General features: G+C 40.6%; 2 long non-coding RNA genes across 2 annotated transcripts; both read right to left on the bottom strand.

Annotated features, from left to right (window-relative positions):
- Nucleotides 1–46,911: 46,911 nt before the first annotated feature.
- On the bottom strand, nucleotides 46,912–103,650 carry LOC140706704 (uncharacterized). Its single transcript, XR_012086522.2, has 3 exons — nucleotides 103,542–103,650; nucleotides 77,419–77,547; nucleotides 46,912–75,269 (listed from the first exon to the last, which is right to left on the bottom strand). It is a non-coding gene; the product is annotated as an uncharacterized LOC140706704 (long non-coding RNA).
- On the bottom strand, nucleotides 79,904–97,746 carry LOC144588659 (uncharacterized). Its single transcript, XR_013544309.1, has 2 exons — nucleotides 92,700–97,746; nucleotides 79,904–91,250 (listed from the first exon to the last, which is right to left on the bottom strand). It is a non-coding gene; the product is annotated as an uncharacterized LOC144588659 (long non-coding RNA).
- Nucleotides 103,651–144,179: the final 40,529 nt, after the last annotated feature.

Genomic DNA, 144,179 nt, shown 5'->3' on the forward strand with positions numbered 1-144,179 from the left:
CATCAGGAAGGAGATTCAGGGTATTGAAAGCAAGGACAAGCAGATTCAAGAACAGTTTTTACCCAAGTGCAGTATTGAGTTTAAATGTGGGGCCATAGGTTTTGGTGGATTTTAATTGCTGAGAGAAAATGGGGTATCTATATTTGGATGGTGAAAGTTGTGTATATTTTAACTTTTTTTTTGTAGTGTTGTCCAGTTTTACCTTGGGGAAGAGCACCTCATTTCGTTGCACCCACTTGTGAGCGCAATGACAAATAAATTTCTTATGTCTTATGTCTTATGTCTTTGTGCTCTGGAGAGGACACTCCACTCAGAGCACATTACCATAGTCCCTCGAGACTGAAGGATGCCTAAGAAGAAGAAGAATTCATAACACTTCTTCTTCTGATGAGCCACAGCACTTTCCAGAGCCTATTTTTGCTTAATGTGTAGGGAAAATTGAAAGTGAAGCCCACAGGATAGGCTGGGTTAAATCTTGTTTGGCTTGTATTTTGGTGAAAATACCATATTTACCCACATTCTGATCACCAGTATATTTCTAGGTACAATTCTGAAAGGACTGCACCCTCTCATAATATCTTGCCTCCGCCCTGTGATCTAAGGATGGGACTCTCTGAATTCTGGCATGAATGGATTTCCTCAGATGAATGATAGAACATAAGCTTATGGGGGATTTGTTTAGCCACTTCCCTTTTTGGCTGCTACTTCCAGGTGAAAAAAAATTGTGGGCATTAAAAAAACACAAAAAACTCCTTGCCAAGAGCCTGCCGTTATCTCTGCACATGTGTCTTCCTATCAGCTGGGCAGCAGGCAGATGCCCAGAAGCAGTGGCTCAGCTTCCCAGACCCAGTCACTGCCTCTGTGCATGTGCCTACTGCTCAGCTGATGGTGGGCACATGCGCGGAGGCAGCAAGCCCAGATTCCTTTCCAGCAGCTGGTCGCTGCCTCTGAGCATGCATGGCAGTGGTGGCAGAGGAGACACAGATAGCAGGAGCAGGTAGAGCACCCTCAGGCATGAACCAGAAAAACAAACCATGGACTGGTTCAATTTGTCAGGAGTTCATGGTGGTTCATGGTTAGCCACAAACCACAAACCATCTCGAACCACTCGTTTTCCGGTTCATGCTCATCTCTACTAATGATACAACTAGATTGAACCCAAAAGGACATCTCATGGCTGATGTGCACAGAAGTTAAAGGGAAGTCTGGTGCTGCATAACACATACAACTGGAACATGGAATGTGAGAATGATGACTCAAGGTAAACTGGAAACTGTAAAGCAAGAAATTGAATGTATAAATGTTGCAATACTTGGTGTTAGTGAATAAAGTGGACTGGAATGGGATATTTTCAGTCAAACTACTGCAAAATATTCTCTGGAAATGACAAACCTGGAAGAAATGGAATGGCTCTCATACTTAGGCACAATGTAGCACAGGTAGTAACGGGGGGATAATGCAAGGTATGAGTTGATGATATCAGTCAAACTCCATGGAAAATCTATTAACATAACCATTATTTGTGTTCTATTACAGATGCAGAAGAAGATGAAATTGAAAGATTTTATGCAAGCAGAATAACTCTTAGAGTTCTTCTAAGCCAACAATCAATTTATTGCAAATACACTCTTCAATCAACTGAACAGAAGCTGTACGAGTGGATATCACCAGATGGTCAACATAAAAATTAAATAGACTACATAATTGGAAGCAGGAAATGCAGAAGCTGTATTTGATCAGCCAAAACAAGACCAGGAATGGATTGTGGTACTTATTGATCATGATCTCTTAATATCCAATATTAGAGTAAAGCTGACAAAGAAAAATAAAAGAATCATAGTGCCAAAATAAAATTTAACAATTTTCCTGGTGAATTTAAAGTCTGCATATGGAATAAATTTGCATTACTAAGCTTAATTGATCATAAACCAAAAGAACTGCCAATTGAAACCAGATATATTAGTAGGAGAAAATCCTGTGGTAAAAAGAAAAGAAAAACCATGTGCATTCATATGGCCACAGCTACATGTTCTGGGCAGCGAAGTATGCAGAACAATCCAGTTGGGGTCACAATCTGGACCTTTGCACGTGAGCCACATTGGAGTGGAGTGGCCGGGGAGGCATGCTCTGGGATGACTTAGTAGAATTGGCATCCCAGGGTACTCCGGATGTGCCCCCTGACCTTGCATTAATCCTCCTCAGTGGCAACAAGTTACCCCAGCATGGGAGCAAGACATTGATATTGAAGGTCATTGTGGACTTGCACGTGTAGTTGTTGCGCTTTCCTGGAACACTCATAGTGTAGTCAGCGATCATACCTAGGATGGTATGGAGGGCCAGATGCGACCCTAGGTGCATCGACAAGGCCTGGAAGGGAGGAAGTTAGTAGGGCCATTAGGGCTCAAGGGGATTCAGTTATTTTGCATCCCGATATTAGAGCTAGTTGCCCTGAGTTATATAGGGAAGATGGGGTGCACTTATCTGATCTAGGGCTAGATTTCTTTCTTCATGACTTGCAAGGGGGCCTTAGGGCCAAAATTTTCAGCCTGGTGGGGGATCCAGGGGCATACCGTGCTACCCCATGCTGTGGTGGGTAGTACACAGCAGGATAGGAGCAGGGGATTTACAGGGGATACAGCGAGTGGGGGCTAGACACTTCTCCTCTCAGAATTGCAGGTTCTGCTGAGGGGAGGGGAAAACAGGGGACCCCAGGGGAAGCAGTTCAATTGGGGTCCTGAGGCTAGGCTTTAGGCTGGCCTCCAGTGCGTATGGCTGAGAGGGTGCTGGGATGGAGAACAGCACCCCCTTTCGGCGCAGGATTCCCCTGGGGAAAAATCAGGACCAGTCAAGTAAGATTGACAGCAGTCTCATACCTGTTTTGCACTATGGCAACCCCCCTTAAAATAGGGGGAAATTAAAGCGTTGATAAGTTAATAAAGTTGTCGCCCTAGTTTAATCCACTTTATTGTATCTCATCTCGTTATTCTGGGCTGGGTGGGCAAAGTGATATGAAATCTGCACTAAAAGCACTGGTATGAAATAAATCACCTGGGCTAGATAGGAAACTGATAGAACTAGTTCATGCCAGAGAGACTGAATCTGTCAAAATGCTGACAAGAATACGCCAACAACTATGGAAAACAAAATTATGGCCCACAGACTTGCAAGAGTCAATATACAGTACATTGCAATTCCCCAAGAGAGGAGATACCAAGGACCATTGTTTTAATTTCCATTGTAGGCAAAGTGATGCTCAAGGTGTTGCAACAAAGGCTTTTATCTTATATGGAGCAAGAAATGCCTGAAGTTCAAGCCAGATTCCAAAAAGGAAGACACACTCAAGAGCATATAGTAGCTATCCACTGGCTACTGGAGTGCACCAAAGAATTTTGAACAAGATCAGTCTGTGCTTTATAGACTACAGCAAAGCCTTTGACTGTGTGGATCATGAGAAAATATGAGTTGTTTTGAAAGAAATGGATGTGCCTCAGCCCTTGATTGTCCTGATGGAGGTATCTCAGTACTTGATTGACCATTATTGTGGAAAAGAAGCTACTGGTAGGACAGAATATGAACAGACAGCATGGTTTCCTATAGGCAAAGGTTTTATCCCTTTATCTGTTCAATCGGTACACAGAGCATATCATATGGAAAGCCAAACTAGACTCAAATGAAGGAGGAGTGAATACTGGCAGAAGAAACATCAGTAATTTAAGATATGCAAATTACACTATCTTTCTGGCAGAAGGTAGAAATGACATGAAACAATTTCTAGTGAAAGAAAGGGCCAAAGCAGGACTGCAGTTGAAGAAGACCAAAAATCAGGACTACAGAAGAATTGCTCAACTTTGATGTTTACAATGAGGACATGAGCAGCCAAGAAATCAGAAGAAGACAGAATCTGAAAGGCAGCAATTGGAGGATTAAAAAAGATCATTAAGTGTAAGGATGTGTCACTGGTGAACAGGACCAAGATCATCCACACTCTTGTATTCTCAATTACTATGCATGGGTGTGAAATCTAAACAGTAAAGAAAGCTGATGGGGAAAAAATCATTTGTTTGAAATATGATGCTGGAAGAGAGATTTCCAGATACCCAGAACTGCCAGAAAAATGAACACATGGGTGCTAAATCAAATCAAGCCTGAAATATCTATGGAGGTAAAAATGATAAAACTTTTGGCACATCATGAGAAGGTAAGATTATATGGAAAAGACAATAATGCTGGGAAATGTTGAAGGCAACAGGAAAAGAAAAATGTCAAATATGAGCTAGATTGACTCTTTAAAGAAAACTCAGGCTTGAGTTTATAAAAGCTGAGCAGGGCTGTTGAGAACATTTTGAGATCGCTCATTCATGGGGTTGTCTTAAGTCAAGGGTGGCTTGATAGTGCATAACAATAACACGAGAGTATCATCAGATTGATTATCACTGCTGAGATTGATGCAGTCTATCTTTATCTCACTCTCAAATGCTTGCTTGGTTTTTGTCATTTATCCACTAGCTTTTAGCTTCCCCATTTTGGCAAAGTGTCTCATCTTGAATTTGATTTGAAACAAGCACATGTTCATAGCAGATTATTTTCCAGACTTCATGTGCCTAGGAAACAGTGAAGTCACTGTGTTATTCTTTTTACTTGCCTATGAAAAATGTTGGATGAAATATTCTTTCATGAGTCCAACTATAAGAAATACATTCATAGCTCTGTAAAAAAAAATCCATGATAATTAATAGAAATCATAAGGAAGAAGCTATATATAGAAGAGACAAGCAGAGTAACAAGCCCTTGCAAAACACATTTCATGGAATTGAGTCATGTCTTATGAGCTGAGGGGGAATCTGAAGTTCTGAGTCTTATTGTTCAACTAATAATAGAAGATTACGATTGTAGCAATGGAGTCCCAGTATGTTTCTAGAGGTCTGTATCTAGAAATTTGAAAGAAGGGTTTGATTTAAGGTCTCAGTGCCATGATGCAGTGATGGGAAGTACAAAAGAAAGTTTGGCAAGAAGGAAAGCAGAGAAGCAGGAAAAATGTTAATAGAGAAAGAAAAGGCTGAAGAAAGAAGGAATAATGTACCGTGGTCCCTTGCTAGACAGTTACCCCGCATGACAGTTTTTTCGCTAGACATTGACTTTTTGTGATCACTATAGCGATTCACAAAACAGTGATTCCTATGGGGGAGTTTCGCTGGACAATGTTTGATCCCTGCTTCGCAAACTGATTTTCGCTAGACGACAATTTTGACAGCTCCCTCCGCACTCGCAAAACAGGTGTTTTCGGGACCTAAGCTTCACAAGACAGCGATTTAAACAGCTGATCGGCGAATTGCAAAGCGGCTTTCTTATGGCCAATCTTCGCTAGACAATGACGATTCTTCCCCATTGGAACGCATTAAACAGGTTTCAATGCATTCCAATGGGGAAATGCTTTTCGCTAGACAATGATTTCACTAAACAGCGATTTCAGTGGAACGGATTATCATTGTCTAGCGAGGCACCACTGTATACATTTGGTGGGTTTTCACATAACACTAACCCATTATTTAGTATCACCTGTTTGAGTTTCACTGAGACTACACAAAGCTGTGGGCTTAAGTGCTCCCAGTCCCCTCTTCCCTTCTCACATGAATGGAAGGAGAAATTAATCATAGTTCAATTTTGCTTCCCTAATTCCTGGCTTATTTTTAAAATCTGAACCAAGAAACATGGTTCGAAATAAACCCTACCTCATTGGACAAGCCAGATTCACAACATATAGTTTGGAGTCAGCCTGTTTAGCCAATGCTGCCAAAGCCTGTATGAGGAGGAGAAGGGGAAGGACTCCGGCTGAGAATGCAGATGCAATGTGAGAAACAACATTGCTTTTGAAGTTATGCAGTTGGTAAGGAGGGGTCCACAACCAACAGACTGGAAATATCTGAGAAGTGCCCCAGTGGTTTAGCAGACAACACATTATAGGCAACCCCAACCATACTTAGCATTGAATGCTGCTGATGTTATTTGTGTGTCACAAAGTCTTGTAAGATGGCAAGTAAGATGGTCCCTCTGATGTGCTAGGCTTCAAATGATACTGTTGTAGAAAGGATCATTCCAAATTTTATCATGGTCTGCTTTTGAAAACAAGGACTTCTCTTCCTTCTCTAAGGGCCATTCTTTTTCCAAGGTCAGAGGAAAAAAGGAAGGTTATTTTGCATATAAAACCTAAAACAAGTATTGGTGAAGAAGCTCTTTCTTTGAACTGAAATGATAGAACAGGAATTTGGGGCGGTAGATCATATGTAGGAAAAGATGCAGATATTTAATGATTAAAATATCAATCAATAGCACAGTAGAACCAGGAGCTAACAAGACAGGGAACTACTTTAATAATCCTGTCTAAGCAATAAGTACAAGAAGAAATATTATCAGTTTTGGGTATATGTTGTTATATACCCAGAAGAGCTGGAAAAAGTAACTTTGGTCCTAGATCTGTTATAGTTGTAATTCTATGCATACCTATCTAAAAACAAAGTCTGAACAAATTGGGGAGGACAGTCTTGTGTCACTAAATATGAATAAAAGCATGCAGTGTATGTATTAAAGTAGTATTTATCAAACAATGGGATAGCCCTCCCTCAGAGTCAGGAGAGATATCCTACTCAGGCAATATAAAGAATTAATATCAGTGGCTGAGGGTATACAGTCTTCTAAGTCTAGGGCCCAGCATTTTCAGGTCTGAAGATGGTAATGAGGCAAGCAGCAGTTCTGAAAGTGGTGTTCTACTTTCCCAGTGAGGTTACCAGGCAGCTGAGAGAGTAACTACAAGTAGAAATGAACAGTATCATAAGAAGAAGCAGCTCTAAGGCTTGGGTTCCTAGACATTACATTTCAATGCAAAACTGATTTATTTATTTATTTATTTATTTATTTATTTATTTATTTATTTATTTATTTATTTATTTATTCAATTTCTACCCCGCCCCTCTAGACAACGTCTACTCGGGGCGGCTTACAAACATTAAAACACATTAAAACAATGTAGAAAAATAACTAACATAATTATTATAATTAATATTATCCAAGATGGCAACATTAAGAACCAGAAAAAAAGGGGAAAGAACTTAGGTGACTGGGGGGAAGGCCTGTCTGAATAACCATGTTTTTAGTTGGTTTTTGAACACACCCAGCGAGGGTGCCAGCCAAATTTCAGTGGGAAGTGTGTTCCACAGCCGAGGGGCAACTGCCGAGAAGGCCCGGTTTCTTGTTTTCTCCTTCCGGGCCTCCCTCGGCGTCAGTCCCCTCAGCCGTCCCTGCTGGCTATGTCGGGTGACTCGGGTAGATCTGGGTGGGAAGAGGCGATCTGCCAAATATTGAGGTCCCAAACCGTTTAGGGCTTTATATGTAATCATTAATACTTTGAAGTCAATGCGGAAACGAATAGGTAACCAGTGCAGCGCAGCCAGAGTGGGGGAGATGTGCTGATATTTTCTCACCCCACTAATAAGCCTGGCTGCTGCATTCTGGACCATCTGGAGTTTCCACAAGAGCCTCAAAGGCAGCCCCACGTAGAGTGCGTTACAATGGTCTAGTCTTGAGATTATGAGCGCATGGACTAGAGTAGTGAGGGCCCCCCGATTAAGATATGGCCGCAGCTGGGCAATCCGCCATAGATGAAAATAGGCAGAACGGACCACGGACGCCACCTGGGTTTCCATGGTTAGCGCCGGGTCCAGATGTATCCCCAAGCTGCGGACCTCACTCTTTGTGGCAAGGGTCGTCCCTCCAAAAGAAAGGGAGTCACCTATGCCGCTGACGGGAGGGCCACCCACCCTCAAGACCTCCGTCTTGTCCGGGTTCAGCCTCAATCCATTTGACTGCATCCATTCCAGTACGGTGTCCAGGCAGCGCTGAAGGGACTGGACGGCATCCACTGAAGTTGGAGTAAAAGAGATGTAGAGCTGGGTGTCATCAGCGTACTGGTGACACGATGCCCCACACCCTCTGATGACCCCGCCCAGCGGCCTCATGAAGATGTTAAACAGCATTGGGGAGATGATCGACCCCTGTGGAACCCCACAATTGAGATTCCACGGGGCTGAGACATTCTCCCCAATCTGCACTCTCTGGGGGCGGTCCTCCAGAAAGCAGCGGAGCCAGGCAAGTGCGAGGCCACCAACTCCCAACTCGGAGAGCCTCCCCAGGAGGATACCGTGGTCAACAGTATCAAAGGCAGCTGAGATGTCGAGGAGGACCAACAAGGACACATTGCCCCCATCGGCCTCCCTCAACAGGTCATCCAGCAGTGCGACCAGTGCCGTCTCTGTACCATAGCGTGGCCTGAAGCCCGACTGAAATGGGTCTAGAGCATTGGTTTCATCTAAGAGCGCCTGAAGCTGGTCTGCCACCACCCTCTCAACCACTTTGCTGAGGAAGGACACACTGGCAACGGGCCTATAATTGCCAATTTCATCCGCCGCCAGATTTGGTTTCTTCCTGATGGGCCTAATGAGTGTCTCCTTGAGGGTAAGGGGTACCTTGCCCTCCTGGAGAGACCCATTAATTATTGCAGTGGCCCATTCAGTTGTTACCGGCCTGGCTGCTTTGATTAGCCAGGCCGGGCAAGGGTCGAGAGAAGAGGTGGTGGCCCGACAGCGATCAAGCACCTTGTCTACCAGCTCTGATGTTACAGGCTGAAAAGAATCGAGAATTACCGGGCAGGACGGAGCGCTGGACATCTCTGCTCGATCCATTGTATTTAAAAAAGGAGAAAGGTCACGGCGGATGGCCTCCACTTTGGATTTAAAAAACGCTGCAAATTGGTCAGGTGAGATGCTAGTGGGAGGCCCTTCACCCTGGCCAATTCCGGATAGATCGCGAACTATACGGAAAAGTTCCGCCTGCCGGTTGGATGCTTCGCTTATCCGGTCAGCGACGTAAGCTCTTCTGGCAGCCTTTACCTTATCAAGGTAACAGTTAGTTGCGATCCTGACAGCAATCTTATTGTAAACCATCGGTTCCTTCCTCCAAGAGCACTCTAGCCGTCTAGCCTTGAATTTCTGAGTGTTGTTGATGTAGTTAGAATACCCAATTCCCCCCTCCATGTTTTCATCAGAATACTTACTGCATAGAGATACAGGTTTTCATTTAGAGACAGTGAATTTGACATCAAGTTATTTTAAGGTTACTGGACTTAAAAAAAAAACAGAGCATTTTGTCCAAATTAAAATCAATTGTAATCATAATTCACAGAACAATGTTTTGTTGAATGCTCACTGTAATTATTTAGTTACTTCAGATTTAATGGCCAAAATCCTGTTGTGCAGTTACCCAAACAGTGGAAGTTTTAGAAGCAAACTGTCATAAATTAAGAAATCTCTGTAGGCACTATCTGTTACATATCAAGTAGTGTGACTTGGTATGCAAAAGATAAATACAGTACTGTATGCAACAGGATTTCAGCCAATAGACTTTACTTTGGGGTTTAAAGTGGGACCTTAGGCATCCACCTCTAGTACATGAACATCTGAACTGAAAGTAAGCATTAAAATGTGTTCATTTTTCAAGTTATTATTTTCTCCTGACAAATGATTGTAAGGAACCATGCTCTGGACCTTATTTTCCTGGGGGAGGAGGAGGGTTGTTTTATTTTTCATTGTGTTTCCTTTTTCTTTTTCTGTACTTGGCTGCTGACCACCACTGATTTAAACTGCTTCTTGCAGGAGTAGAAATAACAATCTGTTTCTGCTACTGAATGGCCCTCTGTGTGTGTGTGTGTGTGTGTGTGTGTGTGTGTGTGTGTGTGTGTGTGTGTGTGTGTGTGTGTGTGTGTGTGTGTGTGTGTGTGTGTGTACCTTCTCACTTAGTCTTCCCATTAAAAATAATCTTAGCTGTCTCTAATGCTAGATAGTCAAATCAAAACCAAAAACCACACACGTTATGACTGATCATAAATCAAATAAGCATGAAACTGAATCTCAACCAAAGTGGACTAAATTCAATTGTATTACTCACTCTTCAGTTGCACAGGAAATCAATGCTCAGCCTTCTATGGCTGTCTTATTTTGGGACATGGATTGGGATATATAAAGTGATGTATTTGTCATGGAATTGTATGGGTGCATGCAAAATAAATGTGTTAAGAATTGGCATGACAACCATTCTTTAACATTATACCAAGCTCAAAACCTAAGGTCATTTAGTCCAGCAATGTTGGGGAAGTGACTGGGTAAATAAAGCAACTCAAGTTATTCCTTTCCCAAAGCAGGAGGAGATTCCAAATAGCCTTTTAAATCCAAATAGGTGAAGTTTCATCTCTCCATTTTTGCAAAGCAGCTTCTGGAATTCGTTTGCCTATAATAGTTCCCTCATAGTCTTGGACTCAAGCTAAATATTAAAGATACTAAAGTTCATTTAATATCTGTGATAAGGACAAAGGGACATCCTTAGAGACATTTGCCTCAACAATCAGACTTTATAATTAAGCCCATGTTTACCTTCCAATGACCAGTCACAAAACAAAGTAAGATAAATTCAATGTAATGGAAAGGTTAAACCTGCCCTCAATAGATAGGATATTTGCATTTGCCTCCTATGAATATCACCACCACAGGTGGCCAGGCCTTTTGGAACCCCCTCCCCCAGGACCGGCCAGTCTACTTACTGCTCACACTGTGGCTGCCGTTTGTTCCGCATCCATCACAGAAATAGCCTGTCTAGCACTTCCCCTGCCTCCCTGCACTGCTGACTCAGCAGCTGAGCGGTGAAACTTGTCATCCAACCTCCTCGCAGGAATGATCAGCAGCACAGGGAAGTGGGGACAGGCTACTTCCACAATTGGAACAGTGCAAATGATAACGGCCATGAGCACCACACTGTGAGTGGTGAGTGAACTGGACGGTTCTGTGGGTGGGTCCAAAGGGCCCAGACACCTGTGGTGGTGACATTCATATTCATCTCCCCCAAGAGATGACTACGAAAATCCCACCTTTAGTCCTCAAAACTTGCTTTCAACACTTTTTAGAGATAATCTTAGAACTGCAGAGCTGGAAGGGACCCTATGGATCATTGGGTCCACCCCCCCGTCAATAAGGCACAGTGGGGAATTGAACTCCCAACCTCTGGTTCCACAGCCAGGTCTCTAAACCACTGAGCTATCCAGCAGTCGCGAGGAAGCATGTATGCTGAAACGTGCTGATTTGTTGAGTGACTCACAGATGGGAGTTGTCCAATTGATTGGAGTAGTGGGAATCTGTCATTTTTATCCTGTGTGTGTGTGTGGGGGGGTGTTTTTGCATTATAGAAACTGAAACCAGGAAAGAAAAACACTCCAATGGAACCTTGCCACTTTGGGAAGACTTCCATGAAATTTACTTGTAGCAAACGACCTGCTGTTTGTTTTCTTTGACATATAGAATAGAAAGGGGGAAAAAATAAAATGCAATTTCCTTTCAAAATAAATATTTAAATCTGCATTTTGATACATTTATACTGCTGAGAGCAGCATGGAGAAATGTGAAATTTGGCAGAGAGCAACGTTCTGATCTGCGCATCAGCCTAAGCCATGTGGCTATGGTCTTTTCATAGACTATTTCATAATGAGCAGATTCATCAACCATCCCTAATAATACAGATGCAGTTAGAGGCGCAGTTGCAGTGTTCAGTTAAAATGCTGGCAGTCCTAGCTGGAGTCCCACCTACTACTTCTCACTCACACTTCACTTTCCTAATTTTTCCAAACGGAACTAGTTCAGCGAGCCTTTTTTTTTTTGTTTATTTTGTCATTGAGTTCTGGTTTTCATTTTGAGGGAAATAATCAGTGTTTCTCAAAGTGGCCATTTTTGATGGGGGGTGTACATTTCCCTGACGTCCAAGCCATCCTTGTTTACAAACATACTCATCCCACAATAATTAGGATCATTTGCACTGAAGGATTGTCCTTGTTCTCCCCCATCTTAACTCCCACCAATCTGTTCACAGACAAAATTAAATGAGCCAAACTCAAAGCAGTTCTCATTTAAATGACTGGAAACTCAAATTGTGCACCTGCTCGAAACTGCAAATGTTGGAGACAAAACTTCATTGTGATGGGCTTTGTGAGGGGGATTAAAATCCCAAAAAAGAAGAATCACCTTGGGTTTTTTCATTCTTTACTTTTTAATTTTGTAGGGAGAGCAGATAAGTACAAGACAGGGCTTCTGTCCTGTTAAACACCATGTAGCATGGGAAGTTAGGGAGACATCATTTATCAGAGAGAAACAAGGAAGGCAGCATTTCTAGAAATTCTATTTTAACATTATTATCAACTCTTACAATGCAACCCTATAGATCTTTTCAGTAGTGGGTCATTGAGGTCAATGGTGCTTCCTTCCAAGACCATGGACCATGAAATTCTGTCCAGAACAAGCTTGAGGTTGTCCACTTCCTCCTCAGACCTCTGAACTGGTTTCCAGTCTGATCACAGGATGCTATTTTTCCTTGCACATCAATGTATTTGTATTTCTGGGCTTATTTTAGAGCCATGCTTTCATGTTTATTTATCAAAAGGGTACATTTCTCCACTTTTCCCATTGCACAAGGTAAACGGGTGAGAAGGAGCATGTTGCTGTTGTAATGTGTTGTAAAGTCATCTCCAACTTATGGTGATCCTATTAATGAAAGATCCCCAAAATGCCCTATCTCCTACAGCCTTGCAACACGTGGAATCAATTCATCTCATGTTTGGGTTTCCATTTTTCCTACCGCCTTCAACTTTTCCCAGCACATTGTCTTTTCCAGAGACTCTTATCTTCTTATTATGTGCCCAAAGTAAGACAACCTTAGTTGTTCATCTTTCTGGCAGTCTAGGGTATCCATAAAGCACTCCTCCAGCAAACGTTAAATGAATCCTTTTTTTTCCTGTCAACTTTCTTTACTGTCCAGTTTTTACACCCATACATGTTGATAAAGAATACAAGCGGATGATCTTGATCTTGGTCTCCAATGACACATCCTAACACTTCATTATCTTTTCTAATTCCTTCATTCCTGCCCTTCAAATTCTCAGCTTTCTTCTGGTTTCTTGGCTGCAGTCTCCATTTGAATTGATTATTGAACCAAGGTAGTTTATACAAAATCTGTAACTACTTCAATTCCTTCATTGTCAGCATTTAAGTTGTGTAGTTCTTTTGTAGTCATAATGTTTGGTCTTCATATTCAACTGTAGTCCTGCTTTGGCACTTTCTTCTTTCATTTTCACCAGAAATCATTTCAAGTCATTGCTGCTTTCTGCCAGAAAGATAGTGTAATCTGCATATCTTAAATTACAGACGTTGATGTTTCTTCCACCAATTTTCACTCTTTCTTTATCTGAATCTAGTGCAACTTTCCATATTATATGTTCTATGTACAGATTGAACAGATAAGGGGGTAAACTGTGCCCTTGTCTGATACCTTTGCTTATAAAGACCATTGTGTCTCTCTGTATTCTGTCCTATCAGTAGCTTCTTTTCCACAATACAGGTTAGGCATCAGGGCACTCAAATGCTAGGGCACAACCATTTATTTCAAAACTACCCATAGTTTCTCATTATACACATCTTTGTTGTAATCTATGAAACACAGGCAGATCTTCTGAAATTCTTTGGTGCACTCCAGGAACCAGCAGATGCTTGCAATATGATCTCAAATGCTTCTTCCTTTTTGAAATCCAGTTTGAATATCAGGGATTTCTCACTAAATAAAAGGTAAAAGCCTTAGTGGTAACACCTTGAGCATCACTTTGCTTGTATGGAAATTAAATCCTCTTCGTCATAGGATTCCTCCTCAAAGGAGTCTACAATCCCTTTATCTCTTCTATATAAGGCTTCAGTCCACTGTTTCCATTTTCTCTTTATCCTCTCCTGATCTGGTAGTGTGCTTTCCTTTTGATCATTTAGCATTCCTAATCTAGGCTTAAATTTCCCTTTGATTTCTTGGGTCTCTGGAAGAGATCTCTTGTTTTTCCTCTTCTCTGATCAAAAAATTGCCTGCAGCCATAGTTTTGATCGACAATTCACAGACAGGCAAAGAAAAAAATAATTTAAATAAAGCAATTCATTGTATCAGTGATAATCTAGCAGATGTAAAAAAAAAGAATAATGTCACAATTGATTATTGAACCAAGGTAGTTTATACAAAATCTGTAACTACTTCAATTCCTTCATTGTCAGCATTTAAGTTGTGTAGTTCTTTTGTAGTCATAATGTTTGGTCTTCATATTCAACTGTAGTCCTGCTTTGGCACTTTCTTCTTTCATTTTCACCAGAAATCATTTCAAGTCATTGCTGCTTTCTGCCAGAAAGATAGTGTAATCTGCATATCTTAAATTACAGACGTTGATGTTTCTTCCACCAATTTTCACTCTTTCTTTATCTGAATCTAGTGCAACTTTCCATATTATATGTTCTATGTACAGATTGAACAGATAAGGGGGTAAACTGTGCCCTTGTCTGATACCTTTGCTTATAAAGACCATTGTGTCTCTCTGTATTCTGTCCTATCAGTAGCTTCTTTTCCACAATACAGGTTAGGCATCAGGGCACTCAAATGCTAGGGCACAACCATTTATTTCAAAACTACCCATAGTTTCTCATTATACACATCTTTGTTGTAATCTATGAAACACAGGCAGATCTTCTGAAATTCTTTGGTGCACTCCAGGAACCAGCAGATGCTTGCAATATGATCTCAAATGCTTCTTCCTTTTTGAAATCCAGTTTGAATATCAGGGATTTCTCACTAAATAAAAGGTAAAAGCCTTAGTGGTAACACCTTGAGCATCACTTTGCTTGTATGGAAATTAAATCCTCTTCGTCATAGGATTCCTCCTCAAAGGAGTCTACAATCCCTTTATCTCTTCTATATAAGGCTTCAGTCCACTGTTTCCATTTTCTCTTTATCCTCTCCTGATCTGGTAGTGTGCTTTCCTTTTGATCATTTAGCATTCCTAATCTAGGCTTAAATTTCCCTTTGATTTCTTGGGTCTCTGGAAGAGATCTCTTGTTTTTCCTCTTCTCTGATCAAAAAATTGCCTGCAGCCATAGTTTTGATCGACAATTCACAGACAGGCAAAGAAAAAAATAATTTAAATAAAGCAATTCATTGTATCAGTGATAATCTAGCAGATGTAAAAAAAAAGAATAATGTCACTTCCTCTGATGCGCCACAGATGATCAGGGGAAGGGTTAAATTTCTGATATCTTGGAGCCACTTTAGAATACTGGAAATTGACACCAGAATTTGACACTGCAAGGCTCTAGTTTAGTCTGTTCCAAGAAACCACAGTCGCTGGGAAGAGATTAAACTGGGGCCCACCAAAACAGTAGAACCCCCTGACAGGAGCTCGAAAAGGTGCAGGTTGGAACAAATTGCTACCTTCCAGTGAGGTTCACATGTGGATGCTGGAAAAAAAAGAGTATACCAACCTGACCCATCAGTGCACAAAACAGTGGCACAAATGCCCATGTGGACAGCATCTAAGTCAAAGCAGACTAGCTATCAATCAATCTGAATGAGATGGCACCACTCTTAGAAGTAAGGTAAAGGTAAAGGTAAAGGTTCCCCTTGATAATTTTTGTCCAGTCGTGTCCGACTTTAGGGGGCGGCGCTCATCCCGCTCTTCAAGCCATAGAGCCAGCGTTTTGTCCGAAGACAATCTTTCCGTGGTCACATGGCCAGTGTGATTTAGACACGGAACGCTGTTTACCTTCCCACCGAGGTGGTCCCTATTTATCTACTCGCATTTGCATGCTTTCGAACCGCTAGGTTGGCGGGAGCTGGGACAAGCGACGGGTGCTCATTCCGTTGCGTGGATTCGATCTTACGACTGCCGGATCTTCTGACCCTGCAGCACAGGCTTCTGCGGTTTAGCCCACAGCGCCACCACATCCCACTTAGAAGTAGAAAATCAAATTATAGACCATAGCAAGAGGGTGCACATTACACCACACCAGACCAGACCTGACCAGACTAGATCAGATCTAAACTAAACTAAACTAATTGGAGACTTAGGATGTGATCTCAGAGGAAATTAAATTGCAATTTGGGCTGGTTTTGGAGGAGTCCAGTGCTAGCTATTTCCCAGCAATTATGCAATTATTGGGGAAACACACTCCATCCCAACCCCAATCAGGACTTTTTTGGTTCAGCTCTAAGGTATGGTACAGCTCTACTTTTGTGTCCTGGGCTAGACCAGTTGGGAATATTGCTCCTATTAAAGTGACCCTTTTTTGGTGCAATCAGACACATAACTTTGCAGTCTGACTGCATCCTTATCTGTGTGTAATGATTAGGATTATATTGCAGTCCCTTCATGCTGCAGTTTGAATACTATTTGGTTCAAATTTGAGGACGTTCTCTCACTTCACCAACAGTAAAATACTGACAAGTCACAGTTCTTCCTTTTGAAATTTTTCTGGCAAGAATCAACTTGATTTTAAAATAGACCCCTCCCCTCTAAAGATGGCCTTGAAGTGTTGGGATGGCCACATTTTCACTGGTCCCCACACCTTGAAAGTATTCTTTGTCCTCAAATGAAAAGTTCTTCAGTCATTCACAAGCCCAGCAATGAACTGCAGCTAAAGCTCATTTTGAGCGCCTTTGTGGTGTGACTCAGCTGAAGAGCACAGATGTAGCAGTGTCCTCATTATATTTGTTACCTTATGGCTTCAGCAGTTCTGGTTCACACTTGAATCCATCTGAAAGTCCTCCAAGTCCTTCCCTATTAGGCTCTTTGTAAAAGAAGATATCAAACAAAAACATGTTATGCTGGCAGAAAATGTCACGCCTTAAGTGAAGGCAAGTTAGTGACAGCTTTATTATACACTCCTAAGCAGTGGGGACTCTTTTTTATTGATGTTGTTATCTTTCAGAGATGTGGAAAGGAAATGATTTTAAAGTAGGTGTTTACTGCCCCTTCTCAGAGCGACAGTAGAGTTAAAGAAAAACACCCAGTATACAGCAACAGCTGACTCCATGTCATTTACCTGAAATATCCTTTAATTAGTTTTCTTTTTAAGGTAGACTCGCAAAACAGTACAAAGTGTAGACAGACTGAAAGCATTTTTAACCACTTTGCTGGAAGGCAGCATGTGGGTATCACAGCATTGTTACAGGTCAAAACCCTGAAAGTCCACACTTCAGCATGGTATTAAAGACCAATTAACAGTAGACAAAATGATGGTAATAACTCCCCAATGAGCAACATTGATGGGTACAGAATTCACACTTGTACATGTTCTGGTGTTCATTTATGGAAGAAGAACATCAGATCAGTTGTTCTGACCAATAAATGAAGTCCTGAAACCAAACATTATTAAGAGTGTGTTGTTTTCCTGCCTTCAAATTTTTTTATTGGAGGAAAATCTGTGTTTTTTGCATGCATTTGTCAAATGGGAATAATAAGGAATACATCAATAGACATACTAAATAATGCACATCCACAGTGACTTTGTATGCACATGTGCAGTCATTTAACTGCAATTTTCAACTATATACATATTGTCCAACATATTTTGTTCTTTTACAGAAAGCATCAAAATTGTGACATGTATAACTTTCTCAAGGCATGTCGCATTGGTTGCTGTATTCAATCCAGGAGGTGCAAATCCTTTTTTTTTTTTTCAATCGTTTTCACACATTCATAGTGCAGGAGTGCTCTGTTGTTGTTGTTTTTTTATTGAGATACAAGGAGGCTTGGGTTGAGAGGGAAGAACACCTCTGTGAATGTGGGGTCTTGGGCAACACTGATTGTTTGGAACAGAAGCTGTGGTAGGAATAGACTTTTTGGGGAAACAGCAGAATGATGACACAGGAAAAGGCAAGTGTTCCTGTGAAGTACGTAGATCACCTGCCACACATTTCCTGATGTCCAGTTATTTGATCAAACACTTTCCTCATACAAATTATGGTCACATATTGGTTTGGTCCCTGTAGGAGATGGCACTAATATATGACTATCTGTACATAAGGCCAAGTAAAGTGCTCCACTCTGCTTCTCTATACCAGTGAGTTTTTTCCCCTTCAGGTAAGGAGGGGGCTGAAGTAAAAGTTAAAATAAGTCTGCAGTCCAGAACATGCTTACATGGAAGTTAACTGCATCACAACCAAGGGAACCTATAAGAAATCTCTGGGAATAATTAACGTGCCAGGATGCTCATTTTGCAGTCATCAAGCCACTGATTTTTCCATCACCCCGTAACAGAGCAATACAGCCATGGAGGGCACCCAGAAATCATTTTAAAAGCAATACATACCAGAAATGCACACAGGCATACAATAAAACGTAATATTCTTTAAAAGCCAAATCAGGTTTTAGAGAGCTTGAGAGACTGCATTTATGTACATTCTTCACATGCATTTCCTCGAGTGCACATTTGTCATGTGCCTTTTAGTGTCCAGATGTCATGCAGTAGCATATTTTTCAGGGTTGCAGCCAATTCAGAGGCAACTAGAAGCCACAAAAATTGTGTGGGTTCCCTGCAGCACACATGGTCTCCAGCCCTGTTTTTGAGTCATTATGCCTAGGATACAGGAATCAATTGAATATACATTCTCTTTCAGAGATCCTGTATGTGATGGAAATTGATCTCTGGCCCACCAGTGCAATTTGCCACTTTGCTCCTTCTCTTTCTTTACCATATTTTCTGTGGTATCACCACTAGCAGAGCAAATTTAGTAGAAGCTCAGTCTAGTGAACATGGCTAGTAGCGATAGCAGTTAACCTGGCAGGGCTTCATCACATTTTGGTCAATTAAGAGCATGACTACATTGCAATATACTCTTCCAGTTACTCCAAGTTTAGCGCAATGCAAATCCATTCAGATTTCTGACTACATTGTTATTGTAAGGGCGGAGGAAACTCACATTTTTCTTCAAGGAATCATTTCTTTTTTAGCACCCATCAGGAGGTTGCTTATCTCACATCACTCTAATGCTGCTGCTTTTTGACCCATTTTTGGTTGTGGGAACAGCTGTGCCATTGTATTCTGTTGGGGGGGGGGTTCCCGTACTGACATCTTGGTGATGTGTTTGAAGTGGTGTGGGATGCTGTTCCATCAGGAAATCAACGCTGATGCCTGAAGTTTAAACTGTTTCCCTTTTTTTTAAAAAAAAATGCATCACATAGGCACTGGAGTCAGGATTTGTTCCTTCAAGTGAACAAGGGGTTAAATTTAACATTGTAATGAAAATGCAAAGTCATGCCTGTAATGTCAAGTCAATGGATGATTGATAGCATACAGATGGGACAAGCTTAGGTACTGCTTATTAAACATGTTCAGCTGCCATGTCTGTAGTGATAGGCTGCTCTCACTATTTAAGCAAGTGTATGAGAGTAGCATTGTGAGTGTGGTGGTCATTACTTCTGTGAATGTTATGTTGCTCTGAGATATCTATGCCAATGTATATATTGCCATGTATATTTGTCTGACCAAGTCTAATATATAATGCTATAGGTCTTATTAGAACTCTCTCCGTGCATTTTCTCATACGTCCGCCTCTTTGCTCTGCTTATTAAGGGAAGGATTTGAAGCTACCAGATAAGAGACTCTGTGTAACTTGTTATCTTGGGCTCCAAGGTATGTTTTCCCTAACAGAGTGCTCTTGGAAGCTTCATTATCCGAATCTGACTCCAAGCTTCAGGAGAAGCATATGCCATATCAAGCCTTTGGAGTTGGCTCCACACCAACACACTGATGAAACGCTATGCCACTTAGAATAAAAAAGAGGACAAAACTCCAGACAAGATCATTATGGATGAGGACTGAATGCAGGTGGAGTCAGGACAGACACATGGGTGGATCGAAGCACAAACCTGGACCTATTTAAGACCATTTAAAAAGTGGTATAGACCAGTGGTTCTCAAACTGGGGTCCCCAGATGTTCTTGAAATGCAATTCCCAGAAGCCTTCACCACTTGCTGTGTTGGCCAGGATTTCTGGGAGCTGCAGTCCAAGAACATCTGGGGACCCCAATTTGAGAACCTCTGGTACAGCTCATGTGGCATGAATCAATGCAATAACGCCCCAATATCTCTCCAATTATTTTCGCTATGTAGTCTCACCCTAAGTTAAGAGAACTGAAAAGATACATGGGCAGAAGGGAACTTACTATGATTATTCAGGTTGAGCCAATCTACCTGACTTTATTAGCCCTGCCCCACTCGTGTTCCTTCTTTTTTTCTCACTTGTTCTCTTAGAGCATGGGAATCTTTATTTTTTGGATTACAAGCCCCAGGATTCCCTAGCCAGGAACTGTCTCAAGATCTGTCATGATCCGTCCAGCTTGTGCCACGGCTCCGCTACATGGGACTAGCTTCCACCTGCATTCACCATCAAATGTAATCTTGCACAAGCAACTCTTAATATGTGGGTTTTCGCTTAATCAGTCATTCTAGGAAAGGGCATGAAATAAATGATCAAAGGGAAACCACAAACTGTAAATTGAACAAGAAAGATAAAGAAGGCAGCTATCACAATCTTGTAGTTCTGCTGAGTAATTATCAACTCAATTATCTGATACAAAATGCAGTCTGACTGGGCTTTTGTTCTTTCCCGACAAAATTAATCTATGCTTTCTCTTCCTGTTCAGAGAATGGATTTGCAAAATCTTCCCATTTCCGCTCCTCATGGATATTTTTACCTCCCAAATGTTGGCATTCAGTGGTATCATATTTGTGATTTTTGCAGCATTTGCTATTCTTCTTCCTTCCTTCAAAGCACTAACCAGCTTTGTGCTGATTCTTATTCATCCATTCCCTTTTTAAAGTATAGCTCGACCTAGCTTTTGCATTCTACTTAGCAAATATTTCTGAACAGCTCACAGAAGCCACAACTGCTTGTGGCAGGTTTTAACTAGTGTAATAGGTCACTCCGTGAATGTGAAGCAAAAAATGAGTACAGCGTACGTACATCTCCAGACTGCACAAAGCTTCAACATGTTTGCCCCAACATGTTGGCTTCTACTTGTTGGTTTTTTGTTTATAGGAAGTTTTTAGATATTCAAAGCAAGTCCTAACTGAGTGGTGGGGAGAAATGGTGCATATTTTTAATCACTCATCCAGAGCATTTTCAGTGGTCCTTCCCGACAACCCTTCACATATTTAGGCTCAAAATCCATAGCACAGCATATGCTGTACTCACATCACCTTATCACTTTATTTATAGTGTTGATTATGCCAAATTCTGATCAAAAGGGATCCCAATGCAAAAAGAACAAAATCTCAGCTGTCAACGTTCCATAAAATTGTTTGGAGGGTGGGGGAAACTGGACATCAGTTGTGCAGAATGAGTGAGACAGTTTTCTATGTTTCTAAGAAATGTGGAGTTCCTTGAAGATGATCATAGATCTTAGTAATGAAAGACAATATTTATTGAACTTTGCTTTTCACTTGCTTAGACACAGGACAGTGCAGGGTATGTTAGGCTGCCACTTCACTTTACAGTAGACAAAAAATTCTAAAAGTTTTCAGTCTTCTCAATGAACTGAGTGTGGCTCCTGCAATGTGAAAGCTCACCTAAAACATCCATTCTCAACTTTTCTTTTTTTTTCTTTCTTTCTTTTTTTTTTTTTTTGGCCACAGCCATAAACACAATAGGAAAGAAATATAGGCCAAATCCAGATTGTGCAAGTCACATAACAAATCTTATAAGGTGGTGTGTGGATAATTGTTTCCAGACCATGCCGCCCTTCAAATGTGCCAGGCCCTGTCAGGGGGGCATATGGTCCCTGCTGAGACTGGTTGATTAGTTTTAGCACACAAGGGCTAGAACTAACTTTTAGTCTGAAACACAGTAGTCCCTTGAAACAATGGACTCTAGATAAACATTGCTTTAAAAAGTTCACTTCCTGTCAGTGGTTCTTCTCTACTTTGGGTTAACAATAGACCTTAACACAAAGACTCCATTGCAGGCAAGCAAGCCGGCATGGAATTCATTCTCTGGAAGTACAACATTTGAAAGAAGCCCTGGTGAAGAGATAATTTCCTACACATCTCTCAGAATGATATTGGTAAGCATGAAAAAGGTTTAGCAACAAGATGATTCTGCCTCATGCTGAACCTCAACAATCAAGAAATGAAGTAAAATGTCAAACATGTGTTACATTTCCTCTCTCAACACAAAAGAGTGTTATAGACAGGCACTTGATGCCGACTTGCTGAAGGACAGAGGATAACAGGTATGATGAGAGGTAGCGTGAGGTCTCTATCAAATGGAGGAACCATAGCTAGAAAAGACACTGCTTCTGAAGACTATATGTAACATAGATATTTAATAATTTCTGCTCTAATCTGCAGGCGAAATTGTACCACCTTCTTCCCAGTACACCTCTGAGATTCTCAAGCCTGGTTTTTGCTCCTTTTCCCTCCAAGTTACTTCCAGGACACCTGGAATAGCCTGCTTTCCTCCTGGAGGTCAGAAGGCACAATTTACCTTCTAAATAAGCTGCAACTAGGGATGGACCTTCCATGTTTTAATAAAGCAAATACACTCAGAAGACACCTTCTTTTTTTCATTTTTGTCTTCTCTTGTTGCTTCCTGAAGCAGAGCCTTTAAAACACAAATGATTCATATTAAGAAAAGAAGGATACACATGAGTTTCATGCCTTATGTGTTCCCTCTTTCAGTTAACCTTTCTTTCACCCTTAGTACTGTATGTCACATTGTGAGTACTGAACTCTCGGTACCCTTCCTCTTGGATTACTGCCTCTCTACCTGCTTCCATCCAATTTGGATCTTTTCCTTTTTAGCCTTTTTCCTAACTGTTGGGGGGGGGGTGTCCTCCCAACTCATTTCTTTGAATTATTTTTGTTGCTGCCAGCATGCCTCTTGGGGATTATTTCCCACACACACACTCATTTCTATGTTGGCTTTTTCTCCTCTTCCACTTTTTGGAGGGGATTTCCTTTCTTGTATCAAACGAAATGCTGCCTGATGGATTTAGAGAGGAGATGGCATCAAATAATATGAGGAAAATCTTATATTCAAGCAGTTTGGTTGGTAGGGGTGATGATAATTTTTTGCCTTTTTAAATTATTTTTTTAATTTTTTGTTAGGTTTTAGGGGAGAGGCTGTGCTTGTGTTTTGTATTTTGCTATTTCTCCCCCAGGGAGTGCTTTCTCTGTTAGACTGATTTTTTAATACAGTTACTTGGTCAGTTTACTATGTATTTATTTTGTTACGGACATATATTTTGGTGGGGGCTTAAAGTGATTTTTCTTTCTTACGCTGCCTGTTTTTGGAGCCGATTGTTTCTCTGTCATTTTGCCTCTGTTTTAGGGCTCTTGGACTGCCAGAAAACATGAATAGGGAAACACAAAAGAAAAGAACCCCAAAAAGGTCTTCCCTTTTGTATAAAACTAAAGGACTTGTGCACAAAAAATACAAACATGAATAAGGTGTGCGCGCACACCCCAAAATAACCTGAAATGGAAGAAATATGGAGCCATGAAACCCCCTAGATCAGGGGTCTCAGACTAAATTTACCTGGGGGCCGCTGGAGGCAGAGTCTAGGTGAGGCTGGGCCGCATCAGATTTTTTTAAAAAAAACCTCACAGAATCACCTTGCCAAAGGAGAAAAGCCCCCATCGGTACCTGTGAAATTAAACAGAATGGGGTGCCCCCCCACAGGTGCGCGCACACATACACAAGCACACACACACACATGGAGGCCCAGCAACCTTCCTCTGAGGGCCCCCCTCAAAAAAAGGTGCACTCAGCAGCAGCAGCTACCCCCACCACGACAGGGACGCTATCTTGGGAGAGAGCCGGCAAGCAAGGCGAGGCTTTTTTTGACTCTTGACAGCCGAGGATGTGTGGGCGCTTCATGGGGGGTAGGCAAGGTGGGGGCCATAAACTATCATCCAGCGGCCCACAAATGGCCCCCGGGCCACATGTTTGAGACCCCTGCCCTAGATAATCTTGGATCCATCCAATTTCTTAGCCTGACCTACTTCACAAAATTGGATAAAATGGGGAAGGATGAGAACTCTGCATGTGGCCACCTTCGCTCCACTGTAAATAAATGTATCTAATGGGATATAAATGTCACCAATAAGAAACAAATAATGTATTCAATTCACATTTCTGAATGCAGGAAACGATTTCCAAATGATGTGGAAAGACTTTTTAAAAGGGCTTTTCAAATTGGGCCACAGCTACAGAATGCCGGTTGGACTTTGCTTTAGGAAAACAATAAATGATGGGCCAGCTGTGGCCATTAGGAGTACACTGGGAATAAGAAGTCCTAGCTGAGGGCTGAACTATGTACCTAAAGCCTGTTGGAAAAATAAAGGTTGTCACAGTGTCTCCTCATCTTCCTCCTGTCTGCTGCTGATGTAAATCAGAAAAAAATTGAAGTCCCAAAAGATACATCGTTCTAGAGTAGGTGAGAGGAGACACATTATTCAGAATTATTTACTGTGAACTTGACACTAGGAACGATCCCATTTTAAGCAACAGTTGTGGAGCCGAGGAACCATTTGCGGCTTGATAAATAATAACTGGTGGGAAGATTCTCTCCAAATTTCTTTGTGTAAAAATAATTGGCATCGCTGTTTCACAGAACAAGACGTATTTACTGTTTATGAAGGGTGGTTTTCAGAGGCACTCAGAGGCTTACATACATCCTCTAAAAGCATCTGGTTAGAATTTTATACTAATTGCTTTAATCAGCGCAACCTGAAATCATATAGTCCTTTTCCATAATTAAGCAATAGAATATGGCAGACACAGTTTTTAGTGTGACAACAAAACAGCAAAGATCATGCATCTTAATTATAGATATTAATAGATGATACACACATCTAATAATATGCTGCACTGGCGTTTACAAACTTATTTAGAAATACCCTACTATGCTCTTGGTAGTTTTTAATGTGGATGTTCACATTAACATGCTGTATCATAATTAGTGTCACTGAATATTGTGTGCATTAGAAACGTTTACCATTTAAAAGATTAGGACTCTCTCTCCTGGACATAAAAATTTGGCATTAGGCTTATAACTGCAAAGTATACACAGTTAATAGTGAAAATTAGAAGCTACAAATCTCAGTGCAATTCTAAATGTGTTTACTCATAAGCAAGTCCTTTGGAGACCAATGGGGTTTACTATCTAGTAAGCACTGTTAGCAGCACTGCAGGCGTAAGCTGCACACTTAATACAGGAAGTAAATTCCATGGAATATTTGAGACTTACTTCTGAGTAAGAATAGAAAAAAGACTTTGTAAATTCCTCATTCTCGTTTATTTAGGCCATCTTGACATGTGGAGACATCTCAACACAGGACTTCAAAGCCTCACACATGTGTATGACCAAAAAAATCATTTTTTTATCCCCCTAAGGGTGTAAGTAATTATTTCCACCTCTTCTTCGCTATTCTTTCTATCCCTAATAAGAAGTTAATAACCGTGGTTCCATAGCGCTCTCTCTCTCTCTCTCTCTCTCTCTCTCTCTCTCTCTCTCTCTCTCTCTCTCTGTGTGTGTGTGTGTGTGTGTGTGTGTGTGTGTGTGTGTGTGTGTTTCTGTGTCTGTGTGTAGCACCCTCCTTCTTGTCTTTCCATCATCAGGCTACAACCTTCCTCTTCAGGGAAGCCTTTAAGCAGCAAGTGCTCTTAGGAATGCTGGTTATTATTTTGCATGTTTTTGCATGTTTTTGAATTGTCTTATACTTGAGTGCTATTTACATATTCTTTTTAAAGTTCTTATTTTATTTGTTGTGAGCCACCTTGGGTTCCTTATGGGAAGAATGGTGGCATATAAAATTTTAAACAAATTAAATAAATAAATTGTTTCTAGAAGCTTGTGAAAGCAGAACTTTAAGAGGAGGCCTTTCAAAATATCTTTCCTTCTACTGATATGTTTCCAATCTATTTTTATGCTTTAACTGTCGTACTTTTATTTGATTTTATAAATGTTAGCTCCCTTGAGAGCCATTATTTGAAGCAGGGGTCTTCAAATACCATCAACTCTGATCACAATTATTTGTCCTACCAATCGCAGCTGATTCATTTTGTTCCAGTTTGTAGCCCATCTGATTTTATTTGTATCCAAATATTATAAAGTATTTGTACATATCTGTATTTTTCCACATAATTAAAAAAAAATAAGAACATGAAAATGGGGAGCATGAAGGATTCTGACTTGGACTGGGAATTCAGCATAATCAACAATGGCTTGACTTCCAACACGCAGCAAAAATTCCTGCCAATATCCTTCCTATCTAGCTCCCACTGGACCTGTGCAATTTACTTCCTTGATCATTTGACCCCTCAATATGCCTGTTGGTACCCATCTCCCTATGCCAAATCCTATACAGATATCCAGGAGCAAGGCTGCAAGGGCATTCTGGAAATCCAAAGGGCTTGGAAGTAAGGCTGGTGGAGTGATTTCGTATGTTACTACATAGATTTCACTAAATGGCAGTAAAATGTTTGGCATTTGGAAAATTAAGCTTGGCATTAGAATGGAAGGGCTTTGCAGATTTATCTATTAAAGTATTTTAACCCTATATGTACATATCTCAGGGGAGGGCACTATCCATAAAATCGCACTTGAAGAGGATGCAATGTGACAAACAAAATATTTTAAAAAACAAGTTTAACACAATTTTACAATTAGGACAAAATCCATGAGGCTGGAGGATAGTTACTCATATGCTTGGATGAACAGGCAGGTTCCAGAACAGTGACAATTTCAGTGTCAGTCATACCTTCAGTAAGAGGTCATTACATAAAAAGGGAACAGCTGTGAAGAAAGGTGAATATCACACCTACATATTCATGCTAAGGATAGGAAGAAATTTAAACGGTGTCTTGTTTTTTGGCTAAAATAGGCCGTCTCAATGCAACAAGGCAACCAATGATGAATTCACCAGTGTATTTTTAATTGTGCGCCATAAAATGTGTGCAACATGTTTCTAGTGTCTTTTGCCCTTTGTAGGACTAGAAGATTACCCAGAGAACAAATATTGAAAAGGCAAACTGGTTGCTCGCAAAGATCCAAACAACCTATCAAAGGCCTCTACTTTTTATTCATCCAAAATCAGCAGAGAAATGTCGTGTTTCAGCAGAAGTGTATAAAATCCAGTTGAACAAATGCAAAAATTCTCTCCAAAAGTTTTTTTTAACAAGGACATGCAATCTCATTTTTCACCCATATGAAAGAAAAGCATGTTTTTTTCATGTGACAAACAAAAACAATATGAGCAAGGAGGATGTGCATCCTTACTCATGTTCATTTTTTACTAATGCTCGTTTTTACAATTGGGTGTCTGCCATCTGTTTGCCGGCGATCAAAGTCTGCTGCCAGGGTTTGTAAAGCTAATGATTTAAGTGCAAACCTCTAGCCTCTGGAGTGTATTTGGACCACCAAAAGATACACTCACTACTTCAATAGGTTTAAAGGTTAGAGTGAATTTTACTTAGCATCTTCTACAAGCCTCGCTTTCAAAGGTGTGTCAAACATATTATGACTGTTATATCTGTTTATTTACAATAAATAGTGGTCCATCTCCTCTGAAAGGTCCAGTTCATGAAATACATACCGTATTTTTTGCACCATAAGACGCACTTTTTCCCCCTCCAAAAGGGGGGTAGAAAGTCTGTGCGTCTTATGGTGCGAAGGTGGTGACTTCGCCCCCACTGGCCCCGTGGGGGGAAGCGTTGCAAGGGTCCGAGGGAGCCTTCCAGGACCCTTGCGATGCTCCCCCACCCCACCCCCACGGGGCCAGCGCAGGTGAAATCGCCAGCTTCCAGGTGGGGGGAACGTCGCAAGGGTCCTGGAAGCTCACTCAGACCCTTGTGACGCTCCTCCCACCGGCAAAATCGCCAGTTTCTGGGAGTGTTTTGAGGCTTCCCAAGCCTCAAAACACTCCCAGAAGCTGGCGATTTTACCCCCCCTGGCCCCGTGGGGGGGTGGGGGGTAGCGTGGCAAGGGTCCAAGGGAGCCTCCCAGGACCCTTGCCAGGCTGCCCCCACCTCCCCACGGGGCCAGCCCTGGCGAAATCACCAGGTTCTGGGAGTGTTTGGAGGCTTGGGGAGCCTCCAAACACTCCCAGAAGCTGGCGATTTTACCCCCCCTGGCCCTGTGGGGGGGTGGGGGGAGGGTGGCAAGGGTCCAAGGGAGCCTCCCAGGACCCTTGCCAGGCTGCCCCCCCCACGGGGTCAGCCCTGGTGAAATCGCCAGCTCCCAGGACCTTTTGAGAGGCTGGAAAGCTTCTCAAAAGGTCCTGGAAGGTTGCTATTTCGCCCATGCTGGCCCCGTGGGGGGGGGGGGGTAGCGTGGCAAGGGTCTGGAAGGCCCCCTCGGACCCTTGCCACGCTACCCCCACCCCCCCACGGGTCCAGGGGGGGCAAAATCGCCACCTTCTGGGGCTCTTTTGAAGCTTCCCGAGCCTTAAAAGAGCCCAGAAGATGGCGATTTTGCCCCCTCTGACCCCCGGGGGGGCAGGGTGAGTCTCTAAAGGGTCCTGGAACACACTCTAGGACCCTTTGGAGGCTCACCCTGCCCCCCCCACCAGGCTAGAGGGGGCGAAATTGGCACCTTCTGGGGCTCTTCTGAAGCTTTCCAAACCTCAAAAGAGCCCCAGAAGGTAGCGATTTTGCCCCCTCTGACCCCCGGGGGGGGGGGCTGGGTGAGCCTCCAAAGGGTCCTAGAGTGTGTTCCATAAGACAGACCTCTCCATAAGGCTCACCAATTTTTAGGAGAAGAAAACTGATTTTTTTCCTGTTTTCTTCTCCTAAAAATTTGGTGCGTCTTATGGAGAGGTGCGTCTTATGGAGCGAAAAATACGGTAATAAAAAAGACCCACATTGGTGCATGTTTTTTGTCACTTGATCCCTATAACACCAAGCACATAGTAGCACCACATGGATGAGTTTGTTACCATAGTTCTTGATGTATGATCTGTTTCCACATAGCTCATTGTGCCGACTGAGTATGCAGTGGGCAATAGGCACTTCATGAGAGTGCATATACACCTGCTCCAAAGTTTAGAAGTCACTTTTTGGACAACATTTTTGAGAATCCCCTATTAGCCTGACCAAGAAGAACTGTAACCCAGTTCTGGGGCACATAAAGCGCAGCCCACTGGCCAACAAACTGTTTGGCTCAATCATAAGTGCTCCAGTTGGCACTGTGACTACTGCTACCATATTTCCCCCATTTCTTAGATTAACACAAATAATGTAATTATAAATCCTAGGTTAAGTCTGTCCTCACTAACCATATTATGCCTATTGCTACTCACCCAAAAGTCACCCCATAACTTTCCTGCTGTTATTTTCCCTGCCCTTTGCAAGCCACAGACTGTACAAACATTGAACCCATTCAACACCACGAGTCCCTTGTCATCTCCTCTGCATCTGATTCCACTCTTTGCCTAGCAGGGGGGGCCCTCCAACCTTCTCTGACTTCAGGAGAGGTCTGCCCTTGCCTACTGAGTCTTTTCTCATAGGCACAAAGACCTCTAATTGGAGACTGTATGCAGGCCCATGTGAATGTGGTTGATAAATGGAGGCTATGTGTGCAATAGTTGAAACAATTTGCCACAGGGGTGACTGCAGAAAAGAGAAAGCCTGGATCTGGTTTTGTTTGATTTGGTTCAGTTTGTTAATCTCATAGGCATTCACCTAGCAATGCAGCTAGGAGGTGACCGAGGATTATAGATGAAGCCTCTAGTTAAATGACATTGTCCCTTGAGGTTATACAAACTTAGGCTGCGTTGGAGGCTCTCTCTTAAGAGTGTATGTTGTTACGTGAAGGAACAATGGCCTGAGACAAACATATAAAAACATCAAAGCCGAAAATGGGTTTCATGGAGGCGCAGGTATACTGTGGGCTCATTTGCCAGGCTCTAGAGCAAGTCTGTTCACTTTGGCGTCTTTGTATTTCAAGGAGTCACTGCTCTGTTGCCCTAGGTCTTCCCCAGAAAGAGGCTACATTCTCATCCTCTGCATTATTAATAATTGCAGGCCGCCTTCAAGGAAGATGTTACACTGAGGTCCTTTTGGCTTGCCTCTAACGGCTGTTCAGGTGGAAGTTTAAAAATCCCATCACACTTTTCCCCCACCCCCAAAAGAGCAGGGCTTAACCTAAATGTGAATCCTGACCTTAATTTCAAGGAAAACATGTAATCTCCAAGGCATTTATTTGTGAGAGCAGCTGCTAAATTAGAGGGCTGAATTATTGCATTTCTCACTGTAAATCTACGTGTTTTTCTTACACAGTCATTATGTATTCCTGAAAATATTCTGAATAAAGAACAACAGAAACAGCTTCAGCAACACCAAGATAAGAGCAAAAATGTGGTAATGTGGTGTGAGTGATAGGAAAAGTCTGAGGAGGTCCAGCCTGAAATCCCTACTGAACCATTAAAATCACTAGATGACCTTGGGCTGGTCACATGCTGATCCACCTTACAGTAGTACTGAGGGATTAGAAGAACTCACTGGAGATAAAAACAAGATACAAGTGTAACAAAGCAACAACCATTATCACCTCCACCATAAATCCCTCTCTTGGATGCGCTTCTTAACTTGGTGAGGAAGTCTGGGTGTGTCAGGGAAGCTGAGAGCAATGCCATCAGAAGGCTAGACTACATTATTTGTCTGGACTCTTACCAGGATCAACCCTAGGCAGAAAAGTCAAAGATGAGGCGCCAGAACAACATGTATCCACCCTCTTCAGGATCACATCATTAGAAGATAGTTACAGTGGTGATGGAGGTGGAGAAACCCCTGGGCAGCACCGCTAGCGTAAGGTGACACAGGTGGAGAATTTTTCACAGAAAATAGCAAATACATTCAAGGTAACTCTTGTTATCATTTTTCGGAACAATGCAACAGTAAACCACTTCTGAATATATATATATATATAACCTTCCTAGGCCAGAAAGCACTTGATCAGCTACTGAGGAAGAGTAAAGGACAATATAAATAGTGCTGAAGCAACTATATTAAAGCTGAAAGGATATCTAGTGGACAATGAGCACAGAGGTGAAAGGAAAGTCTGATGCAGCACAATCCATACAGCTAGAACATGGAAACGTAAGAAGAATGAATCAAGATAAACTGAAAGCTGTAAAGCAAGAAACGGAATGGTTAAACATTGCAGTGCTTGGTGTGAGTAAACTAAAGGGGACTGGAACGGACCATTTTCAGACAGACAACTACAAAGTCTTTTACTCTGGAAATGGTAAAATCAGAAGAAACAGTATTTCTCTAATACCTAGACAAGATGTAGCAAAGGCAGTTAGGAATCATAATATTACCAACCAGAATTCTTAGAAAACTGTGAGGACAACAAGGGAGATTCTCAGGCTTCGTAAACTACTGTCAATGGCCCTGCTGCCCTTATATCCCTCTGAAGGACTTCCTGACATGTTGCTCCCTGATAGACTTGGAGGGGGTGGGCAGCTTAGGAAAACATGAGGACTGCTTGGGGGAGTTGGGGAACACAGGTGTTGTTGTTGTTCAGTCATTTAGTCGTGTATGACTCTTTGTGACCCCATGGACCAGAGCACGCCAGGTCCTCCTGTCTTCCACTGCCTCCCGGAGCTTGGTCAGATTCATGTTCGTAGCTTTGATGACACTGTCCAAACATCTCGTCCTCTGTCGTCCCCTTCTCTTGCCTTTACATTTTCCCAACATCAGGGTCTTTTCCAGGGAATCTTTACATGTCATGAGATGGCCAAAGTACTGGAGCCTCAGCTTCAACATCAACCTCCTCACTTTCTGCCATCAGAGTGGTATCATCTGCATATCTGAGGTTGTTGATATTTCTTCCATCAATCTTAATTCCGGCATGGGATTCCTCCAGTCCTGCCTTTCACATATAAGTTAAATAAGCTGGGGGACAATATACAGCCTTGTTGTACTCCTTTCCCAATTTTGAACCAGTCAGCGTTTCCATATCCAGTTCTAACTGTTGCTTCCTGTCCTAGATATAGATTTCTCAGGAGATAGATAAGGTGGTCTGGCACTCCTATTTCTTTAAGAACTTGTCATAGTTTGCTGTAGTTCACACAGTCAAAGGCTTTTACGTACATAGTCAATGAAGCAAAAGTAGATGTTTTTCTGGAATTCTCTGGCTTTCTCTATAATTCAGCACATGTTGGCAATTTGGTCTCTAGTTCCTCTGCCCCTTCAAAATCCAGCTTGTACTTCTGGGAGTTCTCGGTCCATATACTGCTGAAGCCTACCTTGGAGGATTTTGAGCATAACTTTGCTAGTGTGTGAAATGAGTGCAATTGTATGGTAGTTGGAGCATTCTTTGGCACTGCCCTTCATTGGGATTGGGATGTAGACTGATCTTTTCCAATCCTCTGGCCACTGCTGGGTTTTCCAAACTTGTTGGCATATTGAGTGTAGCACCTTAACAGTGTTGTCTTTTAAGATTTTAAATATTTCAACTGGAATGCCATCACCTCCACTGGCCTTGTTGTTAGCCAGGCTTTCTAAGGCCCACTTGACTTCACTCTCCAAGATGTCTGGCTCAAGGTCAGCAACCACACTATCTGGGTTGTCCAGGACATCCAGATCTTTCTGATACAATTCCTCTGTATATTCTTGCCACCTCTTCTTGATATCTTCTGCTCCTTTTAGGTTCCCCCCCCCATTTTTGTCCTTTATCATGTCCATCTTTGCATGTTCCTTTAATATCTCCAATTTTTTTGAACAGATCTCTGTTTTTCCCCTTTCTATTATTTTCCTCTATATCTTTGCACTGTTCATTTAAGAATACCCTCTTGTCTCTCCTTGCTATTCTTTGGAAGTCTGCATTCCATTTTCTATAACCTTCCTTATCTCTCTTGCATTTTGTTTCCCTTCTCCTCTTTGCTATTTGTAAGGCCTCATTGGACAGTCACTTTGGTTTCTTGCATTTCCTTTTCTTTGGGATGGTTTTTCTTGCAGCCTACTGCACAGTGTTATGGGCCTCCATCCATAGTTCTACAGGAAATCTGTCCACCAAATTGAGTTCCTTAAATCTGTTCTTCACTTCCACTGTGTATTCATAAGGGATTTGGTTTAGATTATACCTGACTAGCCCTTTCTTACTTTCTTCAGATTAAGCTTGAATTTTGCTATGAGAGCCACAACCAGCTCCAAGTCTTGTTTTAGCTGACTGTATAGAGCTTCTCCATCTTTGGCTGGAGAGAATATAATCAATCTGATTTCAGTATTGCCCATCTAGTGATGTCCATGTGTAGTCGCCTCTTGTGTTGCTGGAAAAGAGCATTTGTGATGACCAGCTTGTTCTCATGACAAAACTCTATTAGCCTTTGCACTGCTCCATTTTGAACTCCAAGGCCAAACTTACCTTTTGTTCCTTTTATCTCTTGACACCCTACTTTAGCATTCCAGTCCACTAGAATGAGAAGAACATCTTTCTTTGGTGTCAGTTCTAGAAGGTGTTGTAAGTCTTCATAGAATTGGTCAATTTCAGCCTGTTCAGTATCGGTGGTTGGTGCATAAACCTGGATTACTGTGATGTTGAAAGGACTGCCTTGGATTCGTATTGAAATCATTCTATCATTTTTGAGATTATATCCCAGTGCAGCTTTTCCCACTCTTTGTTGATGATGAGGGCTACTCCATTCCTTCTATGGGATTATTGCCCACAACAGTAGATATGATAATCGTCTGAATTGAATTTGCCCATTTCCTGTCCATTTTAGTTCACTGATGCCCAGGATGTCAATGTTTATTCTTGCCATCTCCTGTTTGACCACACCCAGCTTACCAAGGTTCATAGATCTTACATTCCAGGTTCCTGTGCAGTATTTTTCTTTGCAGCATCGGACTTTCCTTTCACTTCCAGGCACGTCCACAGCAGAGTGTCCTTTCGCCTTTGGCCCAACCACTTCATTAGCTCTGGAGGTACTTGTACTTGTCCTCTGCTCTTCCTCAGTAGCATGTTGGACGCCTTTCGACCTGAGGGGCCCATCTTCCAGCATCATAGCTTTTAGCCTTTTGTTTCTGTTCATGGGTTTTTCTTGGCAAAGATACTGGAGTGGCTTAGTTCCTGTTCCAGATGGATCACGTTTAGTCAGAACATTCCACTATGACCTGTCCATCTTGGGTGTCCCTGCATGGCATAGCCCATAGCTTCTCTGAATTACTCAAGCCCCTTCGCCATTACAAGGCAGCAATCCATGAAGGGGAAGTACTGTCTGGGTTCTGTTTAAGGCCTTTTATTGACAGGACATTGAAAGACACATGAACAGAAGCCCAGTGGTTTCATTGGATGTTTTTAATTAAAGGAATTCATTCAACTCTGAATTGGATTGTGAGTGGTGTCAACAAGAAATATTTTTATCTCTTTTCTCAACCTCATTTTCTTGTTCTAAATTTCCCTCTTGCCTGAAGTAGTTCTTTTCTGCCAGAATTGTATAAGCAGCATACTTTGTTTTACCAATGGCCCCTCATTCCCATCTTACTCATTTCCCTCTCAATCATGCTCTTTGCTATGTACATCAGAAGGTACCTTTTAAGAATGATAGTGTGAAAATGTACTGTCAAAAAATCCAGCATGTCAGTCCTATTTATTTTAAGTGACAGAATCACAACGAGATACACTCTGCCTCTTACACATGAACTCACACCTACTCCTCCTACGTATCAAGATGCATTCTGATTATTTATGTAAAGGACTGGAAACCTAGATGAAACAATGCTTGGGAACCAATCTTCCAGATGTCTGATACCTATGTCACTATTCAAGACTTTAAAATTTTTAAAAGCTATTAAGTTTGTTAAACATGTGTAGTGAACTAGGTCTGTTACTTGATTCAGTACCTGAGCTGAACACCAAATATATATATAAAATACATGATGCCATTGTCAGAAGACCATTTATAGATAATTAGGCTTTATAAAAGTTCATTTCCTCCTTTGGAGCTTCCCCTGTTCTCACTGACATCCCACAGAGATGAACAAAGAAGACACAACCAACTTTACTGTATTCACCCTGCTTGCCGTTTTGTGAATTAGTATTTCACAAGCCTCCCAGCCTCTTTAAGAAGTCCTTGATTTCTGTAACTTACTCTCAAGTCCCACTAAGAGCTTTTTTATGAACACTGATATATGAGAAGACTGTGAAAGGAAGGCATCAGGAGCAAGGTAAATGAACAGATGGAAAAGCAGAGAAGAACAAAGCAGGTAGGACTGATATATCATATCATTTGACCTTTCAAAAATGACTGCTACATTCCTGAAATTGGGCCATACAAAGATAACACAGTCTGGCATTCTGCAGTACAGCCCTTGAGTATCAGACAGAGGACAACAGAGTTTATTAGGAAGGAGGTACTAACAAAACTTAAAAGTGTTTTCTGAGACAAGAAAAGAGGGATGGAAAGATCTCATCCTGTGATTACTCCATCTAATTAATGGGAAAACTCAACAGTTACTGAAATTAAGTTGGCGATATCACATAACTATAGAAAAGGAGATTTTTTTTTCCTTGTAAGGGTTAATAACGCATACACTTTCTCTGGAATGAGGTACCGGTTCATGGCCTCCCCTCCACACATATTTTGTTACTGTTGTCAACCCTGCAGAGGAATTATTCTGCAGTATCACATGAAGGATCATTGTCACCTATTGAGAGGGGTTTCCCAGCTTTAAAGTGCAAAAGTGAAGATCCACGTTGGTCTAACCAAAGCACCATAACAATATGTTCTTTGCATATTCATGATTGTGATGTTCTGACCAAAAATTATTTTTATCATCCTTACACTGTTATGAGTGTACCTGGTTTGACCACAGATTTTGGATGACTGCACATGATTCAAAGCAGGATATCGGGTTTTTTTTTAAGCTGCTGTCTGATTCAGTCATTAATGCAGTTTTGTCTGCTTCAGAGGGAAAAAAACTTCTGAATTTCTCAAGCATCCTAATGTTATGTTAGGAAGACCTGGTCGCCTAGAGTCTGTTCTGAAACATTGTTTGTAATGGAAAAGGCTTTGTTTCTTTATTTATAAATTTAAAGTATCTGATTGCTTGCTTGCTTCATCAATTTATTGATTTAAAGAATTTTCATTCTGTATCTCCAACAAAAATGTTTGATTGAAAAGCCCAAGAACAACTCTGCTTTCTTCTAATTGTTTTAACAGAGGGACATTAATGTGTACTAGCATACTCATGGATGTTTGTGTGCATGCTCAACAAAATATTGAGAAAATATCCTCTCTCCCCCCCCCCCCCGGATCTCTCAAGGAGCAAAAATGATGTAGTGAGGCTGTTCAAGAGGATCAGAGGATCAGACTGGAGCCTCTCATGATGGGATGTTAATTCTCCACCAACTTTCACCTTTTCCCTTCTCTTCACATATGAGCCTTCTTTCCTTTTCCTACACTCACCTTGCAGTTTTCCCTGTGACCCAACAAAGCTAAGAACTGAACTCCTGGAATCCCTCACATATCATGGGCAGTGTGCATCCTTGCTGGAATATTCTGAGAGTTTTGATTCAAAAAAGAGTAACCTTTCCAAGCTCTGAGTAAGAAGCAGAATCATCTTTCCTCTCCTCCTCCGAGCACTCTGTGGTGGCTAGCTGTGTAGAAATAGGGGGTAGCTCATGGACCAGAAGTGGAGGAGGCTGGGAAGAGATGGGCTGCCTATGGCTAGAAACTGTGAAATTAAGCAATACCACCCAGGTGAGCAGCTGGTGAATAAGTGGGTGGATAGGTGGGGGTTGGGGAATGGAAAAGAGTGGAAATAATAGGATTTTAAAGCTAATCATCTTGATTTGTATTTGGCGGAAGATATGTGGATTGGATTTGAACTGAATTGAATTGAAATGTGGTTGAACATCTCCAAATCTTCCACTTTCCTGAGTTTTCAGCTTTGAAAACATACCAGAGGGTGTACAAAAATGCATAATGTAGGCTGTGAACAGGCGCAGGTGCATACTTTTGAATAAAATGCATACATAATACATTTCATTTTAAAACTTACATTATTTGGGGGTGGGAAAAAGCATTGAAAAATAATGTAAATTCTTGTGTCTTACTGATTTTTTTAAAAATTACTGATTGATATACTAACAGGACAGGACGAACTTCTGAGCACATGCAAAGCGGTCATGAACTAGAACTAAACTGATCCATCCACCTAGAGGTAGAAGCAGAGACTTAAATTCTTACTTCTCTTATCCATGCATACAAGGGTAAGAAATCACAACATTCTTTTCCCCAGAGAGGATGGCAAGGGACATTTCTGATGCAGTTCTTGAAATCCGTAGGCATAACAGTTTTGCAAAAATTACAAATTGTCCAAAAACTAGATTGCCTGCTACTTGATTGAAGAATCTGAAACATTAAATAGGCTGCTTGTATCTTTCTTAACAATCAGCCAGCTCTTTGCAGCTTCTGATGCATGTGGGTGCTTTGCTTCTCAAAGGAAAAGAATGCTAGTGATATTCTATGCAAAATACAGAGACCTTGAGATCTGTCATTAAGTTACATTTGTAATATAGCTAAATCACATCCTTGTAATTGCAAAAAGAAACTAATACCTCTTAACTAGTTACTTCTAAAGTATGGGAAGGTGGATGATCTGTTTCTCTTCCTCATATTTTTGTAGCCTTTATATGAGAGAAAAATAGCAACTTTCTGATGCAGAATCAAAATTTAGCCATTTCATTCATGTAGTATGCCATTTTCCTGCTTCTTTTTAACCCCTATAGGTTTTATAAGGGGCCTCTTCATATAGTTAGAAAGAGATCTGATGCTTCGTTAGCTGCTGACAACTAACCAAATATCAGGCAGTGAACAGTCACAACAAACTGTTTGCAATCACAGCACACCGTTAAAAAAATATCGTGGATTACATTTAAATAATGAGATCACTGAAAGGAATTGCAATCTGCTCAGAAATCTTGCACAAGTACACAGGCAGACAAAATCTGGATTCCTTGAGTAAATTATGCACTGCAAATTATTCATTGAACTCTAATTAAAACATTGGGAACCTCAGAAACATGAAGGCTGTTTGTGCTCTGACACATCTGTTTTTGACTTGTTTGTTAAACTTAGCTGTTTCACTTATCTGTTACATCTGTTTCACCTGAAGGTTCAAAATGCTATAAATAAATTCCCAGGCATCAGACCAAACAGGCAGATCTGTGGCCAAAAGTTCTGCAGGTACACCAGCAGACGTGGGATGTGACTGGGATGAGTGCCATTACTTTTTCTTCCAGACATCCTTCTCTTTAACACCTGGCTGAAGACCACAAATTCAACATGTGCATCTTTCTTTTATAAACGTTGATTATAGACAATTATTTACCAAGTCGTTACTCACGTTACAGTGCTAAATCACTTAGCAATGAGCTATCTGGATTCTATTCCAAATAACTGTCTAAAATGAAAAGAGCCACATTCCATTCCTTATTTATTTTAAAAATTTCCATTCCATACTTATCACAAAATGTTTGGCATTGGGGACAATTAGTAACAAAACAATACAATCATTATCTAAAAGTGCATGCAAATTCATTACTTCTTTCAAAAGTCAAACAATGGCAGTTTACAGCTAAAGAATATACAACAGTGACTTCAGTCTAGTTGTTGTCCTTATGAGGGTTGCATAACTTGCTGCAACTAATTGATGAGGTGCTAAGGCACATCTCAGTGGTGCAGTCAGGTGCATGATGAGATCAAGACTCATGAACACACTTTGTCAATTAGCTGCAATTAGCAGGATCAAATTGTGCAAACTATACATGAACACCAAGAGGCTTATGGCCACCAATTCTCCCAGTGATCAGACCACCACATAACCCAAACCTCTCCCAAACAGTTATTATCTTGAATGGACACTGGAAAATAGACACAGATTTCTGAGCATTGGCTTCTGCAGCTTGGTCATTGCTCAAAGACAATTACCAAAAAAAAAAAAAAAAAAGGACTGTATGACCATCACAAGCACATACTTGAAGGAACTTTCATTTTGATCACCTGGGCAAAGTTGAGGCATCATTCAAGGCCTTGTTCTAAGCCTTTCTAGGAGGAAGCTGACCCAATGCTTCCTGGGAGTGGTCATTCTTTAGGAGTTGCCCTCTATAGAGCATAAAGAACAATGAGGCTACCACCCCCAGTAAGTACTGCATCAGGAAACAAGGAAGGCCTTGACAGAGGCCTCAGCCTTATGCAGATGATTGAAATGGAGGTATCTGCAGATAGTATGTGTATGGCAGAAAGTTACAGAATTCTGCCTGGTGAATTCTTGGAGAATTCTGGGGTTTGGATTTTAAAAAAATGATTGGCATACCCAAAGCAGGTTCTATAAAGTGGAATAAAGTGAACAGGCAGGATAATAGACTAGACAAGGGGAAAAAGCACTGAACTGTGTTTGAAAATGTTTCAGAAACAGGTATAGGTGGAATAGCATCAGAGTTAGGGTATATACCCTGCTGACAAGTTTCCAGGAAGAATATTGCATCTGGTTGTTAGAACAACTGACATTCTTTTCACAGGGAACACCACATAGAATGAACCCCAGCATTCCAATCATGATGTAACTAATGTTAAATTATTAACTACTGTACTATGTCCTCATATACCATATTCAGACAGAGAAACACCTGTTACAATATTGCCACTGGATCACAGACTTTATTTCCAAAAGTACTGTAAGGCCATAGAAACGACTTCTGAACAAGTGTTTCATCTACCAGAACTCAAAAGCCCAACTAGAACCATAATAAGATTATTTCAAGACTTCCAAAGCCCCGCATTATGATGAAACTGCATTACAATGTTTTTGCGATCACTTTTGCGATCACAAAACGATAGTCTGAATAGGCTTTTTTCGCTTTGCGATGATTGGTTCCCTGCTTTGGGAACCGATTCTTCACAAAATGACGATTTTCCTACAGCTGATTGGCGGTTTCAAAATGGCCACCAGGTAAATAAAATGGCTCCCCGCTGTTTTCTGGGATGGATTCCTCGCAAGACAGCTACCAAAAATGGCCGCCCTATGGAGGATCTTCGCTGGGCGGTGAGATTTTAGCCCATTGGGTTAAATGCATTTCAATGGATTTTATATTTTCTCATTAAGATGTTTTCGTTCTACAGCGATTTCGCTGGAACAAATTAATGTCGTAATGCGAGGCACCACTGTATAAGAAACATTGATTGCATAATATTAGAAAAATGACACACAATAATGGATGCATTGAGAAAAATACAAGGGAAAATACATAGGGTTTTAGTGTGAAATTTGAGAAACAAATCTTGAAAAACTGGGAAATTGTGAGAAGGAAAAACTGACAAATTCATTCTCTTCTAAATAAGACAAGAGGTTCCAGATAGTTGTTCAGATTAAGGGAATTACAATATCTGTATCAGAAATAAACTCTGATAGATTACAATGGTAGACCATCTTTCCTTTTAGTATCACAAAATTTTATTCCAAGCCAATCAGTCAGTTTTAAGTAATAGCTTTCTACCTGCTTGCATATAGTTTCTATTTGTCTACTTATTTATTTATAATGCCTTCATGCATTATTCTGTTTGGTCTCTTGCATTAAAATCCTAAATAATGTATAGTCATCAGATTCAAACATTGTAGAGACTTTTGAAATGGAACTTCTAGCATAATGCACACTTTAAAAAAAAAAACACAACAGTAGATATGATTTTTCCCCCCACTTGTTCTTTAATTCAGAACTCTGCCTGGTATCGTGAAAACCATAGTGCACATGCTTCACATGGGAACAGTGCTGATAGGCTCATTTTGCTTTGCTATTTGAGACAAGCACATTGAACAAACACAAAAGCAATCCCATGCTCAGAAATCAGCTACATGGTATTTGGAGTTAAACGGCATACAAAATCCTCTCACATTTGCAGTGAATAAGGGTGGCCGACACCTGTAAAGTCTGCCTGCACACCATGAACATGTGCCTTGATGATGTCTTTTGTTCAATTGAAAGTTGATTGAATAGTTTTAGTTGAACAGTAGGGCTTATACTTTTCGTATCACTAGTTGAGAAGGCAGGCATTGCAGGACCTTGGAGAGCTCCAAGCAAGCCTTTCCCGCCAACCAAGACTGGATTCCCTCAAACTAATGGGTGTAAATCCTTGTTTGTCTTGTCCTCACAGGCAAGAAGGAAGAATTATTTGGCAATTTCAGTTCCCCTTGTCTGAATTGTTTATGGTAATTTCATGTGCATGAGTAAATTTGTTGGATGGGTGGCAGGATGAATGGGTTGATTGACAAGTGGGTGCTCTGTGAGTGACAGAATCATTATGACTATTGAGGGGGAAGGAAAGGGCCTGCCTCATTGGAACTTGGTGCACAATTAGACTGACATTTGTTCCTTTGGTTGTTGTGGGTTTTTCAGGCTCTTTGGCCGTGTTAGTCCTCTGAAGATGCCGGCCACAGAGACTGGCGAAACGTCAGGAAAAACAACCTTCAGTACACGGCCAAAGATCCCGAAAAACCCACAACAACCATTAGATCCCGGCCATGAAAGCCTTCACAAATACATTTGTTCCTTTGTTTGTACCACAGTTATGGCTAATTTTCATGCTTTTTCCCCCCTTATCAACCACATGGTGTAAAGCTAATAGTGAGTAGACCCAGTCTTTTTCCACCAGTATTGAGTACATTTTGATTGACCAGTAGAGCTCTGTTTTATTTTATTTTAGTATCTCCTCTTCCATTGCTTCCTCTCTCTTCTTGGCTTGTATGACCACCTATAAGCTGTCTGTTGGAGTGGTAACAGCACATGTCTTGATCACAAGTTGACACCTTCAGTGTGGTGAGGTGTGATGGGTCAGTATTCCTTTATGACGAGCACCTCTTAAAAACAGGATGTTATTTTATTTTTTCCAAAATGTTATTAGTTTAGTGTCATTTCAGATAAAGGACATCACAGTATTGGTGTGCTTTGCTTCTTAAAAAGAAAGGATATCAGTTTTTCTCAGAGACATTTGTGTGAATGACAGGGACCTTAACGACCACAACAAAAAAGTGCTCCTTACAGGTTGCATACAGGCTGAAGAATTTCATGCAGTTTGGAAATTCCTCATTGACTGATACCACCAAGATTGCCCACACTGTGAAGATGAGGATTTGTGCGACTATCGTTATATCCCTAGTTCAGGCCACACCACTGAATAAGCCTACTGAAATCATTTAGATTTATGGCAGTCATGATTACTGAGAAATGTAAACATAAAAAGAAATGAGAAATGTAATCATAAAAAGCAGCATGCTTTTTATGATTACATTTCAGCTCATCAGTTTCAATGGGATTTCTCTCCATTCACTCTCAGTGGGACATGATCCATGGATAAGATAACAAGCAAACAAACAAAAAATAAACTGCTTCATTTATGTATATCTGACAAAATGCTCAAATGACTCTCTCCACAAATGTCCATTTATTCATTCTAGAAAAGGTCACATCTTTTTTAGTAACTTGCTACTAACATTTTGAAAGACATGTTCCTTTTAATACTAGAGGTAACATTAAGGAAATCCAGGAGGTTCAAATAGGCCGATATAACTCTTGCAATAGCATTCCAGGTTGACAGGAAGGTATGGGGTATATCAATGATCATATTTCAAGGAGGTTAACAGCTCTCATGGATGTGCCATCACAAGAAGGATGTTACCACTACTCAGGGATGACAACTAAATGCCTCAGCAGTTTCATAATCTCTAGCACTCATTGTTTTTCACTAATCATCAAAATAATTCTCTGAGGAACAGATTTAAAAGCCATTGATCAAGGAGGCTGTAGAGAAACGTCTTTTTTGCATTTGTTACTCCCATCCCACCCCAGCTTCTTCACTAGGGATATCTCCTCTATAATTAAACTCAGTTGTTAAATGTAGTTACCCTATACACAATCCATACATTTCTTTTCTAGAATATATATTCTGGTCAGCTTTAATGAGAGGTGGATATTATAAGTAAAAAACAAAATAATTCTCCAAATCCAGGTGGGATCCTGTATCAAGATAATGTGAACCTCTCACCAAAAGTACTAGAGGGGCAGGCCTAGGATAGTGCTGATGTGCCAAATTAATTTATTTATCAATGGCCAAAATCCTATTGCATAGTATAGTAAAACACACTAGAGCAGAATCCTTGAATCAATGGATATTTAATGAGTGAACTTCTCCATAAGTTCCATTGATTCAAATGGACCTACTCTAACTGTGATTTACTATGCTAAAATTGCAGTTAGAGTTGGCCTATTTGAATCAATGGAATGTACAAAGGTGTTGACTCACTAAATACAGGTTTAATCAATAGGCCTACTTTAGAGTGATTTCCTATACTAGGCAACAGGATTTTTGCCAATACTTGTTTAACATACAGCCCTGCTCTCACCTGTCCTTCACAGCTGGGCAGTGGAACATCAGCCAATGAGGGGACAGAGCGTGGTGCAGAAGGGGGAGGAGCTGAAATATAAAAGGGGTGTGAGGCGGGAGAGGGAGAGGGAGAGATTGATAGATTGAGAGTTAGTGATGAGCATGTTTGAAGGCCCGTGAGTCAAAATAGTCAGTGAGGAAAAGTCTGTATGATTCAATGAATGAGAAACAGTGATTTACAACTTGATTATCTACCTGTGATTTACTCATTTTATTTTATTATATCAATAAACAAGTTTTGTTTTGGAAGAAACACTTGCCCTTTTTAAATATTGATTATAATTGGTGGCAGCAGTTGAAGAGGAAGAGTAGTGAGCACTCCTGGAGGCCTGCGTGGATAGAGGCTTCAGAGTGGCCCGCTACAACTTGAAATATGGATAGAAACAAAATGGAATGTTTCCATAGTTCTTCCTGTTACATGCCGTCAAGTCACTTTTGACTTATGGCAACTTCATGAATGGGTGATCTCCAAAATGTTCTGTCCTCAGAATCCCTACTCTGTTCTTGTAATCTCAAACCTGTGGCTTCCTTTATGCAGTCAATTTATCTCATATTTGGACTTCTCCCTTCATCTTTTCCTACCATTGTCGTCTTTTCCAGAGAATCTTGCTTTCTTAAGTCAAAGTATGACAACCTCGGTTTTGTCATTTGTGCCTCTAGAGATAATTCGGGCCTGATTTCCTCTAGAACCCACTTGTTCCTCTTTCTGTCAGTGCAGGGTATCCACAAAGCTTTCTTCCACCATATTCCAAATGAACCTCTTTTTTTCCCTGCCAGCCTTCTTCACCATCAGATTTCACACCTGCACCTAGTGATCAGAAGTACAATAAGGTGGATGATCTTGTTCTTGGTCTACAGTGATGAATCTTTACATTTGATGATCTTTCCTAATTCCTTCATGACTGCCCTTCAGAGTCTCAGCCTTCTTAATTTTTTTTACTACAGTTTCCACTTGGATTAATGATTGAACCAAGGTATACAAAATCCATAACAATTTCCATTTCTTCACTGCTGGTATTAAAGGTCTGTAACTCTTCTGTAGTCACAATTTTGTCTTCTTAATATCCAACTACAGTCATGCTTTGACAGTTTTTCTTTCACTTTCACTAGAAGTTGTTACAAGTTATTGCTACTTTCTGCCAGTAAAAATGGTGTGATTGCATATCTTAAGTTATTGATGTTTCTTCCGCCAATTTTCACTCCTTCTTCTTAATCTAGTCCAACTTTCCATATGATATCTTCTATATACGATTGAATAGATAGAGAGATAAATGCAACCTTGTCCAACACCTTCGCCTATAGGACATCTTCTGTCTTTTCATATTCTGTCCCAACTGTAGCTTCTTGACCACAATACCAGTTACACATCAGGACAATCAAGTGTGAGGCACAACCATTTCTTTCAGAACAATATATAGCTTCTTATGATCCACACAGTTGAAAACTTTGCTTTAGTCTATTAAATATAAACTCATCTTCTGAAATTCTTTGATGTACCCCAGTAACCAGTGGATATTTGCAACATGGTCTCGAGTTCATTTTCCTTTTTGGAACCCATCTTGAAACTTAGACATTTCTCACTGCATCAGAGTCTTTGTTGCAAAAGACTCTGATGCACCTTGAACATCTTTGCTTGCACAGGAAATTAGAGCAATGGTCTAATAATTCCTGCACTCCTTGGCATCTCCTTTCTTGGGGAATGGAACGTATATTGAATGTTTTCATTCTGTGAGTCATTGTCTTGTTTATTGTCAATGTTTAAATCTTAGGAGAAGAGCAACTTGTGTATATTTATAGGAAACAAAGCAGAAAGGAGGGACTTGTACCATGTAGGCTGTATGCTGTTTAGCAGTTCTCCACAGACATCCTGCTGAGGCTCAGTCAGCATCCAGTCCTAGGCAATGGAGATGAGGAGGAGATATGCTGTGTTCCTCTGCGGGACTAATGGAAAGAGATCTCCCCTCCTTCTCACATGGCACAGAAGCTAGGTGATCTGCCCTTGAGGAATAATACGTTTTTTATTTTCCATGCGCAGTTCCCAGTGTCTCTGTGCTGCAAAGTGAGAAAGGGAGCCTTTTTTATCCCAACATTTCTCACCACATAGCAAAGTGAAACACTCTGGTATAAATACGTGCAAGTGAATGAAATGTTACCAGGTGCCTCCATAAACAAGCTCAAGAAAGGCCTAGCTGAATGCACATTGGCCAGATAATAAAAATATTCCAGCCAGAGGCAGCAACACTGGCAGCTCATAACCACCGTAGGGGACCCCCTATCTTGAAATGTTGGGACTAGGCTCCTCTGCTTAGGATATGAGCTGCCACTGCCTGGTAGTGATTCAGGCTTGGGGAGCCCATGGACTCTCATATGTTGTTAGGCTCCTGTCACCATCGGCCCCAGCCCACCTGGCCAATGATCAAGGACAATGGGAACAGTAATTTACCAGTATTTCAGGTACAAGCTCCCCAGTTCACCCATACAGCCGTAGTGAGAGGGTTATTGGAATACTTATGCTTATGTCATGAAAACAAGATCAGTTGTGAACAAGAGAAAGGTATCAATAGCATTAAGAGGAACCTCACGTTTCCAGGTACTTTTAAAAAATACAGAAAAGAATCCTAACAGAAGAGGTAAACTCAAATGTTAAGCTCAAAATGAGAAGGGCCTAAAGAGAAGGTTGGTGATTACATAGCATAGTCATTATGCTACATTCCATAGTAAGCAAGAGGAACTGGCAGTAGACATGGAATACTAGGTTTGAAAATTGATTTTATATATATATATATATATATACACACAAACACACATATATACATATATACACACATATATACATATATACACACATACATACATACATATATATATATATATATATATATATATATATATATATATATATATATATGTATATATATGTATATATATATATGCAAACTTCTCCACGTCTCTCTCAGACAAAACCATCAATGGGAAACAAGTACAGTATTTTGAATGCCCTGGGAAGGTAACGGGTGTGGTTAGAAATTGATTGTTGTGACAGGAGAGAGTAAAGCTGGAGGGCTGTGGGATTTGAGGACATACTTTTATGGATAATTCTTGTTAATGAAGTAGTCTAATACTTACTGGTAGTCTTGTATTTTATTGTATTGTGTATGGTTGATTTCCCGGGGGATGTGTGTGGTTACATGTAACTTCTGAAGAAGATGCAACATTGACAAATTATATTTAACAACTGAAAACATTATTAATATTACTTTCTAGAAGTTAGTTTGAAAATATTGGCTGGATTGTGTGATATCTTGCCCTGTTTGATTTTTTAAAAAGTGATGAAATTCATATTCATGTATTTCCAAGCTCTAGGATTGAACATGATAAGTGAGGATGTAGTGTGTGTGTGTGTGTGTGTGTGTGTGTGTGTGTGTGTGTGTGTGTGTGTGTGTGTGTAAAAGGTGATAGGGATTCAAGATTGTACGGACGGTCCTGAGAAAGACCAGAGCATGCTTTCTCCAACCCAAAACTATTTATTTATTTATTTATTTATTTATTTATTTATTTATTTATTTATTTATTTATTTATTTAATATCCCACCTATCTAGTCAGTTAAGACCACTCTAGGCGGCTTACAACATAAAAATACACAATAGGGGTATATATAAAACAATTTTTACATAAAAGACATTTCAACAAGATGGGGACAAACAATGGGGGGGAGGAGAAAAAGGGGAGATCAGGAATTAGCTGGGGGGAAGGCCTGCCAGAACATCCATGTTTTTAGTTGATTTTTAAAGATACCCAGCAAGGGAGCCGCACAAATCTCAGGGGGTAGATTGTTCCAGAGGCGAGGAGCCACCGCCGAGAAGGCCCAATTTCTTGTCTTTTCCTTCCGGGCCTCCCTCGGCATTAGGCTCCTCAGCCTCACCTCCTGGCTCGCATGAGTGAGACGAGTAGATCTTGGTGGGAGTAGGCGTTTAGGGCTTTATACGTAAGCATCAACACTTTGGTCGATGCGGAACCGGATGGGCAGCCAATGTAATGCGGCCAGGGTGGGTGAGATGTGGTGGTATTTTTTCACTCCACTGAGGTCTGGCCGCTGCATTCTGCACCACCTGGAGTTTCCGCAACAGCCTCAAAGGCAGCCCCACGTAAAGCGCATTACAGTGGTCTAATCTTGAGATTACAAGCGCATGCACCAAGGTAGTGAGCGCCCCAACATCAAGATAAGACCACAGCTGGGCTATCCGCCAGTTTCCCATTTTGAGCTGAAATATGTCCGCTGAAAACTTTTGGCTCACCCCTGCTTTAGCCCCTATACTAGTTGTTTTTAAATGTGCAAAACATAACCAGAATTCATGAGGGATCATGGTAAGTCTTTAAGCCAGAAAGAGTGCCAGATTCTTAATAATAGCTGTTAGGTGATAACTATTTCCATCCTTGTGAAGACAAAAGTGCATTACAGAAAGCTGTCCTTTTTTGTCTGTAAAAATTCTCCACCACAATAAAGATGTTTCGGATGGTACAGAGCTAATAGCTTGATCTTTGTGATAAATGCCATGCCTCTGACAACATTGTGTTTTTCTAAGTATGAAAACTAAGGTGAAAAGGATTTCCAGCCTGTTCCTTTTTTCATGGCATGAATACCAAAGAATTATGTGTGAGTTTGAGTGTGTGCATGTGTGTAAGCATGTGCACATGGGGGAAAAAACGTGCATACACACTGTCTATCTATCATGTTCCCCTTTTCCTTCCTTCCAAAATGTGCAGTAGCTTCAGAGGAGGATAAAGGGTAGGACACACACACCAAGGGACAGAAACTGATGGTCCATTTTCATCAATTGGGAAACAGAGATAATACTACCATGTTTCCCTGAAAATAAGACAGGGTCATATTATTTTTTGCTCCAAAAACACATTAGGGCTTATTTTCAGGGGATGTTTTATATATTTTTTTCATGTACAACCATCTACATTTATTCAAATACAGTCATGTCATCTTCTTCAGGTTGCTACACAAGGGTAGAGGGCGGGGTTTCACTTAACTGGGGTTTATTTTTGGGGTAGGGCTTATATTACGAGCATCCTGAACAATCACACTAGGGCTTATTTTCAGGTTAGGTTTTATTTTCCAGGAAACAGGGTAGATTTTTTGCTGTAGAAAAATCTGCTGAAAAGGGAGATGATCAAGCCTGCTGACCACAGAATCATATAATAATGGAGTTGGAAGGGGCCTATAAGGCCATTTGGGCTACTTAATGCAAGAATCCAAAATAAAGTGTAGTTGTCTGACAGATAGTTATCTAATATTTTCTTGATGGCCTCCAGCGTTGGAGCACTCACCACCTCCTGCAGTAAATTGTTCCAGTACTGTACTGTTGTAACAGTTAGAACATTTTTCCTGATGTTCATCTAAAACGGACTTTTTTCATTACCAGTAGATCAAGCCAAGATGTCCACTGCACTGCCTTGCCCAGTGAGTTTAATATGACCTGTGACATCAGTTGAGGTCAACAGGGTGCTTGGGCCACCATGACCTCCCTGGATACTTGCTTGGCCTCCCTGGATACTTGCTGGGCCTCGGCCTGCTCATAAAAGCAGCCAGACTACTAACACCAGAGTGGACTATGGCTATTATTAATGAGTCTCTCATGGAGGCCAGGGTGCCCCTTGCCCTCAAGGAGATGCTCATAAGGCCAATTTGAAAAAAAAAAACATCTTGGCAGTGGATGATATTAACAACTATAAACCTGTTGCCAATGTCCCATTTATTAGCAAAGTAGTGGAGAGAGTGGTGGTCAACCAGCTACAGGCACTCCTAGAGGAAACCAATGTCCTTCATCCATTCCACTCTGGATTCAGGCCATGTCACAGCATGGAGACAGCACTGGTCACCCTGCAAGATGACCTTTTGAGGGAGGCTGATAAGGGCAAAATGTCCTTGTTGGTCCTCCTCAGCCTGTCAGCAGTCTTTGATCCTGTCAACCATGGTGTCCTCCTGGGGAGGCTCTCTGGGTTGGGGATCAGTTGCCTGGCTTTGGCCTCGCTTCTGTCCTTCCTAAAAGATCATCCCCAGAAAGTACAGCTTGGGGAGATGTTGTCTACCAATTGGACACTCCATTGCAGGGTCCCACAGGGGTCAATCATCTCCCCAGTGCTGTTTAATATCTATATGAGGCCACAATATGAGGTCATCAGGAGTTTTGGAGCTTTGTGTCACCTATATGCGGATGACACCTGTGACATCCACCCTCATGCCCCTTGCTTGACCTTCAAGCCTCTGAGCACACAAAGGTAAACAAACCTCACACTTTTATACTTGCTGCCACCAGGTGATCTCTAAATCACCATTTACTTCAGAAAGACTCAGGTCCACACTTCAAGTTCTTTTAAATAAAACTTTGGTTTATTGATTACATAGATTCATACATATCTTCAGTAGTAAATCACATCTAAATTCCCCAAACTACACATTCTCTTGCACACCCTGACTCGACTCTCAGTGACTCAATCTGACTTAAACTCACTTCATCTCACACTCTGACTGAAATATTGACTCAGGCTCGGCCTCTTATAACATCTGTCTCGGCTCCGCCTCTCTGCATCATTAATATTCATAAACCATCATATTACATAACACAGACCATAGATCAATTAAATAGAGAACTTTACAACACCCAACTCTATCTCTCCTTCCATCCTTCTGCAGTGGATCCTGTGGATGGGTGCCCCTAGTGTTTGTGGACTGAGTGCTTCCTTCTCTTTGGGGGGGGGCATCCTTTCTGCTAAGGCTGAGGTTTGCAACTTGGATGTACCCCTGCACCCAATGCTACCAATGGAGCCTCTGTGGTCCACTCTGCCTATTACCACCTAAGGTGGATTGCCCAGCTCCATCACTACTTTGCATCCCTCACCACACTGGTTCATGCATTAGTAGTCTGAAGATTAGACTACTGCAATGTTCTCTACATGGGGCTGCCCATGGATCTGTTACAGAAATGTCAACAGGTTCAGAACATGGTGATCAGACTATTGAGCGGGTAAAGAGATATCAACACATTTCCCCTACTCTACTGCCCTGCACTGGTTACCTGGCTGTTTCTGTGCCAGCTTCAAGGTGATGGTGTTAATCTATAAGGCCCTAAACAGTTTTGGACTTCAATACCTGGCAGAACACCTCCTTCTGACTAGATCTGCCTATCCTGTACGACCTTCTGAGGCCAGGTGGGTTGAGAGTTTTGACCCTGAGAGAGGACTGGACAACGACAATTAGAAACCGGGCCTTCTCGGCATTTGCTCCACAACTTTGAAATAGTCTCCCACCCAAAATTCATCCGACCCCTTCACTGGGAACTTTTAAGAGACTACTAAAACATGGTTGTTCAGACAGGCCTTTCTGGACTTTAAAACATCTTAATACAGCGGTGCTTTTGACAATTACATCTTCAACCCCTCCGCCATGCTCTTGTTTTTCTTTAATTATTTTGCTATGCTGTTGTTGTATTTTTTGCTTTTAATGTTGACATTTGATTATTTGTCCTTTATTGTTGTTTATGACGTTGCTGAATTCGTAAACCTCCCAGAACGGCCTTGATAGCCAGACAGGCAATATAAAAATCAAATAAATAAATAATAAGATCTGGCTTCTGAAATCTGAGGAACTTGCAAACCACATAACCTGAACATTTGGATTTGTACGTCCGATCCAATTCTTCTGTACCTCCCCAGGGAGTTACATTCTTTCCTGTTTACCACCTGGCCAGCATTACATCACTTGCTGTTTGTTAGCAGCATGTCCATGTAGTTGCTAGAACTCACCATGATTAGTAGAAAGGTTGCTAACATTTCAGTGCCTGCCTTCAGTTCTGGTCCTACTCACTTGCTACTCACTTATGAATTCATTGCACTATCACAGCAGGATTCATATTTGTAAGAACCTCTAGCACCAGCTATTGGCATGTGAGACTGTGCCATCACAACAATATCATCTTGCTTTTTTTAAAATCTGGGCCCACTTCATATAAATATGTCTCTGGGAGTCAAACAAAATATTGTGCAGTATGCTTATTCCCTACAGTTAATACGTATATTCACTAAGATTTCCATAGAGATATATGCCTCAGCAATGAGAATTGCCATCTTAGTTCCTTTTTGCTTTCCAGTCATCAGTTGCAAAACAAATGCAAGACACCTAGAAAAGGGGGGGAAATGTGCTATGACAAGCAGATGGCTTTTGCCCTGAGGGGAGCACTTCTGAACAAATGTAATAAACATTTATAGTCAAACTCAGAGAAAAAGCATTGGAGAGACTGAACAATGCCTGGTTAGACTCTGGTGTTTTCCACATCACTTTGTGCAACACTCTTTATATTAAACAGGTTGGGTGGTACGGTGCTACAGCTGAAAATAAGTTTTAAGTGGAATAGTTAAGCTTGTTCTTCTAGTGTCTGCTTCACATTTCTATCTCCAAACACCATGTCGCAATAGAAAATATATGAGCTTAGGGGCATAAACCTTATTGTATTGCCCAAATGTTCTACTAAACCAGGAATTTGTGCAACTGTACAAATTTCCCAAAACTAGGATGACTAGGATGGGTGCTCTGTTTAAGAACTTGAAGCACTGGATGCTTTGCTCACACCTTTCTAAACACCCATCTGGTGCACCTGCGTTTCCTCTTCAGGTATGCTTTGCTTCTTAAGAGGAAGACCTTTTCCACAAATCACACAGAACTTCAAGGTTAAAAAAACCACGAGCACATTCCCTCACTCTCAGCTGTAGGCAAGGAGTCCCATCAGGTCAAAGACAGCCTAATCATAGAAATAAGGAATTCAGCAAGGAATCTTTTCACCCCTAGTGGACCCAAGGCCACCAGCAACCTATGACATGACACTACTTTTAACCCACCCACCCACACTACCTACTGGGATGGACTTCAGCTCCCATCCAGCACAGCAAATGATGACATCACCTTAATCCTGATCTAAACTGGCAGGTTTTTGATCATAGAAAGCCTACTGTATCCCTCTATATCTATATCAACCATATCTGTATATCTGTAAATGAATCTATCACTTATCGGTACATACACTCACGGACACACACACACACGGACACAGGCTCATGTGCAGGCATGGACACAGATCTTGCAATTGTTAGCAATCATTGGGAGTGATATATCCAAACCATTGTAACAAAAGTAAAGGCCTTGTTTTCAAAGGCAAGTTTAAAAGGTGTATTTAAAATGCTGCTAATCCATCCCAGCTCTTCAGGTACTTTATTTCCCCTCAAAGAGAAAGATGAAACAAGTTGACATTAAATGAAATGAGAAGAAAGTCAACTTGGGCTATCCTAATCCCTCACAATGGAGAGAATTTCTATTAAAGATAAATAAACTCAATGCAGTGGGGAAGGGTGAGGTATGTAATAAGAACAGAGAGGGAGATGGAATTGTTTCAATATTGCTGTTTCTCAAAGCATCACAATCACTCCTAGATTATTGCTCAATCCAGCAATATGTCTTGGGTGCAAAAGTGATACTGTGCCTATTGAGTTTATTCCCCTTTATTTCTTTGCATGATCTGCTGAATGGCTTTGTTCACACCATCATGATAAAATCTATTTAGTAACCAAAGTATACACATGCGTCTCAATCAGAGGAGGCCTTCAGAGAAGCAGTAGGTGGGGACTGATAGTGCTGGCAGGCATCCCACATTATTCAGAACTGTAAAGTATTTTTGTACGCAGGGAGGTGCCATCCTTGAGCAGGAAGGAAGGAGAGAAAGTCATCCCTGAGATAGATACAGAGAAAAACTCATTCTCATATCAGAAGTTGCTAGCAACTGATGATGATACTAAGAAAGAAACAAGTGGGGAAACACATGCACTTTGGGGATATTTTTGGAGTGAAATCTTTCTAAACCAAAGCAGTGATGATGTCATCAATGCACACCCTACTTGTACTTCTTTGTCTTTGGTAAAGGTGCACCACCTAGTGGCCAGCACTAACTTTGACCAACCACACCTTTCTCCCTCAGTCACCTGACATTCTACAGCTGTAGATGTAAGGTACATCTGAAACACGCCTGTCCTTGTCTCTAAATAAGTAATGCATATAAATCCAGTACTTCAGTCTGAATCAGATAAGGCAGGGGTAGCAAACCTTTTGCATGCCCAAGGTGGCACATGAAACTTTTGTTGTTGTTAGCAGCACATAGCATGCAGTGCCACCCCTTGATTCTTTGAAACCTATCTGCTGCTCAAAATTATCATGGACACATGACAGAATTTTCTAGAAGACCATTGCCAGTTGGGGCACATAGTCTTGAAAAGGCAGGGATAGGAATCTGCTTTTAGTAGTGCTCAGATTATTTATTTATTTATTTATTTATTTATTTATTTATTTATTCATTCATTCATTCATTCATTCATTCATTCATTCATTCATTCATTCCCCATCTTTCTCCCTAAAAAAGACCCAAAGTGGCTTGCATCATTAAAAGACAGACTTTACCACTAACGATATTCTATATACAAATACAAAAGGAACAAATACCACACACACACACCCAAAAATGGCAACACCTAAACACATGCAAAGCAGTAACATACAACAATCCATTTAAAACCCTCACTCAGTCACTCAAGGAAAGCTTGCCTGAGGAGAAAGACCTTTTCCTGCTTGAAGAAGGACAGCAAAGATGGGACCAGACTAGCCTCTTGTCGGAGGAAGTTCCAAAGAGATGAAAAATGAGAACTCTACTGTTTTTTTTTTTTTAATGAATTAAGGACATGATAGAAATGTAAACAGTTGGGACTGTTATGCTGTAGGAGAAAGCAGATCTTTGAGAAGCAGCAGAAGAAAAATAAGGCATTACAAATACAGTATCACATGATATAATCAAATACTTTTTAAAAAATAGACTGAGGTATCGTTTGGGAAGCAAATCTGCAATTTAAATATTAAACCAATAAGGCTATGAATATTTGTAATGAAACAAGCGGGCAGTGCTTCAACCTATCTTTTAGTTATATTTCCCACATGGCAATGATTAGTATTCCTTGCTAGCTACAGTTCCCCCCTTCTCTCTCTCTCTCTCTCTCTCATTTACTTTTCTTTAGAACCTGTGGGAACCATCTAACGGAAGCTCCAACCCATTTCAGTGTAGATCGTGCAGGAGAGCTTCCCGCTAGATTATGCCATTTCCGGCGTTTCAGAACAAAGAACTCCAGGAAAATTATTTGCAGTACCTTAGTGACATTTCCTATTTATTTAATGGTGGGGATCAGACTCTTCTAAGAAAAACAGATCACCTGGGATTTCTCTCCCTCTCTTTCTATGAGGCAGAGATTACTGCAGCAACACAGACAATGTCTTTTTATGTATTTATTTATGAGGAAAACACAAATGAAAAGATTAACCTGAACATCAGGGACAAGTTTTAACATAAGCCTACCACGGGCTCATCATTACCAGTCTGTCATTCCTGACCTTGAAAAGCTTTAATATTAACTGCAAGGGATGGCATAGATCTGGAATACAAAACTCTGTCCACCTGGAGTTTTCTATTCACGAGTAATTATTTTTGATTTCTGCCTTGAGAAGCACAGTTTTTACCCTAGCTTCCTCACTTACTCATCTCACTTTACCACGGCTGACTTCGAACTAATTTTACAGTCCTGAAGATGCCTGTTAAGCAAACAAACAAAAGTATAAACATTCTCCTTGTGCAAAATGACTGAAGTAGAAAGAAAATGTCCTGAAAGGGAAAAGAAAGCTGTGTTATTGTTACTGAACTACACACATGTCTCTCAATATTTTCTTCCAAGTCACCTTTTTGATTATATAACTGGCTTCAAATATTTGGTGATTTAGAATTCCATCTGGAAAAAGATATGCCCACACCTACATGCCTCCTTCCTGTCTTGCTCTGCATTTCCTGTTTTCTCAGCCCTGTTGCCTCTTTTCCCTTTTTTGTGGCTCCCCATCGCCTGCTAGGGCCTCCTGTGTGAATCCCTGGTAGCACTCCAAGTGTGACGTGTAGGAAACTGCACTGCCCAGTGTCACTGGCTCTTCTGACTTGGTATGGTAAATGCCAACAACAGGAAAATGGCTGACAACACTTTTTGAAATAGCCACCCATCCTTTTTTTTTTAACTCCTCAGAGATCTTTTACCACACCAGAAGAGGAGGGCCAGTAAGGAGGCAGAGGTCCTTTCTGTGATGGCAAGGGAAGGTTTCATTTTCCTGAATGATTTCACCCATGGTGCTCTAAGGACCACCTCAGAGCCAGGCTTTTTAGCTCAGCTGACTCTCTGAACAGATATGATGACTTCAGTCATCAGAACAAGCCAAGGAGAGGTAGAGCAGCAACATGAATGGGGTTAGGAAGAGAGAAGACAACGACATGAAAGGGACAATTAGGGTGGGGGAATGTGATGGACCAGCACTGATTTTCTTCTCACCATAGGTGGTGGGAGAGCTTGCTACAGAATGATATTATTCCCTACTAATCCCCATGTAAACTGTTTTCTTGAAGCCTTTATTTTGCTCATTTCTCCTTGGGCTTTCCTAACTTCTGTATTCTTTCATCCTTTTGATTCTTTCACCATTCCTTCCCTTAGATCACTGTCTCTGACCAATTGATCTCTTCAGTTCAAATACATCTCCTTGGGTATCTTTTAGTGAAAAGCTTCAGAAGATAACCAGGTTTTACATGTTTCCTCTCCTTCAGTGATTTGCTCTGAGTGCAAATTCATACAAGGCTCAAAATCAAACAAGGCCCTTGCAATGTGAGTGGTGCAAAGAAAACCAAGCCTACTCCTTTTTTCAGTTCAACAATTGCCAAGCCTTAAGAGCACCTAGCCAACAACCTGATTCTACACACTAAGTAAATACCGTAAATACTGCCCCCCTTAATGGACAAGAAAGAGAAAATCTGTCACTGCTGTCTCACATCATAATATTTTAGAATTTTGCTAAATTCTGATCAAAACCAAAATGAAACAGCATTGTCACTCGTTCATCTTCATCCAATGAAATGTAGAGTGCCTTCCCTTTCAAACTGATGTGAAATCAAATCTCACTCTCCATTCATAGCACAGATAAGAATACCTTGGCCATATCAGAAGACACCTTGAACTCTCAAGCGTAACTTGGAAAAGTGACCAAAACATTCTCTGTGCATGGACAATACCTTTAGTCCCTCATTCTCACAATTTCTCCACCTCATGGATGAGACATAATTCCCAGAGCTAGCCAAGGAATAGACTGAGTAAGCAGGTCGTAGAGAGGGAAGCCCCTACACGGACTGCTGTCTTGTCATGGCGAGGGGGCTTGAGTAACTCAGAGAAGCTATGGGCTATGCCGTGCAGGGACACTCAAGACGGACAGATCATAGTGGAGAATTCTGACTAAACACAATCCACCTGGCACAGGAACTAGCAAGTCACTCCAGTATTTTTGCCAAGAAAATTCCATGGATAGAAACAAACGGCTAAAAGTTATGACGCTGGAAGACGGGCCCCTTAGGTTGGAAGGTGTCCAACATGCTACTGAGGAAGAGCAGAGGACAAGTACAAGTACCTCCAGAGCTAATGAAGTGGTTGGGCCAAAGGCGAAAGGACACTCCGCTGTGGACGTGCCTGGAAGTGAAAGGAAAGTCCAATGCTGCAAAGAAAAATACTGCATAGGAACCTGGAATGTAAGATCTATGAATCTTGGTAAGCTGGATGTGGTCAAACAGGAGATGGCAAGAATAAGCATTGACATTCTGGGAATCAATGAACTAAAATGGTCGGGAATGGGCGAATTCAATTCAGACGATTATAATATCTACTATTGTGGGCAAGTATCCTGTAGAAGAAATGGAGTAGCCCTCATAGTCAACAAAAGAGTGGGAAAAGTTGTATTGGGATACAATCTCAAAAACAATAGAATTATTTCAATACGAATCCAAGGCAGACCTTTCAACATCACAGTAATCCAAGTTTATGCATCAACTACTCATGCTGAAGAGGCTGAAACTGACCAATTCTATGAAGACTTACAACACCTTCTAGAACTGACACCAAAGAAAGATGTTTTTTTCATTCTAGGGGACTGGAATGCTAAAGAAGGGAGTCACGAGATAAAAGGATCAACACGTAAGTTTGGCCTTGGAGTTCAAAATGAAGCACGGCAAAGTCTAATAGAGTTTTGTCATGAGAACAAGCTGGTCATCACAAACACTCTTTTCCAAAAACACAAGAGGTGACTCTACACATGGACATCACCAGATGGGCAATACTGAAATCAGATTGATTGTATTCCCTGCAGCCAAAGATGAAGACGCTCTATACAGTCAGCTAAAACAAGACCTGGAGCGGATTGTGGCTCTGATCATCAGCTTCTTATAGCAAAATTCAAACTTAAACTGAAGAAAATAGGAAAAAACACTGGGCTAGTCAGGCATAATTTAAACCAAATCCCTTACGAATACATAGTGGAAGTCAAGAACAGATTTAAGGAACTCAATTTGGTGGACAGATTTCCTGAAGAACTATGGATGGAGGCCCATAACAGTGTGAAGTAGGCAGCAAGAAAAAACATCCCAAAGAAAAGGAAATGCAAGAAAGCAAGGCCTTACAAATAGCAGAGAAGAGAAACAAAATGCAAGGGAGATAGGGAAGGTTACAAAAAATGGAATGCAGACTTCAAAAGAATAACAAGGAGAGACAAGAGGGTATTCTTAAATGATCAGTGCAAAGATATAGAGGAAAATAATAGAAAGGGAAAAACAGAGATCTGTTCAAGAAAATTGGAGATATTAGAGGAACATCTTGTGCAAAGATGGACATGATAAAGAACAAAAATGGTAGGGACCTTACAGAAGCAGAAGACATCAAGAAGAGGTGACAAGAATGCAGAAAGCCTGTCTAACAACAAGGCCAGTGGAGGTGATGGCATTCCAGTTGAACCATTTAAAATATTAATAGATAGTACTGTTAAAGTGTTACACTCAATATGCCAGTTTGGAAAACTCAGCAGTGGCCAGAGGATTGGAAAAGATCAGTCTACATCCCAATCCCAAAGAAGGGCAGTGCCAAAGAATGCTCCAACTAATTGCACTCATTTCACACGGTAGCAAGGTTATGCTCAAAATCCTACAAAGTAGGCTTCAGCAATATGTGGACTGAGTACTCCCAGAAGTGCAAGCTGGATTTCGAAGAGGCAGAGGAACTAGACCAAATTGCTAAAATGAGCTGGATTATGGAGAAAGCCAGAGAATTCCAGAAAAACATCTACTTCTGCTTCATTGACTACACAAAAGCCTTTGACTGTGTGGACCATAACAAACTATGGCAAGTCCTTAAAGAAATGGGAGTGCCTGACCACCTTATCTATCTCCTGTGAAATCTATATGTGGGACAGGAAGCAACAGTTAGAACTGGATATGGAACAACTGATAAGTTCAAAATTGGGAAAGGAGTACAACAAGGCTGTATATTGTCTCCCTGCTTATGCAACTTATTTGCAGAATGCATCCTGCGAAAGCCTGGACTGTATGAATCCCAAGCCAGAATTAAGATTGCTGGAAGAAATATCAGCAACCTCCTATATGCAGATGATACCACTTTGATGGCAGAAAGTGAGGAGGAATTACAGAACCTCTTAATGAGGGTGAAAGAGAAGAGCACAAAAATGGTCTAAAGCTCAACATCAAAAAAATCTAAGATCATGGCCAGTGGTCCCATCACCTCCTGGCAAATAGAAGGGGACGATATGGAGGCAGTGACAGATTTTACCTTCTTGTGCTCCATGATAACTGCAGATTGTGACAGCAGCCACGAAATTAAACAATGACTGCTTCTTGGGAGGAAAGTGATGACAAACCTAGAGAGCATCTTAAAAAGCAGAGACATCACCTTGCCGACAAAGGTCCACATAGTCAAAACTATGGTTTTTCCAGTAGTGATGTATGGAAGTGAGAGCTGGACCATAAAGAAAGCTGACCACTGAAGAATTGATGCTTTTGAATTGTGGTGCTGGAGGAGACTCTTAAGAGTCTCCTGGACTGCAAGAACAAACCTATCTATTCTGAAGGAAATCAACCCTGAGTATTCACTGGAAGGACAGATCCTGAAGCTGAGGCTCTAATACTTTGGCCATCTCATGAAAAGGGAAGACTCCCTAGAAAAGACCCTGATGTTGGGAAAGTGTGAAGGCAAGAGGAGAAGGGGATGACAGAGGATGAGATGGTTGGGCAGTGTCATCGAAGTGACCAACATGAATTTGACCAAACTCCAGGAGGCAGTGGAAGACAGGAAGGCCTGGCATGCTCTGGTCCATGGGGTCACATGACTTAACAAGTAAACAACAAGAACAAGAGAGGGAAAGTGTGTCTGCCTCTCTCCTTCTCACCAGTGAGTGTTGTAAGAAGGGTAGTCCTTGGAAATGATATGAAATAGGTGGTAGCAAAGACAAAATGGCTGCTGCTGGTGGCAGTTGAAGGAAGCTCAGGCAGTAGACAGCTGCCACTGCCATAGCCCCCCCCCACACTGCTTATAACAACCTCTGCAATATAGCTAATGTGGTTCCAATTGTTGCCGCTTCAGACAAAAGTTCTTTTCACCCTGAGCCAGCCCATATTTCCCTTCAGTAAAACTGATACTTTGCACCACTCTCATTGGTCGGGCCTTGTTTGATTTTGAGTCCTGTATAAATTTGTACTCAGAGCAAATCACTGAAGGAGAGGAAACATGTAAAATCTGGTTAACTTCTGAAGTTTGTTTTCCCCCTTTTGGACTCTATTCCTTTTATTGTTCCTGCATATAATTTAATGTGACCATCTCATTGTGGATAGTCCTGAAGCGGGGGAGAGGAAGGAAAGTCACATGAGTGATTTTCTGTGAGCAAGAATATAAACTGTCACTTTTCCTTACAGAAAAAGATGTGGAACTGTAGCATTTTACTCAAGGAGATAATGGCAGGCAGTTCTCTGGTTCAACTTGCTGCACTTTGATAACAACAATATTTTGCACAAAATTTGCCATTTTGTGCAAAATTACACAATACAAACCACATGTGCAATTGTGTAAGTGTGCAAATTGCATGAAATTAGGATGGCTGGTGCTTTACTGAAGAATCTGAAGCACAATATGAGTTGTTGATACTTTCTGCAACCATCAGCCAATCCTTCCATGCTTGCTCTGTGTGTATGCTTTGCTTCTCAAAAAGAAAAGACACTTTAGATATCTTATGCAAATTACAAGGACCATGGAGGTCAAGAGAAGAGCTGTTTGACTCTGTCTTGGCTGGAGGCAAGGAATCTCATGGGGCTTGAAAGTGCCTCCTTGTGCCATCTCATCATGTCAAGATAGCCTAAATCAAGAAGACTGAGGAGTACAGGGAGTGTACTTTCCATTCCTACTGCTATGCCCCTAGACTGATTTCAAAGCTTACAGAGAACAAGCCTTAGCCATTCTCACAGAGATGTTACGTGAGCATTTTCCAAGAGAACTTTTATCCCCTATACTACTCAGGTTATCTTTTTCCAAGCAACTTCCAGTTGCCCTGAGTTCACGCTGTTCAGGTCGTTTACCCAGACCGATTCTTCCCACCAGGGCCTTTTGCTCTTTACGTAATGCACCAGGCAATTGGTTTACCTCAGGGGCATGACAGTAAATCTGGACGCATTTGATCCAGAGTGCCGAATAACTCAGTTGCCTATGGAAACAAAGGCTTTCTCTCTCTTTTTTTGAGGGAGTTCACTCAGCAAGCAGCCGTGCGGCTGGATAATCCTGTCAATTTGAGACATTGTGTTATGTGCAGGTATTTTGCTGGGATGAGCTGAAGAAACCAAAATAATCATAATAACAGTTCAAGACCATACTCTTAGTTCAGAAAAGATACAATGAGATGGCTTCCTGAGCCTGAGAGCGCTTTTTTTTTCTTCCAATCCTCCTCCCTTTTAAACAAATTGAGGTTACAGATTTAATTACTTACCAAATCCAGAAGCCATCTGCCTAGTCTCCTTTCTCTTTTTACCTTGTAAAAGCTTAAGGTGCCCTGTGTGTACAACTGCAATACATTTCATGCTTACTCACAAAACCTATTTCCTGAGAACAAATTTGACCATCATTCTGACAGGATAGCATTTTTTTACCATTCTATTATTTTTCTTCCCCCTTCCCTCCAAAAATCATTAATTCTTGGCATGTACTACTGCTCCTTCTTTTCTTTTCTTTTTTCTTTCTTTTTCTTTTTCTTTTCAAGTATTTTGACAGGCTTCAAGCTTCACCTCACAATAATATCACCCTCCTCTCCTACTCCATTCCCATGTGAGGGGCCTGTTTTACTGTAGGCTTTGACATACCTCACTCAAGAGGTGATAGCTGGCCTTCTAAAACAGAAATAAAAATGGCTGAAGTGCAAGCAGTACTAGTGAATTATAGTAGATTTTGTGCATCATCCTTTAGACCTTCTTGTTGTTGTCTTTATCTGTTTTATACCACAGTGGTGTTACAATTCCCCCTTCCATATGAATAAACCTAATCCTGACAGCCACAGTACACTCTTGGGCAATTCCCAGCTTTAAGCCATGGCAGATAGGATGGCAATGCATCCTATTTAGCAAAGGACAGTCTTCTATCTGAAGTCTGGTTAACAAAAATAAACCTGAGGCACATCAATGAGGGCCTCTACGATGCTCATCAGTTGGTAGTAGTTGCAAAGCAGACTGTACAGACACACTAGTGGCCCGGCCACAGTGTTCCCTACTAGGGAAATAGCCTGTGTTGCTGTTCAGATTCTGTTAAGTGTTTCTAAATTTGCAAGTGGAAAATGTGTGAAAATCTGTGTCCTCTTTTAGTGTCATTTTTGTTGATAGTCTTTTTTCTCTCTCTGCCAATATGTAAGATGCTGCCATATCAGCACAGGTTGCCAGATTTCTGTCCTGGGCCCTTCTTTAACACCAGCACTTTTATCAGTACCAGCTGGCATCCGTTTTTCCTTTCCACCTGTCTCAGAAAATAATATCTGTCTGGGGCACTTCAAAATGCTCTCCCTCCTGTAAATCTTTCCAGCTCTCAGTTTCTACCTTTCCTTGGGCTATTCGACCACCAGCCAACCACTGGCCAAGATGATGGTGAATCTGCATGGTTTAAGGTGCCCCATGCTGATGGCAACTTCTACAAGCCCACCTTGTCTTTTAGGGAGCTGTGATAGGTGCACTGCACATCTTCTCAAGTAGCATGAAGAGTTCCAAGTCATGCTCCTTGCCTGCCAGACATTTCCTGGGTACAGAGAAGGAAAGAGAAGAATTGGGAGAAGTGCCCCCAAACCCCATGCCCAGGAAAGGTCTTTAAGAAGCTCTAGCAATCTGGGATATAAAATGGTGTGGGTTGGAAGAGTGTGAGAGAGTGAAGCCTCCTCTGCATCTCTCTTTCTTGCTTTTTCCTCTTCTTTAACATTTTTTCCCCTCATTTAAAACCATCTCAAGGCATTTGTTGCCCGAGAAGAAACAGAAAACCACACATGTAACTATGGCAGGCTGGGAATTTAAAGAGGAGAGTGAGGTGGAAGAGGGAGATTGCTGGACTGATGCTGTGGATTGGGAGGCATTCAAGGTCCCAGAAGGTGCTGGTTTTACTGGAGCGCTTGATGGCTTGCTGGGAAACTATCTGTCACTGGAATCCCAGCAAAGGGCATTGGGAGGAGTTCCCAGTGGCCCCCGAAGCAGCAGCATGGGTACCCCAAGATGAGATGAGGTGACACAAGGTGAGGAGGCTGGAGAACAGGCACACCATCAGCAGAGAGAGCAACAAGGGCAAGCGACATCTCGCAGCAAGAACAACCCAAACAGCATACCCAACACCAGCCAGATGTCCCTCCTCCTTCTGTCACCTCCCTCCACACCTCGTTACTCTGGCAAGCCCAGTCATGTCCATATAGACTTTGGCCGTGCCTCCAAGGAGGAGTGCCACATGTATGGGGTGATTGCCACTAGCAGTGACTATAGAGGGGTAGCTCAGGAAGGAGCCCAGGCTATGCTACTCCAGGGAGAGCTGAGTGCCTGCATCCAGCACCCTTGTTATGGTGCTCCACATCTGGCCAACCTGCAAGGAGTTCTGGAACTGGTAGAGGTGGTGGGGCTCCACTCCTCCCAGTAAAAGACTGTTGTCGACTTGTTGTCTTTGCTTTGGACAGTTTGGATGTGTGGTTAACTCCCTGACACCCATAGAAGTTTATAGGTTTATTGCTCAGCCACAATGGTTCTTTGGGAGTTTGCATTGTTCCAGTAAAAGAGCTTGTTCCTGTAAGCACTTACCATGTCGTAATGGAAGGGGGTGTGGGATTTCCTTCTCTTTCTTCCACCTGAGTAAGGCTGAATAAGGCATCAACGAAGAAAGAAGATGAATCCTCCCTTGATAGCAATAACGTGTGCCTTCCTTTGTATTGTCACATCTCATATTATGCTGACATAAATATTGTTTAGCCTTTTCCTGCTTGTTTCATCCCCATCTTGTAATTTTAACCATGTGGATACAAACCTGGAATGCACTTCGAGCGCCACAGGTTTAGATGGGCAATTATGCTTCATGTCTGGAGACTTCTTCCTTTCCCCTCCTGGAAATCTGTTCCCTGCCAGTTCTATGAGGATTTTTTTTATTATTCCTGGGCAAAAACATATTTTGTTTGCAAATTTGTCGAATACAATAACTAAAGCAACTTTGTGTGCATTTCCTATATGCACATTTTTAAATTATGTGTCTTTTACTGAGCACACTCATCTTTGACATTACGGAGCACAAGCATAGAAATGTACGTACAGATTTCTGGCCACAAATTGTGTCTGGTTCCATGTCAGTTCTGTGTTCAGTCTTAAAGGTGCATCTTCAGGTTAAAAGAAAACCCCTCATGGAGTAATACAATGAGTTTCTCATGCATCCCTGATGTTCAGGATACCATGCAATGATGTTGGGGGGTGGGGGAGTGATCTCCCTTATGTATACCTCACCTTGAAGAAAAGCTACATTGTCCTGGCAAATCAAATTTCTATTTTTCTGCCAAAGCTTGTCACCATGTGCCTAAGAATATCTTATATACGAGCTCATGATTCACCAACACCATAGTGTGACATCTTTAAAATGGTTTTTCTCTTAGATAATTTGTCGATTAATGCTTTTAGACTAAGAAAAGGTTAAACACAATGCCTCTGTGTTTAGAAACAACTCCTCTTTTTTAGATCTTTGGGTTCTTTTATATTTGCTTTTAATTTTGGTCTTGTAACTAGATAAGCTCCATTAAGGGGTATACCAATAAATGAATATTTAATTTGCCTTTCACAATGTTCCCAAAACAAAATTAGAAGGGAACAATTATACCACTATGTAAATTCAAAGATGATTGTACTTTAAGGAGTTGAGACCAAAGAACCTCTGAAAAATATTCTGAGTATAAATATTCATATATCCATGAATAGGTAACTTTATAAAGAGTTCTGCCCATGAAGACAAAGTGGAGCCTCTCAGCTTCACAGTGGATGACTAAGATCATTTGAATGATTTATTGATAAGCCGATGCACAGATGTAGTTCAAAGAGGACAAGCTGATCTTTTTATTATTAAAAAATAAGTTGATTCCAAGGGTGTCTGACATTGTTATGAATTCATAAATAAAGAAGCAGAAGCAGTGAGGGATCCTCAGCCTAAGGAAAAATTCCAGTTACATACAGAGTGTGTTTTGTGAATAGGTCTAAACTGTGGAGATGCACTGAATTCAGTGAAATGCTGAGCTGCCATTTGAATCAGGGCAATTTCTATGTTTCTGAGGTAGTCCTGGGGCAGAGCAGGACTCCCCATAAGTCCTTCAGCATTTGTGCAGATAAAATATAAGGTGCCATTGATTAAAAACTGAGAAGGAGGAATTTAAACTATCTGTACCTTATAAGGAGGGTGCTGAGCTAGTGTCAAAAGAGAAGATGACTGATAGCTTTAACTTCAGTCTCTCCTGGATATTCCAGTCATAGGGATGTGGGGCAGATCTCTGAGGGCAGCAATCTGTAGCAACTGTTCTCTGTGTTTTGGTTTCTTTTCTGTTTTTCAATTGCAGTGAGGACTGAGAGGCTTCCAATAGTGTGGCATATTGCCTGGGACCTGCCTTCCCTTCTTCTTTGTAAAAATCATTGTTGCTTATGCTTCTGGGATGCTGTGTATGAGACTGTACAAATGCTGTGGTGATCACCCTGCTTTGGCTCATGTATGAGGTTATTTGCATACACCAATGGGATCTGTTGGGAGGCGGAGCCAGAGAAACTAGAAAGGAGGGATGAGGCAGAGAAGTGTAGCGATTTAGTCAGAGTCAGAGATGGGAGGCTGAAGTGAAAAGTTAGTCTGGGGGAGTTAGAGAGTGTGGCAGAATTAGGAGTTAAAAGAGGCAGTTAAGAGTGTGGCACTTATAGAGAATTAAGAGTGAAACAAGTTATTACTGTATTAATCTAAGGAATACTTTAAAGTCTGTGAAGAACCTGTTTAAGCAAACTGTAACCAATAAACTTGTTTTGTTCAACTTTACACTCAGCGTGGACCTCAATCTTTTTAATTAAAGGGTGTTGACAGAGGTCAACTGGTGGCAACGTAAAGGAGAGAACATGTTGTGGGCCTCAGGCTAGTGAAACAATCTGGGGACACGTAGGGGCATGTCACAAATGCCTATATTCAGAACATCATTTTAGGACACGAGACTCTGTGTTTTTCACTCTTTTCTGAGGGTTCTTCTTTTCTACTTGATGCAGTGATGTCACTGCCAAACTTTGTGACAGCTGTCTCCTGCTCCCCCTCCCCCTTCTTCTCTTGGGTTCTCTGGGCTGGAAGTGTGCAAATAATTCATTGTGCAATACTTCTAATACCACTGTGCAACCTGTCACAATTACTCTCCCTAAAGAGATAATGATCTTGGTCAAGTAGTCACTGTGGGTGCAAAACTACCACTTTTATTGCCTGAAGTAGATCCTTTTGTCTTCAGAAGTGCATAGAAAAAGCCCCATGGACAAGCCTGGCTGTAAAAATAACCTTTCCTTGCTTTCAAAGCAATAAACCATTGACTATGTGCCTCCTTAAATAGCACAACAGCCTTGCCAGGTAGGGCCTCTCAATTCCCAGTAGCAACTTAGTGACCTTCTCAAATCCTCATGTTGGATTTAGATGTAAGTCCTGCTGTTTCAAGAGACCAGTCCTCTGTTGAAGAATTATATTTGTTTTATTAAGAAAATAAAGTAGTGTCATTAGAATACAGTTGTAGCGTTAAAAGGCATAAGCTTTAGGCTTCTCCATCTGTTACAATGATTAAATAAGTCTACTATTTCTAAGTAAAATAAGAACAACTAAGTCTATGCTAAGTAATAATCTTTGCTCTCACTATATATTAGCATCTAGAAACTGGTATTTCTCTCCCCTCTTCTACTTCAAAAAGCAAACCTCTCTCTTCTCACATTCCACAACATCCCCCCCACAAACAAATGAACTTTTCACATACATGAACAACTATTTTTCTACATTCTTTTGATCCACCCTCCTTTTGACACTTCCAAGGTGTCAATTCCAGAGGTTAACCAATTAAGTCTAAGTGGGTATAACATAGTTCACCTCCCACATTTCACGCGAGAAGATCCCAGACCCAGGTGGCTTATCTCTCCCCAATTAAGCAGTATGCTGTTTCATCTTCCCCTAGGTCTCTTTGGCCTTGCATCCTTATCTCTGTGCCAGGCAAAGCAGCTCTGCACAACAGTATCATGAGAACATTCCATTGTTTTTAAATTCATCTTATACAGAACCTAACAGACTCCATCTTTGTATGACTACAAGTCCCAGTTTCCTTCAATTTCCTCACACAATCTTCACCCCAAGTCATAGACATTTGTGTTTTCCCATCTGTTTTTCACAGAGATCTGAAAGGGTACAAACACTAGTACAAACAGAGACATGGACCAGAATCAGATCTGAATGTCAACCAAATGGCCCATGACAGCCCAAGTAGCAATCCATGTACCCTTAATTTGGGTACAGGCCAAATCATAGGAGGTGGGCACTGGACCTCTCTAATGTGAACCTTCTATATAGTTATTTCCCCGTCCTTTCATTAAAGACGAGTCCACAGAACCATGAATATCACTTCCCCCCCATACTAGCTTGACATAACTTTGATGAGTACCAGCATGAGTACATTGAAGAAAGCACATTCACTGGACATGTTCCATTTGCACATGCAGTTGCATCTATCAAGCTAGGGGGACAAACCCTATACAGTGGTGTCTCACAAGATGATGTTAATTCGTTCCGTGAAAATCGCTGTCTTGCAAATCATTGTCTTGCGAAATGCGGTTCCCCATTGGAATGCACTGAAATATATTTAATGCATTCCAATGGGGAAAAAATCATCATCTTGCGAAAATCGCCCATGGGACAACCATTTTGCAAAGCATGGAGCCAGCTGTCACAATCTCTGTCTTGCGAAAAACTGTCCCTTAAAAAAGCATTTTCCGAAGCATGGACCCAGCTGTCAAAATCGTCATCTTGCAAAAAACCATCCCGGGAAAAAAGTCTTGCAAAGCACGGACCGAAACATCATCTAGCGAAAATCGCCCATAGGGAAAACCGTTTTGTGAAGCGCTATAGCGATCACTAAAACCCATTGTCTTGCAAATTAACCATTTTGTGAGGTAATCGTCTAGCAAGGCACCACTGTATATATTCATGAACATATATGAACATATATATGTTCAAACAGTTATCAGAATCATTTTATATTTCTTCATCATGAGCAGACAACACATAGCTCAGCCATAATTGGAAACTAAGAAAAAAAAGTACCACATATTCAGCTGGGACAGGTAACTTAGTTAAAACAAGGAGTATTAGACTCTTAGAATCCTCCAGGAGATGTTATTGACCTTTAAAGCAAGGGACATATCCTTATTTTAGTATTTTAGTATTTTAGATTGTGGGGTACTAAACGAGAAAACAAGAAAAAAGCTTCGAGTCATTTTCTGGTTTTAATTGTCTACATTTAAGTGGGAAAAGCTCATTTTGTCCACAATATGCCTTTGGAATGAAGAACTGATCTCTGATCCAGTGAAGATGTATATTCCTGCTTAACTGAGACAGATGGGTTGCACCAAAATTCATGACTATTTCTAGAAGGTTCCATGTGGCTGCTACCATTTATACTGTGCTTCATGACGCATGTCAGATTACATCAAATGAGTGAATTATGTACCTGGCTGAAGATTCAGGTGTTGGGACTTTGATTCCCCACTGTGCCTGCTGGGGGAAGAGCCAGACTTGGGCAAGCTGTGAAGTTCCAGGAAGCCCTCAGAAGAAAAGAATTGAAAACCATCTCTGAATATTTATAGAAAACCCTGAGAAGGGTCACCATGTCAGAGTTGACTTGACTACATGTAGTATTCTTGTTATTATAAATAATGAATAAATGGGATAAGCCAGAGTGGAGGTTTTTCATTTTATGTATGGGTGTGGACATTGTACATCAGGGGGTTTATATCTAATTGTAAGGTGTTTGCTTGCATCTTGCCAGCTGTGTGGAGTTCATTGCTTCTGGGAAGTAAGCTGGGAAAGAACAGAGTGGTTGGCCCAAGATCATTCCATGAGCTATACGGCTCATCGGGTACATGAATGTGGATCTTCCATGTCCCAGTTCAGTACTCTAACCACTACACATCACAGACTCATAGATTCCTTTATAAGAATATGCAAGGTCTGATTTCCTAGTTAAATTGTAGATATTATCCCCATTCCATTTTTACACCTTTGAGAACAAGATTTGCCTAGCTGTACAAACAGTGGAGCTGGGGAACTGAAATGCTCTGCTGAATGAAGATGAAAAAAGGGAATATGTTACATGTAATATGCTTGAAATGAAGTACCCGTTATTAATGTTGTGCCACTTGTGCTCAAGATGCCTGACACTGATTGACACTGTAATAATCATGTAATATACCCATCATCTCCAAAGATCTAAGATGTTAGAGGCAGTGACAATAAATTAGGGGCGAAGGGCAAAGTCAAGAGCAGTTATTGGAAAATAGTAATGGAATAACCTTGCACTTGCAAAGATAAATGGTTTACAAATAATGGGTACATTAAAAAAGCTGCAAATGTAACATTGGACAGCATTTTGATGCTCTGTAGGTTTTTTAAAAGATCCCTTGTTTAGATGATGTCAAGAAAGAGAAATGTGAAGACCCCAGAGTAGTCTGTCAACTAGAATTTGAAGAATGGTACAGTTTTCAGATTAAACAGCAGAAATTACAGCTTTCTGCCTAGTTTAATAAACTGCGAGGGTGGATTACAACAATGCATGTAGACATTACATGATTTCCCGTCGCTGTGTGAGCCCTACTCACTCATTTGCTTATCCAGTTTCATCAACACACTTTAAGGGAAATGCCCAGCCCCTTATTCCTTTCTCCATGTGAGCAGGAACAAATCTGAAAAGGAGAGGTTCCTCATGTGGAGGCTCCTCTTTTTGTGTAGAGCCTACACACAAGGAGGAGTTTCCCCTGTTCAGATACATCACTCTCCACATGGAGAAAGCAATGATGGGGGATGAAGAGTTTTGTTGCTCCTCACTGCTCATTTCAGCCAGGCTGGTAATGACTCAGTGGGCCTTTTTATCACTCCCAAATATGATACCTGGCAACTGAATGTTTCACCTTACAGAAAACAATGTGTACCATGTAACTTACAATGTCTTGGTCACACATGAAACCTACTTGTTAATTCTCCAATCTTCAAGAGACAAGCAGGCATGTATGAATGAGCTTTTCTATGAAACAATGCTTGTGAATATTCTTTTTTTTATGTTTAAATAAAAATGTTTTGTTGTCATTTGATGTATTCTGGGCATTGGGCATTGTCTTCAACAAGCAATAGTAAAAAAAGAATTGGTTTCCCCCTACTACATACATCACCACTTGCCATGTGTGTTGTCTTCAGACAAAATTACAAAAATGGAGTGAATCAGGTATTTCCACAATTTCAAAGAGACCATAAGTGGAGAAAGGAGATGTTCTTCATAGCTGGATGAGAGCAACACAGAGTTAGTCCTTCAAATTCCTTTTGGCTTTTTGTACAGTTAGATAGCCAGTAATTTGAAATGAGGAAAAAGGGGGTGGGTGGCGAATAATAGACTGAGTTGCCAGTGTCAAACGAGAAGCCCAAGACCTCCCTTGGACATGGTTGGTAATGAAGTGCTATGGAGTGCTCAGACTGAGGTCACTGTGCGGTTTATACATCGCTTTGCAGACACTCCAGCAGCCATTTTGTGGCCAGTTTCTTATGATTTGGAATATTTTTATTTTTCTTTGTTCCCTCCCTCACCTTAGTTTGCAAAAATATTATTAAACTAGTAGAAGTGTGTGTGTGTGAGAGAGAGGTGGTGGAAGAAGGATTGTTATAGGTACAGTATTTTGAGTACATATGTAACACAGTTAGACATTTGTATTTCCCTGCTATTCATGGGAATGTTTGTTCGTTCGTTAGACTCCTTTTACTGGAGATCCAAAAATGCACAGTAAGTGTCACAGATCTGGATACAGGCCAGGTCAACTGTGAACTGTATCTCCTTTGTTCAGATACAGACTGAGTTGATGGGAAGCTTCTGCATACTTCCAATAGTTTCACTTCTGCAGATTTTGTGATGCGGTTCTCAAATTTAAAACGTGTGTACCAAATTTTATATATTAGAGGAACATCCACCCAGAAAATACATATGTTCACCAAAAAGTTACGTTTATATGTTGAAGTTTATATGTTCTTAAAATAACTCAGATTAAGAAAGTTCTCTGCAAAAATATATACCTCAGACAAAACTAGATGTGTTAGGAGAAATGCACACCCAAATTCTCATGTATATGTTTCATTAGAACTTTCGTGATGAATTTCTTTGAAAAGAAACTCTCAGAACTCATGAGGAAATGAATTTAAGGTTGAGAAAATTCTCAAACTTAGGAAAAAGATGAAACAGTGAGGAAACCCAAACTGTAAGATTCCTCTCTCCCTGGCACCAAGTATCTGGCTAAGCCTATGACAGTCCTGCTCTGAAGCTCTAAAACATAAGTAGGCCAAATGATTTCACGCAAGGTGAGGTCATCCAGTGCCTTGAGAGATGAGTCTGCAAACTCTCAGCATCAAGTCCCTGACGTTTGCGAGCTCTCCCTGTATCAAAGGTCCCCAATGTCAGACAGACCTGCCATGGTTTACAGCTCACTTCCTCTTAACATTTTTACATCCAGGAACTCAAGCAGACTCATGCCAGTTTTGCTCCTCTGACTGCTGAGTAAAAAGGACAGAAAATCATTAAAGTCAAAACAATTCTAGCACAGGTAACTTTAATAGAAAATTACATCAATCACCTTGAAAGAAAGCAAAAGTAAATTTCAGTTGATGCCACTGTTCCCAGTTTAATATCAGCTATAGTTTCTGTTTTGTTTGGGATTTGGGGGGTTTGGGGCTGTTTTTGTTGTCTTAAAGCTCAATGTATTCTTGTGAAAACAAATAATTAAAAATTAAACATCCCTTCAAAAAAGATTTGACTCCAGTGTGAATAAGTAACATTTTCTCATCTGTTTTCTCCTCTGACAGTCAAAGGACAGAAGGTTGCAGTGATAGTTCAAGCTCTGAAGAGATAACTGCAGTCACTGAATTTCTCAGAGTTCACCTCAAAAAACTTACTTCTTGTTGAGGTGATTGTCAGGGCAAGGATTTGGCTGAACTGGAAAGTGCATTCTCCAGAAGACAGAGCTAGGGAGTGTTGGCCCTACCAGTAGGCAGAGTGAAGTGACAGCCTCAGGAGTCACATGCAGGACTGCAGGGTAGCTGTGAATACTTGGAAATTTTGAGAAAGCCCCCATATTCCTAAAACAAGAAATTCTAAAAGCACAACTACAATTCCATCAAGAAAAAAAAAAGGTGGGAGCAAAAAAGGTGAGAATGGCTTCACAAAAAGCTCAGGGAGGACCTGAAAATAAAAAAGACATGTATAGGAGGTAGAAAGAAGGCCAGGTCACTAAGGAAGAATATAGACAAGTAGCAAGGAATTTCAGGGATTGCATTAGGAGAGCAAAAGCTGACAATGAGCTAAGATTAACTAGAGACACTAAAAGCAAGAAAAAACATTATGTAGGTATGTATGAAGGAAAGACAAAGAAAAGACGTAGTGACACAGCTCTGCAATGGAGATGGAAAAAATGATAAGAGAGGACAAAGAAAAGGCAGAGGTGCTCAATTCCTATTTTAGTTCAGTCTTTTCCCATGAGACAGACTATGAACTTCCAAACAAATTGGAAGTGCGGGGGGGGGGGGGAGGACAGGATTGCTGCTGGAGATAGATAAACAAATAGTCAAGGAATACCTTACCACCTTGAATGAGTTCAAATCTCTATGGCCTGATGAACTGCATCCGAGAGTACTGAAGAAACTGGCTGAAGAACTCTCAGAACTGCTATCCATTATTTTCTTGAAATCATGGGAAACAGGGGAGGTGCCAGATGATTGGAGGAAGGCTAATGTTGTTCCTGTCTTCAAAAAGGGCAAAAAAAGGAACCTGGGAACTAGAGGATAGTCAGCCTGACATCGTTCCCAGGGAAAATTCTGGAACAGATTGTAAAGCAGTCATTGTGCAAGCATCTAGAAAACAATGCAGTAATAACTAGAAGCTACATGGATTTGTCAAGAATAAACCCTTCCAGACTAATCTGATCTCATTTTTATTGATCGGGTAACCTCCCTGATAGACAGAGGAATGCTGTAGACATTGTATATTTTGACTTCAGCAAAGCTTTTGACAAAAGTCCCATGATATCTTGATTAGCAAGCTAACTAGGTGTGGGCTGGATAGATCATGTCAGGTGGATACACAATTGGCTACAGAATCATACTCAGTGTGATGATTAATGGTTCCTTCTCCAACTTGAAGGAGGTAACAAGTGGGCTACCCCAAGGCTCAGTCCTGGGTCTGGTGCTCTTCCACATTTTTATTAATGACTTAGATAAGGAAGTGCAGGGAATGCTTGTCAAATTTGCAGATGACAAAAAATTGGGGGGAATAGCTAATACCTTGGAAGACAGGAAGGAAATGCAAAATGATTTTGATAGGCTGGAACACTGGGCTGAAAACAACAGAATGGAATTCAACAGAGATAAGCGCAAAGTACTACACCTAGGAAAAAGAAACCAAACACACAGTTACAAGATACCTGGTTCAGCAATACTACAAGTGAGAAGGACCTTGGAATTGTCATAGATCACAAGCTGAATATGAGCCAACAGTGTGATGTGACTACAAAAAAGACAAATGCTGCAGCAGCTGACGAGCCATGGCTTCGGGCAGCATGGCTGGCCCTGTGCCTTCCACCCTGGATAATGTGAGACTGGAAAGTGTCTTGAGAGCCCTAAAGACTGAGGGGGGAATGCCAGGATATATAAGGGCCATTCCCCCCTTGAGCCACCATCTTCTTTTTTCGGGCACCCACCTGTCCACCTGTCCACTTGTGATGTTTGCTCCTCGTGGCCCCTGTTTGTCTTCCAAACACCTTTTCACATGCTGCCACCAATTGATCACTAAATCAGCATACTTTACGTAGGAAAGACGAAGGTCCATTCATCACTGTCTTTTGAATAAAACAGGTGTATTGATTACAGATGTTTCTACAATAATTCATAAGTATCTTCTTCAGATTCATCAAGCCTCAATAACAATCTTCTATATTATCTTACAGGTTACTATTCACTCCTCAGACTAATCACTCCTCAGATTCCCAAACTAACTCCCTCCCTCCCTCCCTATAAACTCAGATCCAGACTGTAAACTAAACTCCTCCTCTTTGGCTTCACCTTTTAACATCTCTAGTGGCACCACCTCTCGACTACATCAGCATAAAACATGAATAATGCTTGACTTATTTAACTTAATAAGGGTGAACACCACACCACCCTAATTCTAGTGTGAGTGTTCTGATTGGCTGTTGGATGGTGGGTTTTTTTGTTTTGTTTTGTTTTGTTTTGTTGTTGTTTTTTTGCCTATCCCACACTGGAACAGGGCGTTGGCACTTTTGGTGGCAATTCCGGTCACACTGGTGGGTAGTGCGGAAAAAAACAGGTATTTTCCGGTGAGTCCCACTGTAAGATCAGGTAAGCTAACAGTGCATCGGACCTCCCAGCACTGTGGATCGTGTGATTACAGTGATTGGGGGGGGAAAGATGTGCTGGGCCACTTCCAGACCAAGAGTCATCAGCTAAAGATGGCTTGAAGTCTGGTGGTGTTTATTAGTGGCCAGCCAGGTTCCTGCTGTCTTTAAGACCGCTAGAACCTGGGGCCAGGGACTCACCCATCTGTTGATTAAGGGGTATTTGGATAGGTTGTTGTGGGTTTTTTTGGCTCTTTGGCCATGTTCTGAAGGTTATTCTTCCTAACGTTTCACCAGTCTCTGTGGCCAGCATCTTCAGAGGACAGGAGTAGCACTCTGTGCTCTGGTATTTGGACACCTCTGTGATTTTCCTGTTTCCACACTACAGCAGGCCTCCCTTTGCCAAAGGATGGCAAATTTGAATTTTCAGTCAATAAAGTATGGCCCGTGTTTTAACCCATATTAATTGTCTTGCATCGTTATTCTGGGGTTGGGAGGGCAATGCTATTTTAGGCTGCATTAACAGAAGTATAGATTCCAAATCCCGCGAGGTGCTAAATCCCCTCTGTTCAGCACTGGTTAGGCCTCACCTTGAGTATTATGTCAAGTTCTGGACACCACACTTCAAAAAGGATGCCGGCAAATTGGAACAAGTTCAGAGGAGGGCAACAAGGATGATCAGAAGGCTGGAAACCAAGCCCTATGAGGAAAGATGAAAAGAACTCAGCATGTTTAACCTTTAGAAAAGAAGACAGAGGGGTGATATGATAGCACTTTCCAAATACTTGAAAGAATGTCAAACAGCAGAGGAGCAGAATCTATTAGCGGTCACCTCAGAGTGCAGGACATACAACAATGGGCTCAAGTTACAGGAAGCCAGATTTAGGTTGAATATCAGGAAAAGCTTCCTAACTGTTAGAGCAGTACAGCAATTGAATCAATTAGCTCACAAGGTGGTGAGTTCTCCAACACTGGAGGCATTCTAAGTAGATTTAGACCACCATCTGGCAGATATGCTTCAATTTGTATTCCTGCATTGGGTAGGGGGCTGGACTTGATGGCCTTATAGCCTCCTTCCAAATTCACTATTTTATGATCGTGTGATCTTTCATCATCACTACATCATCATTACATTTAGCATTCCCTTAATATCTCTGTGTTATAACTATGCTCTAGAACCCCAACACACATTCATACTGTTCTTGGCATTCCCTCAAGATCTGTTGAAATATATTGTACCTGTAATGCATGTTTGATATCGTCCATATTAGGGGGGAAGCCAGCACTATCACCATTACCATGATCATGAATGTCCATAGATTCTGCCCCACCAGCAATCCAACTGGTGCAAAACCAGACAAGAAGCAAGTAGCTTCCTATCATGTCAAGGGTACTATAGTTGTGAACACTTGGAATTTTACTTCTGATTCACACATCACAGGTTCCTCTTGGTTACCTGAAACTATGCTGCCTCTTAGTTTCCATGACCCTCAGAAATCATGCCATGAGACTTCTGTCATGCTGTGCTTAGGTAATTCTCCCTTGGTGACACAGAACTAATTTGAACAGCTAGCCCACTGGCTGCTCACCAAGCATTGTCATGTGACAGCTATGGTGGAATGTGAATGCTTCTCTTTCCACTTCTATGAGCAATAGATTACAATGGATTTGGAGATAATTAGCCCTAAATACTGTGTGTGCTACAGAGAAATGTAAGAGATTTAGCAAGCTGATAGGATTCATTTTTTTAAGTCCATGCCAATGCTTTGATCACAGAAAGGATTTTATGTTCACACTACATACCGTTTGCTTATTAAAAAGAGTACTGGGGTGTTCTGTCAATTAAATGCATTTTACTGTGGTCTATCTATGGAATAATATTTTATTATCCCTTTACCACTTCAGACCATAACACTGACATCAGCTGTACAGTCTTCTTAATGAGAAGCTACAGCAAAGGTAAAGTACATGAATTTTCTACACCAGCTTCTTAACAAGAGTAGCACATTTGGGCTTTCTTTGTTCGGGATGCATTAAATATATCATAGTATATCTTAAATTCATGTAGAGATTAACTAAGAATTAATACCTAAAATGCCAAATGTGATTGGGTTTCCTAACCAATCTGTTAGTGAAGCCACCCATCATAGCACCAAAGCAAGCAGAGAACAGCATAAATCTTTACAGCACAAAGATTTTCTAAAAGATACATTCTTCAGTTTTATTATGACACGAGATAGTAAAAGGTGACTTGACTGATAATTGCAAGGCTTCTATGAACATTGCAGGAAACAAGATTTGGTTAATGATAATAACATGACACCCATCTCTGCAAAGACAGAAAAAAGTAAACTTGCAATGTAAAAGAAAAGAAAAGAAAAGATGAGAATCCTTTGAAATATCGCTGCTACATATGAAAAGAAATGCCATCTTTTCTTACAGCTGTCAAGCTGTGAAGAACAGAAACCCTGTCTCTTTGACCTAAAAAGTCCCAGTTATCCAGTCTAGGAACAAGTGCAACGGGTCAGAATGTCTTTGGCCCTGGTGAACAGCTTTATGTGACAGATAAAAAGAAGATGATGAGACAGATTTCCCTGTAGGCTGCAACATCTTCTAACACTGCAGGTGAAAGTACTTTCTGTAGAGGTTTTCACTGCAGAGTCACATTTTTAACAAAAAGCCTTATGGAGGAGTGTAGCACAGTTGATCAACATGAATAAGTTAGTTTAGGGTGTTAGGAAGAAACAACCTAAATAAAATGAATATACACATCATGTAGGTCCAAGGTGGGAAACCATTAGTTCTTCAGATGCTTTACATTTCAGCTTCCCTAATCCTTTACTACTGACCTTCACCAGTAGTTTATGCACCCAGGAGTGGGAAGAGATCATGTCCAGTTCAGACGATAAGGCAGGGTAATCTGGTAATGGCTGATGGGAATTAGTCCAAAACATCCAGCAAGCCACATGTTCCCTAACCTGGACACACATCAAAAGACAAGAGAGTCAAGAAGTATCAACTGATTATGAGCTACACTGTGGTGGTTTAATGAAAAATTGTCTACAGTTAAGTAAATCTTGTAAGACACAGGTAAATACATAGGGAGACACCCCCCCTCCAGAGAAGAAGCACTTGAAAATAAATTTCTTTTGCCCAGCTATGCCCATCCCCAAAAGTGCTCCCACCTCAAAATGTAAATCAAATGGAGCGCCTAAATATTCATGGTCTGAAGCGGCACATGGGAAACTAAGAAACTGAGATGAGTTGGAGTTCTCCGTCCACAACAAAACTCTGCTGGGGCCTGATAACCATATTTTCTCTACTGCAAAGACTTGGGGTGAAGACAGTTGTAATGTCCAGCAAACTCAAAGAGAACGAGGCCCCATGGGCCTCAAGCCAGCCTATGACCAGTTGCACAAGGATGCTCATATCTGGAAGTGTGTGAATAGTTGCAACATCTCTAATTGAGATGAGAAAAATTGACTTCTCCAGCTTGTGGTGGATTCTTGCAAATCAAGTCAAGGCTATGTGTGAGCTGCCTGTCTTCTGCTCCTCCAGGGACACTAAACTCTTTCCTCTCTCTGAGGCAAAGTGCATCTTAGTGGAAAAATATAGGCTTTGCACTGTTGAAAAGGGACTGCCTGCCATCCTCAGAAGAGATGCATAAAGATATTTTAGAGAGCACTTTGATTCAGTTCTCAGGTGGTCTCTTAAAATGTTTGCAACCATTCAAATCTTTATCAATTTGGAGAGAAGGTTCCATAAAAGCCACCAAGGTTTGTTGCATCCTAAAAAGCATTTACCCAGTGAGAGCCACAGGTTTATGTGTCTGTGAGGGCAGTGTAGTTCAGTGGTAGAGTGCTCTGACATTTAATCCCTGGTAATTAAAGGTTTAAAATGGCAGGGTTAAGAATGACCTCTGCTTGACTCCATTGAAGGGTACTCAAAATAAGCAGGACTGAATTAGATGGACCATTGATCTGATTTAGTATACAGGAGCTTTAGATAATTGTAAATCTTGCACAATCCAAGGCTGAATCAAACTGGGCTTGTGTCCTGGAATTGGGGCACAGAAGTAATATTCAGAGACAATTCCATAATTCTATATATTTTTGGCAAATAGTTTAATAGCAGAACAAAAGAGAACAATGCAGCTGTGGCGATAGGCCTACCAAGAGCCATTGGGACCACTGATCGATCTTAAAGGCGCACCATATTAACACCTTGGTTTAAAAATCTAGCTCTGTGTGACAGATTTATGCTATTCCGCTCCTCTTCCTCACTTTACACACATTAGTGAAGATATAGGCTTTGAGCCAGTTGTGCCTTAGGTGATATTTCAAAAAGGAAATATGATCCATATCTCCTTCCTTGCAGTCTTATGTTTTTTTAACCATAAGGTCATCTTACCTCCTGGGGTTTGCCAAGAAGAAAAATTAAGTGCTGGATTATTATGATATATGGAGACCTTCCCAATAGCTGCTTCTTGAAAAGAAAAAGGAACTAAATGAATCAGAAGCAGCAGATTATATATTTTAGAAAGGGATCACCAAACACTCTATAACTCTGAGTCCATTTCAACTAGAGTTTGAAATAGTACTATTTTAACTTTGAGTAGCAGAGTTGAGTGGGGGGTGAAGCACTGGTGAAAGAATTTTCTGAAGCTTCTTTTTTCATTTTAGATGCTTGGGGGACAGAGATGTGTGAAGAATACAAAAACACCCATTTATACCTATCTCTTAGCCTTACCTCTGTTTGTTGTACTAGTTGCCAATTCCACACACATTTCTTCCCTGGATAAATGAGGTATATTGCCTAAGGGTTTAATACACCTTAACACTGTCATCCACTTCCCACCCATTGGACATGTTCTACCTCCTAACTTACTGCATGTATCTTATCTGACTGAAAACAAATTATTTGTACAATAATAATATGGAAAATGTACTGAGTTATTCGAGGGGCTGTGGGGAGGGAGTTGCAGTTCATGAAACTATGGTTCTACTGAAGTTTGTCCAATTTTAATTCTGGGGTTAAAAACATCTATTTCAAGAGTAGAAATGTTTTCCCAAAACTTTTCAGTTTCACAAATGCTTACCTTTCTGAAAACCTTACTGGGATTCTGCATGTCCGTATGTGTCATAACCATTATTTTAGCCTCATATTCTACAGCTTGCAATGCTGTGAGCAAGGCACACAAAGCTCTGGATGTTCATGAACTCCAGGACAGATTTCTTTGACTTTAATAAGAAGACCGAAGCTGTGTCCTTAAATATGATATTATAAATTGACTTTACTAACATTGTAACTGTGTTTATTTTTATTTCTCCTTGATTTTTACCTGTATGTGCAGAATCCTACTGGTGTCTGTGTTTGTTATGTATGTGGTAAATTGTGGCTAACTGGTGAGGTGCTGGGGTACACATCCAATTATGCACCCATAATATAGCTCATAAATTAGCTGCACCCATAGGATTCCAGGCTATGTGTTTTGAATCTTGAGAGCTACTTAGAAACTCAGCTGTGGAAGGAAAGCAAACAGTTGTCACATAAATAGGTAAGTAAACAATGTGAAACAAGAGTGCCATTGAGGCACAAATAACTACTGACACCTGGTAAAACTCTAGGATCAGTGTCCTATAGGGACTTTTATTGGGTGGGGAGTGTTTGGGAATTTTATGTGTGTGCATGTGTCTGGTCTCTGGGTGTCTGTGAATTTCGTTGTATGTGTATATACTTACAATGACAATAAATTATTATTATTACTATAGTGCCTATCCACTAGGCTAGACTGATTGACTCAGCAGGATTTTTATAAAAGTTTATTTGCCATTCAAAAGGTAATTCAGTGGGTCTGTGCTCAGTTAGTTAGGCAGAATAAAGCAGCAGATTTCAAAATCTGCCCTCCCTTGAGGTATCAAATAACATGGCAGAAATCAAATATATATTTCTCCTAAAACAATATATTGAGGGAATTCCCATAAACAATAAACTACCCATTGTGTGAATGGAAGACAGGATTAGAAGGCCAGTGATCAGATCCACCTCAGGTTTTGTACATTGTTAGGATGGGGCCAAGGGCATAGACTAGCACATTGAAGGACCCAGTAACTACTCGTTTTTAAGAGATGTTCTACAACTTGTTCATTGGCCCAGAATCACCCTGATATTCCCTAGCTTCCAGTGGAACACACTAGAAGATCCCTGTCCCACTGCTTGCCAAACATGGCTGTAAATTCAGCATCCCAAAGCACTTCTTATGGCATGCCAACTCAAACCAAGTCCTAGATTAGGTCCGCCACCCTCATTGCTCTAACATCTGTAGCTGTTCTGTCAGGTCTATAAATTAAATCCACAACATTTCTTCAGTCAGACTTCTCAAGTAAGAGAGAATGAAAACGAGAGAAAAAGTTATACAGATGCACAACCCATGGCTGGCTGGGTAATTTATGGTTGTGATTATGGTTCTTTAAAAGGTGCATTTTTTTTCCTAAAGGCATTTCAGAAATATAGTTTGCGAGTATTTCTAAAATAAAAATCCATTTTAAATTGCTCTAATATATGTTAGGTGTATGATGCTATAAATCTGACCAGAAGGGGAAAGATGAGTGGGGTGAGGAAAGGGCAAAATAACAAACTACAAGCAAGTTTTTGACTTTCCTCTCAGTTTGGAATCTGTAAGAAAAGTGCTATTATACATGTGACATTATGCATCAGCTAAGGCTGCAACTACATGGGCAAAGGATACATCATTTGCTCTGCTTACAAAACAGGTGAATTCAAAGTATTTTTACTGAGCACTTGATACAAAGGCTGATTTCACTTTGTCCATGGTTTTTGTTTTTTGTTTTTGTTGTTTGTTTTTTTGTGGTTTTTTTTTTTGTTTGTTTGTTTTTTTTTTTGGTTTTGTTTGCTCCCAAAGCACCTTTTTCTTTCTGCTACTGAGGGTCTTCTACTCTTTCAAGCTGGAACAATTTGAATTCACTTTTCCCCATGTGGTTAGTTGTGATATGTTCTTATAAAGGTGGGAAACATGTTTGTAGGTGGTGTTTCAGTGATTTAGGCAGTTGGGCATATGTTCAGGACCAGGGGAACATGCTCTCCCAATCTTTACTCTGCCCTAATCATCCCCTGAATTTTTCTTAATTTTTAACATTTCTTACATATATGGGATTAGCACTACATCACTCTTTCCTGTTGCTGGGTCCTCATTTTTATTTCTCATATTTAAGCCCCTGTCAATTCCCCATCAGATTGGCAGAGGCAGGACCAGAGGAAGTAAGGAAAGAAGAGAGGGCTATGTCCAGGAATGCAAATCACATTACATCCAGTATGAACACTGAATCACTCCGGACCCCCCGGTGTGGTGATCGTGATTCTAAGCATAATCCAGATTGTGAATCAAATCTCAGCAAAGCCGAAAGACTCTGATTTGGCTTTCCAGAGTAGCTATATCCTAATAAAGAAAAACCTTAAGTAGGAATGGTAAGAATGGGGTAGAGGTTTGTTTGCACCAAAATTTGAATTTGAAAATATATTTGCATCATTCACACTTCCTGAATTATTCCATGAACCAAAATTGTATATATTATATTATATGTATTTCAATATTCACACTTCTCCAAATTTTGCTATGCAGTCCATTCAAAGAACTGCATACAAATCTGCAGATATTAGAGGAAATAATGTACAAAGACATTATATTAGAGAATATTATTTGAAAAATGTGTACCCAACAAAATTGTATATATCTTAGAAGAAATATGCAAGAAAATGTGTAGAAATGTGTAGAAATATTGAAGCCATCTTTAGAAGAAAATCATACTGATGTGGAAGCAGAACAGACAAACGTAAAACTGGAAAAATGAGAAACCTACAGGAAGCAAAACTGACCATTTCATACATGATCCAACTCTAGTAATATACAAATATTCTCAGGCAATCTTAGATATGAATATCAAATCCCATCTACAGGTAGATACTTTCAGGTGATTCAGAAGATCAGTGGATGATCATTGTCTTGCAGGGCTACACTGAAATATTACTTGCATCTCTGTGAGCTGCATGAGTAGCAATGTATATCCATATAGGGAATATTTATGGATAAAAGTAAAATCCTATTCAGGCATTATAACACTTGGATTTATTTACCCAGTAAAAGGGAATAACCTAACCCTGACTCGCTCCATCACTACTGTAGTAATGCAAGCAACAGTGAATATGAAGAATTGATATCCCTACTTGAATGTAGACTCAACATGCAACCAAGAAACCTTGAAAACTTGGGTTCCTGCTCACATATGTAAGGTGCACATGAGGAGGAACTTCTTCAGTTGTCTGGTAAGCAAAGTAATGATAGAGGAGGGCAAGCTAGATACTAGACAATACCTCTAAGGGTACTGATGAACTCAGAAGCTGTAACACCTGAATAGGGCTTCTTTCTACAGTGGACCCTCGACTTACAGACGGCTCGACTTACAGACTTTTCGAGTTACAGACTTCTCTGGCTGCAAAATTTAGATTCGACTTGCAGCCAGAGAATCGACTTACAGACCAGAAAAAAACCAAACTGGAATAAAAATAGAATAAAAACCACTGGTTATGGGATTAATCGGTTTTCAGTGCATTGTAGGTCAATGGAGATTCGACTTACAGACTTTTCGACTTGCAGCCACCATTCCAATACGGATTAATTCCTTAAGTAGAGGGTCCACTGTATATAAAATGAAACTTGCTTCACCGTTAAGGACTTTACATTTCTTTTATTTGTACATAAAGGTTGCTAACCCAGAGTTGCCCCTTAACAAGCTATGAAAATGAGGTCCTTTAGGGTGAAAGGTGTAATCAGAGATGACTGCAGGTGCAATAAATTTGAAGATTTATTTAAATCACAGCAGATAAACAGGGAGTGAGATCCATAAAATGAAGACACCATGTAAAAGAAATCAAAGTAAAATCAGTGTTTCTAACACAATGCAATGCAATGACAAAATGAAAAGTGCAAGGCAGAACAACCTGTATTAAAGTAGCAGATGAAATTATAATTATGCAACATCAGCCACAATTTGCCCTTTATAAAACACTGTATTTGCCCCTAAACTTCCATCAGTCCTCTAGATGAAGCTCACTGTGCTCCATCTATTTGACCTAAAGACTGAGAAAGACATACATATAGCTACCAATTCTAAGGAACAGGTTCCTGAAAACTCAAGAAAATTGATCCCAAAAACCAAAAGGAAAAAAACTAAGGTCCAAAGGCCCCAGAGCAGTCAAAATCTGCAAAAGTAAAAATCACACGAGAACAAGTGAAATGAAAAGCATCTGCTTCTATGAATGCAAGTATGAATGAATGTGATTCTAAGTCTGAGTCTATATGACCCAATTGCTTCGTTACCTTCACCCTTAAAATTCAGTTCTGTGTTGGTAGATGGCAAGCAGGGAGAAAAAGGGCATTGCACCACCTTTCTTTATTCCCAGACTCGAAATCATTCCTTTGTCCAGAAGCACACAATGTGACTATAACATATTATCGGGGTACATTCTGAGTCTGAAGCCATTGAAAGTATCCAACCTTGTAGCCTGTCCATTCTGTCCCATTGCTTTCCAGTTCAGCCAGAACCTGGTTGCCACAGCAATCATGTATCTGTCTTTTTTGGCTCATCCCATTATGTGAAAGTCCAGGCTGAAAGGAATTCTCATCCCTTTGTGTCAACAGGAAACAGTCAACTGTGCTATGTATGAAGCAAACCAAATATTTCCTCGATCCCATTCCATAGGCAGGCCAGTCTGTAATCCGGTCCATAGGCCATATATCTGTAGGCTAGTTCAGTCCACATGTCCACAAGTTTTTTGTCCAGTGTACTCATAAAGCTAAAAGTTGTACCTGATTAACAAGCTCTACTTCTAAATAATGTGCCCATATATGTTTGTTGCATTCACTTATGTAATGTGGAACCTTACTGAAGTTGTGAGATGTACTTCTATGTTATAGGTCACTGGGTGAGCAAATGGTAGCCCTTCAAATGTCACTGGAATCTAACCCCCATTTATCCTAGTCAGTGAGTCACCATCAGTGAGGGGTGGTTGTTGGAGAAATGCCCTCCAATGATATCTGAAAGGCTCCACATTTCCCATGGCCGTAGCTCAGACCTTATGTGATACTGAGCAACATGAATTAATACAAATAAAAAGCCTTAGATTAACCTAGTCAAAATGGAAATCATAGTTTCTTCTCCTTTTTTTAAGCTCATAATTTGGTTCCATTTCTTTGAAAGCATATTTTAAAGACTTTAGGCATGCAATGCTCAGAATAGCATCATTGGCAATTTCTGTGGGTGAACACCGGCTTGCTGCTCCTGAAGGAAATGATTTAAAAAGCTCACTCCTTTATCTCAAAACGTGTGACCCTTGAAACAAATGGTTATAAAGTGCCAGAAATGGAAACGCCTCAAGGCGGCTAAGGATGAGATTGGCACTCTCAGCTACCAGAAAAGCCTATTGAACATGATGAGACTTACTTCACCATAAACCTGCATGAAATAGGTCTGCATGCTTCCTTATAGCATCTTCTTCCTCCTCCTCCTCTCCTTCTCCTTTTTTTGGACCAATCATGGCTAATAAGTTCCAAACCACATCAATGGAAGGTTGAGATAATCTGTAACTTACAAGCAGAGGTTAATGCAAAAATAACGGCATGCCACTTTTTAAGCTGTTCCTTGTCAAATCACATTTTGCTAATGACTTTCAGATGACAATTCAGACTGCTGAAATCACCAGATTCCTCTTGCACTTATCTCCTGGAGGCAGGATGACGGTAAGTACATTAGCCCTCTAATACTTGTAAAATTGAAAGCCCAGTCAGGAACAAAGGTTGCAACTGAGCACTTGTTCTAAAATCAATATGTTAATATTAGGCCTTGTGAGGGTTTTTTTTAAAAAAATTATTTATTATATTTTATTTTTGAGGGAAGGAGAGAAAGAAAGGGTGAGAGAGAAATTGCATGAATTTTACGCTACCTTGTCAAGAAGACAGATTCTAGGGCAAAAGAGGTGGCTAAGAATTCATCAAAAGCTCTTGTTTTTCAGACTCATCCAAGAGGATATCAATATATGGATGGTTTTCTTTTCTTTTTCATCTTATGTCATTGTCTTTCTGCAGCAAACAACAAAACCATTCGGAACCCCAAAACTGCAAGCACAAAACACAAAGTCATATGTAAAGACCATGTAGTGTATGTCAACAACGCTGGCTGAAATCTCATTGCTTAGTGTATGCCAGATTATAACTATTGGTACATTCTTCTCTGGTATCACAGCATCCTCACCAAGATTCTCTGGGAACATGCATGCATGCCCCAAGCCAGCCTATAACCCTCTCCTCCCAAAAGTCATGCTTGGGACAATTAGTTTACCATGGAAGAACGGATTGAAAGTTAAGATTTGGTTTAATCTAAAAAACACGATTCTTGCCATGGTGTGGCAACAGCATACAGTATAAAGAGATTGAAGTAGGGGGGAAAGAACATGTGGCTGTTTGGTACTGAGCAAAATCCTGTTCCCTCTTATTGCTTGAAATTATTATTATTTTTAATAACTAAGCCATACATACATGAATTTATGGCTTTAAGTAAGAAAAGACAGCTTCATTCCTTCTGCAGTTATTTTATAATTACTTCCTTTTTTTTACTCTCTTTTATACTTACAGGGGTTGTACAGCTTTAATACTTAGGAGTGTTCAATGCTATGGCACAGCATCTTGTAGCATTATGATTTCCAAAAGAGTTACTTTTGAGAATTTTAACTATAATGGCAATTAATTACTCTTTGTAGTCCTTGTAACCTTAACTGTGACTAATTACTTTAAAAAAATAACATTATAATTTCTGATCTACATAGGGTTTTCAGCCTTGTTCTATGAGAAAATTCCACAGGTGCACTAGCTATAGGGGATTACAGATAGATAGAAACCTCTTTTGCTGGCAGAAATTTGTGTATGGTGCAAGAATATACTTCCTCTGGTTGATTCCAGAAACCACTCTGTCAGTGAAGATCTGTCAGCAGAAGGGCCAAAAAGGGGATGGAGAAATGGTAGATCAAGTAAAGAGCCAAGTTATGTTAGATCCAAGCCTCTTTCAGCCTAAGTACTTATACTGGCGGGTGGTTATGCCAGGGAAAAGGTAGTTCCATGTAATCTCCACCCTGTTTCCCTACAAATAAGACCTAACCTGAAAATAAGCCCTAGTATGATTTTTCAGGATACTCATAATATAAGCCCTACCCCAAAATAAGCCCTAGTTAAGTGAAAGCCCACCCTCCACCATTGTCCAGCAACCAGAAGAAGATGGCATGACTGTATTTGAATAAACATAGATTGTACATGAAAAAAACAAAGCATCCCCTGAAAATAAGCCCTAATGATTTTTTTGGAGCAAAAATTAATATAATGCCCTGTCTTATTTTGGGGAAAACAGGGTATTTGCCTTCTATCATCATCCATTTAATCCAAACACCCATCATCCTGAGTCTGGCAAGTGTTTGAATTCAGGACAACTTCAGCTGGCCTAGTGTCAGCTCAGCCGGACTTCAGCCACCTTGGTAGTTAGGACTGGTGTCTAACATACACAGTTTCGCATGATTTTATGTCTTTGCAGATGAACAAGAAGCATTATGGGGGGGGATAATCAGAAGAGGGGAAAAGAGGACTGAAGAAACTCAATGGACTTGGACTGCTTAGTGACTATAGAGGAGGAGACAAACTGGTGAGGAGGAGGAATGAAATGGACAGTGAAGGAACGAGCATGTTTTGTGACGACGCTGATTGTGCTGACTGTGAATTCACAGCAGAGTGGAAATGAAGGCTCTTGTAATGTCCCTCTTGTAATGTCCTATTATAAAGTAATTAGACATTTCCACAAAAAAAACACAACTCCTTAGCTTTCATATCATTAGCCAGGTTATGGTTCAGATAATTCTTTCTCAGTTATCTAAATTTACCCTGCCAGTGTGTTGCCTCTTCCCTCCATTTAAGTGTCTATCCAGATAGTAAATGTTGCCTTTTTGAGCCACAACTCTTCAAGAAGAAGAAAAAATGCAACTACCTTCACTGCAAAAAATAAATATAAAACTACTCAGGTTTGGTCCCCACCATGCAAGGGAAGCTGTTTTGTAAAACATCTCTTCATAACAGGCCAACACAGGCATAGACTGAATTTACACAACATGAGAAGAACTTACAGTAATATGTAATATGAGGATCAGTGGTAAGATGCTGTGTTGGAGATAACAATACTTTTTGTGATCACTTTCGTCAGTACTGGAAGTGCCCCCTCCTAATTTTTCAGTGAGGACTGTGAAAGGGCACAAAAGGAGCCACTGACTCACCCTGACTTGACCACCTCCCTCCATCCTTTGTGTCACTGCAGCAAGATAAACATACGGTAATTTCCAGAGAGATTACTATTACAGCGAAACCAACAAAATGCATTTTAAAGCATGGCAAATTTATTTTTACACAACGTTCTTATAAATACATCTCACTTAAAGTAATGCTAAAGGGAGGAAACAGTTAAGTCTTCAATGTGCCACAGAACTGTTCATACTATTATTATATCCTTTCCACTATATTAGTAGTTCCCAACCTTGGGTAACCTAGGTGGTCTTGGACCACAATTTCCAGAAACCTTTACCACCAGCTGTGATGACTAAGGTTTCTGAGAATTTCAGTCTAAGAACAACTCGGTTATCCAAGGTTGGAAACCACCACATTATACAACCCTAAACTTGGTCAGGTTGTTTCTGAGATAATTGCCAGGTAGCATTGCCCTCACTCTTATTTAGCTCTGTTTGCCCTCAACTATGTCATGCTTACTATTGCTATTTGCTGTCAGGTGGCTTGCAGGTTGAATAGGACGTTCCTAATAGGATGTTCAGAGTATATGGATTGTTCAAGAAATGGATCAACGTTGTCACCTCCTGTGAATTTCCATGGTTCAGTAGAGTTTTGAACCCAGGTCTCCTGACTCTGATCCATCACTCTATCCACTACAGAAAACTAGCTTTCAATGTCATGGTTAAAATCACATTTCTGGTCCATATTGATGTGTGTGTTCCTTCATAAAGCTATATTACCCTGTTTCCACATGAGTTAATCCTCACAAAAACCTGTATTGAAATAGATATTTACATATGTTTTAGAGCAGTGGTCCCCAACCTTGGGCCTCCAGATGTTCTTGGACTTCATCTCCCAGAAATCCTGGCCAGCAGAGGTGGGGGTGAAGGCTTCTGGGAGTTGTAGTCCAAGAACATCTGGAGGCCCAAGGTTGGGGACCATTGTTTTAGAGCACATTTGTCTTCTTTTTCAAAATACACATTTCTAAATGTAACACCATAAAACACACATTTTTAAAAAATATATGTGTACAGTTTTCAATCTCAGAACAGTATTGAAAAGTGCAAAATCTGAGGGATCATTACATTCTAACCCACATATTAATCTGGGAAATGCAGGTCCTATCTTTTTGCATCAGAATTCATAAACATTAATTCCCATGCATCCTAAACATGATTTAAACAAATTACACTGGATATAATGCTGTGGTATTTCCCTCTTCATTATCTAATTTCTTACTGGATAGGAGACTATTTCCAGAATTTTGAAAGTTTCACCAATTATTAAGTAAATAAATGAATGAATGAATAAAGTGAGACTGAAGCAGCATTAATTTAGTGACACCACTGAACAGGATATTTTAAAAGCCTTTTTAATTATGTACGATTTCTCCCCAGAAATAATAATGAAATAATGATGCCCCACCCAAAAGTGTGACTTTTGATCTGACAGCCAACATGGGTGAACATTTAGTGCAGCCCTAGTTGTCTAGTCACTTTTATGATATTATATATACGTTTTTAAAACAAAACATGTGCCCTGCCACATAACATTGGCAGAGAATCTCTGGTTACAACATGAGAACCTCCACTTGGTTACTGATTTTTAAAAAAAAAAAAAAAAATCAGCCAGAGTTCCTGTTCTAAGTCATAAAGTGATGGGAGAGATAAAAAGAAATAAAAAGGCACAAATACCTTTGGCTCCATCTTAATGTAACATTCTTGTACTGTCATTTTTATAACATTCCAGCTTTCTATAATCATTCCATTATCAATCCTTGTAGAACTTAGTGGTTCCATTAGAAACCAAACAAATCTGTCTCATTCTCGCATCTTCCATTTTTTTTTTAACAATGCAATACTGCTAGCGCTGGGTAGCAATTAAATGCTGGAAGAACTGGATAGAATCAACCTGCTCCAGGATGTCAATGTAATTGCCTTCATTGCTTGAATTAAATGTCTCATTATGCCCTCAAAAGCAATCTCCTGTCTTGCACAGAATATGGTTACCTTTAAAGTTTGGTAGCATGTTTTCAATTTTCATCTGAGTCTGAGTGATGATTGGAAAAAAGTTGTGTTGCACCCCATGCAGAGTCTTGACTTTCAATTTCTCTGTTCTTCTGCAATATCTAGAGCAGTGTTTCTTAACCTTGGGTAACCCAGGTGTTCTCGGACTGCAAATCCCAGAAGCCCCAACCAGCATAGCTTCTGGGAATTGCAGTCCAAGAACACCTGGGTTACCCAAGGTTAAGAACCGCTGATCTAGAGGCCTAGATTCCTTAATCTGGAAACTCAGTGCTGCTCAGTGTTTTAAGCAGCTGTAAAATCCTTGGCACAAACACAGAATTGACAGGACAGGCCTATGTATTTTTATTCTGATGGCAAGTCGCCCTGTGCTCAGAAGAACTTACTCCCTAATAAGTGTGTTTTAAATACCAGTGCCAAGTGTGATATCAAATATGAACACTTTTTTTGCTTTTAACTATGGTTATGATCTTTTCAGCTACATTTTCTCAAATGTACACACTACTAGAGATTAAAATATTTTTTAAAAAATCATTGGCCAAAATCCTATTGCCAGTGTAGTGTAGATATTGTAGCATTTAATGATGAATTGTAACAAGTGATGAAGTCAGTGTAGACATTATTTGTTGTGTACCATGTTGCACAGCCCAGTACACAACAGGTAATGTCTATACTAATTTCACAACTTGTGACTCATTCTGAAGTGGGAGGGCCATTCATTACATGTTACTGTCATTTGCTGCTTCACTCAGAAAAGCACTTTGTAGTTAACATAGTGGAGTCAAAATTTCTATTTACTTTTATTGCATTTGTTTTCAGGAATGCTATACAGTGAATTCTGGCTCTGGCACCTTTCTGCACTCATTCCAGAAACAAGGAACATTGCAGTACTGTGACTGGAACAGAGAGGCTTCCTCAGAAAGAAACATTCCTCCCATGTCATATGATGCAATGTTCAATGCATGATGTGGTATCAGCATAGGGCAAGTTTTCTCACATCCTCAGTCAACAGCCAATGACGTGAAGTGGCAAAAGGAATCTTGTCATGCCATATTTTAATCATCTGTAGATGTTCTTCAGAAGATATCACATAAAGAAGTCAGTTTTCTGCTGTTAGTCTCAGCCTTGGCCTGTTGCACTGAACGCTGTCTTGCTCTTCATTTTCTTTCTCCATTCTTTCAATGTTCTCTGACTCATTTACCCTAGAACTGCCCATTTCTGTCACCTGTAGCGACCTGCAGTACTGGCCAAAATTCAGTTTCATGAGCATCTGCAGAGGGAACAAGTTTGGCCCAAGACATAGTACTTTTTTCATATATTTAATTAATGTACCTGAGGTCAGCAGCGAGATGGAGGTGACTGGACTGTTGAATTTTATTTCAAAAGCAACTATGATCTAACATCTTCCTGAGGGCAGCAGGCCAACTTAAAAGCTGTAGGAAAGGCTGCATGGCACATGCAGAGCCATAACTAAGGTGGAGAAAGTGAAGCTTTGCCTAAGGCACCAAAATTTAGAAGGCATCAAAAGCTGGAGATGAATATATTAATGGTGAATATTAGGAAAACAAACAGCAACTTCCCTATTTATCCCCCTCTTTTTCCTTTTTTTGAATGCAGAAACCTTTTTTATTTTGATTCTCAGAGGGCATTACAATTAAGAGCTAGCTTGATTAGAAATGTCTTCTAGAGTGTAGTATAACTCCACCGGTTTTGAAGGTCAGCTGACAGTACAGAGACTACAAGAGCACCGTAGAGGGTGCCCTCTGGAGATCTGGCTGCTGGGCTCTTTAATTTGATACACCTCTCGGCACCTGACACTAGAGGAGGGGTAGAAACTAATCAAATTTTTGGAGAAGCACCCCCCCCCAAGCTCTCATGCTCATTGCAAGCTGCCTATTTCCTTACCCCACTATGATTATCATTCACATTTGACAAAAGAATGTAACGGATACTTCAAAGAAAAACACAAGTGTTTCCACAGCCAAAATGCCAATGACAGTGAGGTAAAATGAGGACAAATGAAGTTATGAAAATGAAAGAGAGAAAACAGAGTCCAGTAGCAACTACAACCCAGATCAAAAGGAGAGTGAAAGAGCAGCAAGACAAACTAGACAAATATTCAATGAAGTGGGTTTTTTTTAAGTTGTTGTTACTTTTGAAGCAGATATAAAAACCAATGAATGTTCTATGTAGCTGTATGGCAACATTCTCTTATATTTCGATATTACTATTATTTGTTTAGTTGTTTAAAATATTTTTGCCCTGCCTTTCTCCTTAAAAGGACCCAAGGCAACTTACAACTATTAAAGGACAATATTTAAAAGCTAAAAACAGTAAGTATACAAATATTGTTAAAGGAATAAAACAAGTATTAATTTTTAAATGGTAAATAAAGTCAATATTTTAAAAAACCTATAAAAACAAGAGTACAACAATGTACCCCTCTACTAAAGATTATTACCAGTACTATTATTATATAAGGACATTTAATCAGACATCACTGCTTACTAGTAAAGAAAACTATTTAGAAGGATTTTTTTTAAAAAAAAAGATATCCACCTCGCTGTAGTGCTGCTTATGGACCAATTCTAGAGAGGTTAGATCACCCACTGCCCCCTGTCTCTCTGCCTGCTTTGCTTTGGATATTTCATTGCAGTGGGCTGTGCCCTCTTTGCTGGATTAATAACATCAAAATATCATTTATCCCTGTCCTCCTTACCTTAGGAGTCCAGTGATGCCTCTGATCATGTCCAGGAAGTCAGCAGTGGGTACTGAGGGCAGCAGATAGGAAGAACAATCCCAATTTGGAGCCAGATGACTGAGTACATGTGGGAATTGGGCTGGACAATCTCTTCGTTGCCACAAGCCCAGAAGTACAGTAAGCAGTCAGAAATATAGAGACAGGAAGGAAGCAGACGAGGAAATACTGAGATAATAGAGTTAGAGATCTAGAAGAGAGTAGAGAAGCAACTGATGGGTAGAGTGTAGAGGGAATTTTGTTGGATTTAATGGTCTCAACAAAAGTAGCCTTTTCATTCCTCTTGAGATTCACTCTTGACCCCAAGAATTCACAGAGTCCCACTTGTCAGGCCAGCAAAATGTTTCAGAAAAATAACAAGGGAAAGGCTATGTGGTCCCCAGGATTACACAAACACGTTCCGTTGGACCACTAAAACAGAAGAAGAAGAAAGAAGAAGAAATTAATTAAGAAAAATCCAATTCATCAAGCTGAGTACAACCCCTTCATGTATAGTCCAGAAAAATTGTGGACAAGAGTCCAAAAATTGATAGTACATATCTGTGAGAGATGATGTTTGTCATCTTGAGGCTGCGTTCTCAAGCATCCTTACAAGATAGTTTGGAATTTTTACACCCTGGTCTTAAGAACAAAAGGCTATCAATAATGATTGCCTATCATCAACAACAAAACATATGAGGGTGTGTGTGGCAATTACAGAGCAATTGACTGCGTTTTAAAATTTTTGTGTTCCACTAAAAAGTATCATCCACTCTTATATCAGAAGAATAAAGTGCACACAGAGCAATGTGCACATTTTAAACTACAGTATTAACATGTCAACAATTACTAAAAAAGATGAACAAAAGTCAATGGCAAGGAAGTGTAATTTAAGTTAGGTGAAAAGTAAATAAGTGTGCATATTAAGAAATGCATAAAAACACATGCACATGAATTCCCTCAACTGTTACAGCAGGAGCTATTCATCTTTAGAGAAAACACATAGTAAATATATACGTTGTTGGAAAAATACACAGAAAACCATTGTATTAAGGAAAACTAACACACCAATATGCATATTAAATAAAACTCTAAACAAAAATATGCAAGTTAACTTTGTGTGAGAATGCATGCTATTTTTAATGTTAATTACTTTCAAACACACAAACTGAAGCAGAAATGGAACAAAATGACTAAGAAAGTCAAAACAAAGACAAACTGGAATATATTATCTATTTGTCCCTATTCTGATTTTACAAAGCTTTGGAAAGATGAAAATGAAAGAAAGGAAAGAAAGGGTAACACATATTACATACAGAGAACGTGAGCAGGATTCTGTCATCAGAATCCATATATATGTCCACCTCAGAAAGAGTTTTGAAGTTTCCTGTGTGGATTCTTCACTGATGATCTTCCTAAGCAGGTTAGAATATAAAGTTTGCAACCTTGTGGTGAAACTCCTTTCCTTACTCCACCAGAAGTGAATAAGAATGGTGAGAGCATGCTGCAAACAGAAAGTGGCCACCACACCACCCCAAGACATCTTTTAAAAAGGGACCTAGGCAGAGAAAGAAAATGTCCACTGAAAACAAGGCAGCAAACCTTGGGCCTCCCCAGAGTGGCATCCTTCTTTTTTGGAAAAGTCCAAGAAACCAGTTTCAACATGGATGCTGCAAACTCTGGAGTTGAGGAGGCAACGATATGGGGCTCCGTCTCTGAAAGGATTCTTATAAGGAACTTTATATTCTACAGCCCATTTTCTTGCAAATTAAACCATGTAGTCCTTGCCAAAAGCAGCTGGACTACCTTCTGCTGAGTGGGAGCTATAGTTAAGTGGGAACTTAAAGAAACTATGATCGCTGGAAGAGAGATAGTAGTAGATCATACTAGAAAAGACACACCTGAAGAGATAATGTTGTTATTAGAGCTTTGCAGCAGTTTTCTCATTTACCAGTAATGATCATCCAGTATGAAGACCTAGTTAACTGTCTCAGGCAGAAGTCTGGGGCAATATTTCCTGCAATTAATCAGGCTCTGGAAGGCTCTAATTTCTGCCTGCTGAATAAAGAACTGATTGCATTCTGTTTCTTCTGTCGTATACCTGTGCCTTTCCATGTCTTCAGAGAAACAAAGTATTTTTCCACACCTTCAGTTTTGCGTTTGACTCAGTGATTCAGAAGTGCTACTAACAGAAGGGTAGTTTAAGAGAGGTCTAACCTTAACCCTTTGAAGGATGCTTCTCAGAAATCTAAGAGAAACATTTACAGTAAAGATGTAGAGGGGGAAATCCCGTACAGTTCATCAGGCAGACGGTTCCCCTTGCCATTTTGGTACCTTAGAAATAATACTGGGAAGACCTATCATGTAGCTGAAAGTTACCTAATTCCATGCCCTGCCCACATAGCTCTTGAAGATACTGTTAGCCACGTCTTCTCCTACATCCCGATACACATATTTCAGTCCATGCTCTTGACAAGATCAGTTTCATTCAAAAAGATTGATCAATACAAGAAAAGGATAAAGACCATTCAGTGAAGTGTAAGTCTTCATTATCTGGTGCTCCCACTCCAGGCTATCCCCCCCCCCCCCCAAAAGCAGGCAGGATATTTTGATACTTTCTGTAAACTACTAATCTCTGCTGAAAGAGCTATTAACCAATTTAGGATTAAAAGCTTTTTGATGCAATTCATTTGTGTCCACACTCAACTATCTCTTTGGATTATTAAAGTAATGAAGAACTAGCAGTACCTTCTTTTCACTGAGGAAATATCATTGGACACATGTAGCCTTCCACCTTTCATAACATGTATAAATAAAGGCCAAATCAAGAAGGTATTATAATCCAATTTGACTGTAATGCACGTAAAGCCTAGTAAAAATATTTTCCGCAAGAATTACAGGTCACACAGGTTAACTTATTGCCACTATCACTGTGTGAGATGTGACAACAGGGAGGCGGAGCAGGGAAGGGAAAGCAGATGCTTTCATCACTGCCATCAAAAGGTGCACTGGTAAGAAATTTGCCATTAAATAAAAGATTACCTGTGACATGGAATTTGTCATTTACATGATGAAATGCCCTTGTGGTCCGATGTATATTTCTGAGATGCCTACTGAAGGTCAGAGCATCAGGATACAAATGAATGCCGACTGAGGAGATGAAAGTTTGCCCATGGCAAAGCATTTCATTGGGGGAAAAAATACATCAAGTATCCTCAGACCAAGATTTATAGAAATCAGAAATACCCCCAGGCTGTCTTTCTGCTCGCAACAAGATACAAAGCATGATTATTAGATCAAGAAATGTTTAGAGAGGGGTATGTGTCTGTTTCTCTCTCTCTCTCTCTCTCTCTCTCTCTCTCTCTCTCTCTCTCTCTGTGTGTGTGTGTGTGTGTGTGTGTCTATGTGTGTATTCGGCTAAACTGATATAACTGCTTTGTTCTATGGTTGAGTAAGAGGCCACAAAAGAGAACAGTCACTTAGGGGTATCGAAAGGGAGGTATGGGTTGCCAAAACAGTTTGGTGCATAAAGTAAATGGCAGCAGGCAGTGGAAAAGAGCAGAAAGTATAGAGATTCAGAGCATAAGGGGAAGCTGAGACATAAATCACAGTTCTACCAAGTCATCAGTCCAAATAGGGAGTAGCTGGAAGTAAAGTCAGTGGAGTGTCAAGATTAGGTTGCCTGGCTATCAATCAGCCAGGAATCTAACCTGGAAAAGCACAAAGGATAACAAGGGACGCAGCAGGGTTTTTCCATGAAGATAAAGCAGACAAAGGTTCAACAAACAGAACTTAGTTGTGGGCACTCCAGGTAATCATAGATGATGTTCCCAGCATTTCCACAACCTTCAGCTGAGCTGTTGCAACTAAATTGTCTTATGCTCCATCCTGGATTGTCTGCAGTGCCAGGATTTGTTCCTTTAAGTGAACAAGTGGTTAAATTTAATATTGTAGTGAGAATCCAAAGTCATGCCTGTAAAGTCAAGTCAATGGATGGCTGATAGCATACAGATGGGACAAGCTTGGGTAATGCTTGTCAACCGCGTTCAGCTGCTATGTCTGCAGTGATAGGCTGCTCTCACTATTTAAGCAAGAGTGTGAGAACAGCACCTTACCACTCAGTTGTGAGTCTGGTGGCCATTACTTTACTTGAATGTGAATGTTATGTTACTCTGAGATATCTATGCCAATGTATATATTCCCATGTATATATGTCTGACCAAGTCTAATATATTATGCTATAAGTCTTATTAGAACTCTCTCTGTGTATTTTCTCATACATCTGCGTCTTTGCTCTGCTTATTAAGGGGAGGATTTGAAGCTACCAGATAAGAGACTCTGTGTAACATTATCTTGGGCTCCAGGGTTTCTTTTCCCTAACAGAGTGCTCTTGGAAGCATCACTATCCAAATCTGACACTAAGCTTTGTGAGAGGCAAATGCCACATCAAGCCTTTGGAGTTGTCCCACATCAACATTCAGGAATTCCAGCATTAGATCTCACCAGGAGATTTCTTACTCATTCATGAGAAGGCCTTCCTATCAGCTAGGCCTATGCCAGCTTTTCTCCTGCTTGGCTCATTCTTTGTTTGGCATCTCTCTTGGGGTGAAAAGCGGCCCCACATCCTTCTCTAATAGCAGCCCTTGGCTCTCTGCCTCTGTCAGGGCAGATTCTGTAACTAGCTCTGAGGGTCTAGGTTTGTCAAAGGACTTCTTCTCTTGCCATCTGTCCCTAGAGGCTCTGGGTCCTCAAATGAGGAGAATTCACACCAGGAGATAGTTGTCAGGCTCATATAATTTCCATGGTCTATAGGGAAAGACCTCTACAATACTCTCACAGAGAAGCACTTGAATGTAAACTGATTTTGAGTGATGGAGAAAAAGTCTCCCATGTTTAAACGTTTAATCCCCAGATGGGATTAAAACTCTGGCCAAAGGGGTCTCAGTTTATTGTGCCGTATTGCAGTCATTGAGTGTCCACCACAGATGCCAACCAGCCTTTCCTCTTTCAATTGAGATGTAATAATTATTCCCATTCTATTCTTTTCCCTGCTGCAAGGTCCACTGAGGAGATTTCTGCCTCACTTTTACACTGTAGTTCCATTCAGCCATTTAAAAGTAGGTAGAATATCCATTTGTGGACAGGACTGACAGCATTTCAGGAATTTCTGAATCTATCATGAAATCCACTTCCATTTTGCAAGATTGTTTTGAAAGTTCCCAAAATCATTCAGTGGCATTTCACACACACCCCTTAGCTCTCAAAGGAAGATTTAGGAAAAAGTGAAAGAAAACTGAGGAAAGCCAAGCAAAGTTCATTCATCACTTGGGGCAAACCTTTGTGGTGTTTCATCTGGTGAATTATACACTCATAAAATCCTGAATAAATCTCATTGAAATGTTTTATTTTAATTCTTGGAGCACCACATTTGCCACTGCTCTGTGCCCTTTCCTTACATCATTGCCAATAATATGTACAATATCTCCAATAAGAGAACACACACACATACACTATACTATTCAACTCAATGGAAAGAAAATTAATTTCTGATTTGGGGAAAAATATCAAAATCAAATAACGGGGACATTCTCTTGGGCTGGGTCCAAATTTCTTGCACTTCATCACAAGGTAACCACAGTCAATGGGCCAATGACCCATTATGAAATCATATTTTCCATCGTCTACAGCAGTGGTGTCCAACCTTGGCCCTCCAGATATTCTTAGACTACAGCTCCCTGAAGCCTTCACCACCACCTCTGCTGGCCAGGATTTCTGGGAGTTGAAGTCCAAGAACATCTGGAGGGCCAAGGTTGGACACCACTGGTCTACAGCCTTTCTGGCTCCCCACATAGCTAACAAAGCTCAGGGAAAGAGGTCACAATTCTTCCTACAAGCCTTCTTCATATCAGGAAGTGTGGGCAGCCAGAGAGGCTGACCACTGGAGAAATGAACACCAGAAAGATAAATATTATGTGTCAAGTTGGAACCAACTTATATTAACCCTAATAGGGCTTTTGAGGTAAGATATTTAAGGAGGGATCTTACCAATTCCACACCCCCAGTTTCCACAGCCAAGCGGGGATTCAGACTCTGGTCTACTTAGTCCCAGTCCATCACTCTATCCACGACACCAGCGGTCCCCAACCTTTTTCAGACCTTGGACCAGCTGAGCCTCTGAGGAAGGTGGGGCACACACCCCCACACTCGCGTGAGTGCTCTCTCTCACGCCCATGCATGAAGTGATGGGGGAGCACGCACGCACCCACCAGCACCAGTGTGAGCACTCCCCCACTCCTTCATACATGTTCCAGAGCTCCTGCAAGCCCACCAGTGTGCCCGCCCACCCCTTTGCATGGGCACTCAGGCACATGCATGAAGGGGTGGGGGAGCGGTTATGCTGGCACTGGCATGTGCACACATGCACAAAGCAGCTGTGGGGAGGGGAGTGCATGCAGGTAGGGGCAGGAGGTCTGTCTCCACGGCCCAGTCCGGCTCAGGTTACAGACCAGCACCAGGCCGTGGACCGGGGGTTGACGACCTCTGCACTACACCACACTGGGTACCATAGCTAACTAAGACTAAGAAAAAATTCTGTCTGAAACTAGAGATCAGCTGCCACTCAACTGGAGACATTCAAGCTGGAGAAGAATTTTGATGGTCGTCCTAAGACTCATTGCAAGATGAAATGGACCTAATCTGGGTGTTCGTAAGACTCATAGAGCATTGTGTGTGGGGGGAGTTCAAAATAATGTCCCCCTTTTAAAGTGCAAGTGATTAAATCTGTGCACCCCAAAAATAGAAGCACACACAAATTAATAGATGAGTGAAATATCTAAATTGGGGGAACGCATGAATGAATACACATAGTAGAGAAATTTCACAAAATTTTATAGAAATGCCAATGCAAAAAAGTACCACCTTGATGTAGTACAAGGATAACAGAAAAATGGATTCAGAGAAATGTAACAAGATATTTTTGCAGCCCCTTGTGTTGAGCTAGGCACTACTGGAGACAATGCTGAAGTAGAGGAGTCAAAATCTGACTCACAGTAAGACAGGTTCTTAAGTCTTCAGATTGCTTTGCATTCAGAGCAGGAGAGTGTTGAGAAATATTGATGCAAGAAGAAAGACATATAAACTCATTGCTTGATGATGGCACCTGTTAATATTCATTTCGGGAGGAAACATTTTAGAGGAGATGACATACTGCATTTCACATTCTTTTTTATTGGAGTTCAAGAAGGTTTACATTTGACTGACACAAAAAGTATGTAAAACAAGCCAACTCAAAGGGATGTTGAGATATGTTGTTAATGCTGAAATGAAGAAGGATTAGTCTGCTAGGATGCTGCTGAGGGCATTTGTTAGAGATGAAATGTAAAGTGTCAATGTTTAAACAAAGTAATGATGTGAAATGATATTTTTCCTAGATTTTGAATTATACTTTGTGCATGATGAAATTGAAATATATGTACATTTCAGATTTCTACACTCTCAGCATCAAAATATATTCTTTGTAACTATTATTTCAAATTCATTTCTCTGGATGTATCACAGCAAGTCTGCCAATAAGCTAAGTAACAGTTGTCTGCCTGAAGAACATCAATTTTGTGAGGGGAAAAAAGCGGAGAAAAAGCAGAACAAGATTAGATAAAACTACAAAGAGGTCCATTTGTGTCATGAATACTGAGGAAAGGACATAAGAAGGTTCTTTTGGGAACAAAGTTTCTTAAGGTTTATCCAGCCTTTGAGAAAATGTCCATATAAAGCTAAGGTGAAGCTTGGGTAACAACTTTGCAGAGATGAGGACTTGATTCTTGGGACACACTCTCAAGTCAGGCTTAAGTCACACCGGTGAATCAGCTCACAATTTGGAATCCACCCATCCCCTTTTTTCTGGGGGGAAAAGCTTGTTTTTAATAGGTACTCAGATGTGGGGGCTTGGTACCAAAGACTCAAACTTGGACTAGGGACCTGGACCCCAAGACTTTCCAATATTCCAGCAATTTTTCTCAAGGTTTATCCAACCTTTGAGAAAATAGCTGTATAAAGCTAGGATGAAGCTTGGGTAGCAATTTTGTTTGAATTTGCTTACTGATCTCTTCTGCAGTTCTTTCTTCTTGATAGTGTGGAGGTTTTTTGGTTACTGTTTTTGCTTTTAGTTTTTTGTTTTTTGTTTTGTATGATTACTCATGGCTTTCATCCTGGAATCAATGAACTTTGATTATGTGACTCATGAGGATCTTCCATGTCTTACCTTAGAATTTTGGAAAGTATCAGATGTTCTGTTCAGAGAACAGTAAATGAACACTTTTGGGAGAGTCCACTCTGGTGATCTAAAACAGATCACTGTCAGGGTATACAACTACACCTACACAGTTGGACATAACAAGGATCTGGGCCCCTGGGACTGGACCGTCCACTCACACATGCGCTGCCGCTGCCAGCTCCACTCTTCCTTCCAATCACTTTGGAGCTTGCAGTCGACTATCCACTCCTGGCAGAAGGAGGGAGGACAAGTCTCCCTGTCAGGCTGACGAGTGGATAGCCAACCGTGAGCTCTGGAGTGATTGGAAGCGAGAGCAGAGCCAGTGGCAGCTGCAGATGTGTGAGTGGACTGTCCAGCCCCAGGCTGCCAGCCCCTTGTTACATCCAGCTGTGCAGAGGTATTTGTATACAAATACAGTGGTGCCTCGCTTAACGGGTGCTCCGTTTAGCGATGAAATTACTTAGCGACAACTTTTTGGGAGTGTTTTTTGCACTTCGTTTAGCGATGGTCCGTACGGGCGATTTTCGCTTAGCAATGGTTGGGACCATGCTTCGCATAGCGATTAAATTTTGGGTCCCCTGTTTTGCTTAACAGTGGTTTAAACAGCCTCATGTTTGCTGTTTTTAAAATGTTTTTCTGTTATTTATAAAGTTAAAGTTTACTGTTTAAAATGTTTGAAATCATAAAGTGCACTTAATAAACCCTTTGTTAACCAAATTTGACTTTGTTCTGACTCTTTTTAAATTTGTTGTTGTATTTTTTTCCCCCATTGAGATGCATTGAATAGGTTTCAATGCATTTCAATTGGGGAACCGCGTTTCACTTAGCGATGTTTCCTATGGCGATTTTCACTTAAGGACGGCAATTCATTGCTATTGGAATAGATTATCCAGTTTTCAATGCATTTCAATGGGAAACCGCGTTTCGCTTAGCAATGAAATCGCTTAGCAGTGATTTTTTCAGAACGAATTAACATTGCTAAGTGAGGCACCACTGTACCCCCATCTCTAATCTATAGCTCAAAGAATATGTAAGCGTAAGGCACAGCGGTGGGCACAAACCTTAGTTCAGAGGTTAGTGACAGTTTGTACGCTCAGCACCACAGGTACGATGCGTTCTCTTCTCCCGCCTCCCTGGGCAATAACCAATCAAAGTGTGGTCCCCTCCTCCTCTTTGGCTGTTTGACCAGTCCTTGGCAGGAGCAGGGGTTTGCTTGTCTTGCTTCCTCATCTAAATGAGCGATTAGCCAAAGAGGTGGGGCAGGGAAGCCCGTGATCCTGCCGGAGACTGGTTAAACAGCCAAAGAGGAGGAGGAGAGGAGAGTGCATTAGCTGAGGAGTGGGAGATCCAGCCAGGAAGGCAGGAGAACAGAACGACAGGTGCATACAAACCAGCATGAACCTCTAAACCAAGGTTTGTACCCATCTTTAGTAAGGTACTGATGCAAATTATTTGACAAATCACAACATATTTACTCTGAGCTGATTTGTAGCCCATCTGATATAAATTGTATCCAAACATTTTAAAGCATTTTTACATAATTGTGTCTCTGGATGGGGGGGGGGACATGAGCACAGGAAAAATAATGCATTGAAGTGTGGGTGAAACCCAGTTCATTCAACTATTGATTGACCTCCACTGTAAAGGCAATTCTCCCACCAATGTCCCTTCTTCCTTCTCTCCCTCCTCACCCACCCAATAGGAGGCTGTGGAATTTAAATAGCCAATGTCCTTTTCTGAATGCTACTTAATGCTCTTACCAACCCTATTTAGCCCAGTCCAGTCCACTCCTTCTAGACCATGTAGACAAGCCTCAAGACTCTAAATCCTAGACTGTTTGGCTACCATATGGGGAAAACATTTGGGCTTTCACTTTCAGGCACTTCACAGTCGTGTGAAGCACATTATATTGATTCAGTTTTTACATCTCAGGCTTCATTCAGTTTCTGCAGGAAATCACACAGCTGTCAGATCAGGTTAAATTGGTCAAAAGCAATGCCAGACACAGTTGTCACATAAGCAAGGACAGAACCAGACTGTATACCTCCTTTGGGGAAGGCAAGCCAATCTAAAAAAGGCTGAATGGTTCCTTTAAGAACAGTACCTCCAACCAACAGTACCTTTATCTTAGCTGGACCAAGCCTTATTCTCCAAGGCAGAAGATGGTACAGAGCATACATACCACCTAGTATGCATATGTACTAGGCATACTAGGCATGTATACAGATCCATTGCCTGTGGTCAGCAGACTAACCAGGTTCTTCTCTGGGTTTCAGAACAAAAAGCCAGAAACTAAAAATAATATTTATTAGGTAGGCACCTTCTCTCTCTCTCCCCCACTTCCCCTGCCCTCCCTACTTTTTATGTACTTCCTTAGAATACAAGGCATTTTTTATTTTTTTATTTTGTGTTCTTTTATAAATTGGATCACATTTAACTAAATATGGTTTAATCCAAGCTTTTGCAAAATATTGCTTAAAATATTTTTAATTAATAAAGTTTAAATAAGGAATAATAAACTGATTCTACTTAGTAAAGCAAATGAATCTACTTACCTTTTGCCAGGAGGCTATAGTATATCTGAGTGGCATCAAACTTGCATCAGAGCAGTGCTCTTTCAAAATATTTACAAGAAGTTTTGTTGGTGGATGGAAAGATAACATAACCAAGAGTGGAGTTAATAATTTACAGTGTAGGATTCAGTGAGTCCTAGTGCCTCCAATGCTATGGCTTTGTATATAGTGGTAGCATTTCCTTTAAAATTCAGGTCTTGTGCTAACAAGCTGAAGACTTGGAACAAGCTGAAGATTTGGTTCTTCAAGCAGGCCTTCACCCCTCCCCCTTCCATTACTTCATTCCCTATGTGTTACCATCTCAGTCTTTGCTTATCTCTATGTTGTCTGATATTGTTTATTTCAAATTTTGTTTTATGTTCAGAATGTAAGCCGCCCAGAGTAGATTCATTGAATCTAGATGGGCGGGGTAAAAGCCGGAAAAAAATAAATAAATACTTCCGATATCTGAAACTTCTCAGTGACATAGTCAAAAGAGAACTTCTAGTGAAATCAGGAAAGAGTTTGCTTGCTTTGAGCCTGCAGAAAGTAGGGATGGGGGTGATCATCCAACAATACATATATTGATAGAACAAAATAACAGACTGGGGTGTGGAATTTAATAAACAGAATCAAAAGAGCAGGTAAAGATGTTTATAGGAGACCAGAAGTGATTTCTATATTGTATTTGCGAAGGCTTTCACGGCTGGGATCTAATGGTTGCTGGGGGGTTTTCAGGGTCTTTGGCCATGTTCTGAACGTTGTTCTTCCTAACGTTTTGCCAGTCTCTGTGGCCGGCATCTTCAGAGGACAGCACTTCAGAGGACATCAGCCACAGAGACTGGCAAAACGTTAGGAAGAACAACCTTCAGAACATGGCCAAAGAGCCCGAAAAACCCACAACAACCAACGATTTCTATATTATTTGATTCCACACCATGCAGAAACAACAGATGGCTTAAATATTTAGCCCTACTAGCACTCATACGTAGAAAGGCACCAAACCCACTGAGACTATCTACAGGATCCAGCTGGTGGAATGTCAGCAAAAGTGGACCATGAAGCACACCTATAACAAGTCAAGGTAGAAGGTGTTAATTGTTGGCCAGATTCTGAAATGTGGGGTTCCCAAAAAATTCCTGGGGCAAAAAATTAAGAATGAAATGATCAAAGAGACACAAGATGAAGTAGTCTGATAAGGCAGAGACAGCAGTAATAAAACTAAGAAGCCAATGCAAGTTCCCAATGTATTCCCCAGAAAAATTCCAGGTCTGAACCCAAAATATTTGAAAGCAAGTTACTTCAGGCTGTAGGGGAACCTTTGACCTTCTAGATGTTTCAGGTGACAACTCCCACAATCCCTCACTTGGCAATGCTTAGTGGGGCTGAAGAGTACTGTGGACAAAACATTTGGAGAATTAGTGGTTTTCCACTGCTACTATAGAGTCTTGTCACAATGGATCCTGGGAGGTATCTTTCTCAGTTGGGGTTTTCAGGTGCATAGCTATGGTATCCTCTGGATCCATTGGCATGTGGGAATTTATCAGCCCCAGCTAAAATGGCACTCAGGTGGCCCAGGTTCTGTCCTGACCAGTCCATCTCCTGGATATTCCTGTCAGGAGATCAGATCCTGGACAAGAAGATACTGATAAGAACTTAGAGAGCAATATGACCTTCCTGAGCTTCAGTGTGTTCCTACATTTCTTAGTTGTTCTTCAGTCTAGATATCTACCTTGGTCTTTGCCCCATCTCTTAGTTTATCCTTTGACCCAACATTCTTCTTCATTCTCCTTTCTTTATCTCTTGACTCTGATCTCCTGACAGGAGTGCCCATGGGGCAGAGGGGCAGAGGACGGTGTTTGTTGACCCAGAAGCCTAAATGTGGCATTCCTTTAAACATACACGGGTACATTAAAGACACACTCCAACTACACAGGATAGGATACACTTTTGGGGGGAGGATTATATCTGTAGCTGTATCATTTTTAGGGTTTTCTTTGTATAACTTCTGCCATAGTCCCAAGCCCCCATAGCTGCTCCACTTGTTAAATGTCACAAAGATGTTCTCATAGGAGATCTTGGGACAAATGTAAGGGGAATGCTGTCTGAAGCTTGCCTGAAAGCTGAACATTTTTTTTAAAGCAAGGCTTGTACTAGTAACAGCTGGCATAACCTTCTGGATTCTTCCTGTTTTGTAGGAAACAGAGAGGAGACATTCTCCCCACTCATGCCTGAGCACTGCCTTATCTACCTCAATGAAATGTTAATTATCATCAGCCAGCCAGCCAACTATGCCCAAGAAAAGACAAGTTTAGCTCATGTTTATAGTGTATAAACATTGTAAAAATGACAACAGCAAATCAAAGTGTGTGTCAGAAGGAGAGGAGACCTCATGCATTATTCCAATTCCTTTTTTTTTTTCAAAATAAGCTGATGTATGTGATTGGTTAAAATCACTGGATATCATTCCCTCCACTCTCTCTTTTTGAATGAGAAAAGTTGAGTGAGCACCCTCTCTCTCTCTCTCTCTCTGTCTCACATGCACACGCACACGCACACACACCTCAACAAGGGGTTTGGGTACCATCTTCTTTTATCATATATGCAGACACTATCCTGAACTTTTCTTAATAGTTCTACATATGTGTTGGTGTAAAAATTGATTCTGGGTTGTGTGACATCATGTGGTGTTTGAATCGCCAGTCAGAGTGCACACAGCCCAGGCAAATGGGGAGGCAGGGGCTGAAACGGACCAGAGAGGTTACTTGCCAAGGAAGGAAATAACCTATAGCGGAAGTGAGGAGTAGCTGTGAGAGAAGGACTGGCTGCATCCTCTGCTTCCTCTCAGTCTCCCTGCACCCCTCTGTCCCTCCCTTCGCCCCCCCCCCAGCTGCCACTCTTCTTGCTGTTTCTGCCTCTCCCACCACCTCCGCTGGTTACATAAAGATGTAGTTTACAGCAACAGAGAACATTATTGATATAAACCGCGTTTCACATGTGTGCTAAAATAAGTGACCCTCTGGTGGAAGAGTATGTCACTTTCCAAACAGAAAATACACTATCCTGGCAAAATAATCTGTGCTTCCTTTAACATCATGGAAACACCTTATTTTAAACCTCTCTTTTTTTTTAGCAGAACCTGATTCAGCAGTGGTTCTTATTCCTAGAATAATAGAATAATGAAGCTGGAGGGGCCTATAAGGCCATCAAGTTCAACCCCCTGCTAAATATAGGAATATAAATCAAAGGACATCTGCCAGGTGATTGCCTAAATTTCTCTTGAATGCCTCCAGTGTTGGAGCACTCCCCACCTCCCAAGGTAATTGGTTCCATTGTCATACCGCTTTAACAGTTAAGAAGTTTTTCCTGATAGTCAACTGATATCTGGCCTCCTGTAATTTGAGCCCATTGATTATCCTGCACTCTGAGATAATCAAGGAGAGACCCTGACTTTCCTCTGTACCACAGCCTTTCAAGTATTTGAAAAGTGCTATGATGTTTCCCCTCAGTCTTCTTTTCTCAAGGTTAAACATGTTGAGTTCTTTCAGTCTTTCCTCATAAGACTTGGTTTCCCCTTGATGATCATCCTTATTTCCCTCCTCTGAACTTGTTCTGATTTGTCAGTGAGATCAAGTCCTGAACCAACTGTACTGTACACCTAGATATGCAACATTTTGCACCAAATGGATGGAAAGGGAGAGAGGAAAACAAGACCGAATGCAGAGTGGAATATGCACAGCAATATTAGACATCTGCCAGAACTATATTACTCCTGAGAGAAAAGGCGTTTCCCACCACAACTGAGAAGTGGGATGCTGAAGCTAGTCATGGTTTCTGCATTGCCTAAATACTTTACTGCAGCTTTCTTTACATGCGGTGTAGGGGCAGCCATCCTAAAAATTTGATTACTGTTTATCATAATTCATTTCAATAACAAGCTTTATTCCGTGTATTGTTTCCTTCCAGGAACAAAAATATGTTTGTGCCTTGCTTTTGTGTTGTGTTTTTCTAAATCTGTGCATCTTTCTGCATTACTCTGACCCAGTTCTATGCATTTTAAATGCATGTGATCACTGATTACAATGTTTAGAGCACATTTCAGCCCTGTACACCTTTTTGGACTTGCATTTTGAAATGTGTGCATGACAATAAATCTATTTTTAAAAGTATCTCAGAGTGCAAATTTCTCATATGCCCTCAGCACCTGCTTTTTGTAAGTGAGGCAACAAGTAAGCCATTGATCCCATATTGCTTAGGGAACTTTACAGACTTCTCATGGATATCCAAAGTGTCAAAGCAGTACTTTATAAAAATAAGAGTTTTCCTACATTCTGATACAAAGTAGTAAATACCTGAAATTTGGCGAGTGTTGCTATTCACATGTGAACATGCTGACAACAGTCCTAGACATATTTTGAGGGCCTTCAAAAACTTAGAAATACATTGGATTTGTGAATGCTGACAGTCAGTAAATATGATTGTCAGTATTAGCTTCTGTACATCTGAAGAGCAGGAAAATCAATATCTATTTTTGGACATCCATGAAATTCATCTGGGACTGTCAGCATCACATGTCAATGCTGTTTATGTATGTAACTATACTGCCTGTGTACACACACTTAATCACTACACATATACACATACACACACACAAAGGTGATTGGACTATAAAGCTTTAGCTCTAAGTAGAAAACAGGTTTTTTTTTTCTCTTTTTTCCTTTTTCAGTAGTTGGAGGTAAATGCAACTCACAGCACCAGAAATTTGGTTGCTTTAATCCTTTGTCAGCTCCACAGAATTCTTTCCATAAATATCTCCCAGTGGATTTTGATTTACAGGTATAAGACTGAATCCTCAGTGCTCACTGACACAGCTAGTTTTAGGCCTAGTCTTTCTTTACATGCAGCATCAAGTATAAAATATTTTTGGATGAAGGTTTTTCTGTTTTTTTGACATCCATTTAAACACTCTTGGATCATGTACAAGTGGCCACATTTAGTTCTATTAGACAGATTTTATTCCTGCACTCTTCCAGATAAGAAGCCAACATTTTCACTCTCTCATTAAACTAAACAGGTTTGCTGGTAGGTATCTGAAAAGATTAATAAAATGTCTTGTTGCAATTCAGAGCCAGGTATTGTGTGACAATATTAATAGTAGACTCTCATCCTGAACACAACTTTAGGCCTTAACCAGAGGAAAGAAAAGAAATCGTGGATTTTCAGGTATAAAAGTAGGGAATCTGAAAGACTACGGTTGCTGAGCCATAGAACATTATGTTAAATACATTCTGAAATCTTTCTCAATAATTTGATACAGATTCAACAGGAAATGTTCTTCATCTCATTGTGGGAACTGAAATATTCATGATTTCTTTATCCTTCCTATTCTGGAAGGAGATTTTTTTAAATCTTATGCCTTCTGCCTATTTCAAAATTCTCTCTCTCTCTCTCTCTCTCTCTCTCTCTCTCTCTCTCTCTCTCTCTCTCTGTATTTTTTAAAAATATTCTGATGACACAAACAACACTGTGATGGTATTTCATTGGTACAGCCTATTTTAGATTTGGAATGATCCAGATGGAGATTAAGAGGGCAGAAAGCCAAAACAATTTAATTGCACATAAGCCTCATTGAAACCTTCAACTTCACTAAGTTAGTGACTAACCAATGTTCCACTGATATTTTTGTGGGGCTCCTTGAAGTATGGCTAAGAATGTATCTATAATACACAGGATGCAATAAAACAACACTTTATCTCACATTTTGATCTACTTTGAGAATGGACTGGTCTGCTCCATTTTTCCATGACCGCATTGTCACCATGTTGTGAACCAGCCTGACCCTCAACCATGTCTGACTTCACCTTTCTGGGTCCCATTAGGATTTTTTTTAAGCATGGGTGGGATTGCTCCATTTTACTTCAGTTTCTGGCATGTGTGGTCACCAATACTGAACCAAAGCAGCCCTGGCCAGTGTTTGCCCCAGCAATTCAGTGCCATGTCACTGAATGGCAAGCTAATGAAATGATATGTTATTTATGAATCTTTTTTTTAAATAAAAGTTCCACCTTTCCCTTCTCCTCACAGAGGGTGAGAGAGAAGAGGAGGTGGCGGTGAATTTTCTTTCTTTCCCTTTTATCCTCTTTTTCTTTATAATCCAGTTCCCGTGTCACTTCATTTTGTTGCAAGCCAATGCAGTGATATATCACTTAACAAAACCAGGTCTTCCATATTACCAATAAAGTGGCCTGATTTTGTACAGATTGCCACAGTTTGCTGCAGTTCTCTTGTAACAGTGATTCTTTTTCTTCCTCTTTTTTTTGGATATTGATGATATACATTTTATATACTATGTGCAGCACTTGACATAGAGTATGTTCCACGTTTCCATTCTGTTCACTCTTGTATTATTTGTTTGGTGCTGGTCTTTGACCGTAGTAAAGAAAGTGCTTTCATTCCTTCACCTAGCAATAAATTTAAACAATAAAATAAAATCCAGCTTTCCTCCACTCCCCAGGGAGGGGAGACATAAGAGGAAGTGGAAATGGATTTCTCTCTCTCTCTCTCTCTCTCTCTCTCTCTCTCTCTCTCTCTCTCTTTTTCTTTAAAAATCCAGTTGCTTCATTTTGATAGAAATCCAATGCAATGATACTAATTTTTTAAAAAATTAAAAATTCAGCTTTCTCCTTTTCCCCCCAGAGTGGAAGATTGGAGAGGATGTGGAGGCATGGAGGATGAGAGGAAGAAATGAGCTTTGTGGTGTGGTGTGCCTTCCTGTCCCGAAACCTTGTGTGTGGATGCAAGGGTCATTCTAAATCTCAGACTGCACTTTCAGACAACCCTGTTTAGCCCAGTCCAGTCTCGGACAACTTCCTAGACTAGTCACACCCACAGTTGTACCAGTTTGACATCATTTTGATTGCCATGACTGCATCCCATAGAGTGGGATGAGGTCCTTAGTGTTCTGTGTTGCTCTGGGGGCACTAGTCCTCATGCCTAGAAAAAGTACAATATCCAGTGGATAATGGCCTGTTCTTTTCTGAGATCTCATGGGGAAAAAATCCATGTACCTTTTTTAGTTCAAGAGTGAGGTGTGAAGCTGACATTTTAAGCCAGATTTATAAGATAAGAAAAGAGAAAAAAAGACATACAAAGAGATATTCTTAGTGTTCTGTTATTATGAACCTTTCCATCTGAGATTCACCATATACACATTCCTGAAGCTGAAAAACCCAGTGCTATCCAACAGAGGTGGGAAAGGGATCTCTCTCTCTCTCTCTCTCTCTCTCTCTCTCTCTCTCTCTCTCTCTCTCTCTCTCTCTCTCTGTGTGTGTGTGTGTGTGTGTGTGTGTGTGTTTTAAATATAGTCCCACAAATTCCATTGACCAGGAAGAATTGCAATAGTAAAAGCTCATATCCTACCAAAACTTCTATTTCAAAATATCCCTCTACAATTGGAAACAAAAAAAAGATAAAACAATGGCAAAACATAGTGGAAACATTTATTGCAGGAAAAAGTAAATCCACGAGATTTATAAACATAGTGAAGTATGACTCAAGTAGAAGTGGAGGGATAGCAATATCATATTTACTAAAATATTACAAAGCTTTTCAAATGGCTCAAGTAATCATACAAGATTGTGAGATTCCTGAATGGGGAAAAATGGAGAGAAAAGAACAAGGAAAGTCATTGGATGTATATTTATATAAAGAAAGAATCTCGACAAATGAGAAACAAATACAGAATCCTTTTACTAAAGAATTACTCCAGATATGGAGGAAATATATGACAATCTTTGCTTCCCCTATATCTCCATTATGTCCTATATTAGAACACCCTACATTTAAATTTCAAGATAAATACACATAATTTAAACAATGGGAAGAGAGAAGAATGTATAGAATAAGAGACTTGTTTAAACAAGGAAAACCTATTACAATCAGACAGCTCCAGGATAAAACTAGGTTCATAGCAACTAATTGGTATCAGATAACCCAAATCAGAAATTTGGCAACTCAACTGCATAAAACACCAGGCTCAAATAGACCATTAACAGAAATAGAGAAATATTGTATACAGATAGGTAGGCTTCAGCAGTATGTGGACCGAGAACTCCCAGAAGTACAAGCTGGATTCCGAAGAGGCAGAGGCACTCGAGACCAAATTGCTAACTTGCGCTGGATTATGGAGAAAGCCAGAGAGTTCCAGAAAAACATCTACTTCTGCTTCATTGACTATGCAAAAGCCTTTGACTGTGTGGACCACAACAAACTATGGCAAGTTCTTAAAGAAATGGGCGTGCCTGACCACCTTATCTATCTACTGAGAAACCTATATGTGGGACAGGAAGCAACAGTTAGAACTGGATATGGAACAACTGATTGGTTCAAAATTGGGAAAGGAGTACGACAAGGCTATATATTGTCTCCCAGCTTATTCAACTTATATGCAGAATACATCATGCGGAAGGCTGGACTGGAGGAATCCCAAGCTGGAATTAAGATTGCCGGAAGAAATATCAACAACCTCCGATATGCAGATGACACCACTCTGATGGCAGAAAGTGAGGAGGAATTAAAGAACCTTGTAATGGTGAAAGAAGAGAGTGCAAAAAACGGTCTGAAACTCAACATCAAAAAAACTAAGATCATGGCCACTGGTCCCATTACCTCCTGGGAAATAGAAGGGGAAGATATGGAGGCAGTGACAGATTTTATTTTCCTGGGCTCCATGATCACTGCAGATGGAGACAGCAGCCACGAAATTAAAAGACGCCTGCTTCTTGGGAGGAAAGCGATGATAAATCTTGACAGCATGTTAAAAAGCAGAGACATCACCTTGCCAACAAAAGTCCGAATAGTCAAAGCTATGGTTTTTCCTGTCGTGATGTATGGAAGTGAGAGCTGGACCATAAAGAAAGCAGACCGCAGACGAATTGATGCCTTTGAATTGTGGTGCTGGAGGAGACTCTTGAGAATCCCCTGGACTGCAAGGAGAACAAACCTATCAATTCTAAAGGAAATCAACCCTGAGTGCTCACTGGAAGGACAGATCCTGAAGCTGAGGCTCCAGTACTTTGGCCATCTAATGAGAAGAAAAGACTCCCTGGAAAAGGCCCTGATGTTGGGAAAGTGTGATGGCAAGAGGAGAAGGGGACAACCAAGGATGAGATGGCTGGACAGTGTCTGCGAAGCAACCAACATGAATTTGACACAACTCCGGGAGGCAGTAGAAGACAGGAGGGCCTGGCGTGCTCTGGTCCATGGGGTCACGAAGAGTCGGACACGACTAAACGACTAAACGAAACGAAACGAGGGAATAAAAGGAAATCAGGGTTAATTTCAGCAATTTATAAAAGTATTATCGATAAACAATTCAGAGACAATATGGGATCCAAGATAGCTTGGGAGAAAAAAATTAAAAACTGAAATATTAGAAAACACATGGAAAATAATATGGACCGCTCAACCTTACAAATCAGTTTCATCTCCAGCTAAAAAAACACAGTGTTTGGAATAGTGCACTGATGACACTTATACCCTGGAAAATTAAATAGAATAAATAAAGCAATATCAGACATGTGATGGAGGAAGTGCAGGAATAAAGGAACTCTGGAACCTTCGTGGTTAACATGCCCAAGAGTGGAAATGTTCTGGTCTGGGGTAATTAAGTGGTTGGAAAGAATAACAAAATAAAAAATAATCTCAAATAAAAATTTGCTACTTTTTTTCATTATTTACAGGAGGGAACAAAAACATTGCGAATAAAGAACTAATTACGATTATATCAGGAGGAGCCCGTAATGAAATTGTCCAACACTGGAAGGATGCTCAGGACTTGTCCTTGCAAAGATTTCAGAATAGAATGTGGAGACTGGCTCTGATAGAAAAACTGACCTATCGCATTAAACTCTATAGAGGTGGAATAAAACAAGATAAATGTACAGAAGTATGGAATCCCTTGTTGGCCTCTGGTGCAGGAGACCAATTGGAAAATGGGCTGAAATGCTGGTTAGTTTGAATAACTGTAGGGTTAGAAGTAGAACATATATAAAAGTTTAAATATTATTAGTATACTATAGATAAGAAAATTATTGGAAGTGTAACTGTATTTATAGGCAATTATTACTTTTTTCTTTTTTGTTATGTTACTAGAGGATTGTAACTTATTAATAAATTTAAAAAACAAATTCCATATTCCATGGCATTCTGGGAATTGTAAGGATCAGTATTTTCCCCATATTCTACTCTCCAGCTGTCTTCAGTTACAACTAGTTTGGGGATTATATAAATTATAATCCAACAGAGTTGTGGTGGCAGCAGAGGGGGAGGCCAGAGATTTAGGGAAGGCTGGTTTAAGCCAATGTATGATTCAGTTACAACTGTCTTCCATAATGGCCAGTTTTGAGACATTCGTACCTTCCCCAGGACCTAAGGATATGGTGGGCTACAATATCAACTACAGGAGGCCTCCAACATAAGCCCTACTCTTCTCACTGTACAAGTCAATTGTGGGGGAGAGTTGCAGCTGAAATACATAAGAAGAAAAAGGGAAAGAAAAGAAAAAGCAATCTCCTCTCAAATGTTGTTGCATCTTCTGTAGCCAGAGGCCAGTTTCTGCTGAATAATGCCCTGTAGGATTTTGTCTCATTGTCTGACAAGTTGTGAAACTTGTCTTACAATGTTAGGCTCAAGCTCACGGCTACAAGAAAGCTCAGTTGCCAAAATGCACTTAAAACTGAACTGTTGATGTGCATCAACAGAATGCTCCAAATGTACACACATACACACACACACACACACCATGTTTGCAGTGGGCTTCTGGAGTCTGATGAATTTCCATAGGTCAGTGTAACAAGTAGTCTTAGCCAGAAATTGCTCTGAATTGTTATTGCAATGTGCCTCTAAAATCCTATTGCTAACAGTGCTGCTCAGGTCTTTCAAACTCAACGCTGTGGCTTCCTTTATTGAGTCAATTCATCTCATATTAGGGCCCCTTCTTGTCCTGCTGCCATCAATTTTTCCGAGCATTATTTCCTCTTCTATTGAGTCTTGTCTTCTTATTGTGTGCCCAAAGTATAACTCGATTCTTCCCACCAATTAAGGTTGTGGAAAAGATAAGAAATGTGCAGCTCTTTGCAATAAACTGGGGTCACTTTGCATGAAGCCGAGCAAGGCATCCAATTTAGGAAGGAGAACAAGAGGGGTGGCAATCCACAAGGGGCCTCTTACTCCCTCCCTACTTCGGGCAGCCTTGCAAATGACACAGCTAGGAAGCAGCTGGCCCAGTTCCCCAGCTTGACTCAGATATGGTCTCTGGCAAAGGGCGGTGGTTGACGTTTCCGCTGTGGCAGTGTCTCAGTAGAGAAACAGCTGGCACACAGAAACAGCCTGTGCACAGTGGCCAGGCTCCCATTTGGAGTCAATAAGCATTGTCCCATCACATGTGCTGGGATATCATCCAGCAACCACCACAATGATTGCAGAGAGTTATGCAGAGGAGGAGGAGATTGTGTGCAGTGTGTAGATCAAGGGTGGGCAAAGGCCAGCCTCTGAGTGACAGCTAGCCTCTCACCAGGCCATTTTACAGACCCTGGTGAGGTTTTTTTTCTCTCTCTCTTTTTTTCTTTTTTTCTTTACGTGGAATGTGTCATTTCTACCTCTGCAGGCCTCCAGGAACAGCAGTTTTGGCAGTTCCTCCAGCCCCTTAATCAAACCTGGGAATGGATATGTAGTCACTTCCAGTTTTCAATTTTAACAAAAGGCACATTTGGGCCATTTGGGCCCACTTCCAAGTCTAGTGAAGTCTGTGGCAGGTACTGGCAAGTGAAGGTTTAGCCTACAGTCCTCCCAAAACTGCCCACATATGGTCTAGAATTTGTGTGTAAACCTCAGAATCAATCCACAACACCTAAGTAAGTGCCAACTGAAGAAGCAATCATCTGTAGTGGTCACATCTCTCTGGCTGGGCAGGCAGGAGTCCACTAACTTCCCTTTTGTTAGGCTCTTGCCTCAGTACTTAGTTTTCAGCCCTTTGTTTATTTCTGATCTCCTGGCCAAAAGGCAAATCAAAAAGGGCTTTGATCTAACACTTCACAGTCTGTATAGGTGCGCTCTTTCCTGCGTATATCTACATATGAAAGAATTCAGGTCAGAGGACAGCTGTCCTTACCTCTGGTTCCACAGCCAGATACCTAGGCTACTGAACAATATAAAAGAACATAAAGCCCAAAATTTGAGGTGAAATTCTGACATGATCTCTGTTGAAAAGCCCTTGCTGAACCTCTGTCAAGCCAAGACCCTGGAGAATCTCTGTCCATCTCTGCCCAAGTAGATGGCACTGGGTCAGAAAGCTGCAGGTTCTGATTCGAAATTAGGTCATCTTCATATGCTTTCTAGCATAGGAAGGGAATCAATAGTCCTCCAGGTGTTATTGAACTCCAGTTCCTATTAGCCCCAGCTAACATGACCAATGATCAGGTTGATGGGAGTTGTTGCTGCTGCACAAATAGGCCTTTCATTTGAAGAGAAACAATAGTAAATACTTAACAATGTAAATAGTTGGAGGAAAGTGAATCATGGAGGACGAATCATTCTACCTACTTGAGAGTCAACATCTTGTTTACATTGAGATGTTTTCCAAGGTTATTTGCCCCCCTACTTCCAATTATTGTGATTGAAGCTCCTTGACATGCCATCCTTTCCCCCCCCCCTTCCAATGCTTATTTTCTTTCCTATCTACCGGCAGGGAAAAAAATCATTAAGAGGTACTCATTTTGCCATAGAAAATATGAGGTTAACAAAAATTCTCTTGGTAGGTGCCAGAAGTACAGTAGATGGAATTTTTCTGTAAGGCTCATTGATCTGTGTCTGCTAATAATGGCAAACTGTCTTAAAAAGACAAAGTGACTGAATATGTGCTTTCTAATTCCTCAATAGACCAGTCAAGCAATTTCAATCATTTTCATTAACAAGAAAAAGTCTACTTTCAAACAGCCAGCATTCCTTCCAACTTTTTCATGCTTGGAGTTGTTATAGCAGTAATTGCTGTATTATTATAGTTGCACTGTAGTGCGACTGTGTTGTTATGCAGCAGCGCAAATCAACATTCCACAAGGCAATTCTAAAAATGGGGGCAACTGAAACAAAAAATTATACTACCATTCACAGTTGTCAAAAACCAGTCCTGACAATTGCTTTGTGTTTGGGTGAGAAGTGATGAAAAAGGGAGTCATACTCTGGGATTATCCCTTGCTTGGTGTCACTTTCTGAATGGTAGTGAGCACAAGAGGGTCACCTGTAGAGCAGCCATTCTCAACAAGAGACAACATGCCCTGAAACATTTGAAGGGGGCCACCGACTGGAAACAATCCTTCACACACCACCTTGTAAGGTTCATTATGCAACTTATACAATTTTGGTTCAGCCTGTATTTCTTTCATATTGTGTTTATGGCCCTGGTCAAAAAAAGGTTGAGAATGGCTGGTGTAGACCATCTTGACTGTTGCGCTTGATATGATCAACATTCAGGCTGCCCATTGCTATGTAAAGCTTGGCACCTTTTTTTTCCTCTTGGGAATGCGGGCACAATATTGTTCAGCAATATCGAGCCATTTCCTGGCATTTTGAATCATGGATACAGAAGCACAGTAGCTCACACTGATAAACCAGACATTTTCTGAAGTATTGAATACCATGTTGAAGAGGCAATTTGCTTTCATAATGTAACAAGTAGCTAAAACGTCATGTTCTACTACCTAAAAGTGTAGAATTGCTGTTGTCTGCTCACACATTATGCTTGTTATTGTGGAGGGCTAAATGGGGAAGGGCAGTATGAAAGCCCTACCCATTCCTATCCCACATAGAAGTCAGCAAGACCTTCATATATTTAATGCAATGGTCTGCAAGGAGACTGGGCAGTGAGTAGAACTGAATGTGCTCACAGTGCTCTGGAGATCAGAAGCCCTGCTTTATTAGGTGAAATGAAGACTTGGTGGTAAGGTTTACAAGCATTCTCACATCACCACTCCTCCGCCGTTCAAGCATAACTCCTGGATATGCCTAGTGTGACTGTAAGAACTGATGAGGAAGAGTCTGCGTGGATCAGTAGGGAGGGTGAACCCCAGGCCAAGAAGCTTTACTACCTAAAACAAAGGAGAGATGGTGTCTCTCATTCTGTGTGGAAGAGCTCATCAAACTGATAGCTGAATTTCACTTCCCCAATGTCAATGGGATACCACAGTGAAAATGAGCAGAATAACATATGGAGTGCAGGATAGCCTGGATAACACTGGGAAGATACGGGGAAGTTTTCTGTTCTTCAGGATATTATTACTTCTCTCCAGCATTTGCTGAATGCGTAGGCTACCTCATTTTGCCACAGGGGAGACTAGCCCTGCTGGAGATCTATCTGGTTCTCCTGCTTATATCTTGTTCAGCAGAAGGCCCCTGGCAACCCCACAAGCAGGGCATGAATAAAATAGCTCCTTTCCTCGATCATATTCATAGAAGGTTGTATCTGTTGAGAGGGCTCTAGATGCATACTAGAGTAAAGGGAGGCAAGTCAAGCTGAGGGGCACAGATATCTGAAGGCTGATGATTATCTTAACAGTGACTGTTTAACTATTAGAAGATGACTGTATAGCTCAGTGAGTTAGGTACCTGGCTGTGGAGCCAGAAATTGGGAGTTCAATTCCACACTGTGTCTCCTGGGAGAAGAATCAGCCTGTGTGGCCTTGGGCAAGCTGTACAGTCCCAGGGAGCCCCCAGAAGAAGGCAGTGATAAAATACTTGTGAGTACTCATTACTTAGAAGTATAGCACATGTTGTTGCTGTTGTCTGGAATTACGAAAGTGACAAATATTCAGAAATTCATTAATCTTTGTGATGTTCTGTTTCTCATCATGCTGAGACTCTCTGCCAGGACCTTCTTCTGCAGCAGTGAGATGTCCTGACCTTTCACAAACGGAAGACCATGTGCTCGTTTTTCCCTTCTTTTTTTGTTTTGTTTTCTGCCTGTTGTACTGTACAGAATACTGCCAAATTCTGTGCAGCTCAACACCGTTTCTGGTGAATCCTATGCAGGAAAGATGCAGTTCTGTGCAAGAATTTTAACAATCCTTTGTAACCTACATTCCCCCCCCCCCCAGAAGAAAATGATCTTGAAACATCTGAGAAATCCGGCAAGGTTTCCTGGGAGCTTTCTTGAGGTTAAAAAAAACAATAATAATCTGACACAGAAAAATCTCCCGGAAAGGAGAAAAGAAAGATTTTCTTTCTTGTTTTCTCAGTGAGAGCAAGAGGCTACAAGGTTCACACGCCAAGCTGGAATATGTGGGATAAATAGAATTCATATGCCAGTTACTCCCCCTGTAATACTAATGTATAATACTGTATTGACCAGTTGCAGAGTCAACAATCTAGACTAAAGGGGTTGTTCTGATCCAGTAAGACTGCTTCCATAAACAGGCAAAAACTGCTGGCTCATGTTTGTGAACCATGTCCAGGGAAGAGATGAGGTCAACAGAATTTGGAGGGACATAATACTGTTAACCATGTGACTGAAAAGACTCATAAATAAGAGGTCTTTTAACTCTCTCTTATTGAATCACTGCATTTTGGTATTCATTTCATGTATTATCTAGTTCACAAAATGCAGATCTAAGAGCCTTTTTGTAAAAACAAATCACAGGGCATCTCAACCTTTTGCAATCTCACGGCTCGATTTCAGGTTTCTTAGCATCAGATTTTGTATCCATATGCCAAAGTTGTGTTAAAGATTTCAGGCCAGAACACCAATTAGACAGACGGAAGAGCTTTGGTGCTGTTATATTTTCAAACATTAATGCCGTCATTTGCATGCTAAAGAAATGAAATTTTGATTTTACAGAGGCCACCGAGGATTAATTTAATGATTTGGGTAGAGTTTAGATTTCCTCCCAAGAGGTGTGAAGGTTAAAAGGTACATCTTGCTAAATATTTAAAATCTTTAACCTTTCTGGTTTGATCCAAATGATCCTGGGGAAAGAAACCACTTATACAGCTGCACTGTAGCTTGCTTAAAATTTAAATAGTTCTCTTTTGTCAGTCTTCAGCTATTGTACCTAATACTTCTATGATTTCTATGTCATGCTTTGTAATAACATTTTAAATCTGCACTTAATGCATTTTTCAACATGCCTCCCAGATTGTAAAGCATGGGAAAAAGTAAGCATATATTTTTTTCAAAAGAATGAAAGAAATATGAATCTGCCTCTGCTTCGCTCTCTCTTTGCACTGGGAAAAGCAAAGCCCATCAACACACTTGTTGAGTTTCATTGCTCAGTAGTACTTGTCATCCTTCCCAACAATCCACTCAAAATTGGAGAAACTTCTTATCTATACATATGCATTAATGGATCACTCTCTCTCTCACACACACACACACACACAAACACACACAGATTAGCTGACACCAAGGTCACTATTGTTGCACAGTGCATGAAACCAAGTCAATCTCTATGCATGAGATTTGGGGCCAAGAGCTTCTAATGGAAAGCACAGTACTTAGCATTTTTATAGCATATAGCACATCTTAAGCATTGGCTGTGTGTAATGATTAGTTTCATTCTTACAACAGTCCTGTAAGAGAGAGACTGATGCTGACATAGTCTGCCATGCCTAATACCACATGATGCATAATCCATTTTACTTTAAAAGAACTTATTTCTTGGGCAGCTGGGCTTCCCATGCAGGTGAGTGAAGCAAATTGCCTCAGGACGGTACATGTACAGGAAGACAGAGATAGCAAGACTAGAGATGGGCACGGAACAGCCAAATGGTGATTTGAAAGGGAGTCCATTTATTTATTTTGAGAGGCAGACCAGTCAGCTCTGGCAGGCTCAGCTGCCTCTGCCACCACTGCCGCCATCTTGAGAGGCTGTCCAGCTAGTTCCCACAGGCCAGGCTTACTCTCAATTATATATATAAAAATTTGAGAGTCAGCCTGGCCTGTGGGAGCTAGCTGGACAGCCTCTCAAGATGGCGGCAGTGGTGGTGGCAGAGGCAGCAAAATATAGGGAAGCTACAGGGGCAGTGGGAAGGGGGTGAGAGCAAGCTGTTAAAGGGAGGGACAAACCAAGAAGTTCAGGGAAACACTTAAACATTTTGTGGTTTGGGACAGTTGGATGAACCCAAACCAAATCAATGAACCAGTGATGTTCCACGAATTTCTTGGTTCAATTTTTGGTTCTTGCCCATCTCAAGGTAAGACAGTAGTTTGTGTCTGAAAGGTCAAAAGCTTCTTTTAAAAGAAATGAGAGGGGTGAACTTGGACTTTGTTTTAAGCAACAGAATGTTTTGAGCCAGTATTTTCTCACTGATTTGATAAAACATCCGTGGAGGACAAATATGTCTGTGTCCAGAATCAATACCACTGAGGAATGAACTTCCTATCCTCTACAGCCCCAGGTACGCTCCTGCATCAGCTCTTGAAGCTGAGGGGAGGGCACCCTGGAGGACTTGGATGATGGCAGAGGTGCAGGGAAAGGAGAGGTGGGGGACATCTGTTTGCATGAGCAGAAATATGGTCGGGGTTTCAAGTCCCCAGATTCTGGACTTTAACACCTTGAACTCAGCAACAACAATAACAGGCAGGGATTTGGGGAGCCACAGTCCACGGTCATCTTAGCAATCCATGTTGAAGTCTTAGTTATGAACAAAAGAAAATTAACAAATAAAGAAGAACAAAAACACTGTGGCACCTTGAAGACTTACTGCTATATTTTAATCTGAGCTGTCATGGACAAGTCCACTTCCTCTGAGAAACCCATAGATGCTCCTCCTGAAATGGAGTTTCCAAAGTTTATGTTACTTTAATACATCTCCAGGAAGCCCATTGGGCAGGAGGAAAGAGATAAGGGATATTAGAAGAATGGTGGCATATCTGCTTACATTTGCTTCTGTCTCCACCAATGTTTGGCTCCAGACTCATTCACTCCAGTCATTGGCTTTAGCAGTCTATCTCTGAGGAACATGGCCACTGGGAAAGAGAACAAGTTCTCCATGCTTGCCCCCATCAGAAATTTAACAAATATAAAACACAGCTGCACAAGCTCTGTTTGCATTTAGCACAATATACATATATATAGCGTGCTGCTATATGTGTGTTTCTGCATATGCATGCAATGGAACTTTTGCCTTTTCTGGTAGAAGCCACTCATATACAACAATGGCTGCAGGTAAAAGACTATGAGTTGGATATGCTTACCTCCCATGGTGCAGGAAATTTTATGTACAACATGCCTTGTGTATATACACACACACACTTTGAAATATATAGAATACAGACAGGCACATATTCCAATAATGGAATTATTTTCCATTAGGAGTGGTCTTCTGGAAAGGATGTTTCCTAGCTCAAGAAAAGCAGTGACAGGGCAAGAACCTAGAGGAAAAATCTACCCTGTCAGAGCTGATTTCTGTCACCGTGCCAGAATACTCTGCACTTGTCCTTAGTGTTGACGTGAAGGTGTTCCAGCTGGCTAGCTCTATCGTTTGTTCAGTAAATGTCAGCTCTTCATGGCAATGTTTCTCCAGAATTTCTTGACATAGATGCTCCTTGTCCAATAAAATGAAAAATAAAAGGAAGGCAGCACTTTAAAGCTATTGATTGAATGTTTCTGCACAATTTGGAAAGTACTTTAGGCTTTGCCATTTGCAGCTCCAGTATGCAGTACACATGCCACTTGCCACCACAGAGGTTAAGGAAATGACACTGCAGGTAAGAGAGTGTTCTTTGTGTTTTTTGCTTTTTGCTTTTGGTTTTCCTTCATGTGTGCAATCTTTTCCTGCGAGGTTAACAGGGAGTCCAGGTGCCATGGTGGGGTGAAAGAGAAGACTAGCTTTTAGCTCTTTTTCTTCTCCCAGTTAGTGGGCCAGGAGGGTTGCTGTTTTTTAATGGCTAACACAATTTTATTGAATTCCCAGGGCTGACATTAAAGGTACATCAACAATACAACACAATATTTTATTTACCACTAGTATTGAGGAATCGGACATACAGTATGTGTTGACTGAGGTATTCCAATAAAGAAAAGGTTAAATATTACCATATGAATTATGGAAACATAGGCAATAAAGAGTGGTCTTAACCAACAATAGAGTGGTCTTAACCAACCAGATAGGCGGGATATAAGTAAAATAGATAGATAGATAGATAGATAGATAGATAGATAGATAGATAGATAGATAGATAGATAGATAGATAGATAGATAGATAGATAGATAGATAGATAGATAGATAGATAGATAGAATAAATAAATAAATAAATAAATAAATAAATAAATAAAAAGTCTCAAACAAAAAAAGCATAGTAAAAGTTATAGGCTAGAATCCAACAGTATATTCTGTTGGATCTCAGTGTTGCCACCAGAGTCAACAGCCTCCTCTACTTTCTACAACTGGTGGTGTAGTGTATCAGTGGTGGAAACACAGGTGCTCATCATGACAGTTCCCATAGTCTGTGCCCCCACCCCACCACCAGGAGAGTTCAAAATAACAAGCAGCTGGATTGGTTCAGATCAAGAAATAAGGAGTCAGTCTTTTGTCAAGTTAATGGCTCTTAATTTCTAATTCAGGATCAAACTGCTCCCATATACTTTGCATTATGACAAGTATAACTTGCAATGAAATCCTGTCCCTGGGGAAATCAGTCTATTTCTCTTCCAACTACCATGAAGATTGTAGCCCAGCTCAGAGGGATCAATGAAGTCTGAGAGGGTGGCAGAGTATGGCACAATCCCTGCTACCCAGATGGGCCAAGAACTTCGACTTGTGAGCCTTGGTTCTAATACACCACCGCTTGCAATGTTCCATACACTCCAAAATCTACTGAAGTGCCCAGAAACCCTCTGGAAGCTCCTGGTTTTTTTTACCTAGCAGGGCTGCAACAGGAGAGGGAAGACCATTCTTACAGTGCTGAATTTAAACACCTTATAGTGCTGGAACTTAGGGCACAAAGTCCACTCTGCTGCAAACTGGGATTTCTCATCCTCTTTTCCAAGGCAGTCTTTACCAAACGATAAACAGCAATGAGCATCCCTGGAGTTGCCAGCCACTTTCTCACATGGAATCACACGGCATTGCTAAAGCTGCTTCTCAGACTCTCAGAAAGGGGGGGGGGCAGGGGACTATCTTCCTGTCGGATTAAGGTCCCAATGCTTTACTCCATCTTCAGATCTCCCATGCCATCTGCTGACATGTAAACTCTTAGGCACCAGGAGAAAATCTGTTCTTCTGCTTTCACCAATATAATTCATCTTCGGCCACCAAGAGAGAAGTTCTTCTGCAAGTTTTTCATATATGTTTGTAGGATCCCAGCTTGTGTTCATAGATCTTTGACACATTCAATGTTCTTTCCTCCTCCACCCACTTCGCCCTGCACAATGGGCACTGAGGTGTCCATCTTTATATACCTCAGTGTCTCAAGGAAGGCAGTCTCAACCACCATCTTGAACTATGAGCTCACTGCAATGTTCTAAGGCTTACATCACGTAAAACTTTCCATGAAATAAATCATTTCCTTAGCTGAAGAGCTTTCAGAAGAGGAAAAAGTGATTCAGACTGATCTGATTAATTAAACTTTAAGTCAAGTCCAATCTGTTATAGAATCTCTATGGTTGAAGGAACATGTCAAGTAACATTGTAATGTAAGCTGAGATGGCTTTGTGGTGGAAGCCACAAATTCTTACACACTTATCTAAAAGTAAATCCTATTCAATTCAATGAGGCTTACTTCTAAGTAGCCGCCTATAGGCTTTCACTGTTAGGAATCACTTTTCTTTCCTCTTCAAAATGAGGCCTGTCTCTAATTTCCAGAGTCAGGTCAAAATGATTTGTAGGTGGATAGCAAAGTTGCCTTGTAAAGTCAGGTTGATTTGCAGATGGATGGCTCAGCAGATTTGATTTTAACTACATCAGGAATTAAATTAGATTAGAAAAATCAATGACAATTTGAAGACGCTAAAATAAAAATAACTTCTTTTAGTGAATGCAGACTGGGACAAGCCACAAAGTCAGCTATATTCTGAGCCTAAGGATCTGGATTTTTGTTTGTTTATTTTCATAGTGAATTATTATTGCAGTTTAATTTGTGCTTAATAGAAATAAAAGTCTGACTGTTTGCTTTAATTAACTATTCACTTCCATTGGACCTTTCAATTCCTTCAATGTGGTTGCCTCGTTTTCTCCTTCATTGCCCAAATAAAATTGAAAATACTTAAGAGATGTGAGTATAAAACTGTATGGGAGATGGTGAAGAAGTGTTACATATAAAACACAGAGCTGAAATCCAAAATGTGACAGTGATCAGTATCAAACAGTGAATAAGTTGATGGACGTAGATCACAGATACTTGCCAAGGAATCCCTATTAAGCCTTCAAATTCATTGAGTCTGCAATCCTGTACATTCCTGGTTGGAGAAAGCCCCATTGAACTGTACAAGGACATACCATACAAGGACATACCATCAGCATTATTCCCTGCTTGTGGATGTTTGCTATGTGTACAGCTGTGTAGATACACATCCTACTCTATCTCAAAATAGAGATACACATCCTACTCTATCTCAAAAAGATATTCATTTGGGGAACACGGTAGTAATCGTATTGCACACAGCTGCACAGTGATGTCCTGGTGGTGGCCAGGGATAGCTTGGTTAGCCCCACAACCTCCTCCATGTATTCATTCTCAGCTACAACCCCTAGAAATGTCATTTCAGTGATTCAGTGGCGACACATAAGATGTAGTCACTATACCAGCAGTGAGTGAAGATCCTTAGTTGGGGATTAAAGGGGAAGGGTGATATTTCTTCATTAGCATCACTATCCAAGTTGCAACAAAAGTGACGCAGACCTGCTTGGTTGTGAATTTGGGGATAGCCATGATCCCTATATGCAGTGACTGGCCAGTTTTCGGTTGTAGAGATGCTCAGAGAATTGTAAAATCCTGCTTGCAAGACTCTCTCTTATTAATTAACCCCTTGATGTATATTCTGCTTTTCCTCAAGCACGGTCACGGTAGCATATACAGTATTCGTCTTCCTCACGTCATCCTCACAGCATCCTCAGAGATTGATTGGCACCCAATGCATGTCATAGCTCAGTGGGATCCTGAATCTGTATATCCCAAATCCCGAGCCAACATTAAGCATTCATCCACTACAGCTCTCAGAGGTTTGTGCTGTGGTATGGAGGAATTTCCATATGGATTGGACTGATCATCTGACAGCTTTTCTTCATTTTTACAAGCATTTTTAAGACTTGATCTTAAGCCCTGGAGTCAAACAGCCACTTATTCCATGTATATTATCATGTAGATTTCAGCATGTACAGTATAGAACTCCCTACACAAATGCGCGTGCACACACAGAGACATTTTCTGTATAAGCAGAGAAGCTTGAAGTGACTTCAACTATTTGCTCAGTTCACAGTCCCCTGCACTCCTGGGGAGGACAACAGCCCCATCATGCTATGTTGTCTCTTTGCAAGAACTATTTCTCAGTAGGACAACATGGGATTACTGGCTGAATCTTTTCCGCCAGTTCTTTGTTATCTGTCCCTAAATGCCCCAGATAGGTGGGAGCCAGTAAAGCAGCCAAAACTGAGGTAAATTTGAAAAACAGAAACAATTTGGTTACCAACTATAATTCGGAATGTGGGTATCATTCATGCTAAGATTCTCAATATTCTATTAGCATTATGGTTCCATCCTGATTCCATACTGGGTTGCTAGACTACCTTTATTTGTCTGGAGATTCACATGTATTTTAGTGTCCCCTCCCCCTCAAATATACACAATTTTATACGCATTTTTCTAATGTACATATTTTTGTATATTCCTTTTCTAAATTACCCTTCACGGACTACTTGAAGTGCACCTTTCCAAAACATGCACTGTTGGTTGTGCACATTTTATTAAAAAGAAAATGCACCCATGCTTAATACACTGCAAACCTTGCAAGTGTATGGGTTTCTAAAGCAAGATGCATTCCATCCCTCTAGCAGCCTTGGGAGGTGTGAAATGTAGATTTCGATACAAAAAAAAAATGCAAATCCCAAGAATTTCTTTCCAATCCCCAGCTGTCATCCATTAACAGTATAACTTGTGAACTGGATCAGTGCTGTGTAGTAGTTTTCCTCCTAGCCTGAGGGATGCATTAATTTTCTCCAAGCTCCTGGTAATCTATGTCAGGGGTAAATGTCTGGTGTCTCACAACATTAAGGATTGCTTCAATTTTTAAAGCTATTTTTCTCCTCAAGAAACAGCCAAAGAAATCGCTAGTTTAGAAATATTATCCCCGTATGAAATGACAAAAATATAACATGAGCCATAGTGTCATGCTACAGCAAAGCTTTTGAACATGACAGTTTGTGAGAGTAAAAGACTAAAGAGCTGGGGATAACTTCCCAATAAACTTTGTGCTGAGGTATATTTTAATGCCTTGCTGTGAGCTATTTCTGAAGAGATCAATAGATTAGGGAAGCTACCGGAGCATTACAGGCCAATCGGATGTCCACAACCATCACAGCTAGGGAAGAATCTAGGAAAATGCAAAACTATAGTCAACGTTTATATTATAGCAAAAGCCGGTTTATCACTCTGTGTAGTAAATAGAGTGATAAACTGTGGTTCAAATCCTGTGTGGCCACTGTGGGTGTGGCAGCACTAAAATCACTCCTTAAATATCTCACACACCTTGAAAATCTTATTAGGACCACTAGAAGTCAGATACCACTTGCGGGTCATATAATGCACACGTAGCTCAGAACAAACTCTTGAAGAGCCCTCGATCTTTAATAGGAGTTAATCTGTTCAAAGGCTTTAGCCAATGTGGAACAGGAGCCTTCCTGTGTTCTTTCAGGCTTGTGGAATGAGAGTGGCTTCCAAAGGGGAGACGGGTAAGAAAGAGAGGTCACATTTGGTAGAGCTAATGCTTTATATAATTGAATTTGTGGCCTCATAAATTTCAGGAGTTGGAGGGTCAAAGCAGAAGTGGCATGATGTGTGTGCTGAGCCTCACTCTTTGACCAGCTCCTGTGCTCATGTGTCTATGTGTTGCCGGCGCTGGCATTGGGCAGTCAGCAACCATAGCATGGATGCAGACCAGACTGGAGCTGGCAACTGAGGAAAAACTGGACAAGCTGTAGTGCTAAGGACCATATTTGAGACATGCTGTCAGATGATTGTGTGGAGTGCACTTTTTTTTTTCTGTGTGGGCATAAACCGGTGAAGAAAGATGTGGTGCCATATGTTCATCAAATCAGAAATTAATATGATGATTTGAAAAGCATTTGGGAACCTGGAGTCCTAGAGATCAAAACCAGCATCATTTTATGAAGTAATCCTTCAATCGAAAGCGGATTTGGTGTTCCACGAAGCAGGGAATTCATCACTGCCATCACACAGACAGAGCAGGTGAACATTTAATATTGCTTGTTTGTGTGAAAAAGGAAAATGGTTTTCTCTGCCAAGCTTTCAGATTCATTTCAAGATTTATGATTCTACGATGATTTATTTCTAAAGTGGATAAAGATTAGCCAAAGCAAATAACACAAGAATATTTGAGGGATGTTAAGTAAATGAAATGTTTTATGACACAGGGAGCATTGGCCACCTGGTTGCAGATGCCTGTTCTGTACTTTAATAAACTGTATACATTACTGAAAAAAGATGTTCATGTTGGCTACAAACCCAAATGGAGCTCTAAATGGTTCACAATAATGGAAATAACATCTCACAGAGCAATTCCAAAACTGCCATAAAAGATAGGAGTTGGCTGGAAGGAGCCTGACATGTGACCAGCAGAAGGAAACTCCACGGGCACAGTAGCTTGTGCGCTCATAGAAAACATTTGGGGTCCTCTGTTTTTTGTCGAGTAGCAGGGAGAGAATGATTGTGGTATGCAATACTGTGTAAAAGCAGTCTGTCCACTTAAATGAGTACAAATAGGCATGGAAAAGAAGTTCGCATTAATTGAAATTTTGATGAATTTATCCAATCACTAGTCTGCCAGATTACCACCCTCTTCCCACGGGTACTTCCAGACAGCTTTCTTCCGAAGGGAGAGAGGGAAGGGAAAGAGCCCCTCACGTTGTAGGGTTGGGCTTCATGCTGCATTTCCTCCTGGCAGGAGAAATATTCTAAGAAGGATGCCCCCAAGTGGAAGGCTAGCTTAGATGTAGCTTAGGTGGGACTGACAAGCAGCCTGACCATCAGAGGTGTGAGGCCAGACAGGACCACCAAATAAGTCCCAAATCTGGTGTACTTCCAGGGCTCCTGCCTATGCAAATGTATCAGCAATTATCATGAACATGGGAGCACCAGGCTAGGTAGATGATCCAGTGTTGGAGGAAACTGTAGGCTCTCCTTCACTAAGAAGACAGGCTCCTCTGCGTTAGAGAGGAATAATGGGTGAGTAGCACCAAAGTCACCTGCAGGATCAGATAGAGAACCATGGATAGCTCTGATGGATGTCTCTGTCCAGAAGTGTGTTTCCCAACCCGGATCCAACCCACCCACAAGATCTCGCACTCATACCTTACCACTGCAGCACACACATCTATCAATGTACCAGGCAAACCTGACCAACCATGAAAAAATTACTTCCTCTTCTGGAAAGGCTTTAGCTGTGAACAAAGTGGCTCCATCAAGTTAGCCATGGAGAGGCAGCCATCTGAGGTGCATCATACGACTGAACAATGGCAGACCTACAAATGTCATAATAATGATCACAGCATGGATACCTATTTCACTGTTGGGACTAGGGCTGTGCTTTGACTTCAGCCAAATCCTGAATTTTGAACTAAATCTACCGGGTTTGGACTGATTTGTGTGAGGTCTGAATTGAAGTGGAATAGACAGATTCAGTTCTGAGACAAGGCAAAGGGGTTCAGAGTGCTTTGGACTGGCCAGGAGATTCAGACACCTAAAATGACCAAGGAAAAGTCAATGTGTCTCCAACAAGGTGGTGTAATCAAGTGAGGAGCTAGCTGGCTTTGCTTACTGCCAGGTCTAACATGCCATCTGAGGAAAGAATCTTGCCTCCACTTTTCAATCAGTGCATGGATAGGGATTATATGAGGTCCTTAAAGTCTTATATTCAGTTTTCTCACATAGCTCTTTATCATGATTCGACCAAACTTAGCATTCAGATTGACAGAAATTTGAGACCGTAGTCCTGCTTGTGTTGAGTCTGAACTTCATCTGAGTCATCCCCTAACTTTTTAGCTTGTCAATATAACTCCAGTAGTCTTCTGCGTAATCCACTCTTTGTCTTCCTAATTTGCTCAAGCAGCACAATTTATTTTGTGAGAGTCTTTGCGTGTTTTAGGCAATAACATTTATTCTACCTCTCCTGCTCTGCCCTTTGCCTTCTCTGCTGCCTGGCAGACCACTGTCTACTGTGCTGTCTTTCAAAGTAATATTTCACCCACCATCTTCGCTCATTCTTTTAAAAATGATTCTTCTTTGGTACAGTTCTTCAACTCTAAAATGGGAGATTTTCTACGAGGACTGGGAAGGTGCTGCCTGTGCTAGGGAGACAGTGAGAAAACAAACGCTGCTGAATGCATGAGACTGAGCACTCAATTGGGTGCAAACACTTTTAAGAATGCTTTATAAGAAGGAGGGGATTTCCAGACTGGATTAGACCCTATCAAATGGAGTCCAAATCTCTTCAGGCAGACTCAGGGTCTAGTTTAAAAGCTGAACTGGCCTCCAGTCCTAATCAACAGAGCAGTGCACAGCCCGATTGGAATCTAAACTCATGAGGTATCACCTGAAACATTAGAGAGTTTAAAGCATGCTTAGAAGAGACGCGTGTTTTGAGAAGCTGTAATTTTTGAATGGCGTTGACAGTCTGTGAATATGAATAGACTATTTCCTGACACAAGGCCAGGTTTGTTTCAACCCATTTGTCTCTGTGAAAGAACAATATTGTCAGCTGGTGAGTAATCAGTAAGGGGATGTGTGATAATGTTTTGAAGCATGATTAAATTTAGTTGAGATTTTTGTCATCTTTCTTTGTACCATTACTATTTTGAGGGAAAATAATTGTGTGCATTTGGCTTCATTGTGGCAAGTAACTTGCATCACAAGATGTTCTTGAAAGCTGAGACTGATTTTCTTGTATGCAAAGACTCTTACCGATTATGTCTTAAAATACACAACAGTAAATGTAGATAATAATAATAATAATAATAATAATAATAATAATAATAATAATAATAATAATAATAATAATAATAATAATAATAATAATAATAATAATAATAATAATAATAATAATAATAATAATAATAATAATAATAGAACTGCAGAGCTAGAAGGGACTATGAATCATTGAGTCCAGCCCCTGTCAAGGAGACACAGTGGCGAATCAAACTCCCAGCCTTTGACTCCACAGCTAGAGACCTAAGCAGTTTTCATATTATTATTTGGCATCAAGAAATTCCCACTTTCTTTGGGAGCAAGTTTGGCAATGATGAGGAACCACCAACAAGGCCTGGAGGGCACTTCCTTGCAACTTCAGTTCCAAAAGTAGAGGCATTTAAGCAAGGGCATTCACAGTCATTGCACATTCCAATATGAAGTGACCTACTCTCCTTTTGGGGGGGGAACTAATGTGAGGATCGGAACCTAGTTAGGTAACCACCCTCTTCTGCACTTCTCAAATGTTTCAACATAGTTCATAAAATTAGGAAAAAGGTTTATAAATTTTGCTTTGTAGAGGGGATAATATGCTTTACAGAGTTTTTTCAATGTGAATTTTCATGCATATCCTTCCCCCCACTCCAACACAGGTCAGTGCAGAACTGAATCCAAATATACTTAGAGATGAATAGTGCAAAGGTGACATGGAACAGAAATAGACTGGTTTGTGTTTGCCCACTCAGAATTTTTCAAAGCGGGATATGCATCTCTATAAGGGGCTCATAAGGCAATCAGTTAGGCTTTAAAGATCAAAACTGGGAATCTATGTAGCAGTGGAAAAAGAATTTACATGTTCTCTTTTTACTAACAAATGAAAGGTGCATTTCTCTGTCTGTTTACTTGGGAGCTGGGCTGAGAAATTAATTTGGTTTGAAATGAAATTTAATTTCAATTTTCCAAAACATGAAATTTTCTTTGATTTATTTTAAACATGGCAAAAACATGACGTGTTGGAAGGGTTTTTAAAGAAGAAGAAAATATGGAGAAAAATGAAACTGATGAGTTTCTTCATCTAGTCAAAAGAATTTGTGCTTGTGATGGACAGACCAGAAACCACACCTGTCCATCACAATGGAATACTGGTTCAATAGCCAATGGTTGTGCAGGAGGGCGGAACCGGGGAATATAAGAAGAGAATGGAGGACAGTTAGAGTTTCAGTTAGAGTTAGGATTTCAGTTAGCCAGGAGTTAAGGTTTCAGTTAGTGGTGAGATAGGACAGTTAGTGAGGAGTTAGGGAAAGAGTTAGGTAATTGGAAGAACTGTTATGAAGATTTCGGATTAGGAGAAGAATTTAGAAAGAGATAGATAGAAAGGGATTATTAAAGTCAAAAAGAAACATTTGGAAAGAAATGTATAAAAGAACTGAATGCAATGAAAACTATAAGAAATAAATAAACTGTTATAAAGTGATTGAAACTGAATACCAAGTAACCAGAATATTCTAAGTTAAATGCAGTTTAGTCGTCGTTTAGTCATTTAGTCATGTCCAATTCTTCGTGACCCCATGGACCAGAGCACACCGGGCTCTGCTATCTTCCACTGCCTCCCGGAGTTTGGTCAAATTCATGTTGGTTGCTTCGCAGACACTGTCCAACCATCTCATCCTCTGTCATCCCCTTCTCCTCTTGCCTTCACACATTCCCAACATCAAGGTCTTTTCCAAGGAGTCTTCTCTTCTCATGAGATGGCCAAAGTACTGGAGCCTCAGCTTCAGGATCTGTCCTTCCAGTGAGCACTCAGGGTTGGTTTCCTTTAGAATTGATAAGTTTGTTCTCCTTGCAGTCCAGGAGACTCTCGAGAGCCTCCTCCAACACCACAATTCAAAGGCATCAATTCTTCGACGGTCAGCTTTCTTTATGGTCCAGCTCTCACTTCCATACATCACAGCAGGAAAAACCATAGCTTTGACTATTCGGACTTTTGTTGGCAAGGTGATTTTCTGCTTTTTAAGATACTGTCGAGGTTTATCATCACTTTCCTCCCAAGAAGCAGGTGTCTTTTAATTTTGTGGCTGCTGTCTCCATCTGCAGTGATCATGGAGCCCAAGAAAGTAAAATCTGTCACTGCCTCCATATCTTCCCTTTCTGTTTCCCAGGAGGTGATGAGACCAGTGGCCATGATCTTAGGTTTTTTGTGTTTTTATTTTGATGTTGAGTTTCAGACCATTTTTTTGCACTCTCCTTTTTCACCCTCATTACGGGGTTCTTGAATCCCTCTTCACTTTCTGTCATCAGAGTGGTATCATTTGCATATTGGAGGTTGTTGATATTTCTTCCGGCAATCTTAATTCCGGCTTGGGATTCCTCCAGTCCATTAAATGAAGTTTAATTAATACCAAATACAATTCCATCTATGATTTCCATCTATGATTAATCTATTAATAAACAATATTGTATTTGACACGATTGATTCTGTGGTCCTAATTGGTAATTGAGGAAGGATTTCCTCTGGTGACAGCGGAAGTGGAGACAAGAGAAATTGTCATACCCGAAGGCAAATCTATTTTGTTAGGGAGAACATAGAGAGGAGCTAGGGTGTGTGACAGTGCTTAACCAGACTGGCACGAGAAATTTTACCATCTAAGGCTCTGGTCGCACTTCCCACTTGAATTTATTCTTGCTCCAAGTTATTGGTGGCTGCATCTGGGAACATATTGATGAAGTGACACAGTGACAAACTCTCAACAATACAAAAAAAAAGTTCACAATCACAGTACACTAAGCAATGCACCACTAAACATTTTTCTAAGACTATTTTTAAAAATTGGAGTACAAAAACAGCTGCACCAATGCTGCTCAAATTCGACATAGGCATAAAATAAATCAACAGTAGCATTCACAACCACCAAACTGATTTGAATTAAGTTGATTTAGAAGTCAGGTATTTTGAAAAGGCCCTGCTGGCCAGTTGAAAATAACTCACTTTGTACCCCAAATAAATCAATTTCACCCGTTGTGTCATGCACATAGGAATTTATAAATTGGTTTAAATAATGCTTATATTGATTCAACTGTGGTTCATATTACCAACGGAACCACGCCCTAAAGTGGAGCAGTCCATTCCACCCTGGTTCATTTTGTGGTGGGTTTTTGTTTGTTTGTTTGTTTGTTGGGGGTGTTTGTTTGTTTGTTTGTTTGTTCGTTCGTTTGTTTGTTTGTTTGACAAGCACTTGCCTCCACTCTCCAGTTTCTTCCTAAATGGGATGGAAAGAACTTGAGATTTTTAAACAAAGTGAATCTGGGGGCAAGCAACATAGATTTCTGCTTCTTTCCCAGGAGTAAGCCTCAAAAGACATCTGGACTTCTAAGTAGTTATGAAGAGGCCAACACTATCATTCTCATAATCTGAGCTAGCTACAGTTCCCAAGTATTTCTCTTTCTGAACATGCAACAGGAAATTAGGCTTGATGCTGCACGTGTAATAGATTTAGGGATCTGGAAACAGCATGTCTTGCCCATGTGCCTGTTTTGAGAGTAGGGAAAAAGAAAGAAGACCAGACAGACTGAACTTAAAAGGCATCTCCCCCAAGCATTACTGAATCAGAATAAATCTCAGTGGAAAATTGCTACAAGTTACAAAGTCAGCACGAGCACTCACTGTTGTGTGCCAAGTCATGTAACTTGGCAGACAGTAGCAACTGTCTACTTTGATTTCTTAAGTTGCGGCAAATTACTAGTAAGAGTTCTGCTAAGTCAATTACACAAGCATAAACAGTTAATAGCATTCTGGCCATAGCATTACTCTGGTTCCCCAAAAATAAGACCTAACCTGAAAATAAGCCCTTGTATGATTTTTCAGGATGCTTGTAATATAAGCCTTACCCCAAAAATAAGCCCCTGTTAAGTGAAACCCCACCCTCCACCATTGTGCAGCAACCAGAAGATGACGTCATGACTATATTTGAATAAATGTAGATGGTTGTATATGGAAAAAAATATCCCCTGAAAATAAGCCCTAATAAGTTTTTTTGGAGCAAAAATTAATATAAGAACTTGTCTTATTTTCGGGGAAATACGGTACATCAGAAGCACCCACATGACCAGAATTGAAGGACATTTCACCATTTTTTTAAGCTTGGAGTTTGTATCAGCCTTGCCCCAAAGTGACACAGGCAAGGAACCATAAGGGCTGTAGTTCAGAACATCTGATAGGCAAGGTTTTGTTGGATTTTTGCAACCTATCCTGTTGCCTTTAGCAGGTTTGGCTGAGCTGACGTGACTGTCAATCTATCCAGCACTAATCAATCATTCCTTCATTGCCTCTGAATTCAAAGAGAGCCCAAACTCTCTGCTCTACATTTCTTTCCCCCTGTATCGTCTATGTGGAAGCAGTGAGTTTGTTGAAGTTTGTTGCTAAAATCAGTCAGGTTTGTCAGTTTGCTGTTTGATCTCTTTGATAATTGAAACATGTTTATTCTTTCTCTTACAAATATCTCTGAGTGAGTTATTGAGACTGTAAGTGCCAATTAATGAGAAAAGGGGTGGACTAATCTGGGGAATTTGAAACTATTCTTCTCTGTGAATCCCTGCACTTCTGATGCGCAGCTAGAAGAAAATTCAAAACTCTGCAACATGTTTCCCTTACACATTAACGCCTTTCCGGGCCAATGTCCTTGAGTGCCATCAACACAGGATGAGTACAAAAAATTTTTTGCCTTTTTTCAAGCCTAACAGAGCCTCTTCCGCTGAAGCAGTGATCTGTTACACTTCCCTCCATGATTTCATTAGAATATTTACAGCAATAGAAGATCAAAGTCACACTGTTTACACTGCATGTTTTCCATCTCTTTGTTTTCACCCTGTTCTCTAACTGCGTGTCACAGTCAAGGTGAGCCACAGCTTAAGAACAAAATGCTTGCATTTCACTGAAATATGTGACAGTCCAAGGAGTTCTTTAGCAGGTAATGAATTTTCACACTGAAAAGAGTAATTGCCAGATAATGGGGAAGGCGACCTTTTCATTTAACACATAAAAGGATGTGAACACAAGAGTATAATGTGTAATAGGCAAAAATGACTTTTAAATTCACAAATGGATTGGAGCCCATTTTATCCAACCAAGCAACTAAGCAACCAACGTCACATTGCCTTTTTTTCCTATTTAATGCAGTGCTTTGCCAATATTTCATAAAATTCTGATGAGTGGAATTTAAAATCATTATATACACATGTATAACATGCAGTTTTATGTGTGAGTTTGGTTCATTTAGGTGGGCCCAGAGGACCCATCAGCAGAGTTCTCCTCATCAAATGTTCCTGTTTGTGCCCCCTGAAAAATCTGCTACGGATGGGGGGGGGGGGGTTGGAAGATCCCTGTGAACTGAATGGGACATTTCAAGCAGGAGGAGTATGGAAAAACTGCATTGTTTCCTCCTTGTTTCCATCTTCAGAGCTTGAGACTGGATTCTTAAAATCCCATTCTTAAAAAAACAAACAAACAAACAAAAACCCCTCAAGTTTGTTCTACTCCAAATATAAAGACATTTGGAAATCTGGGTAAATTCTCCAGAAAAAAAGTGAAATGAAATGCTCCTCTATTTTCACTAAATCTATAGTTACAGTTATTTCCAGCATGGAGGGGATGATGTTGACCAACATTCCCTCTAAGCCATGCAAGCCCACAGCACTGCACCAGGCATGTACAGCCAAAGGAGTATTAGCACCCATTTGCGTCCGGTTGATGATGAACCTGCAGAGAGGGTGAGGCTGAGAAAACACCACCTTTGCTAAGGCCTAGTGTGGCCACCAGATTTTGACTAATGTAACCAACATTCAAAGTTTCAATTTTTAATGGCTTTTTAGGGGAAGAATGAAGATTTTGATAATACCACTATAGTTTCTTGGGGAACATTTTTGCAAAGCAATTCTGTGCATGTTACTCAGAAGGAGGGATGTAAGTCCTCAGATGCCTCATCCTCTTCGCTACATTCTTCTTGCTAACAAGGGGAATTGAGAACTTTCTGGTACTCTGTCCCTGAAAACATGTGCAAATCACCCAGTTTTCTGCACAAAATTGCATCATTTTGGTAAAGTGCATAAAACATACAAAGCTAGGATAACTCCTGCTTTGGTTCATGGACACTGATTCTAAAGCACTGGTTGGATTATTTATTTATTTATTTATTTATTTATTTATTTATTTATTTATTTATTTATTTATTTATTTATTTATTTATTTATTTATTTATTGGACTCATATACCGCCCCATAGCGCTACAAGCACTCTCCGGGCGGTTTACATTTTTTTTAATTATACAGGCTACACATTCCCCCCCCCCCCAGCAAGCTGGGTACTCATTTTACCGACCTCGGAAGGATGGAAGGCTGAGTCAACCTTGAGCCGGATACCTGGGATTTGAACCCCAGGTCGTGAGCACGGTTTTAGCTTGCAGTACAGTGTTTTAACCACTGCGCCACGAGGCTCTTCATGTTTATTATTGCATGTTTATTAGCCATCAGTCAGTCTTATGGTTGCTGCGTGTGTCTGTGTCTACGTGTGTGTGTAGACTTTCCTTCTCAAGAGGAAAGGGACATAAGTTTCACATAGACATGTTTTATACAAATTAATCAAGCTTCACAGGTGCACTTGGTGAGGACACAGGAGAGGGCCTTCTTTGTTGCTGCTCCCAGACTCTGGAACTCCCTCCCACAGAAGGCCAGACTGGCCCCATCTTTGTTGTCCTTCCAAACGCAGGCAAAGACGATTCTCTTCAGGCAACCCTTTTCCCAGTGACTGGTTATCTGAGTGTGATTTTTTTTTTAGATGGATTGTTATGCTTAAGGATACAAGAAGCCACAGAGTACTGGGTTTTTAGTACTGCTTGTGCTTACCATTGATCAGATTGGTATTGCTGGAGAGGATTGTGGGGAGGGGTTTTAAAGTCCCAGCCCAACCTGGCTGGGCACCCATCCCTGCAGTGCTCCTGGCTGCCTCCAGCAGAGCTTGCAAGACAAATAAAGTTTGAAAATTATTTGAAGCAGCAAATGTAACTGCAGAGGAAAATGGAGCTGAGTGGTATTACTATCCATTTAAAGAAGATAAATAAATCCCCAGTACTCTGTGGCTTCTTGTATGCTTAAGCTTTGTTGGGTAGGGGCGAAAAAGAAGTGATTGGGTAGATCGTCATTCTGCACTGAAACTCTTCCTTAAATCTGCAACAGAGGAAGTATTTAGAATGCTGGGGTCTTCACTATAAACGAATAAAACTGGAGCAGGGTGTCCCCTACATCTGCATCTCTGCAGACCTTCCAGATCAAATAAGGGAACTGGAATCATCTTTGCGAAATAAGCACATGCTAAAACAATAAGATTCTCATTAAACCCATAAAGTATCTACTACATGCAGAGAAATATCCATCTAGAATGCATAATGCTAGTGTACATTATTGACATTGATGCTCAAAAAACAGGCAATCCCCATGGATATGATATCATTAGTTTGTTCTGAACTTTCTTTCAGTTTTCCTGAATACAAAGAAAAGAAAAGAAGAGTTCAATAAAGAGATCCAAAACTGTAATTAAATGCATGCAAGACAATTCTCTGACACCATCATATGAGTTCTATGGTCAGCTAAGTTCACTCACATAACTGTATGATGAAAACTGCAGTACCTAATGGTAGGTAGTGTTCATGGAGAAACTGTCGTAGTTCAGCCTCTGCTATTCATCCTCAACCTTCACACCACCTGTGAATTATAGTGTTTTGCAGTGGGTACACTCCTCACATTCAATTGTGGTCCAGATTGCTAGCAAAGAGACACGTGTCCATGTGCAAATTGTCAAAGAACCAAGAGAGTGTTCTCACCAACTTGGATGTTCATCTACTCAACTGTTGGAAAAACAGTTGGACCATTGGTAGGCTGTTCTCACAGTCTGCCATGCAGTGTGCCACAAATTACTGTTGTGTATTTCCTAAGTCAGTGAGATAGTATTAGATAATCATTAGAATATTTTTGCTTCTCTTGTGATGGTTGGTTGGAATCGGTCTTTTCAGAGTTCAGTGCGATATAACAGAATCATTGACTGATATCCTGTTGCTTAATGTAGTAAATTGCACCAGAGTAGGTCAATTGAATCAATGGAGATTTAGAACGTCAACTCCCCTATAGGTTTCATTGATAGAAATGGGACTCCTCTGATAGTGACTTACTGTGTTAAAGTAAGTCACTGTCATGGTAGGCCCATTTGAATCAATAGAACCTATGGAGGAGTTAAGTCCAAAAATCCCTACTGACTCAGCAGGCCTACAGAACAACAGGATTTTGGCATTATTCTACTTTGGATGCAGGCTCTTCCCACTATCATATCTTTGAACATATTTTCTAAAGCTTGAAAACTGCAAAAACTGGTTACACTGGTGAGCCTCTATGTTTCTTTGAGATGGCATCTGTCACAGCATAATCTTTCATTTAACTACTCAGGAGTAAATCCCACAAAATTTGCTGGGCTTACTCCAACATAATTAAGTAAAGATTTACAGCTTAAGGCAACAAGAGACAGCACATCTCCACAGCTCTCTGTTTCCTTGATTTTACCTGCTGTGTGCAACATCAAAAGTATCCTTTTTTCATACTGGAATCCCTAGACCAGAATCCCTAGGGGACATAAAGTGAACAGGAATGCTTCTGTGAATTAGAGGGAAGCCATCCCACTTCCTCATTGTAGCTCCTCCATATGGGCTCAGATATATTCTGGAAGGCTGGGAAGCTCATCCTAAGAGGCATCACTGAGGACTGCAGGGGCAGGGGTGGGATCCTGTTGGTCTGGTACTGCAATGTGAGCATGACCGTTTTCAGGCTAGTGTTCTCAAGTTTTTAATTTAAAACCATTATGTCAGGCAACACTTTAACAAAAAAACAGCCTGCAAATATTTCTGTTATGCTAAGTATTGGCCAAAATCCTGTTGTGAAGTTTCAACAGCAGGAGTGACATGACATAACTCCCAGTGTCAAATTGCATGCAGTGAGGAATTATGGCATAAACTTGTTAAGTTGTCAGAGAAGAAACAAAAAAAAATAGGTTGTGGCACCTTAAAAAGTGACAGCTATACTTTAATACGAGTTTTTGTGGACTAAGCCCACTTCTTCAGACATAAGAGTGAAACTACATGACAAATAATTACACATTTATAAATGGCCCCAAAATAAAGAGACATTTGTTGGTTAATAAACTCAAGTTGCAAATTTTGTGAGTCAGTGTGGTATTTCACACCTAGCAATCACTTAAGATTCCTGTTTGATATTCAGTTCTTTTCCTTTGAAGCTTCGATCTGTAAGAAGAGACAACAGTTAGGGAGAAAATGATCCCCACATAAAAACAGCAGTAATAATATAATCATTGTGGCATTACACATATGGTAATAAAGCTTATTCTGTAAAGGTGGCTATGATTAGCTGGGAAGGAAGCTGGGCTATGGAAAATAGCAGATAACAACATAATTATTGTAATGTTTTACATTTGGTAATGGCTTAAGAATCATTGACTGATATTTAATCCATTGCTATGAGTACCTAGCATGTTTATACATTTTATCTAAGCTATCTCCCTCTGGATTCTTGTCCTATCATTTTTCTTACCCAGATTGACACCTTATCCAGAGCGACACCTTTCAAATCCTGTGAAGAATGTTTGGGTAGACTGAAATGATTTGAAACAGGTTTCTGTATATTGTCATTCCTGATGTCCAATTTATGCCCATTAATGTATGTCCATTAATTTGTGGCAATTTGTCACTGCAACTGACACCATTTTCTTTTTACTGGTGTATCTGCACAATATAATTGCAGCTATTAACATTCAAATTTAGTACACTGACTCTTTAAAACAGCAACAACTTCCAGATCCAGTATCATTTAAAAAAGAGTATTTTTTTTAATGAAGGAAGAAAACCTATACATTAATTTTTTTCACGTGAATTGAGGAGATACTGCCCCCCCATCTCTCATTAGTTTCAGTTGCAAGAATATGTGACTATGTAAGAGCTATCTCATTGCCCTATAAAATATGAAATCCTTGTGTTTGTTAACACCTGGGAAAGCAGCCTTCTATGAAGCTTCTGAAAAACAAACATTTTCTCTAAGGAAAAAAATGACTGGATATCCATTCTATGGATGCTCGACCTTAGGTAAGATCTGTGTTTTGCACTAATTGGGAAATAGTATACAGCACAATGTACCTTCACTCTTTTATATCTGGTTCATGCCCATTGTACTCCCTCCTCCCGTTGTACTGCCAGCTCTTTCCATCTGGTCGGAGCCCTTTTCCGCTAGCACAGATTAGAGACCAGAAAAACAAGCTTGCGTTAGAGAACTTTGTGTATCAGGAAGCAAAATTGCAGTAATTGATGCTTATGTCCTTTTCAAGGAAACCATGTTTGCCTCCGAGCGGAGGACATGATTATGACTTTCTCCTCCTCAAAACCTTTCTGTCTGCAAAAATTGGAAGCTGACATTTGATCTTCTTTTGATGCATGTGGAAATTAAGGAAGATATCTCTCCCATCAGAAAAAATAAAGAGAAGTTTATGATACATCATTTTTGAATGGAATTTGCTTGTCTAAGGAAGCTAACTCAGAATTTATAGTGTTAAAGGGCTGTCTAAATTTGGCACCACATATGTAATACTGTACTTAGAACAGGGCAAAAGCTACCCTTTAACCTTAAGAAACAGATCCCATTATGCCCTTCTCTTCCTTTCCCTTCTCTGAAATAAAGAAAAGGTAAAATTGATATAGAAAGGTCATTTTGAAGATACAAAACTTTCCATATATGTTTCTGAGGGCACAGACATTTTAAGAGCTAAACCTTGGTTTCACTATATTTCCCTTGAGAAAAATAAATTACATGATTGTGTCTGCTTACTAAAAACAGAATTGAAATCAGCCTTCACTGAAATTAGAAGGCTTGGTCTGGGGAGGTCTCCTACATTAACTAGGGTCCACAGAGAAGGCAGAATTTTGGTACTTGCAGCATTTTCTTTCAACATCATATTAACAGAGAAACTATACTTTCTAGAGTGTCCCTTGAATGTTTCAGGAGATGTCCTCTCAATACATTGGTGGCACATACCTCCTGAATCTGACACAATCTGACACAAACATTTAGGTAGAATAAAAATTCTATGCAGCAGATGTATGCGAAAACACCAGTGACCTTCTCATTGTCAATAGTGTTTGTGTACTCTCCTTGTGAGGAGAGTTGCGGGGGTCAATATGAATCTCTTAACTTTTTACTCAGCTTGTCTTTCAAAACTATCTGTATCACAAATGGAACAACAACAGTAATTATACTTATGCATATTAAAAGAACCTTGTCTCACACATATATAACCATGGTCAGAATACTCATAATTTTTGTTGTTTAGTCGTTAAGTTGTGTCCGGCTCTTCATGACCCCATGGACCAGAGCACGCCAGGACCTCCTGTCTTCCACTGCCTCCCGGAGTTTGGTCAAATTCATGTTGGTTGCTTCGATGACACTGTCCAACCACCTCATCCTCTGTTGTCCCCTTCTCCTCCTCCCTTCACACTTTCCCAAGATCTGCTTCAGAATAAGGCCCACTTACTTTTTCTGTCTGTAGAGATGACATAAGATGTCTGCCAAAAAGTCCCTGGCAAAGGATGATACCAGTGGCCTCAAGCACCCAATATTGGGTCCCTTCTGTTGGGAACTAGTGTTTAGGTATGTGGAAACCTTCAACAGCTCTGAATCTGAAAGAATACATATCACCATCCCACCCTGTACTCTTTATGACAGGGGGCCCCAACCCCCATTCTGTGGGCCAGTCCCAGTCTGTGGCCTTGCCAGGACCGGGCATGGAGACAAATTTCCTGTCTCCCATGTGCAGATGCATTCACACCCCTCCCATGCATGCACAGACACACACACAGCCCCTCCCATGCACACATGGCCCCTCCCACTAATGCACGGACCCACACACAGCCCTTCCCATGCATGCACAGATGGCCCCCACGCTAAACTGGTCCATGGGGGCAAAAAGGTTGGGGACCACTGCTTTACGAGACATTCTGATCTCCTCAAGTTCAAGGTATTATTTTTGCATTTCTGAATCTCTGGTGAGGAAAATCCCATGAGTGGGGGGAAATGCAAACCACTGTGAGCAATGCCCTCCTTCTGTGATCAATCCACTCCATGTCGATACAACAATCATCCTTCCACAATCACACACACACTTTAATCTAAATAGTATAATAATATTTTGTCAAAGCGTAGTAAGCTAAGCAGAGTAAGAGAACAGGGGAAGAAAATAATATTCCAAAATGTAAAACACTATCTAAACAATGAAGCAAATCTTCCCCTTCACCCTACAAGTCCACAAAATGGCTGCCAGAGTGACTGCCCAGGGATATATTTACCTATTGGTGACTTCAGTCTGAACCTTCCCTAGTAGCTCAGAGGTTAGAGGGCCAATGAGATGATTTTGGGTTTTATTGGAGGTTCTACTGTTACTCATCTGGTTTGGTGGCCACAACTCAGTTTACTGTATTACTCATTTCAAATCGCTGACAGTATTTTGAACCCTCTTAGTTGTAAATAAGTCATAATGATTCAAGTGTGTAGTGTTGCTCCACCACAAAGTGAATCGTAACTGTTTACTCTTCCCTGCAGTCATTCTGAAATCACATGCACATCCCTGATTTTCTCCATTTTTGCACATGTGTCGAAGGTGAGTGCACATGCGAAATAATAATGCATGGAGGGTGGAGGAGCAAATGAAAACCCATTCCTTTTTACCACTCCATGGTGAAACAATAGATATCAGACATGATAACCAAGAAAGAGAGCAAAAAAATATTCATGTCATCAGCCTTGCTTTATTTAACTACCTCACACATCAAGAGGCTCGTATTAAGATATTCCCAATTTCTCTCCAGTTTCTGAGCCATAGAAATGCATATGCACAAAGCCATCAAGACATGACAAATGAGCTCTGAAGCCATTTGCAAAAGGGCAAGCTCTCTGAGTGACTGAAACCCTTTTAAAATTTATTTGGGAGCCCTCAGTTTCCTATCATCATCATCATCTACTAGAGGGCAATAAAAATGGATCACAATGCCCATAAAACAAAATAACTACATGCTGTTTATCTAAGACGGCTGTAAAAATCTAGCCAAGTGAATTAATTCCCCTGATAAGGTAATAATTTATGTTCAAAGAAGGTACCCAGAGTTTTGACTGTCAAAGTAAAGGAAGGGGCAGGATTGAAGCCTGGAGATCATTTCCAGCTCTTACTTAGAATAGTATGAAAAAAGAGGGATTAAAAAAAAAGAAATCCTGAAAGATGCCATATCCTTTTTCTGTCCTCTTATAAAAGAAAACTGTTTTTTTTTAATTACTGGGATATGCAGTGAAAATTCATGCACAGGGATTGTTT

This window comes from Pogona vitticeps, chromosome 4 (genome assembly GCF_051106095.1).
Source record: "Pogona vitticeps strain Pit_001003342236 chromosome 4, PviZW2.1, whole genome shotgun sequence".
NCBI classification, from domain to species: Eukaryota; Metazoa; Chordata; class Lepidosauria; order Squamata; family Agamidae; genus Pogona; species Pogona vitticeps.